General features: G+C 46.6%; 3 protein-coding genes across 5 annotated transcripts; 1 reads left to right on the forward strand and 2 right to left on the reverse strand.

Annotated features, from left to right (window-relative positions):
- Positions 1–8,996: 8,996 nt before the first annotated feature.
- Positions 8,997–58,521, reverse strand: nlgn4xa (neuroligin 4 X-linked a). 2 transcript variants are annotated; one of them, XM_068309678.1, is made up of 6 exons: positions 58,199–58,521; positions 52,470–53,127; positions 38,863–39,015; positions 15,811–15,996; positions 13,842–14,631; positions 8,997–10,218 (listed from the first exon to the last, which is right to left on the reverse strand). In XM_068309678.1, the coding sequence occupies exons 2-6, from the start codon at positions 52,930–52,932 to the stop codon at positions 9,321–9,323; spliced, it is 2,490 nt and encodes an 829-aa protein (XP_068165779.1). In that variant the 5' UTR covers positions 52,933–53,127; positions 58,199–58,521; the 3' UTR covers positions 8,997–9,320. The 2 variants fall into 2 exon arrangements, with proteins under 2 accessions (XP_068165779.1, XP_068165780.1); XM_068309679.1 differs by lacking the exon at positions 58,199–58,521 and adding an exon at positions 53,460–53,507.
- On the forward strand, positions 56,761–66,252 carry LOC137591114 (uncharacterized). Its single transcript, XM_068308879.1, has 4 exons — positions 56,761–56,978; positions 57,556–57,759; positions 63,776–65,854; positions 66,120–66,252. The coding sequence occupies exons 1-4, from the start codon at positions 56,761–56,763 to the stop codon at positions 66,250–66,252; spliced, it is 2,634 nt and encodes an 877-aa protein (XP_068164980.1).
- Positions 66,253–88,999: 22,747 nt separating this feature from the next.
- Positions 89,000–117,885, reverse strand: pudp (pseudouridine 5'-phosphatase). Of its 2 annotated transcripts, none has more exons than XM_068309314.1 (4): positions 117,805–117,885; positions 116,755–116,973; positions 115,411–115,640; positions 89,000–89,286 (listed from the first exon to the last, which is right to left on the reverse strand). In XM_068309314.1, exons 1-4 carry the CDS (start codon positions 117,872–117,874, stop codon positions 89,176–89,178), a joined length of 630 nt encoding a protein of 209 aa, XP_068165415.1. In that variant the 5' UTR covers positions 117,875–117,885; the 3' UTR covers positions 89,000–89,175. The 2 variants fall into 2 exon arrangements, with proteins under 2 accessions (XP_068165415.1, XP_068165414.1); XM_068309313.1 differs by lacking the exon at positions 89,000–89,286 and adding an exon at positions 108,529–108,721.
- Between the last annotated feature and the right edge of the window lie 26,294 nt (positions 117,886–144,179).

Raw genomic sequence — 144,179 nt, forward strand, 5'->3', positions numbered from 1 at the left:
ATGGACCCCCCAGCAGAACCCCCTGGAGAAGTCCTGGAGTTACAGGTAACAGAAGAATGAATGGAACATCAACAGGGGTTAATTATTGATCAGATTATTAATCCAGATCTCCACCAATGGCTGAGTTTTTAAATCTGCAGTTTATGGAGACAGAATGAACTGAGGTGTGTGTGTGTGTGTGTGTGTGTGTGTGTGTGTGTGTGTGTGTGTGTGTGTGTGTGTGTGTGTGTGTGTGTGTGTGTGTGTGTGTGTGTGTGTGTGTGTGTGTGTGTGTGTGTGTGTGTGTGTGTGTGTGTGTGTGTGTGTGTGTGTGTGTGTGTGTGTGTGACTCTGGTCCAGATGTTCTGGACTCTTTTCCTCATCTGATGCCAAAAACTACCAACTTTGATGAATTATTTATTGGTGAAGACAAATTAATTAAAATACACTCCTGATGATTGTTTTTTTTTTTTTGGACATTTAATGTTTTAATTCTGTTTTTAATGTGTTTTAGGCAAAAACAGTCGTGTGTGAACAGACAGCAGAGCTGTTTACTGAGTCTGATTAACAAGAAGTTATAAAGTTGGAGCACTGTTTGACCCCTGACCTCTAAGAAAAGGTGTGTGTGTGTGTGTGTGTGTGTGTGTGGTTCTGACACACTAATCATCACGTATGCTCTGTGGTTCTAAACGACCACGTCTCCCCCAGCTCTAATTAAAACGTGTGATGGGAGGAGACACACACTGTCTGCCTGTGAGAGACGGAGCCGTCAGACAAACTTGGATTATTTTTAGATTATGAAACTTTTTCTTGTCCTGAAGCCTGAATCACCGTGTTTTCATTTCTCTCTATTTAACTTTGACAGATCATTTATTTCCACACAAGTCAGATGATTTTCCCCCTAACAGATCTTATTATTTTCATAGGATCCCCCTAGTGGGGGGGGCTCCAGACATGACCCCCCGCCCACCCTCTGATCCAGCAGCATTAGAACCACCTGCAGGAAGTGAAGCCATGATTCCATTAGTGTGTCTGAGCCTTTACATTTGGTGACTAACCCAATTTTGGCGGTGTCTGCTGGGGGGGGGGGGGGGGGCGCCACTGCATCAGCTGGCCCCCATAAATCATCTGTGCTGTTTCATCTGGCGACGGAGCGGCAGGACAAAATATCAACCGGCTCTGACCCCCCCGTCCTCCACTGTGTCTCCATCTCTACTATCCAGCACCAGACTATATATAGAGTCAGTGGGGGAGGTGGGGGGGCTTTATAGCCCCCCAGTGAGCGTCTGATGAACAACAACATAAAGACGAACATCGACCAGGACAAGAAAACCAGAAATAACACCAACATGTTCCAGGAGGGGGGGGCGGGACCCTGGAGAAACAAACCTCTATAACTTATAACTACATATTATATTATTATATCTTATATTATTATATCTTATATTATTATATCTTATATTATTATATATTATATTATTATATCTTATATCTTATATTATTATATTATTATATCTTATATTATTATATCTTATATTATTATATCTTATATTATTATATATTATATTATTATATATTATATTATTATATCTTATATTATTATATATTATATTATTATATCTTATATTATTATATATTATATTATTATATTATTATATCTTATATTATTATATATTATATTATTATATATTATATTATTATATTATTATATCTTATATTGTTATATATTATATTATTATATATTATATTATTATATTACATTATTATTATATAATATGCAGATGATGTTTCTGTCTTTAACTCGTCTGTAACTTTAAAATGACGATTGGGTCTCATGGGGCAATCAGGGTGGGTAATCAGGGTGTCTCCTGCTCCTCCCGGGGCGATAACCCCGCCAGGTTAGCTAACTCCGGGTAAAACCCCAGGATATCCCCCCGGTTGGACATGGGATTAAGACACAGTTTTGGTTTAAGTCAGGATTAATCCAGACTGGATTCTGGTAGTTCATTTGATGGTAAACCTTCAGGTCCACGACTTGTTCTGATTGGCTCAGACCTACAGGCCCAATCAGCACACCCCCCTACAGACATCTGGTGTAATGACACAGTGGGGGGGGTCATCACTCTCAGGTGTCTTCCCTCTGGGGGGGGGGGGGGGGGGGGGGGCTATGTCTATTCAGGTTCATCCGCTGCTGTTTGTGAACACATCATTCAGATGTGCAGCGCACTGGAAATACCCCCCCCCCCAGACAGGATCAGTTCACCATAAATACCCCCCCCCCCAGACAGGATCAGTTCACCTGAAATACCCCCCCCCCCCCGACAGGATCAGTTCACCTTAAATACCTCCCCCCCCAGACAGGATCATCCAAACGTCCATCAGGCTAATGTCTTCTAACTGCTAGTTAGCGTAGCCCCCCTAACAGGCTCAGACCGGGGGGGGGGGGTGTTGTGGGGGTTATTTCTGTGATGAGCTGTTAAATCATCCGTATCAGGGACACACGTCCTAAATTTATCTGTTATCAGCATGAGTTCCTCGCCCCCCCCCCGCCCCCCCATCAGATGGTTTTATCCCCCAAGAGCCCCAACACTGATTAGACCAACATCTACACTATCTGGAACATCTGAATGTGACACGACAAGAATAGAGACGAGGGAATGATGATAACAATAGAAACGAGTTCCATCAGTAGAACCTCTAGTAGAGCCGTGATGCCTTCAGGTACCTCTGGTTAAACAGAGTAAAGGTGATGCGTTCAGGTACCTCTGGTTAAACAGAATGAACATGATGCCTTCAGGTACCTCTGGTTAAACGGAGTCAACAGGATGCGTTCAGGTACCTCTGGTTAAACAGAGTCAACGTGATACGTTCAGGTACCTCTGGTTAAACAGAATGAACGTGATGCGTTCAGGCACCTCTGGTTAAACAGAATGAACGTGATGCATTCAGGTACCTCTGGTTAAACAGAATGAACGTGATGCATTCAGGTACCTCTGGTTAAACAGAGTGAATGTGATGCGTTCAGGTACCTCTGGACAGAATGAACGTGATGCGTTCAGGCACCTCAGGTTAACCAGAGTAAAGGTGATGCGTTCAGGTACCTCTGGTTTAACAGAGTAAAGGTGATGCATTCAGGTACCTCTGGTTAAACAGTGTAAAGGTGATGCGTTCAGGTACCTCAGGTTAAACAGAGTCAACGTCATACGTTCAGGTACCTCTGGTTAAACAGAGTAAAGGTGATGCCTTCAGGTACCTCTGGTTAAACAGAGTCAACAGGATGCGTTCAGGTACCTCTGGTTAAACAGAGTCAACGTGATACGTTCAGGTACCTCTGGTTAAACAGAATGAACGTGATGCGTTCAGGCACCTCTGGTTAAACAGAATGAACGTGATGCATTCAGGTACCTCTGGTTAAACAAATGGAACGTGATGCATTCAGGTACCTCTGGTTAAACAGAGTGAATGTGATGCGTTCAGGTACCTCAGGTTAACCAGAGTAAAGGTGATGCGTTCAGGTACCTCTGGTTAAACAGAATGAACATGATGCGTTCAGGTACCTCAGGTTAACCAGAGTAAAGGTGATGCGTTCAGGTACCTCAGGTTAAACAGAGTAAATGTGATGCGTTCAGGTACCTCAGGTTAAACAGAGTAAAGGTGATGCGTTCAGGTACCTCTGGTTAAACAGAATGAACATGATGCGTTCAGGTACCTCATGTTAACCAGAGTAAAGGTGATGCGTTCAGGTACCTCAGGTTAACCAGAGTAAAGGTGATGCGTTCAGGTACCTCAGGTTAACCAGAGTAAAGGTGATGCGTTCAGGTACCTCAGGTTAAACAGAGTAAAGGTGATGCGTTCAGGTACACACTGGGATCCTCTGTCAGACGTCATGAAAACAGGACGTTTAGTTTTGATGGAACATCTTCTCTCTACTGGCCTGATGAACACTGAATCTCTTCTACTGACTGAAGGATGAAGCTCAGGGAGGAACGGAGATGTTTGACCGGTGGAGCGTTTAGATTCTACTCTAACTCCAACAAAACCACTGACACGAAGATAACTCCTGACATGATCATAGAGCAACTGTTAGAGAACCTCGTCTGGTGAACGATGGTCTTCCTGATCCTGTAGAGCAGATCGTCAGAGGTTCCTGATGTCCTTCTGTCCAGAGGTTCCTCCTGTCCAGAGGTTCCTCCTGTCCAGAGGTTCCTCCTGTCCTCCTGTCCAGAGGTTCCTCCAGTCCAGAGGTTCCTCCTGTTCAGAGGTTCTTCCTGTCCAGAGGTTCCCCCTGTCCTCCTGTCCAGAGGTTCCTCCTGTCCAGAGGTTCCTGATGCCCTCCTGTCCAGAGGTTCCTCCTGTCCTCCTGTCCAGAGGTTCCTCCTGTCCTCCTGTCCAGAGGTTCCTCCTGTCCAGAGGTTCCTTCTGTCCAGAGGTTCCTCCTGTCCTCCTGTTCAGAGGTTCCTCCTGTCCAGAGGTTCCTCTTGTCCTCCTGTCCAGAGGTTCCTCCTGTCCAGAGGTTCCTCCTGTCCTCCTGTTCAGAGGTTCCTCCTGTCCTCCTGTGCAGAAGTTCCTCCTGTCCTCGTGTCCAGAGGTTCCTCCAGTCCAGAGGTTCCTCCTGTCCAGAGGCTCCTCCTGTCCAGAGGTTCCTCCTGTCCTCCTGTCCAGAGGTTCCTTCTGTCCAAGTTTCAAGTTTCAAGTTTATTTACTCTTATATAGCCCAGATTCACAAACAATGTCTCAAAGGGCTTTACAATCTGCACATGGACGATATCCCTCTGACCTTTGTGCACTGCGAGCAGTACGACCCTCGCATCGGATAAGGAACTCCCCCCAAAACCCTTTTAACAGGGGAAAAAATGGATGGGAGAAACCTCAGGAAGACTGCAGAGGAGGGACCCCTCTTCCAGGAGTGGACAGACGAAGCAATAGATACCGCATGTACAGATTAGCAACACAATAATAATAACAGTAACAATAACAGTAACAATAAATGTATAACAAAGGCATGCCGATCCATCCAGTAGAGCGAGTCACCACCAGCCGATGAAGCACACAGAGGTCACCGATTGCCGAGGATCCACCACTCTGAGAGGTTCCTCCTGTCCTCCTGTCCAGAGGTTCCTCCTGTCCAGAGGTTCCTCCTGTCCAGAGGTTCCTCCTGTCCAGAGGTTCCTCCTGTCCTCTGTCCTCCTTCAGGTTCTCCTCAGACTGGAGACGTTTGGATGTTGTTGGTTTGATGTGAGGAGAGGAACGAGTTCCTCAGAGGAGACCGGCTGCTTCCCTCATGCAGCACCAGTTCACCACCAGGTCAAGACCTGAACCCCACAAAGACCTGGACCACAGCCCAGTGTGGGCAGCAGGAACCTCACGGGTCAGGTCCAGACCTGGAAAGAGACTGTGTCCATCCATCATTCATCCATCATTCATCCATCCATCATACATCCATAATCCACCCATCATCCATCCATCATCCATCATTCATCCATCCATCATCCATCATTCATCCATCCATCATCCATCATTCATCCATGATTCATCCATCATTCATCCATCCATCATACATCCATAATCCACCCATCATCCATCCATCATCCATCATTCATCCATCCATCATCCATCATTCATCCATCCATCATCCATCATTCATCCATCATTCATCCATCATTCATCCATCATTCATCCATCCATCATCCATCATTCATCCATCCATCATCCATCCATCCATCATCCATCCATCCATCTTGTTGTCTTATCCTCCTTGTCATGGATCTGGAGCCAGGTGGGGTACACCCCAGATGAGACGCCAGTCTTGGTAAATTTAACAGTTATTTTCAAATCTCTTACAAGAACAGACAAAAACAGTGAAGAAGAACAGAAGATGTTTAGTCTGGGGGGTGTCCAGAAGACCTTTGACCCCCATGAAGAACTGCTGATCACCATCATGAACCTCTCGTCTCATCTACAGAATTTCCCACAGAAGATGAAACTAATTCAATGACTTCCTGTTTAAGGTGCTAGCATGTTCCTGAGGCGTGTTCCTGAGGCGTGTTCCTGAGGCGTGTTCCTGAGGCGTGTTCCTGAGGCGTGTTCCTGAGGCGTGTTCCTGAGGCGGTCCAGGATGGACGTCTTCAAAGTGAATCTGAGAGGATCAGCATAGAACCACATCCAGAAGCTGAGATGTTTCCTCTCCTGGTGGCGTAAGACTCGACCTGAGTGACCTGACCTGAGATCCCCCTGGTTCTGGAGCAGATCTGGAGCAGATCTGGAGCAGATCTGGAATGGTTCTGGAGCAGATCTGGAATGGTTCTGGAGCAGATCTGGAATGGTTCAGGAGCAGATCTGGAGCAGATCTGGAATGGTTCTGGAGCAGATCTGGAATGGTTCTGGAGCAGATCTGGAGCTCTGAAGGTTTTGCTTCAATGACGCGTTTGGACGTGAGAAGACAAAAGCTGATGGTCCTGAACCGTTTGTACGGATCTATCTAGACCTGACCTCTGACCTCCATCCTAACCAATAGAGGGGGACGAGCCTAGAACCAGACTTTTGTCTCTGAACCAACTGAAGCGTTTCTGATCCAGGATCTGGTCGGGTTCCTGGTGGAGCATCGATCAAACCAGACGATCAGATGTTTAAAAACCTCTGGAAACGACAAATTTAACACACACACACACACACACACACACACACACACACACACGTCTGATTCATTAAGGTCTTTAACATCTCGGTGGCGGGGGACTCCCATGATGCTTTGCTGCTCCGTCCCTCAGGTTGGTACCTTCAGCTGAGACTGATGAGAAAACTTTTTGGAGACTAAATGTGAGTTGAGGACAACCTTCTTCAAAGTAAAGTATCTGGAGGGGGGGCGGGGGGGGGGGGGGGGGGGTTGTGGGGGCCGTCAGCGCCGCCTCGGTTCCCCCCCACCAACCTGCATCTATATTTACTCTGAGATTTCAAACCCCCGGCGGCCTGGGGAGGGAAACGCAGTCACCTGTTTGTAGGGGGGTTACCTGCATCTTAATTCACAACACAGAGCCTCAAACACACACACACACACACACACACACACACACACACACACACACACACACACACACACACATCATCCCATTCGGTGCAGCACCTCGTCGCCGTGGCGATCGATACGCCTCAGTAATGGCTGCCTGGAGACGGGAGCGCTTGAATGACAGTAGTGGAGTGATGGAGGACGACTGCCAGCTTAATTAACTCCTAGTCAGCAGCCCCCCCCCCCACCTCCACCACCCCCCAACACTCGTCTCACCCCATCAGCCTCAGGTAGGAGCTCAGGTTATGGATCCAGTGACATCACTAATGGCAGAACGTTCTCCCCGTCCCCTGAAGGGGGCTTTACCTGTCAGACGTGTGATGGAGACGTCCAGCGGCCCCAGAGGGCAGATCGCTGTGGGGGTTCATTCTCCCCCCGTCGCGCCGGTTTGAAGTCACATGGTCATGTGCTGGGCTCGTGGAAAGAGAATCAATAGATTGAATCGGGGGGGGGGGGGTGAGGTGATGCTGAGGCTGATGGCAGGGCATGCTGGGGGTCGGGATGCTGGGGGTCGGGATGCTGGGGGTCGGGATGCTGGGGGTCGGGATGCTGGGGGTCGGGATGCTCATCAGGGGAGACCTTCAAACTCTTTGGAACTCAGCCCGGAGCGGCGTCTTGTTTTCCCTCATGGGGGGGGGGGCGACAGCAAACTGTAAAGGCTGAAACGGTCCAGGTTTCAGCTTCGCTGGCAGAGAGGAAACTGTTTGCCGATGCAATACGCCGTTTAAGGCTGTCTAGGACCCGATCAGCACGATTGATCGGAGTCGACGTCCAGGAGAGCATCACAGCTTCATCAGCAGACACAGGAATGTTTAAAAGACGTCGATACGATGAAGAAAAGTGCAAAAGTTTCCCAGAATATCGATCAAGATCTTCGTCGAACGTCTGTTTCCATAAAATTACAGAAACATAAATTCCCACATGAAATCAGGAATAAATAACAAACAACCATCGTCCATGTTTTTCTTTCTTTTTTTTTAGAAAATACTGTGATATTTTATTAAAAATGTTGCAGAAAAAGTTTATACAGGTGTCCAGCCAGAAATATCTCTTTTATCACTTTAAGGCAAAACTGCAAACAAATGAAAAATGAACTCAGGTTTTTAAAACTCTACATTAAAACCCTTTTTTATCTCGACTGGTTTAGAGACCAAATGGCAAGAATATATTTTTTTTATAGAATTTACAAATAGCTTAAAATCTTCTGGATGTGTTTCCATTTTTTTTTTCTAATAGGATGCAAAAACATAAAGAGTTAATGATTACCTTTGTTGTAATTTATAATAATTAATATCAGTAATATTTACACTCATTCACTTGCTTTTGTAACCCAAAATATCACAAGCCTGGCACAATACTTTACATATTGCTAGCATATGACAATTTGAAATATCTAACATATATTCTTTACAAACATATCCAACTAATATTAATACAAAAATCACTGCCTTTTTTATTCTAAATAATACATTGCTGGTCACATTGAAGCTCAGGCAGCGCCGAGATCGCAAGACAGAAAAAAGCCCACAAAAAAAACGTGACGATGGCGGCGGGCGATGGGTTTGGAGTCCTCCCTCCCAGACAGGAAACGGAGTAAAGCTCGTCCTGGACACGCGTGTCTGAAGACGCAAAAGGAACACGCGTGGAATAACATGTGGAATAACATGTGGAATAAACCCCGCTCAGAGGATGGGATTGTGTTCGCATTTTGGTCGTTGTGGAAAAAAACAGAATGAAACGCAGGCTGTAAGCAGAACGGGAGTGAAGGATGCTGGGAAATATTTACACCAAAAAAACAAACAAACAGAAAGCACCCAAAAGGAGAGGATCTGATTTTATATATATTATTTCTTCTTCGTCTTCTTTTAGGTTCCCACACACGACTATACACCCTTTTTCTGTTTTGTCTTTTTTAAAAAGTTTTCATAAATACATTTCCAGGATGGGGGGGTGGGGGGGGGGGTTAGAATTCCGCACCCGGAAAAATCCCGGAATCACGAATTCAGCGTGATTTATAGTCGCGTTCTGCAGGAAAAGCTTCTCCGTCACGCCGGAAAAAGAATATCAACAGTAAACCCCTGGTCGCCTGGTCTTTGGGGTAAAACTCCCATGAAGCTTTGCTCCAATAACGTCATCACTATGGTAACATTCACTTTAATATTTCCATTTAAACTGTAGACTTTTCAAGAAGGCAGGTAACAAAATAAGATCTGCTGAGTTTAATCTTTTCGTATTTGCCCTGCCAGCCCAGCAGGGGGCGCCCCAGCAGGGGGCGGAGCTATACCCTGGTGGTGGAGTGCCCGTGGGGCAGGTTGGTGCTGTTCTGGCTGCCCCCGAAGGCGTTGAAGTTGTGCAGCGGCTGCATGGCGGCCAGCGCGTTGGGGATCATGGTGATGGTGCTGGGCGTCATCAGCGGGATGTCGTCGGGCGAGCGGCGCAGCGTGAGGGTGTAGTCCGGCGGGCAGGCCAGGCGCAGGGCGTCGTGCGTCTGCAGCGCCTCACACTCGTGGTGATGCTCGTGCTCCAGCTGCTGCTGCTTCATCTGCAGCGACATCAGCTCCTCGCTCTGCAGGTGCGCCACGTCGTTGGCGGCGGCGGGGGCGGCGCCGGCGGACGCCGAGTTGCGCTGCGGGGTGGGGACGCGCCGGTTGGACTCGTGCCGCCGCTTGTCCTTCTTGTAGTAGAGCGCGGCGAAGGCCAGGATGTTGAGGAAGAGCAGCGACGCCCCCACGGCGATGGTGACGCTCAGCTCGGTGGAGTAGTCCCGCCGCGTCTCGATCAGCACCGGCGCCTCGTCGCTCAGGTCGCCCCCCTTCCGCTGGTCCGTCGTCTGCCGGGTGTTGGTGGGGGGCACGCCCGGGTGGCGGGTGGTGGAGGGCCAGGTGTTCTTGCCCGGGAAGCGTTTGGTGTAGGGGTAGGGCGTGGTGTCCTGGGGGGGGATCTTGGTGGTGGTGGACACGTACTGGAAGAACTCGTTGATGTTGTGGAGGTGGGGGACCAGCTCCAGCCAGAACGCCACCTTGGTGGCCCGGTAGTGGTCCCGCACCCGCGGCTTCAGCCCGATGTGGAGGTACAGCTGGTCTTTGGGGTTGTACTTGGTCCAGGCCACCTCCTCGAAGCGGTTGGGTTTGGTGTGGATGAACTTGGTGTCCTGAGGAACCGGCTGGTTTGGATCCCTGGGGGAGGAAGGAGAACATCAACGACCAGGAAGCGATCAGACAGCGATCACAATCAATACAGGTGAGTCATCGATCTAAACGTCAAAGCCTCCTTATTGGCTGTCTGCGGTGACTCGGTTTGACAAAGCGTTTGGTGTGTTCGTCCAATCAGAAGCTCTTCCTTCCTGGAGACGTTTATTTCTACGCTTTAAAAACACAAATAGCTGCTTTTTCTCATTTTGGCATTTTTGCCAATCCTGCAGTTTGTGTTTTCTACAGCCATGAATCATTGGTGGGCAGTGTGTGTGTGTGTGTGTGTGTGTGTGTGTGTGTGTGTGTGTGTGTGTGTGTGTGTGTGTGTGTGTGTTGAAGCTTTATATTCTCTTGCAGTTTGGAGTAGAAACGTCATGCAGGTAGAAGATTGTTGGGGCAACGGCTGGAACACACCCGTGTTTGTGTGTCTGTGGATCATGTATGTCGCATTCTGATGACATCATGGATCCGTCACCAGTTTGAGGGTGTGTGTGGGGGGGGGTCCACACCGACAAGAGAGAAATGATCAAAATGGTTCCATACGGGGCTAAGCTAACTGTAGCTACTGCTAACAGCACAGCATGAGGTGCTAGCGTAGAGTCGTTTCGTTTAAAGCCATGACCTCAGGTGTGTCCTGCACACACCTGAGCCTTACATTAGCGCTGCTAGCATGTGGCGCTAACATATGCCGGATTACCCAGGAAGGGAATCCGTGCTGCATCAGCGTATGTCTCCATCCCACACCCCCCCCCCATCAGGATCACCACCAGCGGCTCACGCCACAGGTTAATCCACGCCCCCCTGGCCCAGACGGGTGACAGCCGTCACCGCCACCTCCTGCTGTCTGACACCAGAGCAGCTGAACGGGTTCCAGATCGCAGACGGCTGTGTGAACCGTTAATCTGGAATAGAACAGGTTCAGGCTCTTCAGGCTTCAACCAGTCAGCTTCAGCTTCTCCAATCAACTCTGGCGACGCTTTATTTATTTATTGATCCAGTCGTGATCACAAGCTTCAAATGAAGGATTTCAATCAGATTATTTGCTACCATGATTCCAGCTCACCTGACACCTGACGCTTTGGTCACTTCCTGTCTGGTTAAACCTTCACATCCTAATATTCATAGAGAAGTTTTGATATAATGAACGTTTTTTCAACTGAACTTTGAACTAAAACTATTTAATCAAGCAGAAGACATCAGTCTTCTGTGTCCACCAGGAGACTCTGGAACCCCCCAGTGATGAATCAGCTTTCAGCCACAGCTTTACTGGATGCACAGAGAAAAAAACACCCCCCCCCACACACACACACACACACACACACTCACACACACACACAGGTGATCAGTAATCAGGATTTCATTTAAATTTTAAAGTGAATTTTCGGCGTGACGGGGCTGATATCTAATCTCCGGGGGTGGGGGGTGGGGGGTGCAGGAAAAACGTGATGCGAATCCAGACAGCAGCACTTCCTGTCTGCTGCTCCAGATGAATGTACCTGATATGCATCAAGGAAATGATAGGTTTAATTCTGCAGAATCAAATCTTTATCACAATATCTGAACATTCTAATCAGGTTTCTATTGAGTATTTATCTTAAAGAACGGTGTTGAATTCAGGTTTAATGATTCCATCAGTCACTCAGTTCCTCCAACTGATGCTGGAGTGAACTGCTTAGACCACATGTGTCAAACCCAAGGCCCGGGGGCCAAATGTGGCCCTCCACGTCATTTTATGTGGCCCATAGAGCAATAAAGGTCAGAGTGTCTAAAAATAAATAGGTCAAATGTGTTTTGACCAAAAACTACATTTCCCACAATGCAGTAGTTCAGCCCATTTTAACTCTGACTAAACATTGTGAACAAAGTTAATGTCCTAACTTGTGTCTGATGTTATTTTTCTTTATTGATTGATGGTTTGATCCTTGATTGATGGAGTTCTGTGGGTTTAATAACCTGACAAATGAAAAGGATTTATGTTAGAACAGAGAAACAAACAAACATGTTTTTTCTGTCTAACTGTAATGTTTGGAACTAGAATCAGTCAGAAATTCAGTTATTTAACATTAAGGAGTAGTTACATTTAGTTACATTACACTGAGTTACATTTAGTTACATTTATTAGTTACATTAAGGAGTAGTTACATTTAGTTACATTACACTGAGTTACATTTAGTTACATTTATTAGTTACATTAAGGAGTAGTTACATTTAGTTACATTACACTGAGTTACATTTAGTTACATTTATTAGTTACATGAAGGAGTAGTTACATTTAGTTACATTACACTGAGTTACATTTATTAGTTACATTAAGGAGTAGTTACATTTAGTTACATTACACTGAGTTACATTTAGTTACATTTATTAGTTACATTAAGGAGTAGTTACATTTAGTTACATTACACTGAGTTACATTTAGTTACATTTATTAGTTACATTAAGGAGTAGTTACATTTAGTTACATTACACTGAGTTACATTTAGTTACATTTATTAGTTACATTAAGGAGTAGTTACATTTAGTTACATTACACTGAGTTACATTTAGTTACATTACACTGAGTTACATTTAGTTACATTTATTAGTTACATTAAGGAGTAGTTACATTTAGTTACATTACACTGAGTTACATTTAGTTACATTTATTAGTTACATTAAGGAGTAGTTACATTTAGTTACATTACACTGAGTTACATTTATTAGTTACATTAAGGAGTAGTTACATTTAGTTACATTACACTGAGTTACATTTAGTTACATTTATTAGTTACATTAAGGAGTAGTTACATTTAGTTACATTACACTGAGTTACATTTAGTTACATTTATTAGTTACATTAAGGAGTAGTTACATTTAGTTACATTACACTGAGTTACATTTAGTTACATTTATTAGTTACATTAAGGAGTAGTTACATTTAGTTACATTACACTGAGTTACATTTAGTTACATTTATTAGTTACATTAAGGAGTAGTTACATTTAGTTACATTACACTGAGTTACATTTATGTTACATTTCTTAGTTACATTAAGGAGTAGTTACATTTAGTTACATTACACTGAGTTACATTTAGTTACATTTATTAGTTACATTAAGGAGTAGTTACATTTAGTTACATTACACTGGGTTACATTTAGTTACATTAAGGAGTAGTTACATTTATTAGTTACATTAAGGAGTAGTTACATTTAGTTACATTACACTGAGTTACATTTAGTTACATTAAGGAGTAGTTACATTTATTAGTTACATTAAGGAGTAGTTACATTTAGTTACATTACACTGAGTTACATTTAGTTACATTAAGGAGTAGTTACATTTATGTTACATTAAGGAGTAGTTACATTTATGTTACATTAAGGAGTAGTTACATTTAGTTACATTTATTAGTTACATTAAGGAGTAGTTACATTTAGTTACATTACACTGAGTTACATTTAGTTACATTTATTAGTTACATCTGGCCCTTTGAGGTTCTGCTGATGGCTATGCGTTATGCTGATGATGTGTTCTTCTCCGTAGATGAGTTTGCCCCCCCCCTGCTTTAGGTGATACCTGCTCACGCCCCCAGAGCTGATCACCATTATAGTGAACAAACAAACTCACCCTGTTTTAGCGAAGTTGGTCCAGTACGTCATGACGACGGCGCTCAGCATCACGTCGTTCTTGGAGAAGTTGCAGTTGAAGAGGTCGGTGGGGCCGATCATGGGGATCCCGAACACGTAGGGCACCTCGTCGCCGTGGGCGGAGTCCGCCCAGCTGGGCTTCATGTCGCTCTGACAGTGGTGGTAGAAGGCGTAGAAGTAGGTGGGCGAGCCGTACTGGGCGTGCAGGTCGGCCGTGGCCACCGCCGGCGCCACCCACTGGTGATCGGTGAACAGCGCCACCAGGGTCTTGCGGCGCGTCTCGGGGTTCTCCTTGTCGGCCCAGTCGGTGTACATGAACTTGATGGTCTCCCTCAGCGTGTCCTTCCCCTCCGGGTAGCCGTACAGGTGGTCCACGAAGTCCGACACGGCGAAGTCAAAGTCGTTGGCCGACACGCCGTCCTCGCTGTCCACGATGCCGTCCACGAACTTAAACCCCTCCCCCTGGTTGACCCCCAGCATGATGTCGTAGTTGAGGAACTCGCCCTGCTCCATGAGGATCTGGGGGTCGTCGGGGATGACGTCGCCGTCGATGACGGGGCCGAAGGCGATGTGGTACTTGGCGGGCGTGACGGACTGCTCGATCAGCTCCTTGTAGTTCTTGTTCTGCAGACACTCCACCAGGTCGATGGTGTCCAGCGTGTTGCAGCCCACCTTCTCCGCCAGAGCACGCGTGTACTTGGCCGGCTGGTAGTTGACCGCCCAGCTGGACAGCGCCGTCCCGCTCTGGATGATGGCTTTCTGGAACATATCTGACATGGAAGGTGTGGTTTTAGAGAAACTCAAGATATACTGACATCCTCCAGGATGACATCCTCAAACGGAGTCAGGATTATTCATCCTAATCTGCGTTCAAATTAAACATTAAATTAACAGAAATTCAACACAGACTTTGCTAAAAAAAAGACGTTCCACAAACGGATCTGTGTGTCCCTAATGAACAACCTGAAACAAATCAATTTTTTATTTTTTTTAAAATGTTTTGGTTGTCATGGCAACACGACCTTTGCATCACATCCTGGAACACGGCGTCAGCCTGCAAATAGCACAGCGGGAGCGCCGCGGTTCTGTGGGTGTTGGGTTTGTTATTTCTGATGCCGCGAACGCCGGTGAGCGCTGATGACTGGTGCAGCTCAGCGCCGGCCTCTGATTGGACGAGGAGGAAGCGGTTAGAGCTCACATCAGACGTACACTTCAAAGCTGAATTTAAAACTCAACCGGGGGGGGGGGTTTATGTGTTTTCTGATTGGCTGATTGTTTCTCATGTTTATAACAAGACAGAAAAAAGGAGAAGAGAACATTTTATTTTTTTTAATTTAAATAAGACACAAGTAAAACTCTTGACTCCATACTTTCCTGTCCCACACTGAGGATGATTTTGTGGTGAGATTTATTTTTCTTTCACAAAACCTACTTTTGTTCTCCAGAGAGAGGAGTTCTGGCTCAGGAAGTGGAGCAGAAATCATCGAGATCTAATCCCCCAAATCCTCATTTTCTGTTCTGACGGATGAGTCAGAACATTTTCCTCGCTGGTTATGTGGATTGTAGCCGCACAAAGATATTAATACGTGCAAACCAGTGGCCAAAAAAGACAGGATTCTTGGCTCTTGTTTAGAAAACTCATTGATGCTACATGGAAATAAAAGTGGAACAGTATAATCTGGATCCCGATCATTATTTGTCCTTTAATGCTTTTTATTTGTTGCTTTTTGTGCGTTACAATTAAATATGATGAATATTCTGATAAAGAGACACAAAAACAAATCATAAAGACACAGAATGAACACATGATGGGACTAAAGTATTGATCCACTGAGGACAGTTTGATCCTGTTTGAGGGTCAAAGTGTTCCTGAACCAATAAACAGAATATAAACAGAATACAGTGTTTTAAATAGGACACCCAGCAGCACGGCGTGCGAGCACACGTACCTTCTGAGTAGTGCGACAGCGTGAGCAGGCTGACGCAGGACGCCCCCGCCCCGGAGCCAAAGATGGTCACTCTCTTGGGGTCCCCTTTGAAGGCCTGGATGTTCTCCTTGATCCACCGGAGAGCCTGGATCTGGTCCAGAAGCCCGTAGTTGCCCTTGGCTGCCTGGTCGCCTGTGCTGAGAAACCCTGGGGGGGGGGGGGTTTACATGTTATTTCATCTGTTCTGACCTGAAACCAGCAGCGCGTCTGGATTCACCTCAAACACCGGAGCTGATCACTGATCAATACTGAACCTTCACCTCTGGTCACACACACCTCTGAAGGAGGAGTCCAACCCCGTAAAGCACATGATACAAACGGGGCCCTTCAGGCAAGGCATCGTGGGAAGCGTGTGTGAGCGGGGCTAATGGCGTGTTGACGGCGCTGTGGGGTCTGACTGCTGCTGTTACCGCCTGAATTCACTGAACGGCTGCTGACGGCCGACTGTTTCCCGTCTGCAGGTTCCACTTCATCCAATGCCAGCTTTAACATTAACATATGTTTGACTTATGAATGATGTACATTTAACCCCCCCTGCTGTTGGTAAGCAGGATGTTATATTTATGAATTAAACCCTTCAGGCATCAGTAAATAAGACCTTCATCATTCTTCCTTTTTTATTGATTATTTTGTTTTATTCTTTGGAATCAATCGTCAATAAATCAGAATCAGAACCCTTTAACATGTAGCGGCTACGTTAGCCTGTCTGTCAGCCAATCAGGATTGGAATCTATCTCCAGTACATAAACAGTCCAGAATGAGGGACGCTCTGATTGGATGTAACTAATGGGTGCAGGCCTGGCGCCAGTGGGGAGCGTTCCAGACCCCCCAGCCTGGCGGGGGGGGGCGCCAAACAAAACTTATTTACAAATTAGGAAACGTGCCTGAAGTCATTAAAGGACTTTCTAAACGCCGCCGCCGGCGCCACCGGGGCAACTGGGGCAACTGGTGTCTGGGCCTCGCCAGGCCTGTGAGCGCCGCAGCCAAAGCTGGCAGCCGGTCACTGGGACAAATGCAGCAAAGGCTTCTGGGTAGGAATGATGGAGAAACAGCCTGCAGCTGTTCGATGGAGAGCAGATCCTCATTTCACTTCACAGCCAAACCCGTCGCTAACGCCGTCGCTAACGCCGTCGCTAACGCCGTCGCTAACGCCGTTGCTAATGCTGCGTAACTCAGGCGTTTAATCATAAGAGTCTGACACAGAAGCGTTTCTACAGCCGGAGGACCCCCCAGGTCATCCCTCCATAACGTCCCCCCTGAGCCCACTTCACCAGACTGTCCCCCATACTGGGGGCCCCCAGGGGCCCATTGGTTCTGTTTCATACAGGCATCTCAGAGGACACCTTTAACAGTTCATCATGGAGGATCAGAGACACCAGTCAGGAGAAAACAGTTTGAACTTTAACACCTGCTGGAAACATCCATCATCCATCCATCATCCATCCATCATCCATCCATCATCCATCCATCCATCATCCATCAACCATCATTCATCCATTTATCCATCCATCCATCATCCATCTATCTATCATCCATCATCCATCCTCCATCCATCCATCATCCATCATCCGCCCCTTGGTGTCTGTATTACAGACAGTCCTTGACAGTCTACTAGATTATTTCTAGTAGGTTAACTTCCCTTAATTAGTTTTTTATGTTGACTTAAAATACAAAGTCCAGCTGATTCCAATGCAGTAACAGTAAAATTATATTATAATATCACACAATAAAGAGCCAGAGTTACTGGATACCTGTGTGTGAGGCTACCACTGACGATCAGTGACACCACAGGTGATCTACAGGGATTAGCAGATTGGGTTGTTCAGATTATTGAGGTATTTTAATAATTAGATGATAATAGTTCTGTTTGGTTTGGCAGCGAAGTGGAATAAATATTCTGTATTTATAACAGCCTTGCTGTGGTCACATGACCTGAAGCTAATATTAGCCTGTTAGATAATGAATGGTATAGACTCTGGTGCTCCATCTGAGCCTCGCCTATAAAACTGGATTGTTTCCATCTCTTAATGTCCAGAAACACAGGGGGGGGTGGGGGGGGCATGGACAGAACCAGAGAGGAGATGAATTAAGTCTTTAAATCCCTTCATGCATTTGGAATAAAATAATAAAATGTCACTTAGTGCTGCTGCCTGCAATCCAGTGGACATTTTAGCTGCGTGTGTGTGTGTGTGTGTGTGTGTGTGTGTGTGTGTGTGTGTGTGTCACACTCCCTCCAGACAGGCGAGCCGGAAGAGAGCTGTCAATAATAAAATGGACACACACTCTAATGGAACACATTTAAAAGCACTCTGCCAGAGAATTAAATGCTTTCAACTGAATTGGCCACACAATTAGAGCCAATGTACATTTTCACTTGGCACCACGGAAAAAGGTTTAGTTAATGTAACAGTGATGGTGATATCGGGGTCTGCTGTAGGATGATGTGACCAATGAACAGTCGACGTTAAGGATCCCAGTTTTCTGAAAAACTCACATAAAGAGAAAAAAATATTTGAACAACAAATGTATTTTTAATTGTTGGTTCTTATTTCAATCAGGGAGGCAATCTGAGCACAGGGCGCGAAATCAGACAATTGTTATCTGATTCCCTGTTGCATTGTGGGTATTTTTATTTGTGTGTTGAAAGGAAGAGGAACAAAAAATCTCTCAGTTTCATTTTTGTCTTGCAGCTGATAAAAACGTTCATAAAACTAAAGCTTTTTTTAAGCTTAATGCATCTTAATTCCATTTTAATGTTTCCAACGATGAGCTGGCGTCTCATCTGGGGTGTACCCTGCTTTCAAGTTCACATTGTCGCGACATGTTGGTATTTTAGAGACACAAAACTTCCACCTGACACATTTACACACTCATTTCGTTGCACTTGGATGATTTCATCTGCACAAATCAACTCGGCTGAAATTCTAAATGAATTTTTACCAAGTCCTGAAAATGCCATCTGTGTTATCTGAATGCCACGACGCGTTTTGAAGCTAAACGGGTGATGGAGTGACAGAAATGGCACAGATTGAAATGGCGTGCGACTCGTGGACAGATGTTGACCTGGCAGAATGTCAAGAGATGAGCTCTGAGCACAGAATGTCCACAAAGCACAGCGTGAGTCAAAGCACGTCTCACTTCATGTTACTGCACAAATAATTCACAGTATTTCATTTTTGGTGCACAAATTCAAGCAGATCTGAACCGTCTCCTATTGGACATGTGAACGTTTCTGCAAGGACTTTTCTAAGCATGAAGAACGACCCTCATTTATCTTCGTCGTGTCGTGTCCAGATGGGTTCCAACACTTTTGATTAAACTTGGCCACAGATGGTTGTTTGGGACGCACCAATGGCTCGTTTCAGGCTGATACTGACCTTAATAGGACAATCAGCGGATCCCAGCATGACTGACACAATAAACACTCTATCCAGAGTCAGCTGAAGGTGGATCTCTCCAGTGGTGGCATTACTGAAGCATCTGCAGGCAGTGACAGCAATCCTCCACCCTGTGATGCAACAATGACCCCGATGAGCGCCAAATATCACGGAATACAGATTTTGGATTTGATAAAAATAGAGCACTCCAACAGGATTGGAAATTATTATTCACAGACAGCGACGTCAGGAGTGTGTGAATCAGATGTGGATTTCTACAGTGAAACCTTTTCTCTTCTCTCTGCTCTCCAAGGCTGGAACATGACATCTGAATGCTGAAGTAAAAGAGAAATATAAGTTCATGTTCCATTACTCAGTGAAGAACAGACACCAGCAGATACCTCTAAAGGAATTATTAATAACCAGCGATAAAAGCTTTAAAACGTGTCTCCACTGCCCACAAACAAACCTTTAAATGCCCACACAGTCTAGTGGATCCAGGACATTATGGGATGTTTTATGTTTGAACGGAGATGCAGCGATATCATTCTTACATGTATACTTTCTTGTATGTTATACAAGATCATATATCAGAGCTCTTCTCTGCATTGGTTACTCACTTCCTGACCAATGGGCTGTCACATGACCGGTCAGTCCACCCCCGGCCCTCCATTCTGACCATGAACACTGGAGGACCACAGGGCTGCCTGTCGACACCTTTCCTCTACACCCTCTACACCCACCACCTCAGACCTCAACGTTAGTAAGTTTGCAGACGACACCATGGTGTCATCATCAACAACAATGATGAGTCGGCCTACAGGGAGGTGTCTGTCTGTCTGTCTGTCTGTCTGTCTGTCTGTCTGTCTGCCTTGTCTATCTGATCGTTTATCGGGATAAACTCTGATATTGTACTCTGTGTCAGCAGAGAGCTCATTGGTGTTATATAAACACTGTGTGTTGGCATGTGTAGGTGTGTGTGTGGGAGTGTGTGTTTATTTTGAATGTACTGTATATTAAGCGTGTATTATATATTGTGTTCACAGGGAAAATGGATGATGTCATAAAAATGAGCCCAGTCCAACCTGAACATCCACACACTGTTTAACTGGGCTGTCCAATGGTTCCACTGTAACTCTTCTGGTTTGGTTCCATTGCTTGTTCCAGACGAGTGAAGTGATGAGTCTAAAGTGTTTGTGCTCGTTTGACTCCTCCTAACAGCTAACATCATGGTTGGTTTTGCTGTTTTGTTATTTCTAACATATTGTTTCAGATCCTGCCCCACCCTGATCCACCTGTGATCAGTTCATGACGCTCTGACGCTCTGATCCTGTTTGATTCTGCCTGTTGCCTGCCCCTCGTCGGGTCTGTCTGCCTGGTTCTGGTTGCCTCAGTGAAGAACCCTACCTGACTCGTGGACCAGGTCTTTTCTGCCCCTTGTTGGTTTCGTCTGCTTTGGAAACTGTATTTTTGTACCTGAGTCAAACCGCTTTGAGACCATTGACCAGTCCCGTTGGAGTCCTGACACAAATCCTGTCCTGGTCGTAGACGTTGAACCACACAGTGACACACACACTTCACTCCAGCGTTAATCCTAATCAGCCGTCCTATGGCGAAAGCCACACTGATAACATGACAGTAATAGCACTTAATTGTGCTGTATGTCCAGAAGATTAGCGCTCCAGCGGTTCCCACAGTGATAATCAGAGGGAATGATGGGAAGGGAACGGAGCGAGCTCCAGAGTCCACGGCTCTGGGATCTCCTGAGTGTCAGATAGGAAGTCGTCCAGTGGGGACTGGGGAAGGTCGACCAGCCAATCAGAGCCGAGCATCTTCTGGCTGTCTGTAATTAGGTTCAGGCCCACACGGGGCACGCCTGGTGTAACCCCCCCACACATCACGGCTCATGTCGGGACGTTTGACGCTCATGTCATGTGACAGCTTCTGGGATGAGTCAAACCAACAAAGACATCAGGAGAAAGGCGGGAAAAGACAAGTGAGGACATCTGCCGTCCAGATCAGCTCCAATCGTTTGGCTACGCTAGTACATTAGCTGTGGCTGCTAGGCTACATCCTGATGCTAGGGAATTAGCTGTGGCTGCTAGGCTACATCCTGTCCTATAGGTACGTGTGAGCGCTTTCACATGAGGACGTCAGTGTCACTTTTTAAATCGTCCCCCGTGAAGAAACGGCCTGTTCCAACCTAATTGTAGCATCTGTCCTGATTGATCACATCTCAATTTGGCCCACAATGCATCATGGGTGCGTTCAGTTCTCCACCAGCAGCTTGTGATCGGATCAGAACAGATGTTTAACACCAGGGATAAAGCGTCTATGGTGGGTTCTCCTTTCCTCCAACAAATTGAACAAATCTGTTCAACAAAACAACAGAAACAGAAAAAACCTGCAGTGCCGCCGTCTTGTCATCATACATGTTCATGTTCTGCTCCCGTGTGACACGGAGACTCTTTTCACACTAAAGAACAAATGCAGCTCATTTGTTTTATCATGCATTGTTAGCCTGAGCACTAAATTTGGCATCAGCAAAATAGGTAAGTAGCTGATGGTGACTACGTGAGTCAGTGAAACCTAGGCTAGCCTCCACTTGGTCAAAATGTGTTTCATTCACTGATGCCCGAAGTTTGCATCATCGTCAAATTATTTTATCCGTATTTTCATGATTTCTAGCTTTAGGTACTAATTTTATGTTCAAATGTTTACTTAGCTTCCCCTACCTTGACAAATGATTTTAAGGTCTATATCAGCGGCCCCCAACCTCTTTATCTCCACAGACCGGTTTATCTCGGACAATATTTTCTCTGACCCGTCTTCATTTGCTGGATAATCGTTAATGACACCAGGACAGCTGTAGTCTAATAATAAATCAGTGGTTTTATGTAAACCCAGACATCAACAGACAATAAACAACTTTTTTTTCATAAATTGATAATCAACATCTCTGTAAACGAAATAATTGTCAGAAATAATTATATTAAACTGGATTGAAGTGACGGCACTGATGAGGTTTATTTTAAATATAGCGACTTACAATCATTCAATGTAGGAGAAATACTGATCATTATCAATAAAAGGGTGAACAAGTCAATCAATAACAATAATTACAATAATGAATTAGTGGTGGGGGACCTCTGATCTTGGGGTAACGGAGACAATGACACCTGAAGTGTGTTCAGACGTCCAGTCTACTCCAGTTTGGTTTTCTTTACGTCACTGCAGAAAATCCCACTTCACAGAGACGGGAGGTGGAAATGGAAGCAGGGATTAAGATACTTTTAGGGTCTCAGGATAATCTGGTTTGACTTGAATCCACAACACCGGGGCAGTTGTGGGCGCTTCATTTAGGGGTAACGGCTGGTAACCTGTCACGTGACCCAGACCTGTCAAGAGGCACAGGCGCACACATTCATCTGTGTGTCATTCACAGACGTCACTTTTCAAAATAAAACATCTTTAGACTCCGAAATGAATTAAACGGAAGTTTTTTTTCTGTGCGGCCCGGTACTAAATGACCCAACGGAACGGGGTCCAACCCTTAGCCTAGCCTAGCTACAGAATAGACTATGATGAATGAACCTAGCTTAGCCTTAGCCATATAGTTTGTGCACTAGTATACTGTGCTTGACTTTAATTACTTAAATGTAATAAGTAGTGAACATGGTGTGTTGGGACTCTACGTTGAGGTTTTCCTGGTTCGAACCCGTGATCAGTTTCCACCAGCAGAACAGGAAGTAGAGAGAGAGAAACAAACAGCAGCTGTATCCTGCTAACATTCAGTTTATGGGGTGGATTTATGAAACAGTGCCTCTAAAGGGGGTGTGAGCTGCTTCTGATGTGGATCAGAGATGTTTGTACCGTAGACGTCAGCGACCCAGAGAACACGACTCGTCCCAGATCGGTAATGAACTGGATGCTTCCTTTGATGCTGAAGCAACACAAACCTATTGTCAGAGTAAACATCCTGAAACAGCTCCTGCTTCATTATTTCCAGAGGAGTCTGGTCTCATCAGAGACGTTCCTCCCTGAGAATCAGGAGGAGCAGAGCGACAGACGAACCCAGCGCTAACACACTCCCCGTTAATTAGCTGGGCAACAACCGAGTGCAGCGCGGCGTGAACCATACGGAGATACAGGAGGGGCCCCGCCCACAATCACTCCATCTTCATTATTTGGCCCCAAGACCCTCAACAAGTGGGCTGGGGCCAAACCACCTGATAGGAAGCCAACCACTTTACACTTTAACGTTATGTCATTATGCAATTTTAATTAAAAAAAATGAACAAGCAACAAGCAAACAAAAAGGTCGTTAATCTGCCCCAAAACTGTCGGGTTCTTTTGGCTCAAACCTTCTTATTGTAGTGTTTTTAGCAAATAAACCAAAAAAACGAGCGAAGACAGAATCAAATAGAACTGGAGCTCCAGGCAGACCCTGAACCCCAACACCCCACACTTTGTGCTAAACACAAATGATTGGCCTAATTTATGTAACCCATGGAACACGCCTACAAACACTGATGATATAAACACCACTCCTTCATATTGGGTCCTAATGAAGCACCAATGAACCCAACACACCCCCATGAACTTCAGGCCAACAACTCCTGTCTGTTCTCTTTATTATTTTCACCTAAATGATGTTCATCCTGCATCTGGACGTCGGCATTAACGTGTTCTGATAGATGTTCTACTATTAAGACCCCCCCCCGCCCCCCAGCAGAGACACCTCTGCACCTCTGAACCTTGCTGGCTGCCTTTTCATCATTTAATCAAATGTGTGAGTGTTTTCACAAACCTCACATCGCAGAGAGGAATAAAGTGGTGACATTTGCGTGCGATCACAATCTGATCACAAGGACACGGCGCGATGCAGGCGGGGGAGGACTGCTGATGTTTGATTCGCTCCCACTGGAAACGGATTTGATTGAAATGAATGAGTGGAACCCAAGGACGGAACAGAAACATTCACTCACAGATTCTAAAGGAGCCAAAGTGAATTAAATGAGCGTGCTGCGCCCCCCCCCAGGCTTCCTGTGAAGCGTCTGCAGACTGAAGCCTCCAACACGTCGTGAAGAAACTCTGGGAACGAGCCAGAGAGAGACGCCGCTGCAGAAACCCCCCCCCAAACTGTGGAAAAGTGCAATTGGTTCCACATGCATTGAGCCAGGGCGCCCCCCCCAGTGATCCATTGGTGCATGTTCATTAAATTCTGCAGAGCTAATTAGAATCTATTTGACGTCCGTGGGGAGACGTTTGCACAGCTTGCACAAACACTTCACGAGAACAAGCAGACGTAGACGCTGGCGTGGGTTCACCATCACGAAGGGAGGAGGGGCTGTTCCAGCATGGGGGGTGGGGGGTGGGGTACATAAAGACTGTGACATCACCAATGCGTCTGATTGGCCAGAGCTGAGTGGAGTCAACGGAATATAAGGACTGTCCCCCTCTGAGAGCCTGTGGGACCGTCAGGATGTAGAACCAGAGGCCTGGCCTGGGGGGGGCGGGGGTGTTCATGAATGTCAGCCGACGCGTCAAACTGGTGTCAGTCTGAGTAACGGCCACTCCACCCCCCCCCCCCCCCCCCCAGTGCTGCCCCCACATCATTAGAGCGTCGTCACGGCGACTCGTGGAGTCAGGAGAACATCACTTGATCAAATGGCCCCCCCACGACACACCCCCAGGGTGCCTTCTATCCAAAATATTCTGTTTCTCCATCTTCAGCCGACGCCTGCCAGCCTCTGAGCTGAGTGGGGGGGGGTCAGCCTCTGAGCTGAGTGGGGGGGTCAGCCCCCTCCCGTTCCTCCAAGTTGCTCCCGAACCAAGCCAGCCGTGGCAGATCTGCATCAGGCGGGGGGGGTCAGAATGGGGGCAGAAGGAGGGGGCCGTGTTTCTGGAACGGAACGAGCAGCACGCCCCAGGAAACAGGCGTTTTAACCAGGGGGGGGTTCAGTCACACTGACCTTCAGCATCCCTGTGGAGGAAGAGGAGCACCGATGACATCACACCCGGGGGTCACCTCCTTCTTCATTCCCTTCATTTATTCCTCCTGTCGTCTCTTCTGATTCCTCACAAGGATCAATTATTGTTACTGAATTCCTTCCAATAATCTCATTGATTTCTCATTGATCTCTTTTTCCAAATCGTTCCTACGTCTCTCTCTCTGCTCCTCTTCCTTCTGTCTCCATCTTCTCTTTATTCCTGCTCCTTTTCTTCATCTATCTCTTTCATTCTATTCTTTTCATTCCCCCCCCTCTAATCTCCCGTCTTCCTGATCTTCCTTTCCTTCCTCCTCCTGACCCCCCCTCCCCCCCCCACTATAATTATAATTATTTCCTCATTCTGATGTTCTCATTCATATTTAAAAGATGATTTAATCACATGAATTCAAATAACTGGAGATAATTCATGTATAAAAACATAAAAGGAGTCGAGTATGAATGAGTTAGAGTAGCAGAAAGCCTCATCTTCATCTTCATCACCTGTGCCCCCCCCATCACCTGTGCCCCCCCCTGACTTCCTGTCGTTTCTCCTCCTTCACATCTTTTTATTTTTATTCTTCTTTTCCTGATCATCTGCATAAAATTTTAATTTCACCCTACAGCAGATCCAAACTCCTCTCTCCTCTCTGCATTGATTATATCTGTTCATTCTGGGTGGGGGGGGGACGTTCTTACCTCCAGGCTTTTTCATCGCTGGGGAGTTTTTTTTCCCAGAATGCTTTGGAGGTTTTTAACGTTTAAACTCCTGGTGACAGTGTGTGTCGTCTGCTGACGTAATGAGGTGGAATCTGCTCCTCAGAACTGGAGTCGTTGGAGGACCACGCTGCTCGGCCCCCCCCTCGGACCCCTCCCTCGGTGACGGTGTGTGATGTGTGACGGTCCTGTCACAGGTATCACACTCCTGCGCCGCAAACCCAACGACTGAGACGGAGACGGCAGGAAGGATGGAAATAATGGGGGTATGGGGGCTCTCCAGTGAAGTGACAGCTCATAGAGGGGGGGGGGGGGCAGCTGGCTGACAATGATGGAGGGGAAGTGAGCCCAACACTCACTGTCATCACGTCCCTGCAGTCACTGCTGCTCTTCACACACACTCTGCTGAGTGTGTGTGTGTGTGTGTGTGTGTGTGTGTGTGTGTGTGTGTGTGTGTGTGTGTGTGTGTGCTTGTGCTTGTGTGTGTGTGTGTGTGCGTGTGTGCGTGTGTGCGCAGATGTGTTCACTGACGACACACACACACCCCCCACCCACCCAACGCCGGGTGCACAGCACTGCTCACACTGGATCTGGGTCACAAGGCATTAAATCCCCTTGTTCATCAGCTACACACACACACACACACACACACACACACACACACACACACACACACACACACACACACACTACAGCCCATCTGTCCTACTAAAGCTGGACGGTGGACTCCATCAGGTCTAACAGGTCAGCCTCCACACGTGACCAGTGGTTCTCCACCAATGGGGGAGCAGTTCTCGACCCCCCCAGGGATGTTCCTCATCCAGACATGAGGACTAACAGCCATTAATCTGCCATCATTCAGACTGACTGACAGGGTGACCAGCTGACCCCCAGTCAGCAGCCGTGACCCCTGGAGGTCACGTTCACACCGGTGTGAAGGTGACCCCTGGTGGTCCCAGACAACAGCCATCCATCAAACGCCGTCACTCTCACACAGGAAGTCATTCACACACACCGCTGCACAGTAAAGATCACATGTTTAACCCCCTCCCCACAGCGCCACCAGGGGGCCAAAACGTTCCCCGTCTCCCCCACCCACGCCTCCGTGATGAAGCTGCTTCTTTGTTGGTCTCATTAAATCAACACACGTCACGGCTGTGGTTTATTTATGTTATATAACCATTAGCTTCAACGCTGTGTGCTATCATTATCATTATTATCATTATCATTATTATTATCATTATTATTATCATTATTATCATTATCATTATTATCATTATTATTATCATTATTATTATCATTATTATTATTATTATTATTATTATTATTATTATTATTATTATCATCATTATTACTATTATTATTATTATCATCATTATTACTATTATTATTATTATCATCATTATTACTATTATTATTATTATCATCATTATTACTATTATTATTATCATCATTATTACTATTATTATTATTATTATTATTATCATTATCATTATTATCATCATTATCATTATCATCATTATCATTATCATTATCATTATCATTATCATTATTATTATTATCATTATCATTATCATTATTATTATTATTATTAGTGTCGACACTGGAAAAAAGGAAATGATTAACTTTGAACTTGGTGATTTCAAAAGTAACTAAAATAAGACACAAGGTCTGTGTTTGGAGTTGAATATAATATCCATTGGTAATTCAGGGTGAAGTCAGGTGAAGGGAATTCTGGGAGAACTCGGGCTTCCTGTTGGGTCTGAGGTTTAAAGAACCAGCCAAAAAATGCTGCAAGACTCCCATGATGGTGTCCCATTACTAACGGCCACTTGCAACTGTTAGAAGCTAAAGGTCCAGGCTGGAAACAGCGTGGTCCGTGCCTCGTACCTGCGCCGCTGTCTCACTGTGTTTATCTTGGAGACTCCAGTAAAGTGGAATAAATGGAGTCAGAATGTGGAGCAGTGATGATTATAACAACACAAATAGCATCAACACACACTAATGAACATGGTGAAGCCAGCAGACGTGTTAAATCCCATAATAATATCATGTTTCATCAGGGTAATATGAATGTTACAGGTTTTAAGGGGGAACTTTCTCAGCTTAAAGCCATGCTTTGATACCAGGAAGCTGAGTCTGAGTCCTCGGTGTTGTCGGGTCAGACCCCGTGGGGCGACCTTCAGAACCAGGAGCGATGCTCCTGCCAAACGAACCCACAGATCACGGAGTGGGAAACAAAACAAAACGTGTTTTAATAGGACGGTGGGACTGAACTGGGGCAGGAAACAAAGCTACTGGTCTCCCTGATGGGATCGTTCTGCTTTGTCGCCGGAGCAGGAACGGCTTTTGTGTCCTGGGACGACTTGACTTCACTCTGAATGAACATACAGAAGCTTTAAAAAGAACAATTCCATCATGTTGTCACAGGTCCTGTGTGCATGAATGTGAAGACCGATCACCAAACTGTGTTTCCGAACGCTGAACAAACCAACCGACACCCAATCACACCTGCTTAATGATGATGCTGAGGTAATGCGTTGCCATTGGCTACAATCCAACCCGCAGCCTCCGTCGGACCGCCGCCATGAGCGCTGACGGATGACATCACACATAAAACGACTGTTCGATTAAGAAGCAACGGATCATCAGCGTTCATCTATCAGGAGGTGTTCCAACCAGAGGAGCAGCAGTGATTCAGTAGAACAGGGAAGACATCAGGGATACTTCCCTAAAAGGCGATGCTGAGATCAAACCAGGCGATCCAGGTGATGTAATGTTCAGAGGCGTGCTCAGAACCCCTGATTGGCACTAATGTATGCAGGAGAGACAAGAGGGACGAGCGTATGAGTAGCATTCATTTATCATCCTAATTTAATTCCAACGTCTCAGAGCTTCTGGCTCAGACTCAAACAAGCCAACGGTCTAAAGGGTAGGTCACAGAGACGGACGTAGTCTCACCCCAGACAGCGTTCTGGACCCGTCTCCTTTTACTCTGCGTCTCCTAAAACATGTTTGCTGTTAGAATTTAGCAGCAACCCACTGATAAAGTGTGATTTCTGAGAGTAGACACTTGAATTCCTCCCCCATGAAGACATTTTCCTGCCCCAGACGATCTGTCGCTGGAGACTGTTTCCACTCCGTGACCTTACCATTCTTGGGCAAACTGCTGTAGATTAGAGTCGGGCTTGTCTGATTGGTCAGCTGATGGAGGTGACCATAAAAAGAAGAGCAGAAGGGTCTCAGAGGAGAGGCTGAAGCAATGCCTTCTGCACAATCAGATAATAAGACTGTGTTGGCCAGAGAAAGATCAACAGAGATCAGGGGGGAATCTCAAGTCGCCACGTCAGCTGAAGGTCTAGATAAAACCACAACGCAGACAGAGTTTTCACCGTCGAGCTCCACAATAAAACGCTCCAGTTGTTCTTTTGTTCCATCTGACGAGGAAAAATCAATCCTGGGAGACGACAAAACCGACCTCAACCACAAAACCGGGCGTTAGCCTGCGCCACAGAACATCTCTGGAGCCTCCAAACCAATCACAGCCATGTTGTGTTCAGGCTCCACTGGTTTTATGTGCTGGACAGGGAGAAGAATCCCATCTAATAAACAATCAATACCTGTGATTACATTTCAGAGACTCCTCAGGCACCTGATGGCGGAGCCTTGTTCCTGTGCCCACAGTTGCTTTTCTCCAGGTGGTGTTCCATCACTTTAACATGACGGCGACCCGACAGAAGTGGGTCACAAACAGAGGAAACGTACACGGGAATCGATGCTCGGTGGACTTACAAGCATGTAAACGGAGCTGTTAATCCTCTGTGGGGGTTAGCGCGATTCCCCAGGCAGCAGGGAGGCTGTCGGGGGTGTAAACAGCTTGATAGCATCAACTCCCCCAAGGCTGGAATCAATGCTGCTTTAGTGGAATATGTAAAACATAATTAATGTAATTGCTGTGCTTTGCTTTGTCGCCATAATTACGGTAACAAGGAAACAATGTGAGGCTTTTATTCAGCGTTACGTCTCGTCCTCAATGGATGAGAAGACAAAAGAACATTCAGAGTCCTACCGGAGGATTTTACCCCCAATGGGGGCAATGAAGGAGGTCTACTCTGGGGGTGCATCCATAAGACACCATGTCAGAGTTACTGATTGAAATAGTGATGATCTCGATGTGATCCAGGGTTTTTATAGTTGGGGGTCACAGGAGGAGGGTCACACCGTTGTGGGTCGATTGGTGCACCGTTTGTAAAAACGCCCAATCAGCACCGACTGATCTTCAGACTGTGGCACCTTGATGGAATCATCATCACAGCTTGAATAAGTGATGCAGATACAAAGAATTCTGATGATTCTTGCAAATTTGGTTGCCTTGGAAACATTGCATCGTCTTTTCAGTGTGGGTAAGTGGACCCCCCAGGGAGAAGCACTCATGTGGATAAAAATCAAAAGGACTCACGGGAACAGAGTATTGGCCCATTTCTGGGACTGTGTGAAAACTAAAATGATATTGGACCAAACAGAATGTAAGATAATATTGAGTCCAAAAAAAGCATATAAATATATGTCTACGAAATTACCCATAATGCAGAAGGAGGTTGGACAGAAAATAGCGCTCTCAACAAATATACCTAGTTAAGGTTCTTATTATATATGCAATAAAAAATGGAACCCAAGTGGTAATAGTGTTGATTTTCATGTTTCACGCTCACTGAAGGAAGTCACAGGAAGTCATGGGGTGTTCTTAGAAGCACATGTCCGTGCTAACGTGTTTAAGACGTGTTCGATCTGCAGCTGGGCTCCCGTTAAACTGACTGATCCTGTTGCCTGACTAGCAGATGACAGGTGACATGTGAAACACGCCGTGATGCGTGCTGATGTGCACGCGTTGCGGCGCGCGTATGAAAAGAAGTGGCTAGCAGCGCCTGGAGACCTCATTTATATGAGCATTCATTAGAATTCAGACGGTTAATCAGCCGCCGCCGCCGCCTGCGTCTCCTGCACATTAAAGCGGCGTTGGCCCACTTGGTGGCCGTCCATATCATCTCTCTCCGTCTCTGCCCTCCAGTTGTTGAGCGGCGTCACTCTTTAATCAGCTTTGCATCTTGGGAAGGCTCCGCCACACACACATATGCAAATGATCCCACTCGTCTTTGGTGGCGCGGCGCTTGATGAGGTTTGATGTATTCTGGTGGTCGATGCTGGGATGCTCCATCATCCTGTGTGATTAGGTTTGGCCTGAAGAGGAGCTGCTTTTCCAGGAAGTTTACCTCCGTCTGAATGGATGATGGAAACAAACTTTCTGCTTTAGCCTCGGAGGTATCTGAAGGTCTGAACACCTTCATCCACATAGTTTCATTTTTCATTGGAAGATCGCAAACAAAAGTACAAGCATATACTTCTGAGAAGCCCCACACATCCTTTTGAGGTAAACCTCAGCTGATGTCATTAACGGGTTCCAGGAGGTCAAAAACTGAACCGTTCCCTGGTCTGTCTTCTCCTTCCTTCTTGGGTTCTCCTGACCAACATGTCCTGTCCAGGTCTCTGATCGGTATCTAAACCCCATGACGGTTTTGAGCTGAGCTGTCCAACATGACATCACCAACAATCAACCTGATCTCCACAGAAACCTGACAGCTGATGCCCCCCCAGCTATTTATTCCGCTGGAACCTTCACCCACTAAGCCCTTTTACTAGATTGCGGAGTCGTCTCCCCTGTAGAGCATGGTGTCTCGCCTCGGCTGTCCTTCAGACCATCCAGAGACGTGTTAGAGCTGCAGACGTGTCCCTCAAGGATCCACCGCCTTGCTCTGCGTGACCACTTATTGAGATAAAGAGACGTCAGAAACCTACAGAACCTGAAGACTAGAGTCGACTTCAGGAAGGGACCGGACGGCGGTCAGAGCGAAGCGTCTGCTCGGCTCAGGTTCTACGTTACCGCACCTTCAAGACGTAGTGCAACGAGTTTAGTCACATGACTTCAGTTCAGAAGAGCGACTAACATGAAAATGTGATAAAACCAGATAAAGTAGAACCTGGAGATACGGAGTTGGATCCGTCCCGTCACTGAGGTCCAAAGTCAAACATTTCCCCGTTTAAAGTAACTAAAACCATTTTAATTTGTGCCACATTTGTAAAAAATAAAAACCAGAAAGACCCAAAAGACCCCTTAAATTATAAAAAATAAAAATGATCAACCAATAGACACGCAGACTGTGTAGAAATATATATACTGTGATCTGTAGATACTGTAATATTGGAGGTTACCAGCAGTGTGTGTGTGTGTGTATGTGTGTGTGTGTGTGTGTGTGTGTGTGTGTGTGTGTGTGTGTGTGTGTGTGTGTGTGTGTGTGTGTGTGTGTGTGTGTGTGTGTGTGCACTCCTCAGGCTGTCTGTGCCATATGCATTACACCCAGGGGGGGCCGTATGTTAACAGGCATATGGCATGCAGTGCACTTTCAGTTTGAAGGCATCTGTGTGTGAGGGGGGGGGGGACAGGAAGTGAGTGGAAAGTCACTGATGAACTCCCAGCAGGCATTGGGGCGAATGGACCAGGCTGATGTCTGATTGCTGTGTAGCTGCTAAGCTAACCGTGATGCTAGCCTGTGGCGCTAACAGCTCCGTCTCCTCCTCCAGACGGGTCGATGGGGGCCCGACGGGTCGACGGGGGCCCGACGGGTCGATGTCAGTCATCAGCGGGGCCTCGGATCATGGAGACAACACAGAGAGATGCTCATGCAGGTTGGGGCCAGCGGGGACAGACAACCATCTGGGCTCTTTTCAAGCCCCCAAACCCCTCCAGTGCATCTGTTGCTCTGCAAGAATTAGTGAATATCAGTCTGTTTGAAGAAATAACTGATTCCGGTCCCATTTCCTCCAGAATGCTCCAGAAACATTTAGAGGAACAACATTTATTCCCACAGTAGTCAGAGAGTGAGATATACATGACTCCAACATGAATATCAATACACACGGGTTTCTGCTTGAAATCACAGTGACGGCTGAGCAAAGGGCAAAGACAGGGCTGACCTTTAAAAGGCAGAAAACACAGCGGCTCAGGTTATGTAAGGAAAAAGCCTCCATCGCAAATTATACAAGCAAATAAAGAGGGGGGGGGGGGTAAAATATTCCTGCAGATGTGGAGCGCTCCCTCCTGAAGGAACACTTCCATATTTATGTGTGTGCTGATGACCACGGATGGTATGAAGGTGACGGATATTTACAGTCCCTACAACACAAAGGAAGACGAACCTCCAAACAGCGTCTTTTATCATGCATGTTATTTTTTTTTCCCACATTCTGGCGTGACATTGAACTACCCATTACTGCACACAAGCATCACCTCCTTTGTATAAAGTTTGTCCTTCTGCTGCTGATGCTCTGAGCTCATTGTGTCCAGTCTCGTTAACATAATGGAGTCATTAAGTCCACGAACCCGTCCTGCTCCCCTGAGAAACGCCCACCTCTGCACACAGAACATTTTCTACTTACAGGTTCTGGAGGCGAGGGAAAACCTTTAACAGGCAGAAACCTTGAGCGGAACCCAAGACCAAAAGTAGGCGGAGCCAAGGTAGAGTCAGTGACAGAGAGGAAAACATATATTTAAGACTAACAAATGGAGGGAAAACAATAAATCAACTGTGATAAATCATAACCATTAGTCGTGATAACATCTGATTTGCATCTTGATTGTCTTAAATCTACTCTTAATTGATCGTTTTACCAGGTTAAACGCTGCTGCCCCCTGTGTTCAGACTCCAGTACTGCAGACGCATGAACAATCGAGTTAAAGGTGCTTAAAATATGCAACATAAAGAGCGTCATCATCCTGTGTCTGCTGGTATTTAAAACACAGGAGTTGTTTCCTACAATTCAAATTTGTGTTTGTAACACACAAATTGATTAGTAAGAGAGGAACACATTCAGTATTGGATTTATTTTAAATGTTAATTAAAGTGTGAGTCGTTCCATGAATTAATGTAAAGTCTGACAAAACGACACAGATTTTACGAAGGCGTCCGACGGTCCAAACTGGACCCTTCATGTTGGTCACAGCTGATCTGGTCCTCACTCACAGAAGACCCTCAATCCTTCCTCCAGGACTTTAATCCACCAGTGGGAAACGGAATGGAGAATTCTGATGGACGCTTTTATTTCCCTCCCCCTGAGTGACGACTAGCGTGTGCAGCTCCGTCATGTGACCTGATGACCTCATCAGTGTGAGACACGCCGTTACGTGAGACCCGGTCGCCCCCAGTGGAGGCTGCTGATTGGTCCAGACAGCAGAGTCACATGATTCGTCATGGAACTGACTGACGCCAAAGTGACAGATGACTCTGCCCCCCCCCCCCCCCCCCCCGCCGCCCCCCGCCCCCCACCACCTCATCATCCTGATCTGAGTGATGATATTTCCTCCCTGCAGTCGGAGGGCATCACCCAATCACCACCAGGGCAGATTTCTGCTTTCTGCTGCCCCGCCCTCCGCCGTGACTTCACCGCCGGGGGGGGGTTCAGTGGTGATAATGATCTCCCCCCAGCTGCAGCTGTCCTTGTTGAGACGGACGAGTCACTGAGGAGGAGGAGGATGAAGAGGAGGAGGCTGGGCAGCTGGAGGGGCCACTAATACCCCAGAACAGAAGCACACGGGAAAACTAGAACCCTGACCCCGACACGCGTGATGGGGGGCAGACGAGGACACGGCTACTGGATTAGAGATATTCAGCTGTAGATTGATTTATCAGTATTTTCATCTTCCTCTCAGATCCACCACGTCTGACCTGCTGAAGGTCTAAAGTACATTAAAACCACACACACACACACACACACACACACACACACACACACACACACACACACACACACACACACACACACACACACACACACACACACACACACACACACACACACACACACACACACACACACACACACACACACACACACACACACACACACACAACAGGAGCCGTGTCAAAAATCAGCCTGTCATTTACTAAATGAATCTCAATTATTGATCCGATCAATGAATGAAGTTCTTTACATGAAATGATTTTCTTATTAAACAGTGTGTTTGTGTGTGTGTGTGTGTGTGTGTGTGTGTGTGTGTGTGTGTGTGTGTGTGTGTGTGTGTGTGTGTTATTTTAAATTAAATGACCATTAGTGTTCTATGGATGTGTTCTCTCTATTCTCTCTAGTCAGGCATGAGAATGAAAATCAGGTGTATTGATTTGTAAATCAGACATATTTATAAAATGAACAACAAGTGAACAAAATTTGGTACGGGGGGGGGTTGATGTGAGGGGGGGGTTAATGTGTGAACACATGAAAACAGTTTAAGACCAACTAAAACACAGGTCACTATATTAATAAATAAGATATAATCAACATCATGACCTCATAATCATTTAAAATCAGATGTCGGGGGGGGGGGGGGGCATCTCCATTGGCAGCAACATTCAGCAGCATCACTAGTCATCTCACGTCGGGCCACAATGGAGGTGGGGGATGGGAGGGAGGAAATGGAGAGGCCAGGAGCCCCTGACAGCGTGATGAAGAACATCACCATCATCATCATTATCATCACCATCATCATCATCATCACCATCACCACCATCATCATCAACATCATCATCATCACCATCATCATCATCACCATCAGTACCACCATCGCCATCATTACCATCATCATCATCATCATCACCATCATCACCATCATCACCATCATCATCATCATCACCACCACCATCATCACCATCATCATCACCATCATCATCACCATCATCACCATCATCATCACCATCATCATCACCATTATCACCATCATCATCACCATCATCATCATCACCATCATCACCATCATCATCATCACCATCATCATCATCATCACCACCACCATCATCACCATCATCACCATCATCATCATCACCATCATCATCATCATCACCACCACCATCATCACCATCATCACCATCATCATCATCACCATCATCATCATCATCACCACCACCATTATCACCATCATCATCACCATCACCATCACCATCATCACCACCATCATCATCATCACCATCACCATCACCATCAGCACCATCATCATCATCATCACCATCACCACCATCACCATCAGCACCATCATCATCATGTGACAGGAAGTCCTACAGGACGTCCACAGACCTCTGGTAATGGAGTAAAGTAGGAGACGCCAGAACTCCAGACACGACTTCATCTCTAGTTGATGCATCTTCAACCCAGACAGAGAACCCTATCAATCATTATTGATCTTTATCAATAACCTTTAAAGGTGGAAAATCAAAAACTACAACAGCAGTCGCTGTTCTGACAGGAAGTTGTAGAATAACAGCCAACGTGTTTTGGTCACCTTAACGATAAATGTTTTGGACTGTCTAAACGTGGAGTCGCTGCTCCTGTCAAGTTGTGAACTGATCACAGAAAACGAATGAACTTATAATCAATTCTTTATCAGCTGACAGTGAATCTGAGTCTGAACATGAGTAGAATTTATCCTCAGAGAAACTTCACGTCACTAAAAACACACTAGCATGTCCCGCTAGCATGTCGGACCTCCCGCCTGTGGGTGTGGGAGAAACGATCTGATTGGCTGCCTGCATCAATAACGAATGGAGCAGAGAGGTTTCACTGCATGTCTGACGTCCCTTTGGGACTGGAGTCAGAACATAAATAACATGGATAAGTGAAGAGTCAGGCTGCTGCTGCAGACGTGGTGCTCGTGCGTCACGTCTGCAGCAGCAGCTCCGTCTCTGTTCTCATCTGCATTCTCTCACACACTTCATCACTTTTCTTCCTCCTCTGCACTGCATCACTTTTCCAGAACACCTTTCCCCCCCCGGCTCCGGGGTAACTAAATATAGTGAGTGGTGCAGACGGCTCCGCTCACAACCATCGGCAGCAGAGCAGCGGCGCTGGTGATGCTGGTGATGATGGTGATGATGGTGATGCTGGTGATGATGGGGATGATGGTGATGCTGGTGATGATGGTGATGCTGGTGATGATGGTGATGCTGGTGATGATGGTGATGATGGTGATGATGGTGATGCTGGTGATGATGGTGATGATGGTGACGCCAGAGGAGCTGCAGCTGCACGGACTGGACCTCTGGTGAACATCACTGACACCACAGACACGTCCATCCTGAGCAGCTGGAGGCTCTCATCCAGGACGAGGACCACGATCCAGATTGATCGTCACGGCGACGCGAGAACGTCTGTCTGAAACACGATGATGTGAGTGAATTTCAAAGGGTGCCAAGACGAAATCGTTAGCATGGAGCCGTTAGCTCCATGCTAACGCACTGAAACACCAGCAGAGATGTGAAACGCATTCAGATGTAGGAAATCACATGAGGCGATCTGTCCACATCACTTCCTGTCCACATCACTTCCTGTCCACATCACTTCCTGTCGACATCACTTCCTGTGTCGTGTTGATGTTCGTCACATTAATTCACACAGACTTCATGTCATTCACACTGCCCCCGTGTGCTGCTAGCGTGTGCTGCTAGCGTGTGCTGCTAGCGTGTGCTGGGTGTTAACTTACAGCCAGACTGATTGTTAAACTTTATAATATCAGGACCCCTAAAACTTACAAAACCAGCCTGTGTCCCCGTTTGATGACATCATACTGGTGCTACAGGCGGTGGGACCAGTGAAACCACTGAGGATGGATCGTAGTTAAACTGGTTTCCTCCAGGGGTCGACCCAAACACCCCAAACCACCAAACCGACCCCAATCAGGATGTTCCTGGACTCACATCCTCCTGCATCCGGATGAGACTCACGACGGCGTGACAAAACGTGACTCACACGCGTGTTTCACAAGCTCCCAGCTCACGCCAAAACTCCATTGATGACAACTTTTTAATGCAACCTGATTTTTTTTTGTCATCCCACAGCCTTTCATCTGGAGGAGGAGGAGGAGGAGGAGGAGGAAGGTGTGATTGCTTCCACCGCCGTCACTTCCAGCTCCGTGGATGAGGACTCTCAATAATTTCACATCACGTGTGCGAAAGCGTGAGATTCCAGTGGAATGGATTCATCTGCACCTTTGAAACGCCGCTGGTTCTGGAGACGGATTACCGGACTGACACTGGTGTGACTCCGTTCGTTTCCAGCTCCAGCAAACAGGTTGAAGTTGGACAGATTTTACTATCCAGAGGCTCTGATGTTTGATATGATCTCTTGTCAAACGCTCTTGAACCCTTACGTCAAAGGAGAGATAAAGAGAAACCCCTCCATGTGATCCAGAAGCTGCCTTCGTCTTCCAGACGTGAACCCGATCCCATGCGTGGCGTCGTCGTGACGATACCAGCTCGGATCACAATGGATCAATTTTCACAGCGAAGGATTTTCCCGGGCTGCTTGGTGCGATTAAAGGCTACAAATGTTAGCGCTGTCGCTTCATTTGCATGAGCTTATCTTGTGCTGTCGGGGGGGGTCATTTAAGGCTGCGTTTGAATAAACGCGTCTAAATAAAAGAAGAGAATGCAGAAAACACTCTGACGACTTCCTACGCTGTCATTAGCTCAGATTGGCAGCGGGGAAAACAAAGCTGGCGATCGCTGCAGGCCCCCCCCACCCCACGAACAGATCAGGTAGTAAACATCTCTGACTGGATTAACTCGCCTGATTTTCTTCACTAGATGTTTGCTGACAGCCCAAATCCATCAGAAAATGAACGAGTCAAGCTTAATGAGAAACAGAAGCAGAAGAACGGAGGAGTTCACACGTTTCTCCAGATCGCCCACTCCCGCGTTCAGACATAAAAACCAGCCAGTCGCTGAAACAACACCACCAAATTAGCCATTAAACCAGTCAATAAATCAATAACTCACTTTCAGACTCAATCAGCCTTCTCCAAACAAATGAAGGCGTCTGATTGGTGGACTCACCCAGAACTCCCAGCCGGTAGTTGATGGTAATGACGATGACGTTCCCGTAGCTGGCCAGGATGCTGCCGTCGATCATGTTGCCCGTTCCCTCCATGTAGGAGCCGCCGTGGATGTAAACCATGACGGGCTTCAGCCCGTTCTCATCGTGGATGTCTGCAAAACAATGACCGTTATATTATGGGATGGAATATTACATGATAATATACGTTACAGCAGTACATGGAGATACGAGTTGTTTGAGATACGAGACGTCACTCTGGGCAGGATTGAAGGTCAACTTACAGCTCCCCTATTCTGCTTTTTTTAACGTCGCCAAAGTAATCTGTTGTCCTCAATAACTTTGATTGAATATTGATAAAATATCTTCCCCCTTGAAAAGCTCCGTGTCTGAGCCCCCTCTATCAACACCTCCCTCCCCCCCCCCACGCATTCACGGGCGTTTTGTTTGGATCCAGTGTCAGTCTGAAACTTTTCTATCAGTAACTTTATTATTACGTTCTTTACTATTTATTGACTTTATTATTTGTCTCTTATTTTTCTGGTGTTTGTCTCTCTTGTTAATAATAATAACTGTTGATTTCTCTGCGCTGAGCGTGAAGCTGTTTGTAGCCCAACATGACTCCGTTGTTCACTGTGTAGACACTACATGGGCTGATCCTACTGACCGGTGAACGTCACAAAGAATTTCAAACACAGGAACACGAACCCCCCACCCCCCAAACACACACACACCCCAAACACACACACACCTGACTGGAGCGGAGCTAACTAGTTAATCAAATGCTGGCTGACTTCAACAGTTTGCGAGGAACTTTAGTGTGTAGCTCTGAGCTAGGACGTTACTGCACACTGCTTCCCTCTTACACTGATAATATGATGACACAACGCTACGTACATAGGATACAAGAATACAACAAAACAACTAACAAAACAACAAACAAACAAACAAAACAAACAAAACAACAAACAAACAAGCTGTATTTACATTTCTACGGCTGCTTTACTCGTGTTTAGGGACATGACGAGATTCTGACCGGGTTCCCTTCCCCGGTCCAGTTCCTCACGTCTCCTTCCTGCTCCATCCGTGTCTTATGTAACACAACACGCTACTAAGCCCCGTGGAAACTGTGAGGCTCCAGCCGTGATCAGGGGTAATTAGAACATGAGGAGGAGGTGATTACACATTAGGATGACATCGTCTGCATAGAAGATGTACGGACACAACTGCATCCACTCAACAAGTGGCTTTATTACAGATCTGCCCCCACCCCCATCTGGAGACATCAGCTGTCATCATCACTGTCCGCACGCCACCGCGACGTTTCCCTGATGCATTATGGGAAACAAGGGACTGAGTGGAACCAGATGCTAATAGCTGCTCTGTAGGAAACGTCTTTCCTGATCCTGTTCATCAATAAATCAAATGACACAACTAATCAATCGGACTGTGATGTGTCACGTCCATCACTGATTGGACGACGTCTGAAACACACATTAGAATTATGGATCAGTTCCGTCCACACGCAGAGCGTCATGTGATCACGTCTCTGAAAGTGTTTCCTGTCCCAGGATGAGGCGGCGCTCGTCTCATCAATCATTTAGTCTCCAATCCTGATTATTATCACCGATCCATAATCATGTGACTGATTGGTTCAGCGTCGAGTCAGTAAATAACCCCAACCCTCAACTCCGATCCATCAGAGGATGAATTCCTTTGGACACAAATCACAGATTTATTGATCGTCAGACGGAGAAGCTCAGTGATGGATCGGAGTCCAGAACGGTTCTAGTCTGGATCAGGACTAGGAAACGTCCTACGAGCCCTGAGGATGGTCTTAGACACGAACCCCCCGCTGAACCCACTTAGAGCTCTATTCAGAGCAGCAGACGAGCCCGACCCCTGCAGTGACCTCTGACCTCTGAGTCTGAACCCAGTACCTGGATTAGAGACCTGCCGTCGCCCTGAGGATCTGATGCGTTTCCAGCGTTTAGTCTGGACCCTCAAAGCAGAGCTCTACTGCAGAGCAGCAGGGACAATCATTCAGGGAGGGGGGGGCATCGTCGTCCGCCTCCGCTAAAGAAAACTGTTCCGACCCCACGCCTCAGATCTCTGCTTCACTGGGGGGGGGCGCCTCAGCGTCTCACCGCTCCTCACCTTCACCCAGGAGGGATTGTGGGTACTGAACAGCGAGCCGGCGTGGGGGCGGTGCGTGGGGGGGGGTGAGTGGGGGGGTGGGAACAACCGTGAGGAGGCTGACGCTCATAAAACAAACGCTCCTCACGACTCCAACCGATCTGCATCCGATCTGCATCCAACGCTCCTGCAGGATCTGTGGACTCAACCGACGTCTGCCCCCCTCAAACAACAGGCTGGTACCGCCCCCCGATTGGCGGAGGAGTCAGGAGTCAGGCGGGGGGGTTGTGAGGGGGGCAGATTAACAGGCTTCTTCATGACGGAAGAAGAGGAGGGTCTCAGTGAGGAACTCTTCAAACCAAAGACATCAAAGTGATAGAAGCCCCCCCCCCCCCATCGTGCAATATGTATGCCCCCCCCAGCCTGTGGAGCTTCCTGGGTGACTGTGCAGTGAGTTTGTCCCAGACATTCATCACTGCCCCCCCACGGGGGGATAATATATGCCTCTGCTGGCTGAACGGTGTAGTACACATTATTCATCTTCATATGGTGAGGTGGGGGGGGGGGGTAAGGAATGTTTCAGAGGTGGGGGGGGTAAGGAATGTTTCAGATGCGGGGGGGGGGGGTCCATCTAAATTTTGCATTGCTTTCATGTTTCCTCTTGAATACAAACATCAGTAATGGAAGGGACTCCACCGCCGATGTCCCAGCATGCACTCTGGCTGCACAGGAAGTCACGCCCACTAGTGCATTACCCAGAATTCACAGCATGATCAACACGAAACCACTGAGGTCCAGTCAGATTTGATCTGAGGTTAAGATTTATTAGATACTAAGGGATGAAGAACGAATCAACACAGTCAAATATTACATACATGAAGAACATGTACATGTATGACTCATGTATGATAGAACTCTGATGTTTGCGTGGGAATAAATATTTGCATACAACCTGGAAGCTCCCTGTTCCAGCTCCAGAACCCCTCCCCCTCGCCCCCCAGCGATGAAATCAACACTTCCTGTTTAGGGAACGTAAGACAATTATTAAATAATAATTGGATTTTTGTCAAAAACTTTTTTAAAAGTTTGTAATTCTTATTGGCTGAGGTGCCCCCCCCCCCCCCCCCCAAAAGTTAACAAATGAATATCGTTCCACCTGCTCTCCTGACCTCACCTGAAACATTCTAATCTAATCCACGCTCAGATTGGGATTAGCAGCAGGTCTGTGGCTGGATTGGTTCGTTACTCAGGTGAAGGGTTTCATCACCTGCAGGTAAAACTCTATTATCATGATCTCACACACGTGTGCTCACACCAGATCATATTAACATGTCACAGAATCATCAGCATGTACTGAAGGTTACAGTAACGCCTGATAAATCAATATCCAGATCACTGATTATTGATCCACACCACCTAGACACAAATTTAAGAACCTTCCTGATATGAAAATCATATTCACTAGGACTCATTTCACGAGTCAGCAGCCCTGATAATTACTGCTTTCTCATGTGTTCTACTGGTGGGTGAACGTCCAGGTCTCCAGTGGTTCATCCATACGTGTAAAATAAATAGATAAATAAATAATTACAGGTGAAGAGACAAACAGTAGAGAGGAGGAATGTGTCCCTCCTCGGGACGTCATTTCAATCATTTAATGGGGTTTTATTTATTTGGAGTGATCTACTCATCCTGCGTCCCTCAGTTCAGACATCATCTAAATGCAAATGTGATCACACACACACACACACACACACACACACACACACACACACGCTAATGGCTCCATGAACATCACGCAGTGAAGACGTGAATAAAAAGCTGTCATGTGTGATTTGTTTATAGAACCAACAACCAACCGCTTCATGTTTCCTCCACGTTTCAGACAGTTTAATGATGAACGCTGAGAGGCCGGTCTGAAACATGTGACACACGTGTGTTCCAATCCCACTCAGTGTTGCTCTGGTAACACGTTCACACCCCAGGACCTACAGCTGTTCATCACCAGCTGGGCTATGAACACACAACGTTCCTCCAACCGGGAAAATAAAAAAATGTTCCCTCAGGTTTGGGATTTGACTCCAGGAACACTCTGACAATCCCACTCACTAGTGAGGGGGAATTTATTCTGTAACCATGGAGACCAAACACACTGGAACAAAAATAGTTCCTCCACAGCAGAAAGAACAATGTCTGTAGGATTATTGAAAAATTAGTGAACGCTCCAGAAAAGAACCCAAACACACACGCCCCCCCCCCAAAAAAAAATAACTACAATATACTAGGAATGATGACTGATTACTGTAAAGAACGAGATGCGCTCTCACTGATGTACCCACCCACCAACACGTGGTAAAGAACGGGTTTCCCCCCACTGTCCTCTGCTAATCCCCACAGATTACCCACACAGGAGGAGAAACCTTCAGTCGTCATCATGCAGAGAGGAGAGGAGGAGGAGAAAACACCAACATGCAGAGCTGCAATCAGATCACATAACGCCCCCCCTTTCCTGTTTAGAGGTGTCCTCTGTCCAGACCCCCCCATTCAGAGGACTCCAAAGAGGTCCAGACCAGAGGAGTGCACCTGAACGCACCGTCAGGGGGCTAAAAAACGAAGTGGAGGGGAACGTAATTAAACAGAGGTCTGCGGGAGTGGGGGGGGGGGCTGTCATGCACCCGTCAGGCTTTTATTTTGTTGGGCAAAAAGGGTAAAAATATAAAAATACCTTCATCACCATCATTACTGCTGAAATCTGAGCCGTGTGCCTCGTTTGAGGAGGAGCCTGGTGTTGGGGAGAAAAGTGAAGGGAGACAAGATCCAGCCAATGAAAAAAGAGTTTAAAAAAGAGTTTAAAAAAGAGTTCAAAAAAGAGTTTAAAAAAGAGTTTAAAAAAGAGTTTAAAAAAGAGTTTAAAAAAGAGTTTAAAAAAGAGTTTAAAAAAGAGTTTAAAAAAGAGTTTAAAAAAGAGTTTAAAAAAGAGTTTAAAAAAGAGTTCAAAGAGAGAGTAAAAAAAAGAGTTCAAAAAGAATGAAAAATGTTGAGAAAAACAAGAAAAGACTCATGACCCACCCCCCAATGAGGTGCTGCTACCTCACGTAAGGACAGAAGGTCCAGGTCCACACAGTGAATCAGTCCAGGTTCACGCAGTGAAACAGTCCAGGTTCACACAGTGAATCAGTCCAGGATCCCCAATAGGATCACCAATAGAATCACCAATAGGATCACCATTAGGATCACCAATAGAATCACCAATAGGATCACCAATAGGATCACCAATAGGATAACCAATAGGATCACCAATAGGATCCCCATTAGAATCACCAATAGAATCACCAACAGCATCATCAATAGGATCACCAATAGGATCACCAATAGACTCACCGATAGGATCACCAATAGGACCACCAATAGATCACCAATAGACTCACCGATAGGATCACCAATAGGATCACCAATAGACTCACCAATAGGATCACCAATAGAATCACCAATAGGATCACCAATAGGATCACCATTAGGATCACCAATAGAATCACCAATAGGATCACCAATAGGGTCACCATTAGGATCACCAATAGAATCACCAATAGGATCACCAATAGAAACACCAATAGAATCACCAACAGCATCATCAATAGGATCACCAATAGACTCACCAATAGGATCACCAATAGACTCACAAATAGGATCACCAATAGACTCACCGATAGGATCACCAATAGGATCACCAATAGGATCACCAATAGGATCAGAACAGGACTAACTTTGTGCTGCTTTCTGAAGATAAGTTCTTCGGTTCTCATCCACTTCTCATAACCAACATAAACACCAGGTAACAGGACTAGTTTAGGAAAGGTGTGATATACTAATAAAGTACTGTATGTAGTAGTGAAATGATCACAGATTTGTGGAACACAAACCAAATGAATGTAGAAGTTGATCAAATGTGTGTATTTCTGTGTGTATTGGTAGTAAACGGAGATGTTTCCACTGTGAGGATGGAACAGTTTCCAGGTGTTCAGACGCACCTGTCAGGGGGTGTGGACCAGAAGCTTTATTAAGGAGACACACAGGTGAGTCACTAGAGAAACCTGTGGTTACTAAAAAATCAAACGGACACAGAAACCCTTCTGTTCAGACTGAGATCCAGATTACCCCCCCCCCCGCCCCCACAGCAATAGCTGTTAGCATTAGCTGTAAAGCCCCACAGGATGCTCATTCCCACTGCTTCGGGCCTCTCTGACCTGACAGACATTCAGGTTCCTGTTGGCCTCCAGCGCGCTGGTCAACAGGAAGTAGAACAAAATGACTTTTATGTATTTTATTATTTTTTACACTCTTAAAAACAGGACCTGAACCCAAACGCTTCTAACTCCACAGCGGGAAACCTAACTCTGATGTTTGGCACAGCAAAGTGGAGTGCATTGATTAATGGGGTACTTGCCCCCCCCCAGGGGCATGTGGATTTATTTAAGGGTTCCCAGCATGCCATGTGTTCATGAGTCATCCATCCTGCAACCAATCAACATGATCCTTGTTTAACAAACCTCCAATCAAAGCGCTCTGACTCATTCCCTCTGAACAGGTTTATTCTACCCCCCCACGTTCCTCACACTAAAGCAGTGGATTGTTTATTCTTAGACCAAAACCCCCCCACCCCCACCTCACTAAAACCACAGATTAGGTATTGATTCTATAAAACAAGTTAAATTATAAACTTTACAGGTTAGCTTGTTGTTTTTAATCTTGGATGGAACCAAAAAAGCTCCAAATCTGCCCGACGACAGGTGACAGGTATTTCAGAGGAACCAATCGTAACGCATAACTGAACCATAACTGTAAAGATAATCTCCCCGGTTAAAATTCATAAATATATTATAGATTTATAAATTATCTAAAACAAATAAGTTTCTCTGCAGCTCCTCGTTCTGATGAAGTGATGATCCGTGAACCCGTTCACCATTAAACGCTTTCACACAACTATGGGATGTATTATTTAACAGAATGGATTATTTAATAGCAGCTTGTGCTGAAGTGGATCCGTCATTCCTGCTACCAGGCCGTCCTTGAGCGGCGCTGCATTCAGAGTGTAGCGCGCCCTGGTGTCATTGTGTTCCCTGCAGCGTTCACACGCCGCCGTGAGGTCACGTGACACCCGACGAGGTGACGAGCAAACAAACGGGCGAAGCCGTGAACGTCTGCTGCTCACGGACAAACAGCCCACAGAGAAACAGGCGGCAAACGGAGCCTCATTAAATGAGAAACACGCTAAATGAACACGCAGCTCCAGTGTCACACTAACAGAACACACACGTGTGCAGGGGGTCTCAGCTGCTGTCATGGATGTGAAAACTTGTGGACCTTCATGTATTTATTGACCTGCGTGTTGGAGATGTGGCTTCATTAGCGGTTAGCATGAGATCCAGAGGGATGACGACACGTATGAAAGACCAGTTTTATACATTCTATAAAACACGTGTGTGAACGATGTGAGCGTGAAAAAGGGGCCGGTCCTCAGTCTGGTGCACATTGTGTGTAAATGCATTTTGCACCCATGGGTGTCGGTTCAGATGCTGAGATGTTCTCCAGCCTCCAGCGGCAGCAGAGGAGACGACCACAACGACCGTTAAAATCACACCGAGAACATAAAATGATTTAAAAACACGTCAAAGTTCACCAGGACAGCTGCTGGTGATGTTCTGGTGCGACGGAGGTCAGATGGAGACGAGATGAACTATCAGGAACATCCACAGGGTTTGTGTCAGATGGATCCAGAAGGTGGAGGTGACTCAGATGTCTGAGAGTGACTCATTAATGGTGACTCAGCTTCATGTTGAAGACAGGATTCAGGATTAGATAAACCTGTCTTCCTCCAGATAAAATAAACCAGGATTTCAGTGATTCTGTTTCCTGCTTTGAAAACATTATTTATAGAATTCACCTCATTGGAGACGTCAGTGCTGCTGTGTGCTACACACACACACACACACACACACACACACACACACACACACACACACACACACACACACACACACACACACACACACACACATTACCTAAACTGTTAAATAATCTATTATTATATCAATGACGACTCTCTGAGATGAGAAACTATTTCCTTCTTTAGTAAAACACGTTTCCTTTATTTCCTTTATTTTGAAGGAATACGATCAATAATTAAATCTCATTGACATGAACTGAACTCAGGTCTCATCTCAAACAGACTCTGACTATGAGGCTGGATTCTCAGAGACGTGTGATAATAATAAATAATGATATTACTGATGATGTTCTCACCACACGCTGCTCTCTGCATCATGTTGAGTGTTACAGTTATATCACTCACCACCTCCCGCTGCACTCTGGGACATCGAGTCCCCACACCCCCAGACGTTATTATAGAACCAACAAGACCCGTTATGATAAAACACAACAACCTGAATGCCTCCTTTCGTGCTGTGACTCCATCCTGTGTGTGTTCTATTTGTCAGCAGTGACTCAATCCATTTGAAAGCATTCATTAAAAAGGCAATTACATCGTTTCTGGACTCTGAGGACATTTTCTACGCCGTGTTCATCAATTCCAGGAGAAAGCAGCAGAAACGGGTTCAATCTGAATCTGAACTGTTCTTTTGTTTTTATGTCTGAGACGAGGAGGCGTCGGCCCGACCAGACAGAACCAATGGAACATCGCTGATGGCTCAGGATGAGGAGCCAGTGAGTTTACGAGTGAGCAGCGAGTTAACAATGAGTTAGCAGCGAGTTAACAGTGAGATACCAACCAGTTAGCAGTGAGTTAGCAGCGAGTTACCAACAAGTTAGCAGTGAGTTACCAACAAGTTAGCAGCGAGTTACCAATGAGTTAGCAACAAGTTAGCATCGAGTTACCAACAAGTTAGCAGCGAGTTACCAATGAGTTAGCAACAAGTTAGCATCGAGTTACCAACAAGTTAGCAGCAAGTTACCAATGAGTTAGCAACAAGTTAGCAGTCGAGTTACCAATGAGTTATCAGCGAGTTACCAACGAGTTATCAGTGAGTTACCAACAAGTTAGCAGTGAGTTACCAACGAGTTATCAGCGAGTTACCGACGAGTTAACAGTGAGTTACCAACGAGTTATCAGCGAGTTACCAATGATTTAGCAGTGAGTTACCAACAAGTTAGCAGTGAGTTACCAATGAGTTAGCAGCGAATTACAAATGAGTTGGCAGCGAGTTACCAATGAGTTACCAACGAGTTATCAGCAAGTTACCAATGAGTTAGCAGTGAGTTACCAACAAGTTAGCAGTGAGTTACCAATGAGTTAGCAGCGAATTACAAATGAGTTGGCAGCGAGTTACCAACGAGTTATCAGTGAGTTACCAACGAGTTATCAGTGAGTTACCGACGAGTTAACAGTGAGTTACCAACGAGTTATCAGCGAGTTACCAATGATTTAGCAGTGAGTTACCAACAAGTTAGCAGTGAGTTACCAATGAGTTAGCAGCGAATTACAAATGAGTTGGCAGCGAGTTACCAATGAGTTACCAACGAGTTATCAGCAAGTTACCAATGAGTTAGCAGTGAGTTACCCACAAGTTAGCAGTGAGTTACCAATGAGTCAGCAGCGAATTACAAATGAGTTGGCAGCGAGTTACCAATGAGTTAGCAACAAGTTAGCAGTGAGTTACCTACGAGTTAGCAGCAAGTTCCCAATGAGTTATCAGCGAGTTATCAACGAGTTAGCAGTAAGTTACCAACAAGTTAGATGCTAGTTAGCAGTGAGTTGCCGACGAGTTAGCAGCGAGTTGGCGACGAGTTAGCAGCGAGTTGCCGGCGAGTTGGCAGTGAGTTACCAATGAGTTAGCAGCAAGCTGAAGCAGGGCGGAAGCGAAACCAAAAGGAAGAAGGTCGTAGCCTGGAGGTGGGACTGGAATCAGCAGATAAAATAAAATCTGTCTTCAAACTTTATTTCCTTTGCTGTAATAAGGTTTAAATGTTTAAATAAAACCTTAGGTGAAAAAAGAGATGTCACAATACAAAAATTAAAAAAAGTCAGACGGATAGGTTGCCCTCATTTTGACATTTTTAATCTAATTATGGCGCAGTAAAGGACCGCTGTGCTTCACCCTACCTCTTTGTTTGGCTTTTACACAGCACCGCTTTATGTCTTCTGAGCTGCTTTGTTGTCACGTCAAATTACGTGTGTTTATAACGGCAGATGTGATCATGAAAGAAGCCAAAAAATCTTCCTTCCATTAATAACTGATTAGCATCATCTGAGAAACACAAAAGTAAGGAGTGAAATGTCCAGGAAGCTGCAGCCAGAGGGTTTAAGTGCTCAGATTCAACCAAAAATCAACTAAAAGCTCCTGTTTGAACCCAACAGAATGACATAATTACTTGATGTGTTTGGAAGACAGATGCAGGTAAATACACCTGAACTCCACTCCACTCACGTCTGCCAGCGTTTACCTGCTTTTACTGGTTTATCTTCAGAGTGCAAAGAGCATTTAATTTAAGAACAGCTCTTCTGCACTCAAGTCTAAAAATGTCTTTTTATTCTGGAGCTTTGGTGGCCCCTACTCTTCTGCACCCCCACCCCCACCCCCACCCCTTTGTTCCTTTATTTTAACAATGTAAAACATTGTGATTCAAACAGAATACAGATCATGATCTCCTGTTTGCTCCATTCAGCAGCTCCTCGCTTCGGTAAATCCCTCATAACGTCACCTCGCTGAAGTTCTTCATGTTCCATCTGAAGTTTTCCTACAGGACCCCCCACCTCTAAACACACCGGACCCATTACCTTAAAGAATCCATTAGAAACAGCTTAAACACTAATGTGCTGGATTGTGTTTCACAAACGCTGCTTGATGTAAACTTGAGTGAACAAACGGATGAATTTATCGTCTTTCTGAACAGGATATAAAATCATTCCTCCTCCTGAACTTTTCCACAATTGTTACATCAAGGAGTATGAAAACATTTCATATTCACTTATTTTCTGGCATGTCGGACACATTTTCACATTTAAAAAGGAAATGTTTCAAAGACAGGAAATATTTTATTATTAAATAGAAGCATTACTGATAGAAGCCCAGAACTGAGATTATTTTGAGAGTTTTAAACCAGAATAACACAAACCGATAAAGGTTGTGTTGGAATCTCAACCATGCACAGATTATAACGCCTGGAACTAATGAAACGGGTTCAAATACATCACCCACAGACTCCATCACACACACACACACACACACACACCGGTGGTAAATAAATTCATTCTACTCTCTGTGGATCTTTGTTTTTTTCTTTCCTTCAGGTTTTTCAAATTAAACCCTGAAAATGAACAAACTGAAATAACTTTTAATTAGCAGTAAAATATAAGAAAATGGAGTTTGGTTCCTTATATTCTTCTTTTTTTTTTTTCCTCATTAGACATCTGTTAAATTACACTTGGTGGAGGGATAATTAGAAGAAAACAAAACTATATAATATATCATAATATAACGACCTTTTCTTTTTTCTCCACATCGTTTTAAAGAAGTTGTTTGTGTAGTTTATGACTAATCCATGAAAATACAAAGAAAACATTTTTATAGTAATAATCTTCTACTGAGGACATTTTCTGCTGAACTGAAAGTCTAGCGCCGAGCATTTTAACGTATGTATATTAAGCATAAGAAAAAACTGTGGAATGTTCTGTTTTTATTGATTATTTTGGACTTTATTTTGCTGTTCATAATTTTAAATGTCATGATTTATAGATTTGTTCCAGAGTGAAGATGCGGTGAGCAGCAATGTTATTTCTAGGTGTATGAGCTGGGGGTGGTTGGCTCTGTCCCCACAAGGAAACACAAACACACTCAGTCCACACTGTAGCACCATGACGGGGGTTTATTAAAGCTATTACATCATTTGAGAAAACACTGGATTGTGAGATTATCCTCCTGCACTTTCTAATCTGGCATGTCCTCCAGAGCTCAGAGTAAATTTAGCGTCGGGCTGTCCAGGATGTGAGGCAGACCCACGTTAGCACGCTCCGCTAGCCTTCCAGAGGTCGTCCACTCCGCCCTGCTGTTTCCTAAAACAGCTCATGCAGCGGGTCCTTGTGACCCGACACACTCCAGATTGTCAACACGGTTCACACACACACTCGAGTCCTGTTGGGGAAAGTTCTCCGTCTGGACCATCTACCAGTGGGAAACCCTAGAGTTCAGTCGACCACAACAACTCAAGAAGGTAAACCTGAGACCTGGAGACATGTCAGAGCTCAGTCACCTGTAGGTGGGGAGCTGAGGAAATGTCTTCGCTTTGGTTGGACAACCAGGATGAGTTTAGAGAAAGGTCTTCATGCAGCACTACTCCACCTTCAGCCGGACCAAACCTACAGCTTCTTGTTCCTGATTCTTCAAGCAGGTGTTAACATCTAGGTAACACTCTCCTGACCATCACTTGAGGCCTCCCAACTCAAGCTGGGTCATAGAAGACACGGCAGAGAGTCTAAGACCAACGACTGGCCCCAAGATGGGAGAGCAAGGGTTCAAAAGGGACGCCGGGTTTCCAGGTGGAGATTCTCTGAAGTCAATACAGCCCCCCAGCACCTAAATAAAACATTAGTGTCTCTTCACTCCAACTTGACTTCATGCTAGCATACGTCCATGGACACTGTCTCACGTGGAGAACTGAACTGAACTCCACAGAAGACCTGAGTCCATGGAGAAGACCGGCGCTACTGTCTGGCTCCAAAAGCATCTCCAACCACATCCCAGCGTTTGATTTAGGACTGTTTGTGACACTAAATCTGAAGGTTAAGCCTAACCTAACCCTAACTCAACCCTAACCCAACTTTAGGGTTAGGTTTAAAGTTAGGGTTCAGGGTTAGAGTTAGGTTTAGGGTAGGGTTTAGGGTTAGGGTTTAGGTTTAGATTAGGGTTGGGTTAGGTGATCTTTGAAAATGAATCAACTTCATTGTCATTCCTACGTTATGCTAAGGTCTTCTCTCTGCTCTCATTGGTTGAAACAGGATAACAAAAAGAACAATCTTCACTTGAGTCGTTGGACACATTCAAACCAAACAACCGGCTCGTCTCCCCCCGACCGTCTACCAACACTCAACCCAGTCAACTCTCCTCTATTCTGTTTCACTGAGGCTACAGAGCAGGGTGGACCCCTGACCCCACCAACACCAGGAGATCACTACTACACCTCACTGTGGTAGCTTCATGTCACACAGCAGAAGAGCGATCTTCAGATACAACGTCTGGTGGACCAAAACTTCATCAATTCAATGGAAACTAACATAAACTCAAGTTAAAAAAACGATACTTGTCCCCATGGGGCAATTGAAAGCACATTAATAGAAATGTACAGTATAAACAGGGATGTGCCATGAGATCATAAATATATTAGTACAAATCGTAGAAAATCCGTCAGAAAGGCTTCGTACTGACCAGCCCCCCCCCACCCTTGAGTCAAAGCAGCGCCTTACCGTCCTCCGTGGGCACGTAGACGTTCAGGTAGAGGCAGTCCTCGCTCTGCTCCTGCACGTACGTCACCACCGTGTCCAGGTTGGCGGTGAACCACACCGGCAGCATGTCGTTCAGTAAAAACCGGTCCTCCAAGAACTGGGGACACACCGGAGGAAACTGGGTAGCGTTCCTGATGCCGGGCCAGGACATGGGCGGCTCCGGGGGCTGGAACCTCCGCTCCCCCGTTGGGGCCATGGCGTACGGGATCCCCAGGTACTGCTCCACCGGCCCCAGGATCTCATTGGGTAACGTAACCTTCACTCCACGTAACTTCCCATAATTGGTGGTGACCACAGGATGTTGGGTCTGAGCAGTGGCCACACTGATGGACACAAGCCCCACCCACAGCATGGCAGTGGAAAGACACCTCCATGAAGGGCCCCGGGGGCCAAACATGCTCCTGCTGGGCTTCGCTAGGATCATGGTCCACCTCCTGCTGCCCCCCCCCCCTCCGAGGTGTTTCCTGTTGCTCCTCAGGCCCCGAGCTGACAGAGGGAACCCCGATCAAGACTCCCCATCGCAGGACCCCGCATGGAGACGGACTTACAATCCTCAGTCCAGAAGAAGAAGGAGAAGAAGGAGAAGGAGGGTCTCTGGGCTCCAGGTGGACGAGGGATCCTGAAATACAGAGAAGAAGAGTTAATCCACGGCGGCGCTGAGAATGCCAACAGCGTCCCAACCTCTCCACATCAATAATAAGATCGAGGCTGTGAGAAAGAACACTAGACAGTCAAATAGGAGGATTTGTCCTACAATAAACACACATGTCGAAAATGTAGCATCAACCCAACGCCTCAGGGTCAGCAGAAATATTCACATATTTTATGATAAATCTTTAAAGCATTGATAAAACCTTTGATAACAGAGTGTTCCACTCCGACCAAATCAATTGTTAAACTCCTGCTGACCAGCATTCCAGCATTGACTCTGTTCAGTACGATTCTGCTCACACTGTCCAACTACGAGCCCATCTCTGCAAACACAACCTTCAGAGCGCCTCAAACAGGACATAAAGGACTGGGGTGTGTGTGTGTGTGTGTGTGTGTGTGTGTGTGTGTGTGTGTGGACGCTGCTGTGATGATGCGTGCTGTCGGTCGGTAGAAACACAAACACACATCGGGGGGGGGGGGTATCTGCTGGAACCCAGCGTTAACACCGTCCCTTCAGTCTGACACCAACCACAGGAAGAAGAAGAAGGATAATTCTGTGTTAGAATGGGGTAATGATAGGGCTGGTGTGCATGGGGGAGGATAATGACCGTAACCCCCCCCAGCCCTCACCTTTACGTCTGTAATAATGCTGTTATTTCTGAAGCATTGAGTTAAAACTATTTTGATTGTTAACTCATGATGAAAAGGAGGAACGACACTGTTATCATCCGATTTGTTCCAGCGCCAACGTTTATATAACGTATATAACGTTTATATATTTATAACGTTTATATATTGTCCTTTAAAAATCAATCAACCTCTAATCCAAAAACCTCGTTCATGTCGAGTTATTAGTTAATAACAAAAAGAACCAAATGCAAACACAACAAAATCAAGAACATAAAAATGAGCAGGACTAAGGAGGAAGAGAAAAAACCTTAGAAACTGAAGGTGTCTGCAGCTAACGCAGTCTGACAGGGACTGATGCAAACCAGTGATCCAACACGGAAACCACAATAAAATAGAGTAAGAGCACTCACACACACACACACACACACACACACACACACACACACACACACACACACACACACAGAAGACAAACCAGTGAAACATGACAAAAGAGAAAAGAAACAGGACGTGGTTCAGTGGGCCTGAAGTCAACCACCAACCATGACCGTCACATATATAATATAATATATAATGTAATATACAATATATAATATAATATAATATAATATAATATAGTATAATATATAATATAATATAATACAATATAATATAATATAATATAATATAATATAATATAATATAATATAATATAATATAATATAATATAGTATAATATATAATATAATATATAATAAAGAGTCAAAGTATTTGTTCTCCTGCCTCCACACACACCTGAACATGGGCAGCATCCCATTCAGAAACCATAGGGTTGAATATCATTTAATAAAATGTCCACCTTTGCAGGTAGAACCCCCCCCCCCAGCTCGTCTGGGACGGCGGTCCACGAGGGTCAGGGGTGTTGATGGGAATGAAGGGCGTTGGTGAGGTCACACACTGGTGCTGGACGATCACGACTGGCCCTCAGTCTCCACCCTAATTCAACTCAAAGCGTTTCTATTGGACGATGGTGGACAGTTGTGTTGGGAAGGGGGAAGGGGTCTCCAAACTGGTTCCTAGTGGAGACGTGAACTTGCCCCAAACTGCCCCGGTATGCTGAAGCATTCAGAGATACTCTCATTGGAACTAAGGGGGGGGTTAAACCAAGGAAACACATGCTTCATTAAATGATGTAGAGAAGAGAAGAGATGTGAGTCCAGGCTGACGTCTAACAGTGTTCAGTGTGATGCTTCAGCATGTCCTGGTTGGTGTTGGTCATCATCATCATCATCATCATCATCATATGATGTTTGAGGATGTTTGTTTCACTCAGTTCCACATATTAAAGACATATTCTTGAAGTCTCTGAACCTTCTTCCCAGTGAAACCATCCAGACGTATGGAAAGGATCTTCTTAAAGCGCCGCCGCGGCGCTTCGGTAACGGCGCTTCAGCAACGGGCCCCTGTCCTCGGGGGTCCGGGTGAATGCAGATGGAGCTCCACGGATCTCCTTGGCAGCAGAAACAGGAGACGGGACATTGTTCTGACTCTTAATGATGATAGGAGATAAGCCTCATGAATATCAATGAGGGCACGCCGCGGTCATTTGCATTTCAATCACTATAAAACGATGCTGCCAGTGGCCCCGTCTGCCCGGCTATCAAATGTCACACACACTCACACACACTCTGAATGACTGCAGTGATAATTAGCTGCATATACATCCAGTGTGTCGGTGTCAGTTCAAACAAAGCATCTCTGTTTGGAGTCAGGAAAAGACTCAGGAACAGCGTTTGGACGTGTGGGAGTCAGAGCTGGAGAGGAGAACGCTGGGTGACCTCACCTCTCCTCAGGTGGGACTTCTCCAACATCTTGATGAATACAATCAGACATCAGCGTTTCACATGTGAAAAATACATTCTGGATTTATACATAAATATGCAAATTAAAGCTCATATGTGCATTTTTTTTGTATTTTTTTCTTGTATTTTTATGTGTCAGATGGTTCTATTAAGAACTTGTTCCCCCGAAACATTTTCTGACAATTATTTGGTTCAGACTTTAAAGGGTTAAGATTGTGTGTGTGTGTGTGTGTGTGTGTGTGTGTGTGTGTGTGTGTGTGTGTGTGTGTGTGTGTGTGTGTGTGTGTGTGTGTGTGTGTGTCACTGCAGCACACACACACACACAGTAGCTCATTTTACACAAAATTAAATTCACCAATAGGACGTCGTGTATTATTAATAACGGGTCATGTGACTTGTGCTTTGCCACCTGCTTTGGACCAATCAGCAAACAGCTACCTGTCAGACGATCAATGACACACAAACAGCCACAGCCGTCGTTCCTGTTTGCAAACGTCACTTCCTGTTGTGTGTTCTAAACACCAACAGGCTGGATTAACACCCCTGGAATTACTAATCCATACTAATCCAGGCCTGAAATGATTCTGAGACAAAAGACAAAACAATTTCCTGGTTTTTATTCCGTGTTTCTGGACTCTTGGTAATAATTTGTTCCAGGCAGGAGGCTGGATTATGGATGTCATCTGACTTTCATCTGGACAGACATGAATGTTGAAGTGGGACGATCACAGATGAGAGGATGATGACAGCAGAATAAAAATAGAACTGATAGAAACCACAGCGGGACGCTTCCATTCCTGAAAACCTGCCTCCACACAGCCGCTTTGACTCCTGTTGGTCCTTTCTGTCCTCACAAAGGTGGAACGAGTCAAAGCGCTCAGAGGACGAGTCAAAGCGCTCAGAAAACAAGTCAAAGAGCCCAGAGAATGAGTCAAAGCGCTCAAAGAACGAGTCAAAAAGCTCAGAAAACGAGTCAAGGCACTCAGAGAATGAGTCAAACAGTGCAGAGAACAAGTCAAAGAGCCCAGAGAACGAGTCAAAGAGACCTGAGAACGAGTCGGAGACCTGGGAATGAGTCAAAGAGCTCATAGCACAAGTCAAAGCACTCAGAGGATGAGTCAAAGAGGTCAATGAACGATTCAGAGAGCTCAGAGGACGAGTCAAAAAGCCCAGAGAACGAGTCAAAGAGCCCAGATAACAAGTCAAAGAGCACAGACGACGAGTCAAAGAGCTCAGACGACGAGTCAAAGCACTCAGAGAACGAGTCAAAGAGGTCAATAAACGATTCAAAGAGCTCAGAGGACGAGTCAAAGAACCCAGAGAATGAGTCAAAGAGACCTGAGAACGAGTCAGAGACCTGAGAACGAGTCAAAGTTGTCATAGAACGAGTTAAAGAGCTCAGAAGACGAGTCAAAGAGCCCAGAGAACGAGTCAAAGAGCGCAGAGAACGAGTCAAAGTGCTTAAAAAAGCGAGTCAAAGCGCTTAAAAAAACGAGTCAAAGCACTCAGAGAATGAGTCAAAGCACACAGAGGAGTCGGAGCGTAGCTGCAGAGCAGGAAGGTGTTAAAGATTCCGGGTTTGGTCCCTGCGGTTTCATTTCTATTCTTTTATCGCCTTCCAGACGTGAGAGGGTTCGAACCGCAGCAACAGATATGACGTCACACTGTGTGTGTGTGTGTGTGTGTGTGTGTGTGTGTGTGTCTGTGTGTGTGTGTGTGTGACAGCACACACAAGGTCATCTGGGGTCAAACCGGATGAAGTTCTTCCACCCAGTGTGAACGGAGCTGAAAATCGCGGCATTAGCGGCGGTTTAGGTGTAAAAATGCATTCTACCCCCCCCCCCACACACACACACACACCACCCCCCCCCATACACACCACCCCCCCCATACACCCCCCCCCTTCTCCTCTTCTTCCCATCCAGATATCCACACCACCATCTGGTGGCTGCTCGGGAGGAGACGCGCACCGGGAACCGGGAACCGGGAACCGGGAACCGGGAACCGGGAACCGGGAACCGGGAACCGGGAACCGGGAACCGGGAACCGGGAACCGGGAACCGGGAACCGGGAACCGGGAACCGGGAACCGGGAACCGGGAACCGGGAACCGGGAACCGGGGGGACTCGGTCACGCAGACAGAGGAGTTTAAGGAACGCAGGAGTGACAAGGGGTTTGCCTTCTTTTTTTTTTTTAGAGGGGGGGTTGTGGATGCTCCTTCACGTCCTCCACTGATCGTCTCCTCACGTTAAACTTCAGCTGTTGCTGAACCGAGTCTCCTCCGGTGGTACCGGTGGTACCGGTGGTACCGGATCCGGTTCCTCCATCCGTTCCACATTTACCGGGAGAGGCGGAGGAGGGTCCAGACGCTCCCGCTCCCGGTTCCTCCACCGAGGTGACCCACTTGACGTTACCGGGAGATCCACGGGATGAATTCCCGGTGGGTTATGTCTCCAGGCTGACGCGCGTCTGGGGGTGGGGGGGTGGTGGGGGGGGGCAGAAATCCCGCCGCTCGTCGGTAAATGTCACCGGAGGTGTTGTCGCGCGTAAAGCCGGCGGCGCACTTACCTCCGCCCGGTCCCCGCCGCCGACCGGCTCCGGTAAGTCCCGGTTCAGGCCAAAACACACCGGACCGGGGAAAACACGGTAAAGTCCACGTCCAGACCCCCCCTGTCCGGAGTCGGAGGCGCGCAGAACAACCGCAAGTCCTGCGTTACGTCCGTGTGCGTGATGGAGAGATGCGGCTTCAGCCGGGGACGTTTCAGGGAGTCACTGCAGGAGATGTTTCAGGGAGTCACTGCAGGAGATGTTTCAGGGAGTCACTGCAGGAGATGTTTCAGGGAGTCACTGCAGGAGATGTTTCAGGGAGTCACTGCAGAGGCTACGAAACGGCGCGGAATCTAATTGCTCTCATGGAGGGAGTGCGCGGCGAGGACAAGATTAGTGATAGAAACGAGGTCTCCCCCCCTCCCTCTCTCCCTCTCTCTCTCTCCCTCTCTCTCACCCCCCTCTCCACCCTCCCCCCCTCTCTTGCCATTGGACTGAATTTTACTGAGCCCGCAGCCAATGGATTGCCGCATTCTCTCCATCACCCCTAACCAGCCGCTGACAGCCGGACGGAGGACGGAACGCTTCATGCCGGGGCCCCTGGGGGCCCCCCGGGGGCCCCACGACACACACGTGATCAACAGTTTGTTCCTTGATGTTTTCCCAGATATTGTTGGTCTGTTCAGCGTTCCTGAGGACCGGGAGCCCGGAGCCACCGGGGGCCACCGGGGGCCACCGGGAGCTCTGTGTGTAGCTGCTGTGTTCATGTGTGTGTGAAGAGGTTAAATTATCAATGACAGTGTCAGGACCCCCCCCCCCCACACACACACACACACACACAGGTGTGATTACGTACTGTTTCCTCCTGTGAACACATGATCACAGGCTCCTCCTCCTATGAACACAGGCTCCTCCTCCTATGAACACAGGCTCCTCCTCCTGTGAACACATGAACACAGGCTCCTCCCCCTGTGAACACATGAACACAGGCTCCTCCTCCTGTGAACACAGGCTCCTCCTCCTGTGAACACAGGCTCCTCCTCCTGTGAACACATGAACACAGGCTCCTCCTCCTGTGAACACATGAACACAGGCTCCTCCTGTGAACACATTAACACAGGCTTCTCCTCCTGTGAACACATGATCACAGGCTCCTCCTCCTATGAACACAGGCTCCTCCTCCTATGAACACAGGCTCCTCCTCTTATGAACACAGGCTCCTCCTCCTGTGAACACAGGCTCCTCCTCCTGTGAACACATGAACACAGGCTCCTCCTGGGAACACATGAACACAGGCTCCTCCACCTGTGAACACATGAACACAGGCTCCTCCTCCTGTGAACACATGAACACAGGCTCCTCCTCCTGTGAACACATGAACACAGGCTCCTCCTCCTGTGAACACATGAACACAGGCTCCTCCTCCTATGAACACAGGCTCCTCCTACTGTGAACACATGAACACAGGCTCCTCCCCCTGTGAACACATGAACACAGGCTCCTCCTCCTGTGAACACATGAACACAGGCTCCTCCTCCTGTGAACACATGAACACAGGCTCCTCCTCCTATGAACACAGGCTCCTCCTAGTGTGAACACATGAACACAGGCTCCTCCCCCTGTGAACACATGAACACAGGCTCCTCCCCCTGTGAACACATGAACACGGGCTCCTCCTCCTGTGAACACATGAACACAGGCTCCTCCTCCTGTGAACACATGAACACAGGCTCCTCCTCCTGTTAACACATGAACACAGGCTCCTCCTCCTATGAACACAGGCTCCTCCTAGTGTGAACACATGAACACAGGCTCCTCCCCCTGTGAACACATGAACACAGGCTCCTCCCCCTGTGAACACATGAACACAGGCTCCTCCCCCTGTGAACACATGAACACAGGCTCCTCCTCCTGTGAACACATGAACACAGGCTCCTCCTCCTGTGAACACATGAACACAGGCTCCTCCTCCTGTGAACACATGAACACAGGCTCCTCCTCCTGTGAACACATGAACACAGGCTCCTCCTCCTATGAACACAGGCTCCTTCTCCTGTGAACACATGAACACAGGCTCCTCCCCCTGTGAACACATGAACACAGGCTCCTCCCCCTGTGAACACATGAACACAGGCTCCTCCTCCTATGAACACAGGCTCCTCCTAGTGTGAACACATGAACACAGGCTCCTCCCCCTGTGAACACATGAACACAGGCTCCTCCCCCTGTGAACACATGAACACAGGCTCCTCCCCCTGTGAACACATGAACACAGGCTCCTCCCCCTGTGAACACATGAACACAGGCTCCTCCCCCTGTGAACACATGAACACAGGCTCCTCCCCCTGTGAACACATGAACACAGGCTCCTCCTCCTGTGAACACATGAACATAGGCTCCTCCTCCTGTGAACACATGAACACAGGCTCCTCCTCCTATGAACACAGGCTCCTCCTCCTGTGAACACATGAACACAGGCTCCTCCCCCTGTGAACACATGAACACAGGCTCCTCCTCCTGTGAACACATGAACACAGGCTCCTCCTCCTATGAACACAGGCTCCTCCTCCTGTGAACACATGAACACAGGCTCCTCCTCCTATGAACACAGGCTCCTCCTACTGTGAACACATGAACACAGGCTCCTCCCCCTGTGAACACATGAACACAGGCTCCTCCTCCTGTGAACACATGAACACAGGCCCCTATCAGTGGGATTGAATCACACATTCATGAACCTTTACTTTCCCTTTAGATCTCCTTCCATGTATCTGTGACTATAGATATGATCCTGTGCATGTCATTAATATGAACACATTACTCATTAACATTCACCACTCCTGTATTCTAGCTGTGATCCACTTCTTGCCGATAGGCTGCAGTTGTTTTCAGTGGCTTTCAGAACCGTTTCAATACTTTGAGGTTTGTGTGTTACAATGTAAGAATGATTTGAGACGGAGGAACTTCACTTAATAATCTCCTTTATTCACTTTAATTCTCAGAAAATTTGACTGAAATTAAGCAAAAAAACGATACAATAGCAGCTTAAAAGCCTGAAGAGTAATTCACTGATCATTTCAAAGAGTCCACAATTTTCTAAAGGTTACAGCTTTTTTTCTCTAACTGGAGAAGTCTTATTATTATCACCCCGCTGCAGAACAACCAGAAAAACTCATCTGTGTTTCACCAATCAATAAGTTTGTTCCTCACAGTCACAGTCTATATATAAGTTTATTCACATTTACAGCAGTGTGTGTGTGTGTGTGTGTGTGTGTGTGTGTGTGTGTGTGTGTGTGTGTGTGTGTGTGTGTGTGTGTGTGTGTGTGTGTGTGTGTGTGTGTGTGTGTGTGTGTGTGTGTGTGTGTGTGTGTGTGTGTGTGTGTGTGTGTGTGTGTACTGGTTAATACTTCACAGGATGAGCCTCTGATGACGGAGACAAACAGTGGCAGCAACTGCATAAAGGGACACGGAGATGGGGGGGTGTTAACTGCCTCGGGCAGCAAACACATACTGTACATACAGGCAGTAAAAGGGCCGCCGAGGCATGACGGGGGGTCCTTCAGGCACAGCCGGCCTCCCCAACGGTGATGGGGTGTCATTTATGTGAGACAGTTTCTGCTGTTAGAGGACCAATGAGGACGATCAGTTGGTCCTCTGCAGCGATGCTGAAGCTTTCTGAACAGGCAGAACACTGGACAGACTAAAGATAGAAAGCCCCCCCCCGTGGGTCTGAAGACCTCCTCATGAGTCTCTGTGGGTCAGATCTCCACCAGCCTCAGTGGATGGAGACCAGAGGAACCAGTGGGACCAGCACCATGGACAGACGCAACCACAAGACCTAGAGACAAACAGCACCGCATCCATTCACGCTGAAGGGCCAGCAGAAACCACAGTAGAAACTACAGTAGAAACCACAGTAGATACTACAGTAGAAACCACAGTAGATACTACACTAGAAACCACAGTAGATACTACACTAGAAACCACAGTAGAAACTCAGTAGAAATTCAGTAAAACTACAATAGAAACACAGTAGAAATTACAGTAGATACTCAGTAGACACTCATTAGATTCTCAGTAGAAACTACAGTACAAACTGAGTAGAAATGCAGTAGAAACTCAGTAGGCGGTAAGAAAGATGAGACTGTTCTAACCAGCAGGTGGAGACCAGAGGAACCAGTGGGACCAGAACCATGGAGAGAGACCAGGACCCCCGATGAGATAAACAGCACTGCATCCATTACCGCTGAAGGGCCAGTAGAAACTACGATAGAAACTACAGCAGAAACTACACGCGATAATACAATAGAAACTAAGTAGAAACTACAGCAGAAAGTACAGCAGAAACTACAGTAGAAACTAAGTAGAAACTACAGTACAAACTAAAGTAGAAAATACAGATGAATCTTCAGTAGAATCTACAGTAGAAACTACAATAGAAACTACAGTAGAAACTACAGTAGAATCTAAGTAGAAAATACAGTTGCATCTACAGTAGAAACTATACTAGAAACTAAGTAGAAACTACAATAGACAAACAGTAGACACTACATTAGAAACTACAGTGGAAACTACAGTAGACACTATAGTAGAAACTAAGTAGAAACTAAGTAAAAAACTACAATAGACACTACAGTACAAACTCAGTAGAAACTACAGTAGACACTACATTAGAAACTCAGTAGAAACTGCAGTAGAAAGTACAGTAGACACTACAGTATAAACTACAGTATAAACTACATTAGAAACTACAGGAAACATTACAGTAGAAACTCAGTAGAAACTACAATAGAAAAAACAGTAGACACTACATTAGAAACTACAGTAGAAACTACAATAGACACTACAGTACAAACTCAGTAGAAACTGCAGTAGACACTACAGTATAAACTACATTAGAAACTACAGGAAACATTACAGTAGAAACTCAGTAGAAACTACAGTAGAAACTACAATAGAAAAAACAACAGACACTACATTAGAAACTACAGTAGAAACTACAAGACACTACAGTACAAACTCAGTAGAAACTACAGTAGACACTACATTAGAAACTCAGAAAATAACTGTAGTAGAAACTACAGTAGTAACTAAAGTGGAAACTACAGTACAGTAGAAACTCAGTAGATGCTCGGTCTCTTTTCCAACCAACAGGACTCCAACCCCCCCTCCAGACTCTGGGTCCTGCCTGGAGTTTCTTCCTCAATGAGGGAGTCCCCCCCCCCACAGTCGCTTCTGCTGCTCTGGAGGACATTGTTGGCTTTCTGTCTGTAAAGCGCTTTGAAACATCTGATGATGTGATTCAGCGCCGTATAAATAAAAGTTGATTGATTGATTGATTGATTGATTGATTGATTGATTGATTGAAGAATGTGATGTTAACAGCTTACTGATGATTTAGTGATTCTAATCTTCGTGGCTGACAAACCTGAAGTGGAGGAAAATGACAGAAATGTAAACTTGAGAATTATTTTATCAGGAACCAAGGTTCCGTCCAATCAGAGAACTTTCCCCTCCCACTCATTATTCTAGTAAAGAAAACAATGGGTTAAAGGTCACCAGGGGGTGAAGTTCATGACTGTCCCCCCACCCCTCCAGCCAGGCCCCCCTCACACCTCCACTCCAGGCCCCCCTCACACCTCCACTCCGGGCCCCCTCACACCTCCACTCCGGGCCCCCTCACACCTCCACTCCGGGCCCCCCTCACACCTCCACTCCGGGCCCCCTCACACATCCACTCGGGGCCCCCCTCACACCTCCACTCCGGGCCCACCTCACACCTCCACTCCGGGCCCCCCTCACACCTCCACTCGGGGCCCCCCTCACACCTCCACTCCGGGCCCCCCTCACACCTCCACTCCGGGCCCCCCTCACACATCCACTCGGGGCCCCCCTCACACCTCCACTCCGGGCCCCCCTCGCACCTCCACTCCGGGCCCCCCTCGCACCTCCACTCGGGGCCCCCCCTCGCACCTCCACTCCGGGCCCCCTCACACATCCACTCGGGGCTCCCTCACACCTCCACTTAGGGCCCCCCTCACACCTCCACTCCGGGCCCCCTCACACCTCCACTCCGGGCATCCTCACACATCCACTCGGGGCCCCCTCACACCTCCACTCCGGGCCCCCCTCACACCTCCACTCCCCCCCCCCACAGCTCCACTCCAGGCCCCCCTCACACCTCCACTCCGGGCCCCCTCACACATCCACTCAGGGCCCCCTCACACCTCCACTCGGGGCCCCCCTCACACCTCCACTCCGGGCCCCCTCGCACCTCCACTCCAGGCCCCCCCTCACACCTCCACTCCGGGCCCCCCTCACATCTCCACTCCGGGCCCCCCTCACACCTCCACTCCGGGCCCCCTCGCACCTCCACTCCGGGCCCCCATCACACCTCCACTTCGGGCCCCCCTCACACATCCACTCGGGGCCCCCTCGCACCTCCACTCCGGGCCCCCCTCACACCTCCACTCCAGGCCCCCCTCACACCTCCACTCCGGGCCCCCCTCACACCTCCACTCCGGGCCCCCTCACACATCCACTCGGGGCTCCCTCACACCTCCACTCAGGGCCCCCCTCACACCTCCACTCCGGGCCCCCTCACACCTCCACTCCGGGCATCCTCACACATCCACTCGGGGCCCCCTCACACCTCCACTCCGGGCCCCCCTCACACCTCCACTCCCCCCCCCCCACAGCTCCACTCCAGGCCCCCCTCACACCTCCACTCCGGGCCCCCTCACACATCCACTCAGGGCCCCCTCACACCTCCACTCGGGGCCCCCCTCACACCTCCACTCCGGGCCCCCTCGCACCTCCACTCCAGGCCCCCCCTCACACCTCCACTCCGGGCCCCCCTCACATCTCCACTCCGGGCCCCCCTCACACCTCCACTCCGGGCCCCCCTCACACCTCCACTCCGGGCCCCCCTCACATCTCCACTCCGGGCCCCCCTCGCACCTCCACTCCAGGCCCCCCCTCACACCTCCACTCCGGGCCCCCCTCACATCTCCACTCCGGGCCCCCCTCACACCTCCACTCCGGGCCCCCTCGCACCTCCACTCCGGGCCCCCATCACACCTCCACTTCGGGCCCCCCTCACACATCCACTCGGGGCCCCCTCGCACCTCCACTCCGGGCCCCCCTCACACCTCCACTCCAGGCCCCCCTCACACCTCCACTCCGGGCCCCCCTCACACCTCCACTCCGGGCCCCCTCACACATCCACTCGGGGCTCCCTCACACCTCCACTCAGGGCCCCCCTCACACCTCCACTCCGGGCCCCCTCACACCTCCACTCCGGGCATCCTCACACATCCACTCGGGGCCCCCTCACACCTCCACTCCGGGCCCCCCTCACACCTCCACTCCCCCCCCCCACAGCTCCACTCCAGGCCCCCCTCACACCTCCACTCCGGGCCCCCTCACACATCCACTCAGGGCCCCCTCACACCTCCACTCGGGGCCCCCCTCACACCTCCACTCCGGGCCCCCTCACACCTCCACTCCAGGCCCCCCTCACACCTCCACTCCGGGCCCCCTCGCACCTCCACTCCGGGCCCCCATCACACCTCCACTTCGGGCCCCCCTCACACATCCACTCGGGGCCCCCTCGCACCTCCACTCCGGGCCCCCCTCACACCTCCACTCCAGGCCCCCCTCACACCTCCACTCCGGGCCCCCCTCACACCTCCACTCCAGGCCCCCCTCACACCTCCACTCCGGGCCCCCCTCACACCTCCACTCCGGGCCCCCCTCACACCTCCACTCCAGGCCCCCCCTCACACCTCCACTCCGGGCCCCCCTCACACCTCCACTCCAGGCCCCCCTCACACCTCCACTCCGGGCCCCCCTCACACCTCCACTCCAGGCCCCCCTCACACCTCCACTCCGGGCCCCCCTCACACCTCCACTCCGGGCCCCCCTCACACCTCCACTCCAGGCCCCCCCTCACACCTCCACTCCGGGCCCCCTCACATCTCCACTCCGGGCCCCCCCACACCTCCACCCACCTGGTTCTGCTGACGTCAGCCCGTCTGGGTCTCTGCTCCGTCATCTCTGCTGTCACCTCCTGAAGCGTCTTCTCATCCTTGGGGTCATCTTGTCGCAGCCGCTGTTAATCAAGCCCTGTCACCAAACCGGCCCCCAGTCTCAGGGGCCAGCGTCCGGTCTCAGCCGGGGGCCCCGTAGAGGTAAGGGAAGGTCGGACCTCAGAGTCTGGGCCTGTTCACCGGACAGGAACCAGTCTTGAGGTGATGCTGACGCGTCCTGACGGTTAAACTAACACCAACCTGACAGGAGATGGAGATGACGCTGGTGAACAGGAGAGCTCACTAGTGGGGGCAGAATGAATCACAAACACACGTTTCACCTCAAAAATGTCAACGACAAACACAAAAGTCAGTGTAGAAACACGAAGATCGGTCTCACCGAGAGGGAGCGTCTCCGTAACATCCGATCATCCAACAGGACGGCTGCTCCCACTTCACTCCTGAGAACATTTCTTGTTAATTTTACATTCATTTGATGTGCATTCATACGACTAATAATTTTTTCTACACCATATACTTTATTAATGTGACGGATCACAAACCCCCCCGCAAAATCATTTAATGCAGGCAGATAAAATAAATCCTACGACTGGACTTCTCTGGTGTCTTTATGCAGAAACTTCTGGTTTCAGGAGTTAAAGTTTTATCTCCTACATCTCTTGAAATAGCCCACATTCTTCTGACAGTCGTTGTTCTTTAAGAAGGAAACTGTGTCTGAAACATCGGAGGAGGTCCTGACCAGTCCTAAACCCGGCTTCACAAACCCGTGGAAACAGGAAGTAGTTTTCTGCGGCTCTAGATGTTCTTTCAGGGAAAGAGGAGCAGGTTTTGTGGTCACGGAGCTTCCAGCTGAATTCAGTTTGGATGCAGAACGTCTATATTTGGTGTCGCCCGGCTGGAACGGCGTCGGGCGACCATCACAGAGTAATCAGATGTGACATCTGTCAAGCAGCAAACAGGCTGAAAACACAAAAACACGTCCTGTGTAAACTTTAATGTGTGCTTAAGAGAAAAACACGTGTTTGTACTACAGCAGAAACATTCGGAGTAGAAGATCACATTCATTATTAAGTCAAGTCTCCACCAGAACTAACACATTTTCTAAAATAACCAACATGATTCTAGAACCTTTGCAGGTTCCTCAGGTTGGTCTTCATGGTGTCTTCTGCTTTTCCAATTCTAAACACCAACTGATATTTTATTCTTGTGTTTTTGTCTTCGACCACCAGAGGTGACCCCTGCTGTTTCAGACGTTTCTTCTGTCTCATAGACCTCCTGGTGATCCTTCTTTTGGTGACCTTTGCCCCTACAGCGGTGAGCGTCACCTGGCAGATGTCTCACCTGTGAGTCTGATGCGTTTGGATTGACATTCCCACAGTTTCTCCTGAGCCTCAGCAGATAGACCCGTCCAGATCTCCACTGACCACCAGGGGTTTGATCCAGACCAGACGTGACAGCTGCCGCGGGGCGCAGATGGAGCGCCGGCGATCACAATGTGTGGACGGTGGTGGAGTACATATTTCATGGCTGCAGCTGCTCTTTTCTGGGCATTTTAATCAAATGATGTCAACAGTTTGAGTGTAATGAGTGTGTGGTGAGCAGTTTGACTCATAAATCAGGGTGTCATCGACGCGTTGGAGACTGTTTAAGGATGAGAGTCGTGTCTCTGCAACAACACCTCTATGCATGACAAACACACTGATGGGCTTCATCTACTGTAGCTTCAACCCCCCCCCCCCCAGAAAAAAACAAAAAAACAAAAATCCCAGCTGTTACCATGACTACCAATGTCATAAACATTTAATCTGCTTTCATTTCTAACATGAATTCATTCATTTTGCTAACATTCGAGCCTTAGAGAACACTTGTACTGCCTGAGTGCACAATCAGCTCCAACTTCTGTTCAACCAAATAAACCATCAGCATCAAGTACAAACGTGATTATTTATTATTTATTATTTATTATTATTTATTTCACATCAGTGTTTCCGGTCCGGTGAGGAGGAGAACTATTTGCTAAATGAGTTCTTTATAAGTCAGAATAAATGAAAACAAAACTCATGAAGTACAAAAAGTTTTTTTAGAGTAAACATGTATTTTATTTTATTTATTCTAAATATTAGAGTTAACCCCCCCCCAGGCCTGACGGCTCAGGGATTAGAACCATCAGCCGCTCTCACTGTGGGATTTGTGTTTAATGACAGGAAACCCACCTGTCACACCTGTGTTTGACAGGAAGTAGAGTTACTGACGCCCTCTGAAGAGAGAGGGGGTGTCACTCAGATCCAATCAGATGGACTGAAGTCCTACTGAAGTCCTACTGAAGTTCTACTGAAGTCCTACTGAAGTCCTACTGAAGTTCTACTGAAGTCCTACTGAAGTTCTACTGAAGTTTCACTGAAGTTTTTACTCCTGACAAGAAACAGAGGCCAGCAGGGGTCAAAGCAGGTCAACAGACAAACAACATCTGGAGGGACGGGGGGACGGGGGGGTGAAAATACAGCTAAGGTCAGAAAAACAAGGCAATCAATCCAAACCCACAGGGGGGGGGGGGTCCAAAAGGACACGAGGAAGAGTCACGGGTCTGGAGGAGGTCCAAATTAGACAAAGCCAGGGAGAGCTCCAGCAGACAGGGAGGGGCAAACATTAGGCCCTGGAAGCCCCACGGGGGGCCGCCTGAGGGCAGAATGGAGAGATGGTGGAGGTCAGGTAGAGGGGGGGGGGGCAGCGTGGGCAGGACCGTTCTCCAGATCTGTGAGCGATGAGCAGCGAGTCCCTCTTGACACCCGCTCACAGGCTTCTGCTGACACGTCTGACTCGCCTACACCCCCGGCTGACCCCCCAGGGGGCAGTTAGACACAGATACAGGTTGTTCCAGGGCGTGGGGGTCATTCTGGTAACAGATACCACTTCATATTCTGATGGTTTAACAGTTGAACACCTTCATCATGAAGCCCTGACATCATCACTGTGCCCCCCCCCCCACACACATTGGTCACACACCCCCACACCGGGTTCTGTTATCCACCCCAGAACAAATCATCCACCTTTCCTCAGAAACACTTTTTTCTTTGAGGTTATTAATACATTTAACTAAACCCATTTCCTCATTGTGTGTTAAAGTTTTATTCAGTGGGAGTTCAGAGAAAATAACCTCTGACTTATTCACTGGGACAACTCAGGATTTACATAACGTTTACAGAAAAATAAGAATATTTCTATACATACAAACTGATGCGGTTGAAGTTCAGAATTAGAATTACTTATTATTATTTACTATTATTTTTATTATTCATTTTTATTATCATTATTTTATCATTACAATTCTTCTTCTTGGTCTCAACAGCCAATCGGTGTCCTCCATCTAACCCTGTCTTCTCATCCTCTTCTCTCACACCAACTACCTTCATGTCCTCTTTCTCTACATCCATAAACCTCCTCTTTGGTCTTCCTCTAGGCCTCCTGCCTGGCAGTTCAGAACTCAGCATCCTTCTACCAATATATTCACTATCTCTCCTCTGGACGTGTCCAAACCATCACCTCCTCATCACCTCTGTTTCCTGCACCAACACGTCCATTGAAGTCTGCTCCAATGACAACTCTCTGACTTCTAGGCATGCTCTGCATCACTTCATCAAAGTCCGACCAGAATTTCTCCTTCTCCTCCAGCTCACATCCTACCTGTGGAGCATACCCACTAACAACATTGAACATCACACCTTCTATTTCTAGCTTCAGACTCATCACTCTATCTGACACTCTTTTGACCTCCAGGACATTCCTAACAAACTCCTCCTTCAAGATAACTCCTACTCCATTTCTCTTCCCATCTACACCATGATAGAACAACTTGAACCCTGCTCCTAACCTTCTAGCCTTGCTACCTTTCCACCTGGTCTCCTGGACACACAGTATGTCTACCTTCCTCCTCTGCATCATGTCAACCAACTCTCTACCTTTTCCTGTCATAGTTCCAACATTCAACGTCCCTACTCTCAGTCCTATACTCTTGGCGTTCCTCTTCTCTCTCTTCCTACGAACACACTTTCCTCCTCTCCTTCTTCTACCAACAGTAGTCCAAGTTCTACCAGCACCCTGTGAGGTGAGCAGCACCAACGGCGGTTGTTGTCAAACTGGGCCTCGACTGATCCGGTATGGAATTCATGTATTTGATTCACACGTTTGGTTTGCCTCTCCAAGGAACCATCACCTTATCGTGGTGGAGAGGTTTGTGTGCCCTAAGGATCCTGGGAGCTATGTTGTTGGGAGTCTTGTACTCCTGGTAGGGTCACCCAAGGCAAACAGGTCTCAGGTGAAGGGCCAGACAAAGAATAGTTCCAGAAGATCCCATGAAAAACGGAAAAGGGAAAAATGTGACCCTGCCCGGAGGAAGCCCGGGGCCCACGTCTGGAGCCAGGCCTGGACGGAGGCCCCGTCAGCGAACGCCTGGTGGCCGGGTCTGCCACGGGGCCCGGCCAGGCTCAGCCCGAAAAGGCAACGTGGACTCGTCCCACCCCTGTGGACCCACCACCCGCAGGGCAGACCGATGGGGTCGGGTTTGCTGCCATATGGGTGGCAGTGACGACAGGGGGTCACAACAGACCAGACCCGGGCAGCAGAAGTTGGCTTTGGGGACGCGGAATGTCACCTCACTGGCGGGGAAAGAGCCGGAGCTTGTGTTGGAGGTGGAGCGTTACCAGTTCGATCTGGGGGGGCTTACCTCCACACATTTAGCTATCTGGCCCCTCTACTCTGGAACGATCTCCCAGCCTCGGTCCGAGGGGCAGACACTCTCAGCTTATGTAAGAGTAGACTGAAAACCTAAAAACCCTCCTCTTTGATAGAGCCTACAATTAGAAATAACACCCCCCACCACCACCACCACTAGACATGCTGCTATAGGCCTAGACTGCTGAGGGTATTTTTCTCCATCTCTTCCGTTAAAGGAAGATACTCTGGAGCTTCTGTCACTTCTCTTTCACTTTCTTTATCTTTCTTTGCTCATAGAATTTATTACTACTCCTAGAATTTATTACTACTACTGTCACACTTTCTCTCTTTGTCTCTCTCTCTGTCTCTCTCTCTGTCTCTCTCTCTGTCTCTCTCTCTCTTTTCCTTGACCTATCTCTGTCCCCAATGTATTTCTACGTATTTCCCAACCAACAGGTCAAGGCGGATGACCGCCCTCCAGAGTCTGGGTCCTGCCCGGAGTTTCTTCCTAAATGAGGGAGTTTTTCCCCACCACCGTCGCTTATGCTGCTCTGGAGGACATTGTTGGCTTTCTATCTGTAAAGCGCTTTGAAATGTCTTCTGATGTGGTTAAGCGCTGTATAAATAAAAGTTGATTGATTGATTGATAGCCTCGGTTCTGGATCCAAACTCCTGGATAGGGGTTGGACCTTGTTTTACTCCAGAGTTGCGTCAGGAGTGAGGCGCAGGGTGGGTGTGGGGATACTCACAAGCCCCCGGCTGAGCCCCACTGTATTGGAGTTTACCCCGGTGGATGAGAGGGTCGCTTCCCTATGCCTTAAGGCTGTGGGGGGGGGGAACTCTGAGTTATTTGTGCGTACGCACCAAATAGCAGCTCAGAGTATTCAACCTTCTTGGGGTCCCTAAATGGGGTCCTTGATGGGATCCCTGCAGGGGACTCCATTGTTCTCCTGGGGGACTTCAATGCACACGTCGGCAATGATGGAGACACCTGGAGGGGTGTGATTGGGAGAAATGGCCTCCCTGATCTGAACCCAAGCGGTGTTGTGTTGTTGGACTTCTGTGCTAGTCACGGATTGTCCATAACTAACACCATGTTCGAACACAAGGATGCTCACAAGTGTACCTGGTACCAGAGCACCCTGGGTCGGAGGTCAATGATTGATCTTGCGATCGTATCATCTGACCTCCGACCGTGGTTTTTGGACACTTGGGTGAAGAGAGGGGCAGAGCTGTCAACTGATCACCACCTGGTGGTGAGTTGGGTCCGTTGGCGGAGGAAACCTTTGGATAGACCTGGTAAGCCCAAACGAGTAGTGCGGGTGAACTGGGAACGTCTGGAGGAGGACTCTGTCCGTGAGGCCTTCAATTCACACCTCCGAAGGAGCTTCTCGTGCATCCCTGTGGAGGCTGGGGGCATCGAACCTGAATGGTCGATGTTCAAAGCTTCCATTGCTGAAGCTGCAGCTGAGAGCTGTGGTCTCATGGTCTCGGGTGCCTCAAGGGGCTGTAAACCTCGAACACCGTGGTGGACCCCGGTGGTCAGGGAAGCCGTCCAACTGAAGAAGGAGGCCTTCAGGGGCATGTTGTCCCTGGGGACTCCTGAAGCAGTTGCAGGGTACCGACAGGCCAAAAGGACTGCAGCCTCGGCTGTGATGGAGGCAAAACAGAGGGTGTGGGAGGAGTTCGGAGAGGCCATGGAGAAGGACTATCGCACGGCACCAAAGTTGTTCTGGAGGACTGTCCGACACCTCAGGAGGGGGAAACGGGTAACCATCCAAGCTGTATACAGCAAGGATGGGACACTGTTGACCTCGACTGAGGAGGTTGTCGGTCGGTGGAAGGAACACTTTGAGGAACTCCTGAATCCAACTACCCCAACTGACCCGTCCTCTGTTGCAGAGGCAGAGCTGGAGGATGATGGGGGATCAGAGTCAATCTCTCGGGGCGAAGTCACCGAGGTAGTTAAACAACTTCACGGTGGCAAAGCCCCGGGTGTTGATGAGATTCACCCGGAAATGCTGAAGGCTCTGGGTGTTGAGGGGCTGTCGTGGATGACACGCCTCTTTAACATAGCGTTGAAGTCTGGGACAGTGTTGGAAGAGTGGCAGACTGGGGTGATGGTTCCTCTTTTTAAAAAGGGGGTCCACAGGGTGTGTGCCAACTACAGGGGCATCACACTCTTCAGCCTCCCTGGGAAAGTTTACTCCAAGGTGCTGAAAGGAGGGTCCGGCTGATTGTCGAGCCTCAGATTGAGGAGGAACAATGTGGGTTCCGTCCTGGTCGTGGAACAACGGACCAGCTTTTTACTCTCACAGGGATCCTAGAGGGGGCTTGGGAGTACGTCCATCCAGTCTACATGTGTTTTGTAGACTTGGAGAAGGCATATGATAGGGTCTCCAGGGATATACTGTGGGAAGTACTGCAGGAGTATGGGGTGAGGGGGCCTCTCGTCAGGGCCATCCAATCCCTGTACGCCCAAAGTGAGAGCTGTGTTCGGGTTCTTGGCAGTAAGTCGGACTTGTTCCGAGTAGCTGTTGGCCTTCACCAGGGCTGCGCTTTATCACCAATTCTGTTTGTGATTTTCATCGACAGGATATCGAGGCGTAGTCGTGGTGAGGGGGGGTTACAGTTTGGTGGCCTGAGGATTGCATCGCTGCTTTTTGCAGATGATGTGGTCCTGTTTGCGTCATCAGCCTGTGACCTGCAGCACTCACTGGTACGGTTTGCAGCCGAGTGTGAAGCGGCGGGGACGACGATTAGCACCTCCAAATCTGAGGCCGTGGTCCTCAGCAGGAAACCGGTGGAATGCCTTCTCCAAGTGGGGAATGAGGTCCTTCCACAAGTGAAGGAGTTTAAGTATCTTGGGGTCCTGTTCACGAGTGAGGGAACAATGGAGCGTGAGATTGGACGGAGAATTGGGGCAGCAGGAGCGGTATTGCAGTCGCTTTACAGCACTGTTGTCACAAAGAGGGAGCTAAGCCGAGAGGCAAAGCTCTACATCTACCGTTCAATCTTCGTTCCTACCCTCACCTGTGGTCATGAGCGATGGGTCATGACCCAAAGAACGAGATCGTGGATACAAGCGGCTGAAATGGTCTTTCTCAGGCGGATAGCTGGTGTCTCCCTTAGAGATAAGGTAGAAACACTGCTGTTCACGAGGGGCTCAGAGTAGAGCCGCTGCTCCTTCGCGTGGAAAGGAGTCAGTTGAGGTGGTTTGGGCATCTGGTGCGGATGCCTCCGGGACGCCTCCCTAGGGAGGGGTTTCTGGCACGTCCAGCTGGGAGGTGACCTCGGGGCAGACCCAGGACCAGGTGGAGGGATTATATCTCAACACTGGCCTGGGAACGCCTTGGGACCCCCCAGTCAGAGCTGGTGGATGTGGGGGGAAAGGGAAGTTTGGGGCTCCCTGTTGAAGCTGCTGCCCCCGTGACCCGATTCCGGATAAGCGGTGGAAGATGGATGGATGGATGGATGAATGGACATTTGGTTTGGCAAAAGTTTTACATTAGATGCCCTTCCTGACACAACCCTCTGTATTTATCCGGGCTTGGGACCTGCACAATAAGACACTGGCTTGTGTCCTCATGCAGCTACATTATTTTTATTATTATTTTATTTGATTATTTTATAATTTTATTTCATTATTATAATTATTTTATATTATTATTTATATTTTTATTTCATTATTATTTTTAATTTTTTTATATAATTATTATTTATTTAATTAGTCATTATTTTAGAGCCATTAGTTCCACTAACTATCATCTCAGTTTCTCACCAACATGAACGTTAACACTTCCTGGTGCCACAGACCTTCTGCTGCTGTGGATTCTTGTCACTGTGAAGGAATTAATCAGGATTTAATCTTTTATTTAAGTTTATTTTATTGATTAAATGTATTTAAAGAAGTTGGGGGACGATATGGGTCGTCCTTTGGTTGTGTTGCTAACATCTCCTACATCTCTAGTGTGTTCTCTCCTCTGTCCCAGTTCAAACATGTCATCTGTAGAATCAAACTGGCAGACAGAACAGAACAGGACAGAACAGACCAGAACAGGACAGGACAGGACAGGACAGGACAGAACAGACAGGACAGGACAGGACAGGACAGGACAGGACAGGACAGGACAGGACAGAACAGGACAGAACAGGACAGGACAGGACAGGACAGGACAGGACAGGACAGGACAGGACAGGACAGGACAGGACAGGACAGGACAGAACAGATGGCTTTAGGTTCTCCTTCATGTCCAGTTTTAACTGAGTATAAGTTTAATAAGTTTACAGTTTTTCCTCATTTCATTTCTGATGATGTTGAGACAAATAAAATCCTAGACTGATAATAAAATGAGACGTGAACCTGAGTAATAAATGAAGTCATCCTACAGTCAGAGTTCAGTGTCAGCAGTGATTTAAGGGTTAATTCATTAACATGTATTACTGTGTGAATAACTGTGTTCTAACAGTAACGAGTGTTTATTAACCAGGTGAGACTCACACCTGAAGCTCATCCTGAGCTGAACGACAGGGAAGAGAAGAGACTTTTATTTTCCATCCAGTGTGGACTGGTGTACACACACACACACACACACACACACACACACACACACACACACACACACACACACACACACACACACACACACACACACACACACACACACACACACACACACACACACACACACACACACACACACACACAGTTCAGGCTCACTGGAGCTGGGGATTACACTTAAACTCAGAACCTTTGGCTCAAGGAAGGAAACAAGTAAACACACTAGTGTGTGTGTGTGTGTGTGTGTGTGTGTGTGTGTGTGTGTGTGTGTGTGTGTGTGTGTGTGTGTGTGTGTGTGTGTGTGTGTGTGTCCCTCTAGAGGTAATGTGTTTCACAGACTGATCATCACCCCTTTAATTGTCATTATTCTCTGCTGTTGTTCATAAAGCTGTTTTCTCAGATAAAAATGTTCAGTGGAGCTCGTTATTATTTAGTTATTATTTCTACTTGTTATTATTTAGTTATTATTTCTACTTGTTATGATTTAGTTATTATTTCTACTTGTTATTATTGCTACTCATTATTATTTAGTTATTATTTCTACTTGTTATTATTTAGTTATTATTTCAACTCGTTATTATTTAGTTATTATTTCTACACGTTATTATTTAGTTATTATTTCTACACGTTATTATTTAGTTATTATTTCTACTTGTTATTATTTAGTTATTATTTCTACTCGTTATTATTTAGTTATTATTTCTACACGTTATTATTTAGTTATTTTTTTCTACTTGTTATTATTTAGTTATTATTTCTACTTGTTATTATTTAGTTATTATTTCTACTTGTTATTATTTAGTTATTATTTCTACTTGTTATGATTTAGTTATTATTTCTACTCGTTATTATTTCTACTCATTATTATTTAGTTATTATTTCTACTTGTTATAAGTTAGTTATTATTCCTACTCAATATTAGGTGTTTTCTTTCTAATTTCTAATTTATTGAAACAAATTACAGCAATAAGCATCAGAATAAATTGAACCATCATTTCAACCACATTTGTCAAAGATAAATAAGATATAATGAATTTTTTCTCCCTCTGGTGGACTCACCCCCACCGGGGGAACCATAAGGGGGGGGGGGGGGGGGCTCACGGATGATGTCATCATCTGACCACTGTTGTTAATCTGTTGCTGATATGTGTGTGTGTGTTGTGTGAACACAACACACACACACACACACACACACACACACACACACACACACACACACACACACACACACACACACACACACACACACGCACACACCATCACCATCTGCATTAACTGATGAATGTTTATCTTGTTCTGTTAATACTTTAATGAATTGTGTATTTATAACTCACATCAGGAATAAATCTTCTATTATATCTTACAACAATGAACATAATTTAGATGCATTTAGATCAGGGATGTGTTTATTGTCTTTACACTCTCACCACCAGACGACGTGACTGTTTTATAATAAAGTACAAATTAAGTGCTGGAAAACATGTTTTTGTCTTTGTATTTTGACTCTTATCCTGTTTTATGTTTTATCCTATGAAGGTCAGCCTCTCAGCCATCCCATGTTCCTACAGGCAAATCTCTGTTTCCGACCACAATTCGTTCCTGAAGGCTGTTCAATATCGATTTGTTCGAATTCCAAATACATTTTTCCCGTCACAAATAATGTAAATGGTCTTAATCCGTTCCAAGATGCTAGAAAACTACCTTTTTACAACATAATACGTTATTTCATAATGTCATTTATATATCAAATTGTATAGTAATGAAAAATATGAAGAAATGTAAAAGAAAGAAGCAAACATGAGAAAGAAAGAAAAACATCAACGTAATCAGGTTAGCCTATGGTACGAGTTACCGTCGTCTCCTGGACAGAAGTTTACAGTACCGTAACTCGTACCAGAGGTAATGGAACGCAAATTAAGTGAAAAATTATTGAATACAGTAAACTAAAATAAAAAGCACATTACCGTCACGTTTTCTCTTGACTTTTCTCACCTTTATTGCGCTTGGCGGCGAGAAAAAGGCGTTTGTTTCGCATTCAATGTCCAAACTTTGTTCGACTTCTAAGACGAAAAAAAATCAGAATTTTTTGGTCGAATTTCGATTTGTTCCATATCTAAAGCGTTCGAAAACCAAGGTTTGCTTGTAGTATGTTCAACCAAGGATCAAATATGGAGCGATATTCTCATCACATTTTCTGTTAAAGGTCACATGATGAGGGTTAAGTAGCTTCTTGATGCTACCCTGATGCTCCTGAACCATTAGGGTGCAGCGGCGTCTACAGGAAGTGATGTCATCACACACCGACCTGAAGCCTGGTGGGTTTAACTCAGGTGGTTCTGACCCGACAGATCAACACAAACCGCTGCAGTGGCTGGAGGTCCATCCATGAAGCCCCCCCCCGCTTCTGAAACCGTCTGAAGGAACGTGAAGCTGCTGGTCACTGTGGAGACGACCACCTGCTGGAGACGATCACCTGATGGAGACGATCACCTGCTGGAGACGACCACCTGCTGGAGACGATCACCTGATGGAGACGACCACCTGCTGGAGACGACCACCTGGTGGAGACGATCACCTGCTGGAGACGACCACCTGGTGGAGAGGATCACCTGCTGGAGACGACCACCTGCTGGAGACGACCACCTGCTGGAGACGACCACCTGCTGGAGACGACCACCTGCTGGAGACGACCACCTGATGGAGACGATCACCTGGTGGAGACGATCACCTGGTGGAGACGACCACCTGCTGGAGACGACCACCTGCTGGAGACGATCACTTGATGGAGACGATCACCTGGTGGAGACGACCACCTGCTGGAGACGACCACCTGCTGGAGACGACCACCTGCTGGAGACGACCACCTGATGGAGACGACCACCTGATGGAGACGATCACCTGCTGGAGACGATCACCTGCTGGAGACGATCACCTGATGGAGACGATCACCTGCTGGAGACGACCACCTGATGGAGACGACCACCTGCTGGAGACGATCACCTGATGGAGACGACCACCTGCTGGAGACGATCACCTGGTGGAGACGACCACCTGCTGGAGACGATCACCTGATGGAGACGACCACCTGCTGGAGACGACCACCTGCTGGAGACGATCACCTGGTGGAGACGATCACCTGCTGGAGACGATCACCTGATGGAGACGATCACCTGCTGGAGACGATCACCTGGTGGAGACGACCACCTGCTGGAGACGATCACCTGATGGAGACGACCACCTGCTGGAGACGACCACCTGCTGGAGACGACCACCTGCTGGAGACGACCACCTGCTGGAGACGACCACCTGATGGAGACGACCACCTGATGGAGACGATCACCTGCTGGAGACGATCACCTGCTGGAGACGATCACCTGATGGAGACGATCACCTGCTGGAGACGACCACCTGCTGGAGACGACCACCTGCTGGAGACGACCACCTGCTGGAGACGATCACCTGATGGAGACGACCACCTGCTGGAGACGACCACCTGCTGGAGACGATCACCTGTTGGAGATGACCACCTGCTGGAGACGACCACCTGCTGGAGACGACCACCTGCTGGAGACGATCACCTGATGGAGACGACCACCTGCTGGAGACGACCACCTGCTGGAGACGACCACCTGCTGGAGACGACCACCTGATGGAGACGACCACCTGCTGGAGACGACCACCTGCTGGAGACGACCACCTGCTGGAGACGACCACCTGATGGAGACGATCACCTGCTGGAGACGACCACCTGCTGGAGACGACCACCTGCTGGAGACGATCACCTGATGGAGACGATCACCTGATGGAGACGACCACCTGCTGGAGACGACCACCTGCTGGAGACGACCACCTGATGGAGACGACCACCTGCTGGAGACGACCACCTGCTGGAGACGATCACCTGCTGGAGACGATCACCTGCTGGAGACGACCACCTGATGGAGACGACCACCTGCTGGAGACGACCACCTGATGGAGACGACCACCTGCTGGAGACGACCACCTGCTGGAGACGATCACCTGCTGGAGACGACCACCTGATGAAGACGACCACCTGATGGAGACGATCACCTGATGGAGACGACCACCTGCTGGAGACGACCACCTGCTGGAGACGACCACCTGCTGGAGACGACCACCTGCTGGAGACGACCACCTGATGGAGACGACCACCTGCTGGAGACGACCACCTGATGGAGACGACCACCTGATGGAGACGACCACCTGCTGGAGACGACCACCTGCTGGAGACGACCACCTGATGGAGACGACCACCTGATGGAGACGACCACCTGATGGAGACGACCACCTGATGGAGACGACCACCTGCTGGAGACGACCACCTGCTGGAGACGACCACCTGATGGAGACGACCACCTGATGGAGACGACCACCTGCTGGAGACGACCACCTGCTGGAGACGACCACCTGATGGAGACGACCACCTGATGGAGACGATCACCTGATGGAGACGACCACCTGCTGAGGACCAGAGAACTCCTTAGGATGAAAATAACCTGATCAGGAGGCCTGAGCAGGGGTTATAATCTGTTAGATAACAGTAGAAACAGGATTATAATCTGTTAGAGAACAGTAGAAACAGGATTATAATCTGTTAGAGAACAGTAGAAACAGGATTATAATCTTTTAGAGAACAGTAGAAACAGGATTATAATCTGTTAGAGAACAGTAGAAACAGGATTATAATCTGTTAGAGAACAGTAGAAACAGGATTATAATCTGTTAGAGAACAGTAGAAACAGGATTATAATCTGTTAGAGAACAGTAGAAACAGGATTATAATCTGTTAGAGAACAGTAGAAACAGGATTATAATCTGTTAGAGAACAGTAGAAACAGGATTATAATCTGTTAGAGAACAGTAGAAACAGGATTATAATCTGTTAGAGAACAGTAGAAACAGGATTATAATCTGTTAGAGAACAGTAGAAACAGGATTATAATCTGTTAGAGAACAGTAGAAACAGGATTATAATCTGTTAGAGAACAGTAGAAACAGCATTGTAATCGTTATACCAGCCAATACTCCAGGAGTACATTTACATATAATGTGTGTGTGTGTGTGTGTGTGTGTGTGTGTGTGTGTGTGTGTTCAGTGTCCTAGCATCTAAAAACAGGTATTTAAGACTAATCTAAGGGACTCCTGAGTCCAGCAGACTCTTTCCTGGGGGGTTCGATGAGTTTTGGGGGGATCGATACCCCCCCTCCCTCTGCCATCTAGCAGTAATGCCCCCATCCCTCCATCGCTCACATCCAGGGGGTCTGCAGGCCGGATCCATTCTTCATCATGGATCACAATAACCCCTCCGAGGAGGGGGGGTTCTTCATCAGTCAGGAGTCTTCCTCAAAAAGCCATCGGCCCCCCAGCAATCGATTCCTGGGGTCTGTCACCATGGTGACACAGGTGATCAGAGATGAGCTGTTTGCATTCTGAGGTGTCGGACTGGAGCTGTTTGGTCTCAGCTTCAAGACGCTTCAAGACCTCAGACGTGTCGGGGGGGGGGGGCAACTTGTCCTGATTAGGATGGTGTAAAAACTAGACCTGAAACCGGATGTGTCTGAGGGGGGAGCGCTGGTGAAACAAGCGCTCCTTTATTAGGAGCTCATGTTAATGACTTAGGTTTAATAAGGTGTGCATCCCATAATAAACACAATTAAACACCTGAGCTCAGCCTCTAATAATACAGTAGAATTATTCCCATCATTGTCTGCATTGATACGTGATCATCACTGATCTGAACTATAAATCAGCTGCAGCTGTTTGATTGATCCATCTATTATCTGATTGATCAATTATTTAAGTCAGAGGAGATGGAGGTCAAATTAGGTATCGAGCGGTCCTCAGCCCCCCCATCCATCCTGACGAGCGGTCCTCAGCTCTTTCATCGCTGTGGCGACGTGAGGCTGAGTGACTGACGTTAGCGAGGAGAGTTCAGCTTCACGCTTCGTTAGGCTTCAGCCGGGGTTGTAAAGACGCTGGCGCTGCTTCCACTGATGCATTGTGGGACGAGGTGCAGCCGAACACCATCGCTCCTGTCCGACCGGAGCAGATAATGAACTTGTGTCCATCCCTGTCGCCGTGGAGACGGTGTGACATCCCATCAGGAGGAGCTGACGATCCGCATCGTCTGCATTTGGAAAATTCCCGTCAAAAACCGATGAGAAGTTTGGGAGCAGGATGCTACAGGCTAACGCTATCGCCATGGCAACGGAGCAGGTGGAGGCACACCTGGCGTGTGAATGGAAGGAGGCGTCTGATTTGTTCGCTTCATGTCGTGAACAAAAACGCTCTGCACCCACATCATCTCCCACAATGCACTGCTCACACGTAGGATTGATTTTCTGGTGATTTAAAGCGGCTGAAGACAAACTCCTGGGGGGGCGATAATGGACTCTCACCAGGTACACCTGTTGGTGACCCCCCCCAGCAGATCACGCTGAGCTGAGCCCCCCTGTGTGGACAAGTTTAATTCACATGTGATGCTTTGAAACGCTGATCTGATAAATAACAGGAGCAGAACCCCTGTGTTATTACATCACTGATGTGTTATTACATCACAGATGTGTTATTACATCACAGATGTGTTATTACATCACTGATGTGTTATTACATCACAGATGTGTTATTACATCACTGATGTGTTATTACATCACAGATGTGTTATTACATCACAGATGTGTTATTACATCACTGATGTGTTATTACATCACTGATGTGTTATTACATCACAGATGTGTTATTACATCACCCATGTGTTATTACATCACAGATGTGTTATTACATCACTGATGTGTTATTACATCACTGATGTGTTATTACATCACAGATGTGTCATTACATCACAGTTGTGTTATTACATCACTGATGTGTTATTACATCACAGATGTGTTATTACATCACAGATGTGTTATTACATCACTGATGTGTTATTACATCACTGATGTGTTATTACATCGCTGATGTGTTATTACATCACAGATGTGTCATTACATCACTGATGTGTTATTACATCACTGATGTGTTATTACATCACAGATATGTTATTACATCACTGATGTGTTATTACATCACTGATACCACAGCGTTAGTGTGGATCCATCATTATTATAACTCAGTATTATAACCGGAGCCTGTTTATGTATTTATTTAATGATTACTGTCTCATTTATCAAATTAACACAAATCTCAGCTGACCTCTGGGGGTAAACACGCCCCCAGAGCTTTAAGGTGAGGAGACGGAAATAATGAGTAATAATGAAAGTAGAGTTTTTAAAGTGGGATCAGATGAGATTAAGAGGCTCCTCTTCGTCCTCTAATTGGGCTCTAATGGGAGTTTCTGTTGATTCATTTATTTTTATCATCTGCATGTTTTTTACACTAAAACCTGGAGAAACGAGTTTTAATCCGTTTGTGACGGAGATCAAAAGTCAAACATGGACCTGAGTCACTCTGGGGCAGCTCTGGAGCAGTCAGGATGAGGATCATCAGGACCGTCGATGGAGAAGAGACTCCATTAAAATAGACTCTACAGGTCAGAGGTCACGGGGGTCAGAGGATCAGGGTTTGGTGTTCAGTCTGAGAACATGATCAAAGTTTGAAGGATCAATAATATAACTTTACTATATAACGATGAGACTTTGTTAAAGGGGGTGACACCAGTAGACGGGGGGGGGGCAGACTGCTCAGAGGTGTGATGCTATCACACGCAGCATCAGGACCATCAGTAGAAATCCCCCCCATCTCCCGTCTCTAGTCCCAAAAAAACAACATGTGGATTCTACAGATCCAGATTCTGATCCAGATCTAGAACCAGATCAGAATAATACCAATAACAATAATAATAATATTAATAACAATAATGTGTATTTACATTTGACTGGAACAATCTTTCAGGACACAGGTAAACCTCCGTTTACTGGTCCCAGAGACATACCCCTCATTGAAAAACGATGTTAGCTGAATGAACTCGTCTCCAGACTAAACTCTATTTAAACATTCCCAGTTCTGGACTGAACTTTATTAATAGAATAGAATCTCTTTAATGTCATCATACACATACATCATACAACAAGTGTTTCTTTGAGTGAGTGTTTTTACTAATATTTGGTTAATAAAAATCTATTCTAAAGAAACTCACATTTTGTTTTTTAATAAAGTACAGAAAAACTGATAAATGACATTATATTTTTTTTTATTCTGATTTAACATGATATAATGTGCTTTAACCGTTTACTGGTGATTTTATGATTATGGAGGAAAACGACGTAAACTTGGTATTTTTTTGTGTATATTTTTTGAAAAACAACGAATAGACGACAGAACTCCGAACGATGTAAGACGAAGTTTTCCTTTATCTGAAAAATGTTATGAGGTTCAGAAACAAGTGATCCTGAATCTCCTCTCCATGTCTCTAACTCCACACAACCAGCTGCAGAAAGGAATATGTTGATATATTATATTGATATGTATTATATATATTGATATACGATGATCTTCAGTAGAAACAGAGACCAGCAGGAAGGTTCTCCTCAACACTCACTAACCTACAGACACAGCGCTGACACTACAGATATATTTAACAGATACTGTATATTTATTGCTGCTGTCATTTCTATTTTCAAATAAATCACTTTTCCATTAAAACTGGAACATTTTTGTTGTAAACTAATTTAGTGGTGAGAGTGTTTTTCCCAGAACAGTTTAAATTTGCATGTGTTTAGTGACAGCTCTTCGTTTGACTACTTATCTAGCGTACGGCGCTAAAGCTAATGGGCTGCAATCAACACGTCACGTTTGTACGTCTTCCATTAGCTCCTGATTGTGATGAAAATTGATAAAAGAGTCAAAACAGTTCATGGAGCGAAGTGGAGCGTGACAGACGAGAAGCCTGACTCTGACTCCAGCTGCGCTAAAGCACCCGTAGACATGCTAACGCTAACGGCTAGCAGAGACACATCTGTAAAGAGCCAACACAGCTGTGACCGGTACACAGCAACAACCGCGTTCCATTTCAGTGCTAAGCAGGAAGCCATGTCTGTCATCAGGTCAACTCCCCACCGACAGCTGAAGGATTTGATTGACGTTTTTGATCAACGCTCCTCAATCTGGAAACAACCTAAAACGGACACTCAAAATCCACGAGGCACGTCACCTGAGCATAATATTTCATTTTGCAGAAATGTATCTTTATAATTAATTAGTCTGGCGTGTTTCAGTAGTTAATACGTGTTTGGGAAAAGGGGCGTGGCCTTAACGCCCATGCTGATGACCTGCCGGTGTGACTTGACCACGCCCACTCACCGACAGCTTCACGAGGAGCGTTCTAACCTCTGCATCTCCTTCCAGACATTCGCTCACCTTGGCGAGTTCACCACTAAACCTGAGCGTGTAAACACAGTGAAAGACATTAGGAATCTAATCACTATTGATCTAATCACTATTGATCTAATCACTATTGATCTAATCACTATTGATCTAATCACTATTGATCTGCTGCCAGTCTGCGTTCTCAGAATGAAGTCATTCAGCCGGCGCTCCACCAGCTGTGGACCAAAATCCTCTCTTCTCAGCGTTTTACCCAGAAGCCATAGTGGCGTGTAGAGACTCGGCGCTACTTCCTGTGCGTTTAGATGTGTGATCCTGTTACTGGGGGTGGGGCTTTTTAATTATGTTCAGGGGGCCGGCCCATGTTACTCTCATCTGATTGGGTTGTTTGAGGCTATCACATGATTACATGCATGAAGACACTTGAAGTGGATCTCTCCACAAGAACTCCGGTCTGACTCAGTCACATGACAGACATTCCACACATGTAAGACTCACTGTTAGTATGTCTACCTGGTAAAGACTCATCGTTAGTCTGTCTACATGTAAAGACTCATTGTTAGTCTGTCTACATGGTAAAGACTCACTTTTAGTCTGTCTATATGGTTAAGACTCACTGTTAGTCTGTCTATGTGGTAAAGACTCATTGTCAGTCTGTCTACATGGTAAAGACTCACCGTTAGACTGTCTACGTGGTAAAGACTCACCTTTAGTTTGTCTACGTGGTAAAGACTCACCATTAGTCTGTCTATGTGTTAAAGACTCACTGTTAGTCTGTCTACGTGGTAAAGACTCACCGTTAGTCTGTCTACGTGGTAAATACTCATTATTAGTCTGTCTACATAGTAAAGAGTCACTGTTAGTCTGTCCACGTGGTAAAGACTCACTGTTAGTCTGTCTACGTGGTAAAGACTCACTTTTAGTCTGTCTACATGGTAAACACTCACCGTTAGTTTGTCTATTTGGTGAACACTCATTGTTAGTCTACGTGGTAAAGACTCATTGTTAGTCTGTCCACGTGGTAAAGACTCACTTTTAGTCTGTCTACGTGGTAAAGACTCACTTTTAGTCTGTCTACATGGCAAAGAATCACCATTAGTCTGTCTATGTGGTAAAGACTCATTGTTAGTCTGTCTATGTGGTAAAGACTCATTGTTAGTCTGTCTACGTGGTAAAGACTCGCTGTGACTCTATCTACAAACAGGCCAGAGCAGCTCATCAGACAGAACAATGACTGACGGCGTACATTAATACCAGTGTGTGTCGTGAATCTGATGCACAGACACACACACACACACACACACACACACACACACACACACACACACACACACACACACATTGTTAGTCTACGTGGTAGACTCATTCTTAGTCTGTCCACGTGGTAAAGACTCACTTAGTCTGTCTACGTGATAAAGACTCATTGTTAGTCTGTCTACGTGGTAAAGACTCACTGTTAGTCTGTCTACATGGTAAAGACTCACTGTTAGTCTGTCTACGTGGTAAAGACTCACTGTTAGTCTGTCTACATGGTAAACACTCACCGTTAGTCTGTCTATATGGTGAACACTCATTGTTAGTCTACGTGGTAAAGACTCATTGTTAGTCTGTCCACGTGGTAAAGACTCACTTTTAGTCTGTCTACGTGGTAAAGACTCACTGTTAGTCTGTCTATATGGTAAAGACTCACTGTTAGTCTGTCTACATGTAAAGACTCATAGTTAGTCTGTCTACGTGGTAAAGACTCACTGTTAGTCTGTCTACATGTAAAGACTCATTGTTAGTCTGTCTACGTGGTAAAGACTCATTGTTAGTCTGTCTATGTGGTAAAGACTCATTGTTAGTCTGTCTACGTGGTAAAGACTCGTTGTTAGTCTGTCTACGTGGTAAAGACTCGCTGTGACTCTATCTACAAACAGGCCAGAGCAGCTCATCAGACAGAACAATGACTGACGGCGTACATTAATACCAGTGTGTGTCGTGAATCTGATGCACACACACACAGGGTTATTTAACCCTGAGTCCAGGGGAAGGAAGTGTGTGTTTGATGGAGAAACAGGTGTGGTCTGGTCTATGGACGACCTCTAGATTATTAGTGAAGATCTGCAGACGGTATCAGCAGTATGTAACCCATCTCACCCCGGAGGAGAGCAGAGTTTTGGATATATGATGAGAAAATCATTTCAATCAATCGATGTATACATAAAGTTTAAAATGTCTGTCAAACGGCTCAAATGTGAGCTCAATGTTTCCAATGTAATTTTTCAGATAAGCTTCAGACAGAACTGTATTTCCCAACAGAGGCAATCAGAGATGCTGATGACTGTTTCTGTGCTGAGGGGGTAGACTGGTAGACTGAGGGGGTAGACTGGTAGACTGAGGGGGTAGACTGGTAGACTGAGGGGGTAGACTGGTAGACTGAGGGGGTAGATTGGTAGACTGAGGGGGTAGATTGGTAGACTGAGGGGGTAAACTGGTAGACTGAGGGGGTAGATTGGTAGACTGAGGGGGTAGACTGGTAGACTGAGGGGGTAGACTGGTAGACTGAGGGGGTAAACTGGTAGACTGAGGGGGTAGATTGGTAGACTGAGGGGGTAGAAGCGACAACTCCCTCTGTGATCCACCCTGGAGCCAGGGACCAAAACAAGCCTGCTGATTGGCTGTCATCACTCAGTTTGAGTCAAATACAAAGACGGTTTCCCTCCTGGACGGGTCGACACCAGCAGACAGGATGAAGCTCAACACTAACAATCACCAGAGGATTTGACTCAGGAAGACTCTTTGTCATCATTCAGTCACTTACACACGTTTACCTGTGAGGTGTCAACGGGTAATAGTTATGACAGAGGGTAATATGCATGGCCCCGCCCACACAAGAGGGCAATGACCAATGGAAAGCCCGTCAAGCAAGTTGCACAGCTAATTAGATATTATGGTTTTAAAATCTAGTGTAAAAGTGTGATATTTAAAAACAGGGTCAGTTGTTGGACCAGGTTTGTTCAGGCTGGAGTCTGAATAGTGACGCTCAGCGAGGCACAGGCGCACACACAGGTCTTCACATCTTCATCGCTTCACTGAATCAAACAGGTTCATGATGCATCTCACAGCACTAATGCTGGAACCATGTAGGTTTAATTAATGCAGGAAGTGCATTCATTAATAATTATGGAATAATCTAAATTTCACCGCGTGGCAACGAGTTGGATGGGAATTATTACCCCCTGAATTATTACCCGCTGAATTATTACCCCCTCCATCAAAGACAGGAGCATCAGACTGAACAGGAAACTGATTCTAATGTTTCATTTTTATTTGTGACAGTGACAGGAACGGTAGACCAATCAAAAAGGAGCGTTTACCTGACACCCCCCCACCCTCTAGATGTCTGCACATACCTGAACCGACCTGTACGCCTCCTGCTGGGTGGAATCCAGCGTAACAGGAGCCAAACGTAGATTTTAAACTTTAATCTATCCGTCAATTAAACATCAGCAAAGCAGTGGAGGGAATTCAGTGGGAGGGGTCATGTGACCAGAAGGAATTCAGTGGGAGGGGTCATGTGACCAGGAAGAACTCTGGTGTAAAACATTTATCGGCCAATCGCCTCTCTCGTTGCGTCTTTTGGATCTCTGCATCGACTTAGAATTAATTTCTGGATTGAATTTGATTATGTTGATGTGATTGATTAGTAATTTATTAATAGGAACTGTATCACCCCCCCACCCCACCCCCCAAATGGTCCAGTTTCATGCATACATTCATAATTTAGAGGCTTTGCAAAAAGTTTTGAAAGATACTGAATGTGATTTGCAAGTTGATGGGTATTATCTGGAAGACCAAATCACCCCCCCACCACCACCCTAACCCCCCCAGCATGGATCACAGAGGTCATTCATTCCATTCCACATTAGACAGACTCGTGCATCAGACAGTGCAGAGGCTCTGGTGGGGGTTTAGAACTCCAACAACACCCCCATCAGGAGATAGACTGCCTCCTGATGGGACTTAGTTGTTAGTGGTAGGGGTAACAGTTAGGGTTAGGGTTAGGGTCAGGGTAATGATGGGGCTGCTGTGGCCTTGTGGAATACATCCAGGTGTCCCCATGGCGTCCATCCCAACCCGCCCATTCCAAACATCCCAAACTGGTTCGTTTACCTGACTGAAGGAGCCCCCCCTCACATCCTGTGATCCTGGACAGCGTCTGCTACCCTCAGGAGGAGCTGGGATGGTTCTTGCCACCCCTCTCTGGTCCTCCTTCAGCAGACACTTCAACTTTTGGCCCCTGGACTGGTGGACTTGAAGCTTTGGCCCCTGGACTCCTGGACTGGAGCTCAGCACCAGCTGCCAGCACTCTGGGTCTCCTCCAGGCCGGTGGATGTTCGCCTGTGTCTCTCAGGCAGCGGCGCGTGGCGTGACAGGGGGGGAATCTGTCCTCCGTGTCTCTGGAATGGAAGATATCACACCTTCAACAAAACACAGGTTTCACTCACACGGATTCTGTCTGAAGGATTTAAACGAATATAAACTACATTATTCTGCTTTGCTTCAGGATTCAATCATTACTGACAGAAACAGAAGAACATCACATGGAGCTCAACATTATTTACATTCAGCACTAATAGAAAATCGATCGTGTGACTATAAAAACTCAGTAATAACACTGTAATAATAATACTACTGAGGCTGTTTTAACAGAGGACTCTCATGTGAAACAACCAGCAGACGGACTTTACATGTAAATGATTTAATGACACAAACACTCAAACAGAATAAAAAGGTGACAACAAACCAAGAACTAATGTTCATAACCTGAAAAACTCATAACAGTCAGACAAGACAAACATTATGGTCTGGAGAGAAAGCAGAATTTAAACTCAGCGTCAGAGAAACATGTTTCCACCAGAGGAATCATGAGGTGAGAAGAACTGATGATGAGGAGAAAATCCACAAGAAACCAACAGGGAACAGATCAACTAAACAGAGACACCAGAGGGACGAAGAACAGGAGACGATCAGGACATAAGGAGACATGACAGGAGGACATGATAGGAGGACATGATAGGAGGACATGATAGGAGGACATGATAGGAGGACATGATAGGAGGACATGATAGGAGACATGATAGGAGGACATGATAGGAGACATGATAGGAGGACATGATAGGAGGACATGATAGGAGACATGATAGGAGGACATGATAGGAGACATGATAGGAGGACATGGTTTTCGGTTTCAAAGAAACATTTATTTACATTTAACTAAACATCATAAGTCACCACATCAAAAAAACAAAACGATCAGAAAACAATAACATTAAAGAGATTGATCAAAAATCAATAACTAAAGAGTTTTCTTCACCTACAGAACATAAAACCTCCCCATATTCGGTTAAAAACCATCAAGTTGTCCGTTTTGTAGTAGGAGTGTTCAACCCTTAGTCTGGTTTTTACCAGTCCCTCCATCACAGGAACAACTTCTGTGCTACCAGGACCCCGAGTCCGGTTCCTGCGTGTAATCCAGATCGCCTGTTTGGCAATTGCAGACAAATAATTGAGCAACACAATAACGGGCTTACTTACTGCTGAATATCTAGGTCCAAAGATAAACAGATCAAACGTAAAATCTTTTCCAAAACCCCAAAACCACCTTTTTAGTCAATCAAACAGTGCCACCAGCCAGGCACACTGAAAAACAAATGTTCCAATTTTTTTGGATCTCGTCCAATAGACTAGACGGTGGAGTCAAAGGAACCAGTTTGTGCCACAGAGTCAAGGCAACCAAGTTATTAGCAACCAGAACTCTTCCCCTATATGACAGCTGGGGTAGCAACCATTTCCATCAAGACGACTTGGCGCACACTTTCTCCTTCACTCCCTCCGAGTTCCTACTCTGGAAGCCCTCAGTGCCAAAAAAAACACCCAAAACTTTTAGCCCCTCATTCCCCCACTTAAGCCCTCCAGGCAATGTAGGTACCACTTGATCCCTCCACTGCCCTATCAACAATGCCTGACTCTTTCCCCAATTCACCCGTGCAGATGAGGCACTTTCATATAAGGACAGAGTATCCCTCAAATTCTGAACATCCCCCTGTGTTGACAGAAAAACACAAACATCATCTGCATAAGCGAATAAAACAGGAGGACGCTCAAAACCGAGGGATCCAGGTATCGAAAAACCACTGAGCCGCCCTCGCAATCTGCACAGCAAGGGCTCTATGGCAAGGCCGTAGAGTTGTCCCGAAATAGAACAGCCCTGCCTGATCCCTCACTGCACAGGAATCGGCCGACTCAGCCCTGCCCCCATCTTCAACATACACTGTGCACCATTAAACAATAAACTAACCCAAGACATAAACCCATCACCAAAACCAAAAGCTTTAAGTGCAGCAAACAAATATGAATGATCTACCCTATCAAAAGCTTTTTCTTGGTCTAGTGACACAATACCAACACTAACACCATATTCCCGACACAAATCAAAAATGTCTCTCACGAGGAAAATATTGCCCATGATGCTTCTATCAGGGACACAGTAAGTCTTGTCACGGTCCACCATCAAAACTAAAATTGGACAGCGCTCTGCAGAGCACCTTGTAATCCGTGCACAACAGAGCAACCAGTATCCAGTTCTTAATTAAAGTCAGGTCCCCCTTCTTCGGCAGCAGAGAGAGCACCGCTCTCTGGCAGGACAGGAAGAGACCCAGTTCTTCAACTTTCAAGGATGACCCCGTGCAGATCCGGCCCAAGGATATTCCAAAAATGTTTACGGAAGTCAGATGAGAGGCCATCAATTCCTGGCGCCCTTCCTTGCGCCATTTGATTAACTGCTGTAGACAGCTCCTCCAGAGACAACTCTAGATCCAGAACAGCTTTCTCTTCCGGACTAAGTTGAGGAAGACCATCCAAGAGCTCCTCACGACTCTCAATGCTGCAATCTTCTGCCCCAAAGAGGTTCGCATAAAAGTCCATTGCGTGCTGCCTCATCTCTGCTGGATCACTAGATAGAACACCCCCTGGAAGCTGCAGGCAGGTCATTCTCTTCCTCTGTGCTACTGATCTCTCCAGGTTGAAGAAGAAAGAGCTGGGAGAATCCATATCCTTCAGCTGAAGGAAACGGGACCGGACCAGCGCCCCCTTCACTCTTTCTTGGAGGAAAGAGCTAAGCTGCCTCTTTTCCTGCAGCAGGCGACCTGTGAGTGGTCTTGAGTCCTGAAGTAATCCCTTCTGAAGTAATCCTGTTGGCAGAACACCCGGATCTGTGTCTTTCCAACCTCCCACCACAACTTTATCGAATTGAAATCGACCTTTCTCTCCCTCCATCTCTGCCAGAAAACCCAAAAACTTCTGCAGAAACTCCTATCCTGCAGGAGTTTGTTGTTAAAATACCAGTAGGAATTAACCCTCCCACCTGGTGAAAGGATCAAATCAGTGCAAACAAAATGATGGTCCGTGAAGCCAACAGGGGTTACTTTGCTGTCAGCTAGTGAGGAGGTCAGAAACTGTGAAATGTACAGCCGATCTAGTCTAGCTGCACATATCCTGTTGTTTATGACTTTTAACCATGTATACTGTTTGGATTTCGGATGTTTAACCCTCCACGTATCCACTAGATCTGCCTGGCTGATGATGCTCTTCAGGTTCTTCAGGTTTGAGGATAGTGGATGAGGCTCTTCGCCAGTTCTATCCAGTGTAAAATCCAAAGTACAGTTAAAATCCCCCCCTAAAATTATCTGTTCTTGATGGAGCTTCCTCAGTTCCTCTTCCAGAATGTTAAAAAAGGCTATCCTATCGGTTCCCTGGTTTGGAGCGTAAATGTTCAGAAAGCAAAAGACACAATTATTAATTTCTGCTCTAACCAGGAGGAGCCGACCCTTCACCACCTCAGAAGAGGATAAAACCTTTATGTTGTCCTTTGGTCTAAAAAGAACAGCCACACCTGCATTAAAATTACTACCGTGGCTGAGGACAAGCGACCCCTCCCACCATAAAGTCCAATCTGTGTCGTCAGCAGGAGTGGTTTGAGTCTCCTGGAGAAACATCACGTCCACTCCCTTCTGGGTTATAACTTCAGACACCAAAGCTCTCTTCTGCTTATCCCTCCCTCCGTTGATATTTAAAGAACCGATTTTAAATTTCTCCATACGAAAGGTAGGAAAGATAAGCAGACAAAAAAACAACATTCAATGCTCAGAAGTTCACAAAGTTCATCATGAAACACCATGTTGTACATGGTCATTTAGAATTTTTAACTTTGACTAATTTACCCGATTTTTTCTTTCCCAGAGTTGTGATATGTTTCTTTAAACGAAATCGCTTTCGTTCATCTAACTGGTCAAAACCAACCCTCCTTTTAATAATATTAACCGAACGAATGAATTTATCGGCATCTTCAAAATAATCATTAATGTCCGTTGATCTTTTGTATGTTTCATCTAGGAAATGAACAATGTCCTCTAAAGAATACAGATCTGTAGGCTTGCTGGCAGACTCTCCCACAGAAACTGTATCCGACTCAGAGTCGTAGTCCATCTCATTCTCAACCGATTCCTGGCTATGAGACGCAATCTGTCCATCATTCCCATTATCATTATCATTATCATTCACATCCTTTGAAGAGGCAGCAGCAACGTCACCTGTCCGAGAAGAAGTCTCAATGACCTCAGTCAGAAAGCAGCTTCTGCCGCTGCTGGTCTCCATAGCTTCGGAGACCAGCTTCTGATCAGCCTGAACCTCAGCCTGGTTCTGTCCCTCCAAGGATCTCTTATTAGATCTCTTTCTAGATCTCTTACTTGGCACAATTACGGAAACACTTTCGGTATCCACGGAATCGCGTGCCGTCAACGATTCAACTACATCGGTTCTTTCTTCAACTACATCAATACATTTCTCCGTTTCATTACGAACCACTGTATCCGAAGACAAAGACACGCGCCGCTTCCGAGGACACGTGCCGACCGACACCTGGAGCGGCTTCTGCCGCTACCTGGCTACTACGCTCCCCACCCACGGACGCGAATCCCTCCATCCCTACTGCATCATCAGCCACCACCGCAGCAGAGGCGGCGCCACCCTCCGCGGGTAACGCAGAAGCGGACGCCCGCCGCCTGTGCGGACACAATGCACATGTGACCGGTAGGAAAATGTCCCTCCTGGGCCACCAGAGTGGGGTAGCAGTCAGCTCCTCCTACCAATCAGCCAGAAATTGGTATAAGGTGTCACTATGCTTCCTTTCTGGCTAGGAGTTGACTGCTACACATGCTGCCGTAAGTTGTCTTCTGGGGGTTTTTTTTGGTTTATGTGCTTTGTATGTGTTTTTAGATGTATTTTTGTCACATGTTAGGTTTTGTTCAGGGACTTCCCTCATGCCCACACAGGTGGATTCCTGGAGAGGATTGTTCCACGGGAGGTAAAGGGACAATTCCTTTAGTGTACAGATTGGTTTATTTGGCAGAGGTATTTAACCTGTCTCCTTTTTATTTTAGACAGACTGCCACTGCTGTTTTGTTTTTTGTTTTTTTTTTATAGTTGGTTTCATTGTTTTATTTTATTCGATTCTATTGGTTAGGCTTTTGTGCCCTTTTATACTCCTTGATTTTATTCTAGGCTTGTATTTTCCCCCAAGACAACAACAGTACTGTTGCAGCAGTCCTGCTAGCTTTTAACGTGTTTTTAATTGTTCTTTCTATTGCATGAGTGTTGCGGGGCCGGTGCCAGGGAGCTGCTTTGGACGGTGGAGCCATCGGTGGTCGGGGTCCCTCACTTCAGCTCCACACGCCCCTTAATTTGTGTGTGTAGTGGTTTTTACACAGCCTTCACGTTTTACACTTTACCCCTTGTCTTTTTGGTTGTTTGCTGTGTGAGTATCGGGTACGGAGCTGGGTGAGTGCTCCGGCCTCCATTGGCTCCCTAATGACAGTCATCCCGGCCGTCCTGCAGTGCTCATGCAGACCTGATAGGTCTGATAGGTCTCTTGATATTCTTGTTCTTTTTACTCTCTTTTAATAAAGTTTTTTGTCTTGGGGGAAGAACTTTGTCTCTGCCCATTATTGGACCGTCACTTGTCCAATGTCACTTGTCTGTGGCCTGTTCACCAACTTAAATCTTACAATTTGGTTATTTACTGTTCCTGAACTATTTGAGTTCTCAGTGGCGGCCAGTGGCTACATTTTGGCGTTGTCGGCAGGATTGCAGTGACGGTCTAAGTGGGCTTATGAGACAAGGGCCTAAAGGTTTGGTTAATCTCTTTTTTATAATTTAATGTCGTTTTTTTTTAGCAGCGTTTGGGTTTTATTGTTCATCTATTTATTGATTTTTTATTTATTTAAACAAAACAGCAGTGTGCACTTCGAGGGATTTCCTGAGCGTTGGTGTCCAGTGTCTCGTCTTGGGTCCCGGTTGACGAGGTTGAAAAGTCCCCACAGACTGAGTGCTGCTGCGTCCATCATGACAAGCGAGCTCCAAGAGTTAAGAGACTTAGTCCGGCAGCTGCAAGCTGAAAGGGAGCAGCTGCTGCAGGAGCGAGCAACAGGTAGTGTACCCCAGTCAGGCCCAAACCCAGATGGTCTGGCTGGTTCTCAACGATTGGGTCAGAATGAGTCTCCCTCTGTTGAACGTGTGTTATTTGTCCCTAGGGAACGAAAATGCCCAATCTTTAGGGGGACATCAGGGATCCCAGTGGAGGATTGGGTCGAGGAGATGAGGGCAACTCTCAGAACTATCCACATGAGGACTGTCGAGCGAGCTTATTTTATATATGATCATCTGGAGGGGGAGGCCAAAGATGAGATTATGTACCTGCATAGAGCAGAGAGGGAAGACCCAGCAAACATTTTAGCTATCCTACAAGACTTGTATGGGTGTTCTAAATCGTACGTTTCCCTGCAGCAGTGTTTCTTTTCTCGGAAGCAGCATGAAGGAGAGTCCCTGCAAGAATTTTCACATGCTCTATGTTGTCTCATGGAAAAGATTGAACGATGCACCCCAAGTGGAGTGTGTGGTGCCCCTACACTCAGATCAATTTGTTGAACATGGTTATGATGCTAACCTTCGCAGGGAGTTAAAACGTGTAGTGTGGTGTCATCCTGAGTACACACTCTTAGATATAAGAGCAGAGGCCATTCGCTGGGAGCTGGAGGGACTACCTGATGAGTCAAGAGCCAGGAGCTATTCGGTCCCCCCCTTTAGTGCCATGCAGTGTTCTGAGGCTAACGCAATTATTGGTTCTGGTAACACAGAAATGACAGAATTGAAACATATGCTACAGAAACAACAGGAACAGATTGGGTCTATTAGCACTTCAGACAGCTTCCAAGTCCCATAATAAAACCTCTGCTAGACCACCAAATCTAGACACTGTTGTGTGCAGGCGTTGTCAAAGAACAGGACACTATGCCAACCGGTGCAATAATGAACCTGTTGATTTCCAGGTTAGGCCTCTTCCGCCTCCGCAGCATACGACCATCTCTGCTGTTCAGGATGCGGGAAACTGCTCCCCTCTGGTGTGAGGAGCCAAGCATCAGGAGGGAAAGACAATGGCTCTGAGATGCCTGGGCCAATGCCATCGACCATTGCCCCTAACCTAGTTGCACCTTGCCCCAAGGTAACAGTTAGCTTGGGTAATGTATCTGTGACACTCCTGCTGGACACCGGTTCAATGGTGACAACAATTTCTGAAAGCTTCTTCCTCCAGCATTTCCAGGGTGCCCCTAAGTCTTGTCACTGGTTGCAGCTGCATGCTGCAAACGGCCTACACATTCCCTATGTGGGCTATGTAGAACTGGATGTGACAGTTTTCAGCAAGGTTATACCTCAACGAGGTGTATTGATTGTTAAAGACCCCCCAGACCAAACCTGCCCCTCAGGAGCTCCCGGTGTCTTGGGCATGAATGTGATTAGAGAGTGCTATCGGCAGCTATTCACTCAACATGGCATTGACCTTTTTAACCTACCCGTAGTGCAGCAGACCCCTCACTCGTGGCAGCAGGCACTACAACATTGTCACCAAGCTCAGTTCTGTGCCGCAAAAGCCACCACAGGGTTGGCACGAGTCAGGGGTAGACGGCCCATTACTATACCTAGAAGCGCAATAAAATGGGTTACAGCTACATGTGCGTCACACTTCAGCGAGTTTTCAGGCGGGGCCTTGATTGAGCCCCTTGGTGATGGTAGGTACCTCCATGAGTGTGTGTTAATCTCCCCAGCGATGGTCACTGTGAACAGGGGTACAGTGTATGTGCCATTAGTAAATGTAGGGGAGACAGATGTCCTTTTGCACCCCCGCCACCCCATAGGACTCTTGAGTCAGGCACAGATTGTCAGTTGGCCAGAAGGGATCTCCACTGTAGAGCATGGGTCGAGTGGGATTACAGCCACAATGTCCACACAAGCAGTTCAGGACAACCCTGTGAGAGAGCATATTGAGGCAATGAATTTATCTGCACTTTCTGAACGAAATCAAGGAAAAGTTAGGTCTATGCTGCTGGGACATGAGACAGTATTTGCAGCTTCTGACCTGGACCTGGGTTGTACTAACCTTATGACACATGACGTCCCCTTACTGGATGACATCCCAGTTAGGCAGAGGTATAGGCGCATCCCCCCCCTCCGACTATGAAGAAGTTCGGGCCCACATACGCCACCTACTAGACAGCCAGGTTATAAGGGAAAGCTGTAGTCCCTATGCCTCTCCTATTGTCCTGGTAAGAAAGAAGGACGGTAGCTTGCGACTCTGTGTGGACTACAGGCTGCTAAATGGTAAAACACGGAAGAATGCTTTTCCCCTACCACGAATCGAGGAGTTGCTGGATGCTCTGTCGAGGGCTAAATGGTTTTCAACACTTGATCTGGCCAGTGGCTATCACCAGGTCCCAGTCACGGAACAAGATAAAATGAAAACTGCTTTCTGCACCCCATTTGGCCTTTTTGAGTTCCAGAAGATGCCCTTTGGTCTATGTAATGCCCCCAGTACATTCCAGAGACTAATGGAGAGGATGTTTGGGGACCAGCACTACCGTTCCCTGCTGCTGTACCTTGATGATGTCATTGTGTTCTCCTCAACAGTGAATGAGCACCTTCGCTGGCTGGACTTGGCTCTGGATCGTTTTCAGAAGGAAGGATTAAAAGTCAAACTGGAAAAATGTAACTTCTTCCAACAGCAGGTACAATATTTAGGGCATGTAGTTCCTGCTGCAGGTGTCTCTACAGACCCGAAGAAAGTTGCCGCAGTAGCTGACTGGACAACTCCCACTACAGTGCCTGAACTCAGGTCCTTTCTCGGTTTCACCAGCTACTATAGATGCTTTATTGAAGGTTTTGCTAAACTGGCCAGTCCCCTTCACAAGGTAGTTGCTGACCTCACCGGGAAAAGGAATGGTCGGAGTGGGGGGGCTGCTCTGGGGGATGCCTGGACACCCCAGTGTGAGAAAAGCTTCAGACAACTTAAGGAAAAGTTAGTGTCTTCGCCTGTATTAGCTTATGCTAACTTTGACCTCCCTTTTATCTTGGAAGTAGAGGCCAGTCATGATGGTCTGGGGGCGGTACTTTCCCAGGAGCAGGATGGGAGGGTCAGACCAATTGCCTCTGCAAGCCGGAGTTTACATCCCGCAGAGAAGAACTACAGCTCTATGAAACTCGAATTCCTGGCCATGAAGTGGGCCATGACAGACAAATTCCGTGAGTATTTGCTGGGCCACAAGTGCAATGTTTGGACTGACAATAACCCCCTCAGCCACTTGGGCACAGCCAAACTTGGTGCCACAGAACATCGCTGGGTGGCTGAGCTAGCTGTTTTCGACTACACTGTGCGGTATCGGCCAGGGCGCAGCAACGGCAATGCGGATGCCTTGTCTAGGCAACATTCTTCCCAGGAGGAAGTAACAAGCTGCCCACCCCGCCCTGGGACCGCAGTGCCGGAGATTGTTCGAGGATCTGTTGTTGAGTCAGGGTTGACAGTTCAACACACTATCTCGGCTGCCCCGGAGCGTTCCATTGACGACCTCGTAGCATTGCAGAGAGTGGACCCAGCCATTAGTGCTATACTCCCTTTCCTCCAGCAACAGCGGATGCCAGGCCGTGCGGAGAGGCAGGGACTCAATCCTGCAGCACTGGGACTCCTCCTGAATTAGGGAGTTTGGCTGTGATAACCCTTTGTTCTAAAGCAGGCATCATATTTATGTAAGCTTAATTGTTATATTATATAATTTCTTATATTGTGAGCTCTATAAACTTTTTTTCCACAGTATGACACATTGTTTAATGATGCGTCTCCATATTATTATTATTTTTATCTTGGATACGACATCATATTAAAATGACAATAGCAATGACTGGGGATGGCGAAAATGGTCGACCACTGGGCCTCATTAATTGGTTTATTTCGGTTAACTAAGAATATTTTTTGACTGTCTGTAAACCAGAATAACCGCAACAAACAACAGTTGCAGGCATTTTTTAAAGTTTCTGAATATCATAAGCGGTCACAGAGAAATCGTTATGTAAAGTAGGCATGCCGAATCCTGTCGGTGCCGACATCGCCAGGTTACATTATATACTCCTGTGTTTGTTTCTATCATAACAAAACGCCAACATTTGTAATAACGGTAGATAGGTTCACTAAATCATCCCAAACCAACAGGTAAATCAAACTGTCAGTCACCTTCAAAATTTTGAGCCTGGGCATCCCATTTGGGTTGGGAAATTCCTGTGACCCCAGCATAAAAAAATTGTGTAGGCTTATTTCATGTTGTGGACTACTGATGTAGGCCAAGTAGGTATAATAGTATTGTTTGCAAAAACATGACCAAACCCTGATATCTGCAGTAGGCTATCATCAGGTTATATTTGCAGCCTTTCTGCAGCATCTCTCTTTGTGTTTCCATTGAATGGAAAAATTTGAAGTTGACAATGCTGATTTGACCACCGTAATATGTAATATCCAGAATAAAAAGGGAGATTATTAAGATTTCAAAAATGTATTTGTCACTGTAAACACACTCACCGAGCCCTCCGTTCTCCTCACCCTCCGCGTCCGACTCCTCCGAGTCTGACTCCATCCATAATTTCCCCTGTCCGTCTCCAGCACCTCTTAGCTGAGCCTGAGAAACGTCACCATCTTCTGCTCGCCTTCTGTCCCCAAGCAGTCGCACAGCCTTGACAATGTTGGAGCCGTTATCTGTCATGATAGGCAGCACCTTGTCTTCTCCTATGCCCCATGCCTCTAATGTCTGATCGATACAGCGGGCAATGGACACCCCGGTGTGTGGGTGCTCCATTCGGTGCAGGTTAAGCAGAGCGTGGTGAACCTGGCCTCCAGGTGGATGGTAAAAACAAGCCGACACACCCATGAAAGATGCTGTTAATCCTCTCTTGCTCCAACCATCTACGCACAGGGTCAGCTTCCTAGCCTCCCTTATGACTTCTTTTAATTTCTGCTTTGCCATGTCCATCTTAGCCCCTATTAGGCTACTGACTCTCGCAGCTCCGGCGATTTTGAATTTTGGTTCGAGTGTGGCGGCGAACTTTTTGAAGGCAATCGACTCACAAAGTCGTGTAGACATGCCAGTCTCAATAGACTTATTAACTAACGCTTCCTGTCGCTTGTGGTGTTCTTGCGTATTTACCAACCAGAAGGTGTCAGGTCGCCGTTGGAAGCACTGCATTAGTGTTTTCTGTCCTCCTGTTGACACGGTTGTGTCGGGCTGCATGGTGCTGCCTGGCCTGGGGTTAGCTTCTGTTTCGGGGGAAGGAGGCTGGGCGTTCTCCCTTACTTGCTCAAGGTAAGCTAGGTTAGCCTTCTTATGTACGCTTTTAAAATGGATTTTAAGATTCGTGGGATTTTTCCCCCTCAGAAAGGTTCCACATATTTTATCATGTTCCACTACAAGGCACTTACTCTTGTCTGAGACACAGTCATATTCAAAATATTCCCAAATAGGACTTTGGCGCTTTCTCCCTACTTTCGCCGCCATGCCACCCGACGGATTGATTCACTGACAAAGACGAAAACTAAGCAAATTTTCTCAATCATTTCAGTTTGTTTTAGTTAATTTTTGTAAACACACAATAGTTTCAGTTAGTTGTCGTTTTTTTGCAAAGCCTCGTTTTTGTTTTTATTTCAGTTAACGAAAATATTTTTACACATTTAGTTTTGGTTATTTCGTTAGTTTTCATTAACGATAATAACCTTGGCACTTACCTGAACATGTACAGAAGAAAAAGAAAGAGGTGCAATCAGTCCCACCACAAGGACAGAAAAACATTCAAACCACTCGATCCACCACTCACACTCACCGGAAACCGGAAACCGGAAAGAGCTGCTATCATGTCTCCTGTCATGATAGGAGACATGATAAGAGGACATGATAGGAGACATGATAGGAGACATGATAGGAGGACATGATAGGAGGACATAAAGACCTGACATGAGACTGGAAATGTAGACACAGACAGGAGAACGGAAACATCACAGACTGAAAGGGAAGAAACAACAGGTTTAAAGAGATCACAACAACCAACAGGAAAGAACCAACAGGAAACAACCAACAGGAAACAACCAACAGGAAACAACCCACAGGAAACAACCAACAGGAAACAACTCACAGGAAACAACCAACAGGAAACAACCCACAGGAAACAACCCACAGGAAACAACCAAAAGGAAACAACCAAAAGGAAACAACCAACAGGAAACAACCAACAGGAAACAACCCACAGGAAACAACCCACAGGAAACAACCAACAGGAAACAACCAAAAGGAAACAACCAAAAGGAAACAACCAACAGGAAACAACCAACAGGAAACAACCAACAGGAAACAACCAACAGGAAACAACCAACAGGAAACAACCAACAGGAAACAACCAACAGGAAACAACCAACAGGAAACAACCCACAGGAAACAACCCACAGGAAACAACCCACAGGAAACAACCCACAGGAAACAACCCACAGGAAACAACCAACAGGAAACAACCCACAGGAAACAACTCACAGGAAACAACCAACAGGAAACAACCAAAAGGAAACAACCAAAAGGAAACAACCAACAGGAAACAACCCACAGGAAACAACCAACAGGAAACAACCAAAAGGAAACAACCAAAAGGAAACAACCAACAGGAAACAACCAACAGGAAACAACCAACAGGAAACAACCCACAGGAAACAACCAACAGGAAACAACCCACAGGAAACAACCCACAGGAAACAACCAAAAGGAAACAACCAAAAGGAAACAACCAACAGGAAACAACCAACAGGAAACAACCCACAGGAAACAACCCACAGGAAACAACCAACAGGAAACAACCAAAAGGAAACAACCAAAAGGAAACAACCAACAGGAAACAACCAACAGGAAACAACCAACAGGAAACAACCAACAGGAAACAACCAACAGGAAACAACCAACAGGAAACAACCAACAGGAAACAACCCACAGGAAACAACCCACAGGAAACAACCCACAGGAAACAACCCACAGGAAACAACCAACAGGAAACAACCCACAGGAAACAACCCACAGGAAACAACTCACAGGAAACAACCAACAGGAAACAACCAAAAGGAAACAACCAAAAGGAAACAACCAACAGGAAACAACCCACAGGAAACAACCAACAGGAAACAACCAAAAGGAAACAACCAAAAGGAAACAACCAACAGGAAACAACCCACAGGAAACAACCAACAGGAGGCGTCACCACAGAAACCCTCTCTGCTACATAAACTGTCTTATTAATGAGGGTAAATTATGGGATGGAGGCAGTTTGAGCAGCCCTTAATTCTTCTGACATCTCATTAAAGCCCACTCTGTCCTTTAGCTACGCTCCCCTACTCCCCGTCTGAAGACGAGTGGGGGGCCACACCGGTCCCCAGAGGGCCAACCCTGTCTGAAGACGAGTGGGGGGCCACACCAGGCAAGTGGGGGGCCACACTGGCCCCCAGAGGGCCGTGATGGGGCGTCCTGGGACGGCCGGAGGAGAATCAGAAGAGACGTCAGGCGTTTGTGGCCCCGGTGGAACGTGACCCCCAGGAGGGCCCACGTGACACGCGTGTAGTCGTGTGTTGAGACGTGAACCAGAACATGTGAATTAATCCTCCCAACAAGAACAAGAACGACGTCCATTTTTAGTCCTTCTAATGACGTTAAAATGAGATTCAGAAACGGTCATTTTGAACAAAATGTACCAGAAACGATCAAAACAGGACAAACACAAGTCTTGTAACGCCGTGTGTCTGATTCCTGATCTATGTAACCCATATATTATTATAATTGTTGATTGATTAATTAGTTGATTGATTCATGACAAGAGCATTTAGTGTTTCAGACACAACACAGAACAAACTCGACACCTCAGTGTGTGTCCTGACAGGTGAGTCGATCAGGTTTTAATCAGGTATCATTTAAATCCGTTTGAACAGGATGATTCTGTTGTTTGTGTCTGTCGTGGGTTTTAAAGCCTAAACCATGAATCTTGTGTCATTATTGTGTATTTGACCTTTTAAAAAGTAAAATGAATATAAACAGTTAAACACCAGAGAAGATGATTCGATCTAAAGCTGTTCTGTAACCCAACAAATGTCCCCGACAGGCTGTCTGATCGTAGATCCTCTCTGAGATGCAGGTTTGTGTCCTTGTGGGAAACAAATGACAAACTGTGTTTCAGATGAAGCCTCTGTTGTTCAGAGGAAACGAGTCATTAGATCTGTGGCGACGCTAACGTGACACCTTCACTGTGAGTCACAGCGTTAGCATCTTAGCACCAGGAGCCACCAGAGGTTCAGCCTCGCATTCATTCATCATTCATTCATTCATCATTCATGTCCCGCTGCAGGACTGAAGCAAACACAGCTTCAGCGCAGCTGAAACGCTTTCATCTGCTGGCAGCAGGCGGTGAATCTATCATGAGCATCGTGTGTGTGTGTGTGTGTGTGTTGCCTCCTCCGCTCCACTATAAGAACACACACCATTCTGGTGAATGAGACCTCAGAAAAACACAACTCACGCAGGTCAAAGGTCAATCTGAGGCGTGCAAATGTCAAAACAGGTTGAAGGTGGATGGTCCTCCTCTACGGCCCTCAGAGCTCCAGAATGTTCTGAGGGTCAAGATGCTCTAAACTGCTGGTGGGGTTGGGATCTGATCTGATCACCACTGGCAGCCGATGGGTTAATAGTAGTACATAAGTCAACAGTGTGTGTGCAGGAGTTGTGGTCTGTGTGAAGTGTGTGAGCTACTGCGACATGAGAGTCCATTAATGCACGGGAGCAGCTGAAGATGTTCCTTCCAACCTTGAACAGAGGTATTTAAGGCGCGGAGACATTTTTCACAGAGATAACGCCGCGGCGCCGACAGCAAGAACATCACACCCCGATCGGACCCGTGTTCTCTGTCAGCGACGCCGACCGTCGCCAAAGGTTTCCTTAAAGGCAGGAGAATAATTCATTACCTGCTGCGTAAATGGCGCAGACAGCAAACGTGAATTCATCATTTCTGCAGCTGGGGGTCAGTGAAGGTCCTTCAGATCAGATGGTCCTGATCTAACGGAGGGAAGTCAGCCACTGATCAAACTGATCTATCACCTGGTATATTGCCTATATATAATAATATATAGTGAAAAGTGATCGTCTTTAACTATTCCGACATAAAGGCGCTGCCATTCAAAGGTCGAAACACAAAACCTCCAGTGTCGTCTTCATGGACGGATTGCTTCACTATAATTCCTCCTATTGAGTAATAATTAGAGAACTGAAGCTGAAGAGGGGCTTTGAAGGAGGAGTGCTGGTGACGCCAGGGTGAGAGGAGCACACGTCACTCTCTTCTGCCACACTATTCCCCCCCTGCTGGGACGAGGACACCTGGAATGTGTCCGTCCAAACGTTTCTCAGTGTTTCACTGAGTCGCCTCCATTTCTGTCCCTCGCAGCTCAAGAGAAAAACAAACTTCTTATAATTTGACTGGTTTCAATCAGAGTCTCTCCTCTGTCAGGATGGGGGGGGGACTTCATCGCTCACGTGACTCTGAACTCTATTCTCTCTACATTTATATTTAACTCCTTCATTGCTGCTAGAGGCTCAGAGCGGAGGTCGCGTCGGTCCTCGTGACGCTCTGACGCACGCCGACGACACACTTTAGTGAACACTTGTTCGCACGCCATGTCCTGCTCTGAACGGATTTAAATCTCATGACGTACGTCTGAGAAGAGGAGGAGACCAACACCCGCACCAGCATACGTCAGCGTGGGTCATGCATTGTGTTATCTGACAGTGGGGGGGGGGTGAATGTGGTGTAAATAGTGTCTCAGAGGTTCTATGGTGTAATCACAGCTGAGGTCAGAACCGTCTGGGGAGGAAGAGGAAGAGGAAGAGGAGGAGGACTTTATTCAAACCCTCCAGACACTAAAGGACGGTAAAGAGTTTGAATTCCCAAAGCTTTATTTATTACGACGAGTTAATCTGATTCCACGAAGCTCTAATTGTGCCTGAAACTCTTCTGTCCAATCACAGATCAGCTTTTCGGCAGCATCCCCTCCGTCACCCGCTCCTGTAATCAGATTACTTCTGTCGTCGCCGTGAGATGAATAAAACATGAGTTAAACAGCCAATCCCACGGCGGCGTCTGCAGCTCCTCCTCCTGTCAGGGACCTCTGATATCTCCATCGCCGTTACCCCACCCCCCCCCCGCCCCCCCGGGTCACGTGGGGGTTCACACACTCTGCCAGCAGGATGGAATGCGGCCTCCAGCAGAACTACTTCCTGTTGGCGCCAGAGCTCACCTGAGCCGACTGGAGGAAGAGGAGCTGCTCTTCATCTGAGGGGTGTCTGCCTCCGTTTGTGGGGGCTTCAGACAGAAACACTTTAATATCTAACACCAGTCCCCCCCCCCAGAGGTCGTTTCTGCCTCTGTGACTTTGCTCAGAGCGACTCCCCCTGATAAGATCTGGATGGAAACGCTCCTGTTGAATATGAATGAGTCCCCATCAGTCTGGGGGGGGTGGGGGGGGTCAGGAATGATCTCTGCTGCCTCCCTTCTGTGAGATGAAAACATTAAGGAGGGTAAGTGATGGGGGGGAGGGGGCGAAATGTATTTTATTGTGGGGCGTGGAGCACAAAAACATCTAAATACATCGGAACAAGCGCCCCCTGCTGGTGGAGCGTTATCAGGAAATGGGTCAGAGCGCCACAGGTGTGTGTGGGCGTGGTCACACAGGTGTGTGTGGGCGTGGTCACACAGGTGTGTGTGGGCGTGGTCACACAGGTGTGTGTGGGCGTGGTCACACAGGTGTGTGGGGGAATAAATTCTTTTAAAATACTTAAGCTGAATATTTCAGGTAATTTTCCATTTCATTAAATAGTCGAAACACGCACGATTTGATTTCCCTAAAATAATCTAAACGTATCCAAAAATAACCAGTCACCTGATTAAATCTGCAATGAAAAAAGGATTAACAATTAAGAAGGAAATGGAAACCATTACTTTGACAGTGAAATGTTTTCACCTGCTGAAAATGATAAATATGCTGTGATTTAAATCTGATTTTTTTTAAAAATTACAAGCTTCTCTTTTAAGACCAACAATTGAAACCGACTCCAGTGACTGACGTCAGAGAGAAGAAACAACCAAAGCAAACCGCAGCTCAGAGCACACAGAAATACGTCACGTCACAGCCTGGAGCTCAAGGCCGGCCTCACAGAGGTCACCAGAGGTCGACTCAGCACGACTCCACAAACACGACACCTGGACACACCTGGAGGTAATGCTTTAATCTGAAACGGGTTATATATCCATCAATGATTAAAGAAACAATCAATCAAATCAGTGTTCAGAGAACGTTTTCCAGCAGTGAAACGGACATGACTGACTGACTGTTTGTCTGACTGTTTGTTTGTCTGACTGTTTGACTGTCTGTCTGTATGTCTGACTGTTTGTCTGACTGTTTGTCTGACTGACTGTTTGTCTGACTGTCTGACTGTTTGCCTGACTGTCTGTTTGTCTGACTGTCTGTCTGTCTGACTGTTTGTCTGTCTGTTTGTCTGACTGTTTGTCTGACTGTTTGTCTTACTGTTTGTCTGACTGTTTGTCTTACTGTTAGTCTGACTGTTTGTCTGTTTGTTTGTCTGACTGTTTGTCTGACTGTCTGTTTGTCTGACTGTTTGACTGTCTGTCTGTTTGTCTGACTGTTTGTCTGACTGTTTGTCTGTCTGTTTGTCTGTTTGTCTGACTGTTTGTCTGACTGTTTGTCTGACTGTCTGTTTGGTCTGACTGTTTGTCTGTTTGTTTGTCTGACTGTTTGTCTGTCTGTTTGTCTGACTGTCTGTTTGCCTGACTGTTTAACTGTTTGTCTGACTGTCTGTTTGTCTGACTTTCTGACTGTTTGTCTGACTGTCTGACTGTTTGACTGTCTGACTGTCTGACTGTTTGTCTGTCTGTTTGTCTGACTGTTTGTCTGACTGTTTGTCTGACTGTCTGTTTGTCTGACTGTTTGTTTGTCTGTCTGTTTGTCTGACTGTCTGTTTGTCTGTTTGTCTGTTTGTTTGTCTGACTGTTTGTCTGTCTGTTTGTCTGTTTGTCTGACTGTTTGTCTGACTGTCTGTTTGTCTTACTGTTTGTCTGACTGTTTGTCTGACTGTTTGTCTGACTGTCTGTTTGTCTGACTGTCTGTTTGCCTGACTGTTTAACTGTTTGTCTGACTGTCTGTTTGTCTGACTTTCTGACTGTTTGTCTGACTGTTTGTCTGACTGTCTGTCTGACTGTTTGTTTGTCTGTCTGTTTGTCTGACTGTCTGTTTGTCTGACTGTTTGTTTGTCTGACTGTTTCTCTGTCTGTTTGTCTGTTTGTCTGACTGTTTGTCTGACTGTCTGTTTGTCTTACTGTTTGTCTGACTGTTTGTCTGACTGTTTGTCTGACTGTCTGTTTGTCTGACTGTCTGTTTGCCTGACTGTTTAACTGTTTGTCTGACTGTCTGTTTGTCTGACTTTCTGACTGTTTGTCTGACTGTTTGTCTGACTGTTTGACTGTCTGTTTGTCTGACTGTCTGTCTGTCTGACTGTTTGTCTGACTGTTTGTCTGTCTGTTTGTCTGACTGTTTGTCTGACTGTCTGTTTTTCTGACTGTTTGTCTGTCTGTTTGTCTGACTGTCTGTTTGCCTGACTGTTTAACTGTTTGTCTGACTGTCTGTTTGTCTGACTTTCTGACTGTTTGTCTGACTGTTTGACTGTCTGTTTGTCTGACTGTTTGACTGTCTGACTGTTTGTCTGTCTGTTTGTCTGACTGTTTGTCTGACTGTTTGTCTGACTGTTTGTTTGTCTGACTGTTTGACTGTTTTTCTGTCTGTTTGTCTGACTGTCTGTTTGTTTGTCTGTTTGTCTGACTGTTTGTTTGTCTGACTGTCTGACTGTTTGTCTGACTGTTTGTTTGTCTTACTGTTTGTCTGACTGTTTGTCTGACTGTTTGTTTGTCTGACTGTTTGTCTGACTGTCTGTTTGTCTGTCTGTTTGCCTGACTGTTTAACTGTTTGTCTGACTGTCTGTTTGTCTGACTTTCTGACTGTTTGTCTGACTGTTTGTCTGACTGTCTGTTTGTCTGACTGTCTGTTTGTCTGACTGTTTGTCTGACTGTTAGTCTGACTGTCTGACCGCCTGTCACCTCGGCCCCCGTCTCAACAGGATGCCGATCGACACCGATCAGATTACCGTCCACAGATCAATCGAACGCTGGCAGCCCGAAGAGCTGCGGCTCAAAGTCCTGCATGCTGTGCAGCCGCAGCGTGGCCCCCTGGGTAAGGGCGGGGTCCAGGTTGTCATCGGGAATCATCACCACCTGCATCCCTGCAGCCCCGCCCGCCTTCACGCCGCTGGGGGCGTCTTCAAACACCAGGCACTGGGGGGGACAGGACAGGGACAGGGTGAAATAAACCCCCCAGGACCCCAGGAAGAAGAAGGAAGAATAACAGCGGGTCGTGACCCCAGTCTGACCCACACAGATGCATCATGGGACTGAATCCCATGTGAACACGGCTGCAACAAAGGTTTAGGAGGAACATACGTGTTAAAGACACAGAAACAGACCAATGAGAACCAGGGTCACGCTACAACCAGGGTCACGCTACAACCAGGGTCACGCTACAACCAGGGTCACGCTACAACCAGGGTCACGCTACAACCAGGGTCACGCTACAACCAGGGTCACGCTACAACCAGGGTCACGCTACAACCAGGGTCGGGGATCTCATCTATCACCCCCTGTGGGTGTAAAGCTGTGGTTGGTCAGACCAGAGAGGTGACATTAAGTCCCGTCTCTTTAGATGATTATTTCTCAGACATGGGGGGTTGGGGGCGGGGGCAGAACAAGGACACTAAAAACTTGGGCGACGCCCAACTTCCTGCTACTTAATTCAGACAGAATTGAGGTCATAGAGCTGGACACCAAACACCTCACAAACACATTAACTGGTGATAAAAGCATGTGAATACATTACCCTCCAGCCTGCAGCTCATTGTGAGGCCCCTGGGAGTCCCCTATAATTGGGGGGGGGGGGTCCTTAAGCTACAACGTCAAGGAAATTATCAGGTCCACCTTATTTCACTAGTTTAGTTCAAAAATCCTCCGAGGCGTGAAAACAAATCCTTCTGGTTCTGGTGACTCCAAGTAATCTTTATAAAATTCTCCTTGTCTCAGTTGAAACTAGTTTTAATCACTAAACTCAGTCTACTATTGATTTATGACGTAGTTTGGAGGAGAGGACAGGAAGGGACTCTGTTCTGTGATTGTGTTTGTGTTGTGACTAAAGTGAACCCATGTGAACACAGATAACGACTTTAACACGACATAAAGACGTGAAGTAAAACAACACAACCTTGAAAGCACGACGGAAACCCAGTGAATAACCGGAGTTATCTGGAGCTCCCATTACACAATACATCCCATAAAGAACAGAACATATGGGACAGAACAATAACATGATGCCAGAGGAGGAAGAAGGGAGCATTAGGAGAATTCATGATGTAATGGTTCGACTCCTCTGAGGTCACAGCTCCTGTGTGTGTGTGTGTGTGTGTGTGTGTGTGTGTGTGTGTGTGTGTGTGTGTGTGTGTGTGTGACGAGGGAGGAGCTATAGATGGTGCCATCCAGGACATGTGACAGTGAAATCAACACCGCGATCTGGAGCTAACAGCTGTTAGCATCAGACCCTGCTACCTGGCGCGTGAATTCTCACACGTCATTGTCCTCGCCGTCTACATCCCTCCACGTGCGGACCCTGAGACTGTACGAGAGACTATCTGTGGGACCACCTCTGCTCTTCGGACCCCAGTACGTCCGTATGGGGGACTGTTTGTCTTCTATGGTGACCAGCAGCACGGGGGCGCCACAGGGGACCGTTCTCTCCCCCATTCTCTTCACCCTCTACACATCAGACTTCAAACACAACTCAGATACATGCCACATACAGAAGTACTCGGATACATGCCACATACAGAAGTACTCCGATGACACTGCGATAGTGGCATGTATCCAGGAGGGTGATGAGGGGGGGTACAGGGCATTGGTGGCTGTATGAGGGGGGGTGTACAGGGCGTTGGTGGCTGACTTTGTGGAGTGGTGCCAACAGAACCAGCTCCAGCTCAACGTCTCCAAGACCAAGGAGATGGTGCTGGACTTCCAGCGGGCACCTCCCTCTCCACAGCCGGTGATCATGGAGGGCAGTGAGGTGGGGGGGGTAGGAAACTATCAGTACCTGGGACTGCAGCTAGACAGCAGACTGGACTGGTCACTCAACTGGGACTGTGTGTACAAGAAGGGGCAGAGCAGGATGTACTTCCTAAGGAGGCTGGCCTCCTTCAACATCTGTCCTAAGCTCCTTCTCATGTTCTATCAGTCCGTAGTCTCCAGTGTGCTGTCATACGCCATTGTGTGTTGGGGTGGGGGGGGCCAGGAAAAGAGATATGGACCGTCTGAACAGACTCATCCACAGAGTCCAGGCTCAGTGGTCGGGCTGAGCCTGGACTCTGTGGAGACGCTTCTGGGGAGCAGGACCATGTCTAAAATTAAGGCCATCATGAACAACACCAGGCACCCCCCCCCCCCTACACACCACCTTCTCCCAGCAGAGGAGCACCTTCAGCGACAGACTGCTGTCACACAGCGCCTCCACAGAGAGGCTGAGGTCCTCCTTCGTGCCCCGTGCCATCAGGGGGTACAATGACTCTCTCAGGAGGAGCGGGGGGGAGGTGGCGAGGTCAGCACGGGGTTGAATATGGATTTAATTTAATTTAATTTAAATTTAATTTTATACTGTTGTATATATATATATATATAATTTATTTATTTTCTATACTGTTTTATATTTTAATTCAATTTTATACTGTTTAGATTTTATTTTATACTGTTTATATTTTAATACTGTAATATTTTTAAATTTTATACTGTTTATATTGTAGTTATAGTTTAGTATATAAGTCCTGTTAGTGCTGCATGTGCCTGTCTGTTAGTGTAATGTATGTCTTGTGGTATGTCCTGTGATGTCAGTGTTTCTTTTTCTCCTGCTGTTTATCCAGTATTATTTGTTATTTAATGCCTATCTATCTATCTATCTATCTATCTATCTATCTATCTATCTATCTATCTATCTACCTACCTACCTACCTACCTACCTACCTACCTACCTACAGGAGGAGCCACAGGAGGAGCTACAGGAGGAGGAGCTAATAATAATAATAATAATAATAATAGACCTTTATTGTCCCACAGTGGGGAAATTTGTGCGATTGTGGCAGCAGGGGGGTGGGGGGGTCAAACATAAATAGTTAAATAATATACATACATATTAACATCTGCAACATGAAATTGACATATTCACATATTGTAAACATTAACATATATCATGTTATCAGAATGTAGTTACATTCACACACCAAAAATATACACTACAGGCTGAAGATTACATCGTTCATCCAGAACTAGAACGATTTGTTCTTTGAGTGGTCTGCTGGGGGGACTGCTGGTTACTACAGGACTACAGGAATATAAGAGGAGCTACAGGAGGAGGAGCAACAGGAGGAGCTACAGGAGCAGGAGCTAGAGGAGGAGCTAGAGGAGGAGCTAGAGGAGGAGCTAATGTTAGCAGCGCTGACCCCAGACCTCACCTGGATGTAGGTGTCCGTGTCTTCATTGTACCTTATTTGAATATCAGGACTATAACCCCCCCCCCCCCAGGTGGTTTATACGCTGTGATTAATGGGGGGGGGGACTAGTCGTCTCTGGCCCCTCCCTCCCCACCAGTATGAGACGTAGTTCACCCTCATGTTTCATTTATCTTATTCAGCCTGCTGAACACACACACACACACACACACACACACACACACACACACACACACACACACACACACACACACACACACACACACACACACACACACACACACACACACACACACACACACACACACACACACACACACACACACACACACACACACACACACACACACACACCTCATGAACATCTCTGTCACATTTCTGTTCTCCACTGAGAGGAGAGCTTTCCATTCATGGGGGGGTCAGCGTGGACGGTGTCACTACTTTACCGGAGGTGTTCACAATGAGGCCCCTGAGGGCCCCCCCCCCCCACACAGAACACCCATTAAGTCAACTGGTTTGTGTGGTGTAGACCAGCACTCCTCTATGTGCGCCTGTGCCTCGCCCGCCGCTCATCCCCCCGCTCCTCCTCTGACTTCGGGGCGGGGGCCGGGGAGCGACGCATCGTCATTGGTTATTCTGAACACTCCATCAGCCCCCCCCCCCCGAGCCCCGGTTTCATATCTCATCAGGAGAAATGGCAGCTTTTAGCGCGGTGCAGATTAAAGTCAGGTGTATGGGGGGGGTGGGGGTGGGGGTGGGGGGGCTCTTAGGTGAAGTCACTGAGAGTCTGAACAGATTCCTGTTGAATCAGACTGTAGGAACACATCATGTACAATCAGAGACAACGGTAGGAAGGATTCCTTTACACATGGCCTTGATTTACACCCAGAGCCATCTGCAGAGGTAAATGTGACGTATGGCCCCCCCCCCCACCAGGAGGACTCCACAGCTCCAGTCAATCTGAGTGTATCTTCTAGATAAAGAACAGATTCATTAACGTGAGCTGCTGTCAGTTTACTGGGACGTTTCAGTAATTAATGCTGTTGATGTCGTGTACCTCATGCATAAAAGGCACAGATGCTATTCTTCCTGCTGCCTGGGGGGGGGGGGTCACCGCGTCACGTCATTCATTCTTTTTCCTCATTCTTTGTTTTATTTTATCCCCCCTCGCATCTCATCAGATGTTTCTGTGAACGGTGATCCGTGTTGGAATCAAACACGCCTCAACACAGGACTCTCTCCTGCCGGGCTTCTCCTCACCTTCTGCATCTTTTAGAAGCACGTCGTGTGTTATGCAACACAATCGACCAGGACGCCACGCAACACAATCGACCAGCACGCCACGCAACACAATCGACCAGGACGCCACGCAACACAATCGACCAGGACGCCACGCAACACAATCGACCAGGACGCCACGCACCAAATCATCACAAGCACATTTGCTGAAATGATCAGCATAGTGCTGATTATTTTAGCTGCGTTTTATTAAAATGGGTCAGGTCACGTCTCAGACTGACTCAACACACAAAACGCTTCCAGAGAGGCTCCAAATATCTCTGTAAGCCCCCCACGTTTGATCAGAACGTGTGTGTGTGTGTGTGTGTGTGTGTGTGTGTGTGTGTGTGTGAGCGGCTGACATAAGGCACCGTCTGTATTACAGCAAATGGAACATATTGGCTGTAGATGAGCAGCTATTGGCTGATATACAGGAGCTTAATATAACCGACTGAACAGACATTAAAGACGGAGTTTGTCGGCGTTGGAACGCGGCGGCGTTGGAACGCGGCGTTGGAATGGGCGGCGTTGGAACGCGGCGGCGTTGGAACGCAGCGGCGCAGTTCCTCCACGTGTCCTCAGTGAGGAAACATCTGAGCTCTGGAGAACACATCCATCATTATTACACAGTCTGTAACCGACCCTCTGAGGGCCGCGCCGGGGACCTCTGGACTAACCTAGCTAACATGCTAAAGGCTAGCCGTAGAGCAGAGGAGCTAAAGGTCATTCATGACATCTATTCCAACGCCGTCTTTACAGAAGAGACTTTATTTTCTTGTGTTCTATCAGATGGAATCATTCACACAGCTGAGCGTCTTTAGCGTGAAGCCTTGACATGGTCACTGTGCCCCCCCCACACTGAGCGCTCCAGTCTCCTACATATCCGTGTTAGAGAACACAGAGCCGATCTCTCCTCTTTGTCTTCCTGCAGAAACACTTCTTCTCTCACCTCGTTTAATAAAACTCACAAACACACAGCGACCTTTATTTCTCCATCCATTAAAACTGTACATGAAGAATCTTCACCATCAGGAGCTGCTGGAGACGTGGTGTTAATAACACGTTAATAACACACTGATAACACATTAGCTGTGTTCTAAAGGGCAGGAACTTCCTCTCATCTGTTCTGTTTCCTTCTGGATTCACAAAGAATCTAGAGGAGCTGAACACAGAACCCTTCATCTATTGATAAACTGAACATAGAACCCTTCATCTATTGATAAACTGAACATAGAACCCTTCATCTATTGATAAACTGAACATAGAACCCTTCATCTATTGATAAACTGAACATAGAACCCTTCGTCTATTGATAAACTGAACATAGAACCCTTCGTCTATTGATAAACTGAACATAGAACCCTTCATCTATTGATAAACTGAACATAGAACCCTTCATCTATTGATAAACTGAACATAGAACCCTTCATCTATTGATAAACTGAACATAGAACCCTTCATCTATTGATAAACTGAACATAGAACCCTTCATCTATTGATAAACTGAACATAGAACCCTTCATCTATTGATAAACTGAACATAGAACCCTTCATCTATTGATAAACTGAACATAGAACCCTTCATCTATTGATAAACTGAACATAGAACCCTTCGTCTATTGATAAACTGAACATAGAACCCTTCATCTATTGATAAACTGAACATAGAACCCTTCATCTATTGATAAACTGAACATAGAACCCTTCATCTATTGATAAACTGAACATAGAACCCTTCATCTATTGATAAACTGAACATAGAACCCTTCATCTATTGATAAACTGAACATAGAACCCTTCGTCTATTGATAAACTGAACATAGAACCCTTCATCTATTGATAAACTGAACATAGAACCCTTCATCTATTGATAAACTGAACATAGAACCCTTACAGGCTGTAATGGATTAAAATGAGTCCTTTTAAAAGAGGAAACGTTTGTTTTACAGCTCAGTGACTGAACTGGTGAGTTCGGGTCCGACTGTGAATCATTATTCTAACAGAATCTATTGAACCCAGTGTGGATTCATCTTCTAATTGAACCGTCTGCCCACACTCAGACCTTCATTGACTCCCAGTTCATCTAAATGTCACTAAACGCGGCTGGGCTGAGCTCTAACCGATGGAGCCTCTGGTTGGGGCAGTACTGACCTTCTCTGGGGGGGCTGGGGGGCTGAACCTGCTGGCACACACCAGGAAGATGTCGGGCTGAGGTTTGCTCCTCTTCACCTCGGTGTCGTCGCCCAGGACGATGTGGTGGAAGCGGCTGAAGAAGTCTTGATGGTGGCTGGTCTTCAGCCTGAAGGTCACGCCTGCTGAGCTGGTGGCCACGCCCATGGGGACGCCGTGCTTCTGCAGGTGAAGAACCAGCTTCTCCACACCTGGAGGAGACACATTCACACCCATCAGTCCACCATACATCACTCCATCAGGTCGTCTGAGGACTACTCCCTCATCCTGGATGGATCTGTGCCCTGACTCCTCTCCTAGAAGAGAACCAAAGTTTCTAGAACAGATTTCATGAAGTTCCTGAGGGGAACCATGAGACCTGTTCAACCTGATGCAGATGTATTGTGTTTCTATGGTGATAAATGTGTTTCTATGGTGATAAATATCGGTAAAAAGCAGCAGTGGATTATAAATCAAGCTGCAGCGTCAGTCGGTACAACAGATTGACTCTAATCAGCTCCATAAAGCGTCGTCTACGTCCCTTAACGGGCTGAATGTTCTGGAGACGTGACGGAGCTTCAGACAGATGTTCAGTTCTGCTGAAATTAAATGAAGCTCATATTTTTATATAATAAAGAAATTAGACAAATTTAATGACGGTCCAATGCAGTGAACGCCACATTCTCAGTTACAATCGCGTGCGTTTTGTTCTCTTGGATTCTTCCTGGATTCTGGCTCCGTTGGTCCTTCACTGGTTCTGACCTCATGTTCTGTCCCGTCTTTATCAGGTTGGTGGCGGATGGGAAACTTAATCCTCTTCTGTCCTGGACAGTCGCTGTGTTTCTCTCGCCTTGTGGAGGTCAGACGAACGTGAGAATCTCTCTGATCCTACATCTAAGCTGCGTGAAATCAGTGTGAAGGTGCTGCTCGTCACCAGTGGAGCAGCAGGAAGTCCACAGAAAACCACCTATCTGTCACCATGTGGACTCTCTGAGCAGATACAACACAATCTGATTTAAATCTCAAACACGTCATCATTTCGATGTAATATTTCTGACCAACTCCAGACGTGTCTCAGCCTGCAAAGTCATTACTGTTCCAGTTTCATTGAGATCAGTGTTGACAGTGATGATTGTGATTAACACAAACTGGAATAAAGTGTGGATGGAGTTAACAGGAACCCGTCACGGAGCCGTTGGTAATTATTTCTGACCTTTTCGAGGAGCTAACTACGTGCTAACTACAGTTGTAGTCCTCGTTAGAGACGGACCCCCAGAGGTGTTGCCGTTCCTCCGTCCCGGCCTGACCCACGCCGCTGGACGTTACCTGGCAGGAGTTTGGCGGTGGGGAAGATCCTCTCCTGGATGTGTCTGGTCTCAGCCAGCAGCTCCTCGGCCTTCATGGGCAGCTCCAACACGTCCCTGATGATCTCACAGGCCTCCAGGGCGTTCCTGCCCATCACCGAGGACTTCACCGCCCACGTGTACCGCTTCCCGTGACGGCTGCACACCTCCTGGAAGGAGTCCGTGTACAGCTGCTCCGTGTCTGGAGGGAGGAAACAGGAAATAAAACGGGATTAGACACATTTAATCTGATCATATACGATCATTAAATACATGAAGACCTACTACCAATAGATGGAATAAAATTCACCCTAACAACAGTTTGAATATCAACGATCTGAACAAGGACCTGAACAAAGACAGACGTGTTTCACTCGTTACCATGGTTTCAAAGGAACCTTTTTTAAAAAAAAAACAAAAAAAATTAATTACAAAAAGATTTGTTAACAGTTTAGTATTTTAAACAGGTCGGTAATGACGCATCGATGATTGGTGTGAAACCTTTACTTTAAAAAAGTGGTCAATTAACGTGAACTTTGACCCAGTTCGTAAATATTTGTTGAATTTCTGACATTTGTTTATTTATTTTGTTTGTTTGTTTGTTTTTTACCTTCCAAACATGTTTTCAAAAACAGACTTTCATCATATTTAAAACAAAAAGCAACAAAAAGGAACGGAATGACGACTTCCGGTCCCCAGAATAAACTCTCTCATTCCATTCTACTGTCATCTGTAATCTGGGTCATTCTTTTAGATTAAAACCGAATTAATCATGACCACATGGAGGTAAAATGATTTATTTAATCCGGTCTGACGTGACGAACAGAAACATTTAACTAGTTCTGAGCCGGAAGTTCGTCTCGTTTCGTCACCTCTCGGCTAGAATGAGGGCTATTAGCGTTAGCATCGCTCCGGATTAGCGTTAGCATCGCTCCGGATTAGCGTTAGCATCGCTCCGGATTAGCGTTAGCATCGCTCCGGACTGGCGTTAGCATCGGTGCTAGCTGGTGTGAACAGAACCGGGCTCACACACCGAGCAGCAGCCCGTCCATGTCAAAGATCACATGGCTGACGGGCCGGTAGGAGCCGCCGGACGCTGACATCTTCCACTTCCGCGTTGGAAATGCAGGATATGACGTCAGCAAGACGTTCAAAATAAAAGCCCTATAAAGCGGAAACACGCTGCTTATTAAAATACAGTAAATCTAAAATATGTTTACACGTTCAAAAATGTTTTTTGTTTTTTTTTAAATTAAAACGGTTTTATAGAAGTTTGGTCGGCACACAATGGCTGATGGGAGATGAAGTCCAAATGGAATTTTTACTGAATGAATATAGATTTAGAAACATCATTGAGAACATGAGTAGTTGTCAGGTCTGGGTTCAGATTTGTGTTTGTTTTATCAGGTATCTATAATATCAATGACTGATAAGTGATTGTGTCTGAGTTCATAAACATCCTAATAAGGGATGATAAATCACCACTGTCAGGAAATCAGTTACGTTTATCAGGTTATCTCCTGCATTAATTGATCAGGGGAAAAAGTGTTGATGGAAAGATAGATAAAGACCGGATGAGTGGGAGTAGATTAGAGTTTTATACAACGGCAAAAGAAATAGAGAGGAAACACAGAGACCCACGGTCTGGAAACGAGACAGGAAGATCAGTTTGAGGGGAATCAGGAGGGAAAAGGAAAAACTATTACTGTAGATGTGGAGTGGACCATCATGAGCTGTCTAAACCTGAGTATTTTAGATTTTAACACGTAATCTAACAATGTTAATGAAAGCAAGAAGTTCACACTCTGGACCTGATTTACCTCAAACTGTGATTAAATGTTCTAAGGAGGAAATTGAATTAAAGCCACAGAAATAGAATCAATATCTGGTACGTCTGCAGGTTAGAAGTTTAGCAGGAAACAGAAAGGAAGCACGATTTCATCTTATCTTAAAGGTCCTCAATGATCGTTTCACCAACAGACAAGTTGAAACAGAGCTTGAAGGACATGGATGGAAAAATAACATGATTGATAAAGGAAAAGAGAACCTTCACAGACACGAGGAGAAGTCCACACATAAAGGACTCAAACCCACAACCTTGTGCTGTGAGGTAACCCCCCCCCCTCTGCTCCACTGTGCAGCCGGTACAGTTTCTGCTTTAATTATCTGTTAAACAGCAGAGCTCAGAACGTCCTGCATTGATTGGATTAGACCGACTGTAGAGTATGGACAGGGTTCAATTAGGGATACGGACACTGAGGATAGATTCCAGCCAGAGAATCCTTTCATCAGCTTTATTCTGAGCAACAGGTGTGTGTGTGTGTGTGTGTGTGTGTGTGTGTGTGTGTGTGTGTGTGTGTGTGTGTGTGTGTGTGTGTGTGTGTGTGTGCGTGTGGTCTAAACAGAAACAGAAATAGAAAGAGTGATAATACAACGAGTATAACAGTCATATAGAACTAACAGTAACATCTGTAATAAAGGTGTAACACAATAGTATTACTGTACCTATGAACACATTAAAGATGTAAACAATGCAGTGAAAACCCAACGAACAGTAAATACACAACGTGCATGCAGTTGCATGTAAACACAAAGAGAGCCTAACTAACGACACACGTTACAAGTCACGAACAACAGGTTAGAGCATTAAACTGCCCCACCTGGTCACACAGGCCCACACAGAGAAAGACTGACAGGTAAAGTAACCTCTAGGGGTAAAGTCCCGTTCAGGTGAAGACCTGCAGCCTCTGAATGACCTCAGTTGAACAGATCTGACCCAGGATTTAGCCACATCCCTTCAACAGGCCAAGAACAAACCGTATGCAATTCCATTGGGTGAGGCGTACCCCCGTCCTCCAGCGTGTCACAGACATACACCCCAGCAAATTACTGACAAAAGGCTTCGCTAGCAGCTCAGCCACTTTCCTCAGAATAATTGGGAGCTCCAAGTAAAGAGTTTGTCTTGTTAGCATGAAAGAGATGTCAGGGGAATGAGAGAACCCTATAACCTGGACAATCTAATGAGGGTATGGATTTCAGTTTTAATTAGGCGGTGGTGAGTGAAGCGTGAGCCCCCAGTCGTGGAGTGTTTCTGAGCCAGATTGGTGGTTGAGGGAATTAGACGGACAGAGAACCGGACTCTAAACCGGAGCAGGAACCTTCGTCTCTCTGGAAGCAGACGGAGAAAGTTGTGTTTGTGTGAGACACAAACGTGTTTTTAGTCCACCCAGAGTGCGATGAGTGCAGGGGGAAGCAAGCAGTTGAAAGGAGTAAAGGTGAAGCTTTCAGTCCCACAAATCAATGCAGCAACAGCAGAGATGACAGTCTGGGAGACGTAGCGCTGGATTGCTATGAAGCTAGCCTGGAGCAACGCTTTGCTGTCTGACTGAAAGCGTGTCTGTAGATATAAATAGTGGAGAAATCACAGCGAGTGGAGACACACGGGGTTGGTTCTCACATCTCTGTAACGCGTCTGCTGCAGAAACACGGCTCACATTCAGCCCAGATATTAACACGGACCCAGAACCCGTCAATATCTGGATTAAAAAACAAATAATCCTTCCATTTTCTCGGTCTAACGGATCTGATTGGTCCAGAACATCTAATAATAATCTGTTCCAGAAGCACCACCAGGTCCATGAATCCAGGAACACTGTAATCACTTCTGTTTGAACGGAGCTCAGAGACCCACTGACCTGAAGATCTCTGAGATGTTTAGCAGCGATGGATCGATATCTGCATTTTATGTCATTACTATACAATAGCAGAAGCCTGATCGATCAATTAGAAGCCTGATCGATCGATCCAGTTTGACAGACATGCAGTGATTATCATCCTGAAAGCATCTGGAGACGCTTCAGCCATTAGAACGCTTTGATTACCGGCGATGATGCTGAAGCAATCAGACACACACACACGCACACACACACACACACACACACACACACACACACACACACACACACGCACACACACGCACACACACACACACACACACACACACACACACACACACACACACACACACACACACACACACACACACGCTGTGACTGATCAGTTTTGCCCTCAGCTGAGACCATTTCTCCAGGTGAGATGTGCCCCCCCCCCCCCTAAATGAGGGTGATATGAAATGCTAATTCAGCAAAAGAGATCAATACGGTTCAGCCAGGGGGAGGGGGGCACAGAGGAGCATCTGGCGCAGACGGCTGTCCCGAGGCCCCCCATGAAAGATGTGACATTTCTCCGATCGACCATCAGCTGGCTGTGACTGAACGACTGACGGTTGTCACGACGACCGTCAGTCCGTCAGGCGTTGCACGGACACCAGCTTCATCTCCTCCAGGGGGGGGGGTCCGGTCAGAGTTTACTGTGTTTCACTGTGAGCTCCACATGTCATCAGCGTCAACAGAGCTTCAGCAGCCGTAAACAGTTGCATCAGGACATATAGACTCCATTCCCTCCACTCTAGACCAATCATCCGGGGTGGGGGTGGGGGGGCGACGCTCCCCGGCTGAAGGGCCGTGAAGTGGCTTCTCTGCGCTGATAATAATCATAATTTTGGCGCTCGTTTAAAGGAATCTCCAGGTTTCATTAGCAGGTTGATGACGGGAGCCTGGACGTGTGTGGAGGACCTGACTGTTCTGAAATCCACCGTTTACCCTGACAACGAGGAAAATCCTCCACTAAAGCTGGTTTCGTGTGGTGGAAGGAATACTTACCCCAGATCAATACTCCACCGATAATAATAATAATAATAATAACCCATAATCAGAGATTCGAGTCACATTTTACACCTTTAAAACATCTGTAATGCTTCACCTGTGAACGCAGCAGCACTTAGTCCATCTTAGCTGCATGATGGTGAGCTGCTGGAACCCTAAACCCTAACCCTAGCCTAAACCTAACCCTGTCTCTAACCCTAGCCTAAACTTAAACTTAACCCTAACCCTAGCCTAAACCTAACCCTACCTAAAATTAACCCTAACCCTAGCCTAAACTTAACCCTAACCCTAACCTTAGCCTAAACCCTAAACCTAACCCTAACTCTAAACCTAAACCTAACCTAACCCTAGCCTAAACCTAAACTAAACCCTAACCATAGCCTAAACTGAACCTAACCCTAACTCTAAACCTAACCCTAACCTACTTAAACTTAACCCCTAAACCTAAACCTAACCCAAACTCTAATCCTAAACCTAGCCTAACCCTAGCCTAAGCCTAAAACCTCCCTACCTCAGTTCGGGGGGCAGACACCCTCTCACTATTTAAGACTAGACTTAAAACTTTTCTTTTTCATAAATTTTACAATTAATGACAACTTAGGTTACTACGTTTATATTCATATAGACCTACACTGGTGGAGACTCAACATCCAGACTCACTGAGTTCCTCTCTCCTCCCCCTTCTCTCCAACCATCTCTGTTACTCCTCCTCCTCTCTGACCTCACTCTCCAAGTCTCCAATCACACCGTACTAACTAAACTTCTTCCCTGGAGTCTCTGTGCTCTATGTCCTCACAGGTTTTTCTCAGGTTCACCCCTCATCCACCCATCTGCTATGGACCTGCTCTTCCCATCCCACCAGTACCACCCCTAACCTAATTATCGGCTGGGGTCCGGCTTCCTTTTTCCTCCGCGCCACCATACTGTTCCACCCCTCATCCATCCATCCACTGTGGACCATCTGCTGTGGACCTGCACCTCCCATCCACCAGTATCACCCCTCACCTAACCATCCACTGGGGTCCTGCTGCCTCTCTTCCTTGGTGTCATCTTACTGTTCCACCCCTCATCCGCCCAGCCGCCGTGGACCTTCCTCTGTGCACCTTATCCTCCAAGCCCACCAGTCCCACCCCTCATTTATCCATCGGCTGGGGTCCTGCTTCCTTTCTTCCTCCTTCCGCCGTACAGTCATCCACACAGCTGTAATTGTGCCTTGACTTTATCAACCTTAACCATATTGATACTGTCTCTATCTGGCCTATCTACCACTCTCTCTCTGTCTCTCTCTCTCTGATGCTGTTCTTGTCTTCCTTTGATTTCTTTTCCACCCAACCGGTCGAGGCGGATGGCCGCCCAAAAGAGTCTGGGTCCTGCCCGGAGTTTCTTCCTCATGGAGGGAGTTTTTCCCCGCCACTGTCGCTTATGCTCTGGAGGGTTCAGTTGGGTTTCTCTGTCTGTTAAAGCGCTTTGAAATGTCTGCTGCCATGATTAAGCGCTATATAAATAAAACTTGATTGAACTTGATGAAAACCTAGCTCTAACCTAACCCTAAACCTAACCCTAGCCTAAACCTAATTTAACCCTAACCTAACCTAAACCTAACCCTAGCCTAAACCTAAACTTAACCCTAACCCTAGCCTAACTTTATCTTAAACCCTGAACCTAACCCTAACTCTAATCCTAAACCTAACCCTAGCCTAAAGCTAAATTTAACCCTAACCCTAGCCTAAACCTAAACCTAACCCTAGCCTAACCTAAACTAAACCCTAACCCTGCCCTAATACTAACACTAAACTGCATGAATGTCAGATGTCTTTTTATTATCTTTATTTTTTATTGTTGGTTTTATTTTTTAGCGTCAGTTATTTTTTAGCGTGGGTTTATTTTTTAGCATCGGTCTATTTTTTAGCGTCGGTTTATTTTTTAGCGTGGGTTTATTTTTTAGCATCGGTCTATTTTTTAGCGTGGGTTTATTTTTTAGCGTGGGTTTATTTTTTAGCGTTGGTTTATTTTTTAGCGTGGGTTTATTTTTTAGCATCGGTCTATTTTTTAGCATCGGTCTATTTTTTAGCGTGGGTTTATTTTTTAGCGTGGGTTTATTTTTTAGCATCGGTCTATTTTTTAGCGTGGGTTTATTTTTTAGCATGGGTTTATTTTTTAGCATCGGTCTATTTTTTAGCGTGGGTTTATTTTTTAGCGTGGGTTTATTTTTTAGCGTTGGTTTATTTTTTAGCGTGGGTTTATTTTTTAGCATCGGTCTATTTTTTAGCGTCGGTTTATTTTTTAGCGTCGGTTTTTTTTTAGCGTGGGTTTATTTTTTAGCGTGGGTTTATTTTTTAGCATCGGTCTATTTTTTAGCGTGGGTTTATTTTTTAGCTTGGGTTTATTTTTTAGCATCGGTCTATTTTTTAGCGTGGGTTTATTTTTTAGCGTGGGTTTATTTTTTAGCGTGGGTTTATTTTTTAGCATCGGTCTATTTTTTTGGGGTTCATTCTTTACTTTGGGTTTTAGTTCTGGTCTCTTACACTCAGCAGGAGCTCCTCACCCGCCTCCAGCTGCTGGACTCTCTGAAATCAGACTCTTACATCCGTGAAACTGATCCTACACAAACCTCCACCTTGAAGCTGGACGGCAGAGATTTGCTCACAATAAAGTGAATTCTCAGAAGAGACTTTGAAGCCTGATAGGTTTGTTGTTCCTGTGGAGCTTAAAGCCACCAGTGATCGCTGATCTCCACTCGCTCTATCTGGAAGGTGTTTCCGAAGCCTCAAAGCGTTTGGCTTTAAATCCTACATTACATTCCTGTGACTATTAAACACTGATAAGCCCCCCCCCCCCATGTCGACACGTCAGTCCTTATCTAACAGAAACAATCCTGTGATTCTGGAATCAGGTAATAGGAATAAAAGACCTGCAGGAGAACATAGATGTTCATGTTAACATCTGATGAGTCACCCTTCATAATGAGAACTTCAATGACAAGTTCAGCTTTTAGACCGGGGGGGGGTCAAACTCATCTTCACTGAGGGCCACATCAGCATTACAGCTAAACGTAACTCAATGTCAGTCATCTTCAGATCACCACCGCTGTATCCGCCGCAGCGGGTCACGGGGAGCCGGAGCCTATCTCGGCGGCATAGGGCGTGAGGCAGGGGACACTCCGGGGCATGACGCCGGTGCACCGCGGAGCCACACACAAAGACATACAACCATGTACACACACACTCATTCCTACGGGCAATTTGGAACGGCCAATCAACCTGAAGCACATGCTTTTGGAGGTGGGACTCAGTGTAATGTAACTAAATGTAACTACTCCTTAATGTAACTAATAAATGTAACTAAATGTAACTCAGTGTAATGTAACTAAATGTAACTACTCCTTCATGTAACTAATAAATGTAACTAAATGTAACTCAGTGTAATGTAACTAAATGTAACTACTCCTTCATGTAACTAATAAATGTAACTAAATGTAACTCAGTGTAATGTAACTAAATGTAACTACTCCTTCATGTAACTAATAAATGTAACTAAATGTAACTCAGTGTAATGTAACTAAATGTAACTACTCCTTAATGTAACTAATAAATGTAACTAAATGTAACTCAGTGTAATGTAACTAAATGTAACTACTCCTTAATGTAACTAATAAATGTAACTAAATGTAACTCAGTGTAATGTAACTAAATGTAACTACTCCTTAATGTAACTAATAAATGTAACTAAATGTAACTCAGTGTAATGTAACTAAATGTAACTACTCCTTAATGTAACTAATAAATGTAACTAAATGTAACTACTCCTTAATGTAACTAATAAATGTAACTAAATGTAACTCAGTGTAATGTAACTAAATGTAACTACTCCTTCATGTAACTAATAAATGTAACTAAATGTAACTCAGTGTAATGTAACTAAATGTAACTACTCCTTAATGTAACTAATAAATGTAACTAAATGTAACTCAGTGTAATGTAACTAAATGTAACTACTCCTTAATGTAACTAATAAATGTAACTAAATGTAACTCAGTGTAATGTAACTAAATGTAACTACTCCTTAATGTAACTAATAAATGTAACTAAATGTAACTCAGTGTAATGTAACTAAATGTAACTACTCCTTAATGTAACTAATAAATGTAACTAAATGTAACTCAGTGTAATGTAACTAAATGTAACTACTCCTTAATGTAACTACTAAATGTAACTAAATGTAACTCAGTGTAATGTAACTAAATGTAACTACTCCTTAATGTAACTAATAAATGTAACTAAATGTAACTCAGTGTAATGTAACTAAATGTAACTACTCCTTAATGTAACTAATAAATGTAACTAAATGTAACTCAGTGTAATGTAACTAAATGTAACTACTCCTTAATGTAACTAATAAATGTAACTAAATGTAACTCAGTGTAATGTAACTAAATGTAACTACTCCTTAATGTTAAATAACTGAATTTCTGACTGATTCTAGTTCCAAACATTACAGTTAGACAGAAAAAACATGTTTGTTTGTTTCTCTGTTCTAACATAAATCCTTTTAATTTGTCAGGTTATTAAACCCACAGAACTCCATCAATCAAGGATCAAACCATCAATCAATAAAGAAAAATAACATCCGACACAAGTTAGGACGTTAACTTTGTTCACAACGTTTAGTCAGAGTTAAAATGGGCTGAACTACTGCATTGTGGGAAATGTAGTTGTTGGTCAACAAAAGTACAGTTTTGACCTACGTATTTATTTTTAGACACTCAGAGCTTTAATGCTCTCGGGGGCCACATAAAATGATGTGGAGGGCCACATTTGGCCCCCGGGCCTTGAGTTTGACACAAGTGCCTTAGAGGGAATATAGATATAGAATGATATAGAACATAGATATAGAATAAATATATAGAACGATCCTAAACCCTGAATTTCCCTCTGGCAGAGACTAATAAATCAGAATGGCTGTTTGGTCCATCGCCGTGGTGACAGGACGTGTTGTTGGATCTCCACTTCTATCCTGCTGAGTAAAATCAGAACTGATGGAACACAACTATGACTGAAAAGAGTCAGCCTGTAAGTAAATACAGTCTGCTCAAAGGAGACAAACATGAATCTATAAAAGAATTTACCTGCTCTGCACGGCGTCACATCACGGCTCCCAGCAGGAGGCGTGTTGGACGGTCGTTCCGTGTTTATTTAGAGCTGAAAATCGGCTCCTAGAATCCTGAAGTATCAACAAATGTTTTGAAAAATGAGGCCCATTATCTGGATTCCTGTTGAGTCTGGGGGTGTCAGCGGCAGAGAGGGTCCCCAGTACCCCCATTAACAGTCTGCTGCACCTCAGGACCGTCCAGCTGCTTGATATGGTGTTTGATTTATGGGCTTGTGGTGGCTGGTGTGCAGTGACCCCAATACCAGCCTCATATCTATGCAGGAGCGCTGCAGACCTTTACGTCCTCCACTTATTTACACTAAAACATTTGTCTTGTGTTTACTCTGTGAAGTGGCCGTGCGGCGTGAGCGTTCACAAGCCTCGCACCACACTGCACACACACTGTGATTATTTCTGAAAAGGGAATCCAGTGGAAAGCTGGAAGTAAAGCGCGTCTAATTGAGTGAAACTAACAAAGCCGAGCGGCGGCGGCGGCGCTTTATATTGTTTGAGGCGAAGAACAGAAGAAAAGCAAAGGATGGCCCTCGATGGTAAAGAGGAGCCACAGAGGAACAGATTGTAACGTTACTGCGTCGTGTTTCAAACAGGGATTAATGGAAGTCGTCCAGTCCTTTGGTTCATCTAATTAACACTTTCATTCCAGTGTTCAGTTCTGTGAAACACAATTAACCAGAGGAACCGATGTAATGAATTCATCCTCAGCCTGAACCTCATGACCTCTGCTCACGTTCTGTGAAGAACACGGAGAAGAACACGTTCTTCGTTGTGTCTTCTTACATACGTGGCGTTCAGGGTCACGAGACAGGAGGATATTATTAAAAATGAATCTATTTAATTAAATCCTTTAAATTAAAGGTGAAAGATGCCGATTCAGCATCAAGAGTGTATCTCTATTTCTAATCTTCACATTCGGTAAGTTTAACTAAATCCTGACTTTAAGTCACACCTATGATGTGGATTCCAGAGGACAATAAAGCACATTTTACCAAATCACAAATCCAATCCAAGATGTCCTGGGGTAGTTGAGATGAGTTTAACTGTAGTTTGTATTTGTGAGGGAGAAAAATGCTCATATTCCAGAACATCACCTTGGATACGGTGAACCAGCTCGTGCCTTGGCGGTGGAACATCTCAGTCACGTTGCCTGGTGACGGAGCTCCGTTTGGCTCCTCGGCTCTGCCTTGAGAGGAGACGATGATATTTGCAAATTGCTATTTGCTACTTTAGAATTTCATTTTATTCAACAGAATACAGAAGCTGTCTATTCACAGACAAGGTCGTCCATATGCAGATTTAAGTGTGTGTGTGTGGTGTGTTTTCAGGGCATTCAAGCCAACACTGCCTCTGGATCAGGTGTGACTTCTGTCAAGACCTGATATCACATCCTCACACCAGAACACGTGAGAGAACACCGTGTGGTGGACAAGACTGGACGCCAAATTTGACCAAAGATGGAGGAACATAGTCTCCAGCACAACAAGAGGTCTACAGGAGAATCCAGAGACTTCCAAGACACTCAGCTGCAACAACTAGACAGAAACACACGGGAGGCAAAGAGGTAAAATGGCCTGTTTTTAAAGCCCCTTCCAGGTTGAACTCTCAGCTGTGGGTAAATAAGAAGAAAAGACCTGAAGGACCTGTGGGCAGAGAGAGCAACACACCAAAGCAACGCCAATCCTCAATACCTAAGTCTCTAGGAAGACCCCTTCACCTGGATAGTCTAAAAGTAGGCCTACAAAGACCCTACAGGGTAACCTATGGGACGGGATGGGTCAAACTTGTATCTCCAGGTTCTAAGGTAGGTTCTACTCTTCATGAAACCCATTTGAATGACTCCGATCCTCATCACTGCTACTTCCTGAGTCTGACACCAGGACTGTTTCAAGGACAATGTGTGAATAAATGTTCTACTTAGAGCAGGATGTTCCTCTTTTCACAGTCCAGCAGGATGATGAGTCTTGTAGGAATCAGAAGCTTCACCATCTGAGTGGTTTCTGGTTGCTTTACAGCATCGCTCCTGTCTTTAAACAGTCTTCTGCTACCTTAATCTCATGGGATGGAGTCTGTGATGGTTCCTCCTGAACAGCTGTCACCGTTTGTAGCTCCAAATAAAACCCTTTACATCTATTATATACTGTGTTTTTGTGGGCATGTAAACCAATGACAGAAGAGCGACAGTGTTAAACCAACCCCTGAATGAAACCAGGCTGTAAACGCTGGAGCCTCTCAGGCGTACCCCGGCTCCAGCTGGGCCCTCACATCGAGACGACGTCGCGTGGTTTTTACCACCAGAGTCAGGGCGAGCTGCTTTTATTATATACAGTATTACATACAGGCTGGATGCTGCAGCGCTAATTAGGGTGATAAAGGAGTAAAGAGTCCCAGCCAGCTGCCAGCAAACAGATGAAGGACTAAACACATGGTCCAATTACCAGATGAAACACGGAGGACGACTCCAGCGGAGTTAACAGGACAACAAAAGAGACGGCGAGGAAACGGCTCGTCTGTCCGGACAGACGTAACGGAACAGGAAACAGCTGTCAGGAAGACCCAACGGGTCAAACCAGGACCTGAGAACTACGACTCCACCAGAAGGACACGCGTGTCAACACCAGTCCTGATTGGTCCACTGAGTCTTGTTGTCCGGCTGTTTGTCTTCCATGTCTCAGAGGTCCATTGGCGACGCATCCATGGTGTCCCCCACCTCCCTCTCCCATAGTCCACTGGGATAGACTCCAGTGACCCCGCGACCCCCAAGCCGGGTCGCTGCCTGGTCTACAGGAACATGGTGGACGATGTCTTCACTGCTGGAAAACGTCAAGACCAGCTAAAACTTTCCTGAGAACCTGGACCTCTAGCAAGAAAATCTTTGAGGAAACTTCCCGGGTCAGTAAAGAATCGTTGAAGGTTAAACGGATGCAGAATGTTTAGCACCAGAGCGGGGGGCGTGGGGGGCGTGGTGGGGGGGGGCTCAGCGCTGGTCCCATTCCACAACAGTAATTGTTCTACTGTTTTAAAACCAGATTAAAATGCTGCCTGTGAACGCGTTAGCCTGTCGGAGTGTGTTAGCCGGACAGTAAAGCTCAGTGTGTGTGTGTGTGTGTGTGTGTGTGTGTGTGTGTGTGTGTGTGTGTGTGTGTGTGTGTGTGTGTGTGTGTGTGTCATCTCATTAAACACCTCTAATTAGCTCCGTCAGGCTCGGCTTTAGCTGCTGTATGATCAAAGGTGTTCTGGAGGTAATCTGCGAATCAGATTGAAGCGTACGGTCAGAACGGCCTCCATGGCGATGGGGGCTGCGGGCAAACACCGAGCCGTTACATCCCATCCTCGGCGCTTCCCATTAACTTTTAATCTGGAGCGCGATGAAAATTCATCACAGCCTAATACTGAACGTTCCGTGCTCTGCTTCTGCTATGATCTCCTTGTAGAAATATATAATTTCCAGTGTCACCAGGGGAGAACTAGAGGACAATATTAATGCATTCTGCAGGAATTGGAATGCATGAAGTGCCGTGAGCATCGCCCGCCGGAGCGTGTTCACCAGCACTTTGATTACAGTCCTTATCCCTTCAGGAATCATTCTCTACAATACAAGCTTTCTGTGCTGCATTTACTTCTAATAAATTATATTTCCAATGAGCTGCATGGCGGTTTATACACAATCCATCAATGTACAGCAGACTGAGGCGGTCAGGGGGGAGCGGCGCTCACAGGACCGTCTGAGTAAATAACGGTCGGTTTAAACCAGCTGAGAGCTGAACGCAGAAGAAACCAGAAGAACGAGCTGGGATGGCGCCCAGTAAAGGGTTAATGTGGTGACCTGTCAGAGACCTGAGGCACGAGATCAGGTGGTAGTGTTCCCCAATATGAGACCCAATCCGCTGTCAAGACCTCCAGCCAGCAGCACCAGAGGAACCCTAACCCACCAGGACGCTCCACCAACAACCATCCAAGCTGGTCGTTTCCTCATTCCCACTCATGTGTAATGGGTGGGAGTGAAAGAAAAGTCCCTGACCCACCCTTTAATCCAGACCCGCCCTTTAATCCAGACCCGCCCTTTAATCCAGACCCACTAGTGGTTTTCTGTCCCAGGTTTCCTGGAAATCTTCCAGGATGTCTGTTGAATTGTAATAAACCGGTTCTGATGTTTATGTTATAAATTTGATGAGGACCAGCAAATAAAACCAAGAAAATGTTTAATTCCTGATAAAATACCACCTGATAGTAGTCCCCAGTAAAGTAAAGGTGTGAATGAATTCAAGCCCAATCCGTTTATAATCTGTTAAATCCTCACATTCTGGTTTTAACTCTAATTGTTCAGTGAACATGTAGGAAAACATTCCTGGTCACCTCTGGGCTTCATTTTCATGTTAGTTTAGTCCAGAGTTTCTGCTGTGGTCTAATAAATATCTGTATTACACTATAGAGAAACACAAACCTGTATTATGGGATGTTAGCAGCAGATATCCATTGGAGACATCCATTAGATATCTCATCAGCTGCCAGAAAAAAGATTCTCTTTATAATAATCACTTCCTGCTTGTTGTCAGATGACCTCTGATGTTTGACCCAAACCCGTCGGGGATCATTTCAGATCAGCTGACCTGCAGAGTGAAGAGGCTAAACGTAGCTTAGCTCAGGCGTTAGCGTCAGTAAAGGTCGGGTTAAAGGATGTTCATCAACTCCTACAGTTTCTCCTGGACGTCAGAGCCGATCGTTTGTCTGATAAAGACAGAGAGATCACCTCTGTCCGAGTCTGACCGTCCCAGTCTGTTAACGCTGAGCGACACGTCTGCATCACGTGAGGGAATCAGTCCATCGTCTCTGTCCGGGTAGTGGATCTGTGGTCCACATTAGTGAAGGAGCTCTATGAGCTGTTGGCCTGGACACGTGGAGTCTCTTGACCCTTCATTACCTCCAGGGGGGGGGGGGTATCTTCTGCAGCGTCTCCAGCTCTTAACCAGTAAGTGATGCGGCGGCGGCGAGCCGTCCGTGGAGAGAGGAGGTAATTTTGCAATGTGCTGCATCGACCTTGGCTTTAAAGCGGCCCACTTAGACCTGACACGGGGCTCCTGTTTCATTTGCACAGCTTGAGTCTTTTCTAAGAACTTCTCCCTGATTGAATCACTGCAGATGGAATGACCTGTCGTCTACTTCAGCCGTTTACCCTGCAAACTCAGAAACTCTCTGCTGGAGCTCAGATTATTGTATCAGACCATTCCAGCCTGCAAAGAACAAGAGATCCTTCAATATTTGCCCATTTCTGTGCTCTTCAACCACGTCACGCGGTGCATATCCATCACTCCTGCCATTTCCCTCTAGCCTTCAAAGTAATTGAAGTGAATATAGAGGGGAAAAAAATGCAAATGATGCCCATTAGCAAACCTGTAGAGACTAAAGCAGGCATGAGAAGTTTCATCAGGTGACTCTGTGGGCGTTGGTGGTCACGTCTTTAACTAAAATCAATGTGGAAGAAGCAAAGGTTGTTAGAACGACACCATCCTTAGACTGCCCCACAGGAGTCACGGATTTGGTTTGGGACTGGGGATCTTTGTGGGAACATAACAACAGCATTTCCAGGGAACTTAAAGTGGAAAGCAGTTCTCTGAAATGTGTTTAGAAGTCTGGATTGGGCTTCAGTTCTTGTATCTTCTGAGCATCATGAACCTCTTTGGTTAAAATGGGCAGAAGACGTTGACTGAAATGTAAAACTCCATCTGTCCTCCATCCGTTCTGGATAAACACCTCGCCAGGGAAACGGAGCTCCTCCAGCTGATACCGAGCAGAACGTACCGACACAGAATACCTGATCCACACATCCTGTTTCACATACAGGAAACTGGATTTAAACCAGTACAGACTTCATCGACTGTACTGGAGACTCCTGAGCTGGTAGCAGGAATCCATCAGCATCAGGAGGAATTGACTGTTGGTCCTGAGATGATCCAGGAGCTTCAGCTGAGACGTCCAACGAGACGTCTGGTCGAACCACCAGGGGGCGGCGTGTGGTGATTTAGGACTTTTCTGGCCTCTAGTGGTCGCTGTCACTTTTTTGGTGTGTTATCGTGTGTTATTGACTATATTTAACATTTTACTCATGAAAGTTTAATAGTTTTGTTGTGAATAAGATTTTTTTTTTGTGTGCTCTGAACAGTATTTGATTCAGATTCTATTTGTTATGACAGGAATCATCCCATAATTCACTTGCATACATAAATACCGGTGTTAAGACGGGTATTTATGTATATACTGTATATGAATGAGTGGTTACCCACGGGTGTTCTCACCATCACTACACGCTGTATCGGTCGTGCTGCATTTGAGAATGTAGGACAAAGCCTGGTGAGATACTGCAGTCTGTGGAAATTACTGTTCTGAAGTGAAAGAAGCTGCAGAAAGTCATTAAACACGTTGTAATTAACAGCTGGAGTTGAATTATGGTGTCCATATCTACAAAATTCTCATTTTCACGGCCAGCAGAAAGCAGCCGAAATCTTCCCGATGAGCTGTGGTGGAACACAGGGAGTCTATTTATTAATGAATTAAGAAACATAATGGCTGACAGTCAAATATGGACCCTTTAATATACATTTTTAATGAATTTGCTCCCTGAGTTTGATTCAAAATAAATGCTTTCCTGACTCCAGACGTTTTACAGGAGGTCCAAACAGGTACGACATTTATTACAGGAATTGAGTAGTTAAATCAGTTTCTGCTGCGCCGCCTATAATTTACATTTATTACATGAAAGGAAGTGGATTTATGATAACGCAGCGAGAGAGAGCGACGGTTCTGTTAGAGCCTGGAGAAATATTCAGAGAGAGCTGACGATAAGAACCGACCGGCCCCCGCTTCCAAAAGACGAAGCAGAAGAACCGGATTGTGGCCTCATCGGATGTTTCAATAATTAACCCTGAGTTGAGGGAGGACACGGACGTCATCATCATCGTCATCATCGTCATCATAGAGCCGGTCCAGTCGGAACCATTCACCAGGCTGTTCGGACTCGTTCACACACTGAGCGTCTCTACACTACAGTAATCCATCACGCATTCACGCATCACCTCGTCACAGATTTTTGGTAAGCAGTCACATGATGCCGTGCACGCATTCTATTGGCTGACAGCATCCTGAAGTGTTCTACGTTCTGTGAGTCTCTGACGTCCGTGAGACAAAGTGTTTTAAAGGTAATGCAGATAGAAGGTGGTTTAATATCAGTATGGGGGGGGGGGGGGGTTCAGAAACGTTTACATTACCGTAAATAATGAGATGAATAGTTCGTCGCTATATCGCGGAATTCGTTTATCGCATGTGGTTCCTGGAACGCATTAACCACGAGGAACGAGGGATCACTGTACACCAGTGGGTCAGGACCCCCAGGGGCACGTGGGTTTCTACGTGGGTTTTTTTTAGACAGATTATAACCTTAATCCTATAATTACAATCCTGAGTTTATTTTGGGTTTTTCTGTCCTTGCATCAGTCAGGTTTTGTCAAACAGCAGCAGCAGAAACAAACCTGATGGATTGTAAGGCTTGACATTCCAGAGGAGACCCAAAGTGAGGGCAACGGCATCAAACCGGGGACAGAACCCCCCCCCCCCCGAGATGAGCTGCAGCTCATCCTTCATCACCGGCGTGTAGACGTACCTGCAGGCCGTTTCTTCACACCAGCATCTGATTCCATGTTGTCAGATGTTCTTTATGTCTCCTGCTTGCATGAACCAACCAGGGAGACAGGAGGAGACATGGAGCCTCAGATCGTCTCTGACTGATATGTGTAACAATCAGCAAAAAATTATAATATAGCAAATAGTTCTCCGACTGCTGCAATGACGGCAATTAAGGAGGCAATTTGCGTGTTGTGCATAAATTAGAGCTTCAATCATTGCTCACAGGGTCTGGTGTGAGGAAGAAAAGTGTGTATTTCAGACAAGGCAGAGCAACAATTACTTAAACATCAATAATAGCTTAAAGAGCACATTCCATCACTAATAGCCAGTGTCACCTTTTCCCCGAGTCGATAGTGTGATGGCGTGCAAACGGATCACGATCACGCCCGATGCTTCCTGCTAAGCAGACATACAATCATCTATAGATCCGTACGTCATCATATATCTTCATAGTCTACGCTCCGCTGGAGCTGCGACCACCATAGTTAACCTGCAACAATGGAGCTGATTGACTGATTGACTGTTCACCAATCAGGAAGCATGATGAAGTAAAAGTGAAGGTGATTGGAGTCAAACGGTAAATATGTACCCAGTAGTACCTCCACATACGAGCCACTCAACACGTACATCGCCGCATCTCGTTCTTTACGTGTTGGCGGATGTATACGACATCGGCGGGACCGCATCTCGTTCTTTACCATGTCTCAGCTGATGTTTCTGCAGGTGGGAGGAAGCCGGAGAACCCGGAGGGAACCCACACAGACACGTCTCAGATTTGTACTCCAAACCTTTTCACAGACATTCTTTTTTACATACTTTTTTTTAATATATATACTGTAATGATGTCTCAGTGGCACACGCCAGTGTAGGTAATTCACTCACACATATATATGTGTGTGTACAGGCCCTGCACGCACTCACAGGGGTCCTGTATGCATACAGGGGTGGCGGGCAGCTTCCTTGTGGAGCACCCAAATGAGCAACTTGTAAGGGAAGACAGCGCCTTGCTCAAAGGCGCCTCGAGTGCTCTGCAGTTGAGCTGACACCTCCCACCGTCAGCTCACTCTCCGGGTGTTTTTGGGCGGGAGCGGGAAACGAACCGCCGGTCTTGGAACACTGGACGACCCGCTCTACCGCCGCTCTACCACTGAGCCACCGCCGCCCCTGAACAGCATTCTGATCACAGATCCTGTAAATACATGTAAAGATAAAGCTGCTGATGCCAAAGACTCTGCATGTTGAGGCACAAGTAGCAGTACCCTAAAACACCCACCGCTCCGGTGATGGCAGCAGCTGCTATCCCCACCTGAACCCAGAAGCTGTGCCAGTGGCAGCATTTCTTCTGTGGAGGGGTGTCCTTGTGTTCCATGGCAGTCTTGATAGCAATAAGAATTTTTAATCTCTTCTTGTGCTCTTCGATTTCCCGGTTGACCATTTGTAGGTCCGGAGAATAAAATGGCTCAAGTGAACTGGGAGAAGCTTCAGCGTTGACTTGGTCACCACTAGACATTGTAGGAAACGGTCTGAGAGCTGCAGCTCAAACATGACTTCCTCTTATAGCATCCTGTTCCTGTGGATGCTACCACATCTCTTTGATCATCATCATCGTCATTGCTTTGATCTACTCTCCTTTAATGGTACGTACTGTACAGATTACTGTCCTGGAAACAGCTGATGGATACAACATCACTGAGACGGGATCTCGTTCACAATTTTCTGTAGTCCGGGAGATGCGGGGGCCGTTTGGTAGGATTGGTAGGGTTAGGGAGGACCACTGTATGTAGAGACCTGGAAGAAAATGAGTTTTTTGGAATAGAACCAATGAGGATATGTGACAAGAAATTCAGAAAGGTAGTGAGTGGAGTCTTTACATGACGTCTTTGTTGATCGTATCTCCATCACTGTCAGAGACATGATTACCCTCGTGGACTTCCCAAAAGGCTTTGAGACCTTTCGTGAAAATTGATGATTGCATTCTGGAGAGAGAGAGAGAGAGCAGGAAAGGCTGAAGCCTCAAGACGAATTCCTCTTCTGGTTGACTTCAGCTGAGGGATACCTTCTCTCCTGAGGGATACCTTCTCTCCTGAGGGATACCTTCTCTCCTGAGGGATACCTTCTCTCCTGAGGGATACCTTCTCTTCTGAGGGATACCTTCTCTCCTGAGGGATACCTTCTCTCCTGAGGGATACCTTCTCTTCTGAGGGATACCTTCTCTCCTGAGGGATACCTTCTCTCCTGAGGGATACCTTCTCTCCTGAGGGATACCTTCTCTCCTGAGGGATACCTTCTCTTCTGAGAGAACCCCTCGAGATGTTCAGACTGACTCCTGAAGACCAGCACCACTTGTGTGATCCTGATTCTACTGTTTGGTGTTGATCGACTCGTCCCTGCTCATTAAAAATCAAGACTTTTTAGTGGAAAGGAGAGCGCTGGTGAGACAACTAGATGTTTGTTATCTTAATGATGCTTCTGTGATTGATTATTTTTACCACAGTACGAGTGTATTCGTGTCATGCTTGGGGCCCATTTTTATCAATACACACTTCTTCACCTTTCACCAGCACAAAAACATTTAGAAAAGGAAGAGAGTAGAGAGTAGAGTAGAACTTTAATGATCCCTTAAGGAGGTTCCGTCAGGGAATTCTATATTTGCATTGTTTGTACTTTCATAACGTCTCAACTGTGTTTTCAGCCTTCTTGTATTTTCAGTTCTGGTTTTTGTGTGATGATCACAAATGACTTGACCCTCAGGCGCAAAATAGTCACATGTGGTTCATGTCTTCAAAAACTAGCATGAGAAAGATTACTCTCCAAAACCATCACGAAAAAAACATGACCTCCAAACACATTAGCTTGTTTGATTCATGCCACATAGTTCATATTTCTTTTACATATTTAGGATAAAATACAGTACAGTGATACCTCTACTTACGAATGTCTCTACTTGCGAAATTTTCTACTTACGAAATTTCTCAGCAGGAAAATATTACCTCTATTTACGAAAGAAATTTTGACTTACGTAATGTAAAAACACAGTATCGGCTGATATTCGAATCTCCCACAGGTTCCTGAACGCAACATTCTCATAGCTGCTCTGTCATTGGCTATTACCTATTACGTATCTTCCTGGCATCCCATTGGCTAAGAGGGATGCCACTCCACCTCTGTGTGCAGCTAGAGGTGTTAATGGAGTGTCTTCGACATTCAGCCCTCGACCCGTGAGGTGTTCTGATAGTTTTGCACAAATATAATAACTTTTTGAGTACGTATTCACTATGGACCCCAAGAAAGTGACGGAAAAAAGAGGGAAAGAAAAGACAAAAGGGCAAAAAACAATGAGGACAGCAGTTAAAAGGTAAATAACCATCATTATTACTCTTTACTCTATTCGTTGTTTTTTACGTTATGCACAACTCTCATTTATTGTGTAATAATCTAATCGTAACATGTATTTGTTCCATGTTTTGATGCATTTTTATGCTTTATAAAACATTTATGTCTGAATTTTTGTGGGCTTGGAACGGATTAGGGCATTTGCATGGAAAACGTGTCTCTACTTACGTAATTTTCTACTTACGTAATTTCTTCCGGAACCAATTAATTTCGTAAGTAGAGGTACCACTGTAATTTGTGGAGAAAAAAAATTTTCTACAAACAACTAGAACCAATGCAGTCAGACTGCAACATCCTGTGACACCCCTGGATTCAAAATTTTACCCTGACGTACTTGCATAGTCAAAGATCAGTGCTCTGACCTACTGCTATAGATCAAAGCTAGTGCTTTGATCTATGGTCTTACTCACACTGGCCTTCCTGATGTGGCCCATTATTCCCACAGACGAGATGCAGAAGATACAGAGCATCTCCAGATTCTCCTCACCTCACAAAAAGCAGAGGCGTGTGTGTGTGTGTGTGTGTGTGTGTGTGTGTGTGTGTGTGTGTGTGTGTGTGTGTGTGTGTGTGAGCAGGAAATAGCTGGGAAACAGCAGCAAAAGCAGCAGCGCTCTCTGGATAAACACACACACACACACACACTTCTGTGTGCCATCACCTGGGAGCTGTGTTAGAGCGCAGGAGCTGCTGATACAGCAGAACATCACCTTTTCAACCCACATGTTTCTCCAGCCACTGCAGCACTGCAGAAGATCTCCTGTTGGTCCAGCAGCTGCTCAGGTCCAAGACATTTTATTTGAGTAGCTCTAAGTTACAGCAGCTCTAGATCCAATCCTCTTTCCAAACCCAGCAATCGTTTCATTTCGCCGCTCGGAATGAGAGAGATACTCCTGAGGCGAGGGCTGGTCTACTTCTGGAGGCTACTGGGATCAGAGTGACCCCACAATATGAGAGTGTAATGTTTAATTCATGTTTAGAGGGGGAATTTTAATTTCTGTTCTGGATTTTGCATTGGAAAGAGGCCAAAACAGGACATTTACGATTCTTTATGACGACTAAATCTGGTCAGAACGCCTGCAGCAGCGTTCTGGATCAACCAGACAGTCTGACCAGAGGGAACCAGACCCGTCCATCCTGGAAGCAACAAAAACATGGAGTTCTCCACCTCTATCAGTACAAGTAAAACAAGGAAATCACAAATTGTGTTCTATGTTGGATTCTGAGGACATTTGCAAACCTCTTTGTGGTGCAGATTAGACAGATTGATCATCAGGTAGAGAAGTGCTGACTAAGCAGACTGGGTTGGAGATTTAGTGTTGAACGATTTCTAGTGCGGGGTAATCGAGTAATACATATTCAGAAGGTATTAAAAACAGCTCCGATAGATAAATGTTCTATTTTAATGTCATATTCTGTTTAAATTTTGTGGGTGGAGGGGGGGGCTGGTTTGTGTTCCTCCTGACAGACTCCATTAGTCAAACTGAGATAAACCCAGAAAAACAGACTCGTCCACACGGATATTACACCAACCAATAGAATCACTTCATTAGTGTGAAGGTCAATAGAAACCCTGAGAATTCCGATCTGGATTCTGATTGGACTAAGAGGACACTATGGGATGTAACCAGGGGCTGAGATGTAGGTCTTCAGATGGGGGGGGGGCTGATTTGTGGTGGGGTGTGAACACTGAACAGGACGTCAGCCGCTCCCCTTCACGCCGGACAGAACCTTATGGTTCACCCCTCGTAACGACACTCAGGTAATATAATATATATAATGTCATTTATATTATATACTGTATATATATAATATAACATAAACTCCCTAAAAAGAGGAGTTTGTTGTCATCACTAGTGCTGAGTCATCAATAATGGATCGATAGAATCCCTGGTGATCAATGCCTCCATCAGTGGAGGGAAGAGATGAGAGTAGAGACGACCTCGTCCACAGGATCAGGAGCACGACTCAGCAGTTTACCCCCCCTCCACCCCCCACCCCCCATGATAAACATCTCCCTTCCCTCCTCCCAGCTGACATAACTGCCCTCTTACACTCACACCATCCGTCTGTCGGAGGCAAATCCTTCATAAAGTGTGAGTGTGCAGCTGAAGATGAAGAGGATCACCATGGCAACGGGAACTAGGGGGATGCTTTATGTTGGTTGGGGGATCAGGTGTGTGTCCGGAGCGCGGATGTATGTGGGTTACGCCCCCCCCTGGTGACTGATGGTGTTACGACTGAAGAACGTTTCACACCGAGGTCCTCCAGGTTCTGTGAAGAACAACTGCTCCCCCACATGGCGGCAGGCGGTACTGCATGTGAGCAGACGCCCCGCCCGCCCCCCAGAGGACACGCCTACGCATCAGATGGAGTTCAGCATGCTCACACACACACACACACACACACACACACACACACACGCACACACACACACACAGTCACCACAGACGACACACTGGTCGTATTGGGGTTCTTCTCCCCAATGGTTTCCTCTGGGGGGGGGGGGTCTTGTCTTCTCACCTCCACAGACATGACGATCATTTTTGGCTCTAACAGGTGTGAGTGTGAACGCTGGGTCGTGTCCCTCCCCGTCAGCGCCGTGATGAACAGCCAATCAGACGCAGTCTGTTCAGCCTGCTGTGACTGACTGCTGTCAGAAATAATCCACCGACCCCCACCAGGCACATGAACGGACCCCCACCAGGCACATGAACAGACCCCCACCAGGCACATGAACGGACCCCCACCAGGCACATGATCGGACCCCCACCAGGCACATGATCGGACCCCCACCAGGCACATGAACAGACCCCCACCAGGCACATGAACAGACCCCCACCAGGCACATGAACGGACCCCCACCAGGCACATGATCGGACCCCCACCAGGCACATGAACAGACCCCCACCAGGCACATGAACAGACCCCCACCAGGCACATGAACAGACCCCCATCAGGTCATATGAACGGACCCCCATCAGGTCATATGAACGGACCCCCATCAGGTCCTGGTCTTGGTGCCCAATCAGGACAGGTGTTGTGAGACGCCTTTATAAGGACATGACGCTAACATTCTAAAGCCTGGTAATAATGCTAATAATATCTGAGTTCCTATAAACACGGACACGGCTGAGGCTAACTGTCTCACTGTGTTTAAACGCAGCTAATGGTTAGCGCCGTTCCCCCTGGACGCCCCCTGGTGGAGGTTTGGAGGGAAACCTGTGATCTACAGAAACACGAGTTTAAATCCTGTCAGGCCAAATGTGTTTCAAAGAAAACCCGGCGCTGAGTGGCGGCTTGACTTTTACGGGACGGTGGCCTAACCTTTCCAGGTCAGACTCTCAGGGGAATACAGATAAGAGAGGAAAGGGCATCTGCATGCTGCTCAGCATGCTGGGAAACGCTGTTCTCCTCTGACGGGGTGATGTCAAAAACCTGTCAGGACTCGTGAGTCTCATCTAAAAATACGCCTGAGAGAGACGAGACCAAGCCTGGAGCGTCTCCTGCAGCTGCTGACGGAGTGTTCACACCTGTTCCTGTTGGGATCGGACCCCACCAGCCTCGTTCAAGGCCTTGTGTTCACCAGAACAGAGAACCTTCAAATGTCTGTTCAGGACTGTAGCCCGGCTGGCAGTCAGAGGTCAATGGGGTCGACTCCCATCAGCCTCAGCAGGAAAGCTGTACCGACACAGTTCTACTCAGTAGGGCCCAGATGAACCAATCAATGAACCTCAAACACAGGACGTTTACACACAGATATGAGACCCAATGTCCACATGGACACCTCCTCTACCCCTGACCTTCAACAACTCAACTCTGTACTGGAGACAGGTCTAACAACCTGTCTCCTGGACACCACCCCAGCTAACAAAGCAACCGGCTCCTCTGAAGCTGTTGAGGGCCTTCACCCATTGGCTGGGACAGAATCCTACTGTTTTATTAAACAGCCAACAGAAGAACCCACTGGAGTCCCAGCTGCAGAACCCACTGAAGGTTTGGGATCCAACAGTTCTGGAATAATAAAAAGGAAATTGTTTTAATCATGTCCCAATAACAGACCATCAGCACATCCATAGGTGGAGCATGGTGGCCAGGAGAAGTCAGTCCAGCTCAGACTGTCAAAGGTCCTCATGAAACATGCTGGACAGGTATCAATCATGTTGGGGACTGGCATCACTGCTCATGTAAACAACAGTTACCATGACGAAACCATGTTCAATCAGTCGTCATACAGCCCGATTGACAGACGATTGTCATGCCACTCACACTCACTGGAATGTGAGAGATTATTTTATGAAAACACATTTTCCACTAGAGTCACGGTAAACCCAAGACCCTCACAGACTGGACTCTTATGTTCACTTTCATTCAAGCTGGAAAGGGCAGTGATAGCAGGCTCTCCTCTGGATCGAGGCCCTCATCAGGATACAAACAAAGTACTAGAAGAGCACTAGAGAGTCTGACAGGGCTGCAGAGGGTTCACCAGAGCCGTTTGGTCCGGAGCTGCATCACAATCTGTTCACCTCTTTGCTCTTCGGAGGGCCACGTCTCCAAAAACCACCTAATGAATAGAGTCACGAGCTCACTGGAGGACGCTGAGGCACAGGTCAAGCAGGAGCCCCTGACCCCAAGAGTCCATTCATGACCCACGTCTTCAGAGAAGTGTGTGGAAACATTCCACCAGACCAGCCTGCTGCTTCCATTCTTAGATTGAGACACTATAGAAACACTACAGTCTGTCTGGTTTATCAATCAATCAATCAATCAATCAATCAATCAATCAATCAATCAATCAATCAACTTTTATTTTAGAGCACTTAATCACATCAGCAGACATTTCAAATCCCTTTAACAGACAGAGAAACCCAACAGAACCTCCAGAACAACCATCAGCCATGGCAGCGGGGGGAAAACCCCCTAAAAGAGGAAGAAACTCTGGCCAGGACCCAGACTCTGGAGGGCGGAGCCAGACTCTGGAGGGCGGGGCCAGACTCTACATCCTGTATAGTCTATATACTGATCAGTGGATGTTGTAATAAGCTCTTCAGGTCTATAACACCACTTGTGTTTAAGGCCACTTTAGTGGCTGCTGGTAATTACCCACAATTCCCTGATCAGCGTTTCCTCGCCGATTGCACTCCATGAACGGACCAGAACATCTTCTTAAACACCACGCTGTCTGGACGGTGTCCTGGTATTGATCGCTGAGCACACACTGATCATGTGACACAGCCCCACGGCGTCCCGTCTCCAATTAGTCTGTAATGTTAGCCCCATTAGAACAACACGTCTGTCTCCCTGGAGACGCGCCGCCCTGCAGCGTACACGCACAATGTTGTTATGTGTTCTATTCTAATGCGGAGGGGGGGGGGTCTCTGATGAGAACAGCAGACACACACACACACTGGGATCACATGTTGGGATGCTGCCACCTGCTGTCAGACGTGAACGTGTCCAGGTAGGACCCGTCAGGTGAGGGTTCTGATTGGTCCAGACCACAGCTTCTCATTCCTCCAGCCTCTGGACATCTGTTGTCTCGTCTTCCTCCTTCCGTCCCTCACAGGACGTCCAGGTTTCCTTTCTTCTCTTTTCCTGTTTAAAAATTTTTTTTTTTAAAAATCCAAAAGAGATTAAGCTGAGTCAGCAGCCCTCGGAGGTACGACACGAGTAATGCTGGACTCCAGATCTTTAGCTTCTTGGTGATCAGATTAAACTGGATTACAGAATATCATGGATGGATTCCTGAAGCTCAGAACTCTGATGTGTGTGTTCCTCTGAACTAACAGAACACACACCTCCGTTACTTAGATGGCTCACAGTGGCCCCCAGGGGCCGCGTTCAGCTGGGCGCGGTGGAACCACCTAAAGCTCCTCAGGCTGAACATTAGCATCAACATTAAAGCTGAGGGACTTCTGCTGACGCGCCAGGAACGCAGGGAATCCTGGGAAATAAGTGCTGACAGAAGAAGAGCTGCCCCCCCCCCCCCAGGGACACCGCTGGAGGGGGGGGGGACAAAGTAGGGCCATAGTAGCTTCATTCAGATGCCTGGTGTTTAATATGGCAGAATATCGCACACACACACACACACACACACACACACATTATTTCGGGTTTATTATACCATTGTGAAGTGGTTTGGAGTATTTGAAAAGTCGGCGTCAGTTTGTTAGCTCTGTGCTAATGCTAAAGTTCTGCTAAGCTAACTTTAGCTTCTACTGCATCCACTGTAAGACACACGGATCAAACACACTGAGCTCCTGTACATTAATGTTTGTGTTTCCTCGGGTTCACATGACGGGTTCACATGACGGGTTCACATGACGGGTTCACATGACGGGTTCACATGACGGGTTCACATGACGGGTTCACATGACGGGTTCACATGACGGGTTCACATGACGGGTTCACATGACGGGTTCACATGACGGGTTCACATGACGGGTTCACATGA

This window comes from Antennarius striatus, chromosome 24, assembly GCF_040054535.1.
Source record: "Antennarius striatus isolate MH-2024 chromosome 24, ASM4005453v1, whole genome shotgun sequence".
Lineage (NCBI taxonomy): Eukaryota > Metazoa > Chordata > Actinopteri > Lophiiformes > Antennariidae > Antennarius > Antennarius striatus.

What these genes read in the sequence shown, in the direction of transcription:
- LOC137591114 (XM_068308879.1), top strand. Translation starts at nt 56,761, where the DNA reads ATGAACGATTCAGAGAGCTCAGAGGACGAGTCAAAAAGCCCAGAGAAC. An exon ending in CCGGGAACCGGGGGGACTCG is followed by an intron (nt 57,760 to 63,775) that starts GTCACGCAGACA and finishes CCACCCCTCCAG; the next exon opens with CCAGGCCCCCCTCACACCTC. An exon ending in CCCTCACACCTCCACTCCGG is followed by an intron (nt 65,855 to 66,119) that starts GCCCCCCTCACA and finishes CCTCCACTCCAG; the next exon opens with GCCCCCCCTCACACCTCCAC.
- pudp (XM_068309313.1), bottom strand. Translation starts at nt 117,874, where the DNA reads ATGTCAGCGTCCGGCGGCTCCTACCGGCCCGTCAGCCATGTGATCTTT. An exon ending in CACCGCCAAACTCCTGCCAG is followed by an intron (nt 115,641 to 116,754) that starts GTAACGTCCAGC and finishes TGTCTCCTCCAG; the next exon opens with GTGTGGAGAAGCTGGTTCTT. An exon ending in CCCCAGCCCCCCCAGAGAAG is followed by an intron (nt 108,722 to 115,410) that starts GTCAGTACTGCC and finishes TGTCCCCCCCAG; the next exon opens with TGCCTGGTGTTTGAAGACGC.
- nlgn4xa (XM_068309678.1), bottom strand. Translation starts at nt 52,932, where the DNA reads ATGATCCTAGCGAAGCCCAGCAGGAGCATGTTTGGCCCCCGGGGCCCT. An exon ending in CTACGTGCCCACGGAGGACG is followed by an intron (nt 39,016 to 52,469) that starts GTAAGGCGCTGC and finishes ATTGTTTTGCAG; the next exon opens with ACATCCACGATGAGAACGGG. An exon ending in GCTGTCGCACTACTCAGAAG is followed by an intron (nt 14,632 to 15,810) that starts GTACGTGTGCTC and finishes CTTCCATGTCAG; the next exon opens with ATATGTTCCAGAAAGCCATC.